Source organism: Talpa europaea, assembly GCF_964194135.1.
Source record: "Talpa europaea genome assembly, chromosome: 6".
Taxonomy (NCBI): domain Eukaryota; kingdom Metazoa; phylum Chordata; class Mammalia; order Eulipotyphla; family Talpidae; genus Talpa; species Talpa europaea.
In genome coordinates, this window is record NC_140072.1 from 81,950,625 (window position 1) to 82,053,216 (window position 102,592).

The 102,592-nt window shown below is 43.6% G+C and overlaps 2 protein-coding genes and 1 pseudogene across 6 annotated transcripts; 1 reads left to right on the forward strand and 2 right to left on the reverse strand.

Moving 5' to 3' along the window:
- Positions 1-15,210: 15,210 nt before the first annotated feature.
- ATP7B (ATPase copper transporting beta) lies at positions 15,211-88,522 on the reverse strand (the record flags this gene model as incomplete). Of its 4 annotated transcripts, none has more annotated exons than XM_084235800.1 (21): positions 15,211-15,484; positions 15,994-16,096; positions 17,125-17,242; positions 17,333-17,536; positions 19,309-19,451; positions 20,645-20,788; positions 21,993-22,161; positions 23,452-23,634; positions 25,580-25,774; positions 28,383-28,517; positions 28,722-28,876; positions 28,984-29,111; positions 36,183-36,274; positions 36,977-37,210; positions 38,527-38,701; positions 40,922-40,998; positions 42,958-43,119; positions 45,635-45,798; positions 47,295-47,543; positions 55,512-56,733; positions 88,472-88,522. In XM_084235800.1, the coding sequence occupies 21 exons, from the start codon at positions 88,520-88,522 to the stop codon at positions 15,211-15,213; spliced, it is 4,377 nt and encodes a 1,458-aa protein (XP_084091926.1). The 4 variants fall into 4 exon arrangements, with proteins under 4 accessions (XP_084091926.1, XP_084091925.1, XP_084091927.1 ...); XM_084235799.1 differs by lacking the exon at positions 88,472-88,522 and adding an exon at positions 69,015-69,242; XM_084235801.1 differs by lacking the exon at positions 88,472-88,522 and adding an exon at positions 69,015-69,200 and having other exon boundaries at positions 47,295-47,527; positions 55,508-56,733.
- On the reverse strand, positions 80,770-82,960 carry LOC311172501 (transmembrane 7 superfamily member 3-like; annotated as a pseudogene). Its single transcript has one exon. The product of its transcript is annotated as a transmembrane 7 superfamily member 3-like (transcript).
- A 959-nt stretch (positions 88,523-89,481) lies between the features above and the next one.
- ALG11 (ALG11 alpha-1,2-mannosyltransferase) lies at positions 89,482-98,873 on the forward strand (the record flags this gene model as incomplete). Its single annotated transcript, XM_084235066.1, has 4 exons — positions 89,482-89,549; positions 90,952-91,182; positions 94,248-95,179; positions 98,602-98,873. The coding sequence occupies exons 1-4, from the start codon at positions 89,506-89,508 to the stop codon at positions 98,871-98,873; spliced, it is 1,479 nt and encodes a 492-aa protein (XP_084091192.1). The 5' UTR covers positions 89,482-89,505.
- Between the last annotated feature and the right edge of the window lie 3,719 nt (positions 98,874-102,592).

Genomic DNA, 102,592 nt, shown 5'->3' on the forward strand with positions numbered 1-102,592 from the left:
GAAGACACGGCCGGGCCCTTTTCTGGGCCTGTGCACCAGGGAGTCCGAAGCTGAGGCTTCCGGCTCATGCTGAGCTGCCTGGGCTCCTCCCTGTGAAATTGTGAAGACAACAATGTCCTAACTGTGCAGCTGCGTGGGAATTAGGGAGAGAAGGTATATCAAGGATTTATAAACATACTCTAGTTCTAGCTAGTTTTGCCGCGAAAGCATTTTCTCTGCAAACTTTGTTTTTTGGGTTTTTGTTGGTTTTGGTTTTGCTTTTTTATCAAATTGGCCGTAAGGCAATTTTGCCGCAAAAGAGAAAAGAACAAAAAATAACAGTCGTGTTGGAAAGCATGGAAAATTAACAACAAAATACAAAGTATTTGAGTACAAATATCTGTGACAAAACAAATATTCTAATGCACTTAAAAGTGAGCGTGTGACACGCCAGGTCACAACAAAGCCCACTAGGACTGATGTGGCATCAGCTTGCAAAGAGCCGGTTTCTTATTTGTCAATGAAGAAATGAAGCCAAACTGACAACTACCTTAAATACATTAAAGAAAGTCGGCCGTAGGCAGCTGATGAATTGACTTGTCAATGGAGAAATGAGACCAAACTCTTCTTTCTTTCTTGCCCCACGAAGCATTCATATGCAGCATTCTCATTTTATCTTCAGGTTTGGGAAGCTGAATGACTCACCTCAGGAGATTCAAGGAAAGATTCCAACTCTGCGTCCAAACCCAGTGCCTGGTCTACACCACCACTAAGAAGGACAAGGGAGACCACCCAGCTTATTTTTACCGGCCCTAAAGCTACAATGACTGTCATGTCACAATAGAAAAATATATTGAATCAACATGTTGTACAGCTTAAATGTAAATAATGGATTGTCAAATGAATTTCAAATTTTAAAAAGGAAAAAAAAATCAGGATAGGTCGAAGCGGACAGTTTGGAGGACACACTTGGATAGAACAAAGAATTTTGAAAAAATGGAAATGTGAAGACAATGCTGGAGCAGGGAGGGGACAGGAGAGACAAGAGAGCAGGACAATGAAAGTGGAACACAGGACAGGCAGGTGAGGATTCCAGAACCCCCCACAAGCAGGGGGGCTCAGGAAGAACCTTGAAAGAAAAACTCAGTAGAAGTTATTTGTTTGCCCTGGTGTATGTCAGCATCTGCCTGGTTGTGTGTCACCCTGGTGTCTTCAAGGCCAGATTGCTAACTAAAGAAAAAACAAACTAAAAACCACTTACCTGTGGGCTTAAGGCCTGCTTCCTGCTTCCTGACCAGGCAAAGACATTCCTTATGGAGAAGACGTGGTTTATGGGTCATAGCCACACCCCTAATAGCATGCCTGTTAGCTTTGCACCCTGAAAGGGGCAAGTTCATCCTGGAACTCAGGATGGCTCCCTTTCCTTTCTGTGGTAAAGGCTTCCCAATGGATCAGCAACATCGCAGACCTCCTTTGAGTAGTTGGCTTGAGGCTGCAGCTACCAGGACAAGGTTACTGAGCCCAGGACTTGGGGAGCCTAGGGAGGATCTCAGAGAACGGAGGGGAGGGAGAGACTAACCAGGTCCAGGGATTCCAGGCAATAATAACTCAACCACAGAGATGGAAAGACGCCCCTAATTTCCTGCAGGCCCCAACCTTCCTCTTCCTCTGCCCCGCCCAGGGCCTCCAGATACCTCACACACCTCAGCTCATCCAGCCTGAGGTTTGCTGGATGATGAGCAGCCCCCATTAAGAACGTTGGGCCTCCTGCCTTCGGTAAGAGCCATTCTGCTCTTTATAGCGTGTGTGGCCAAGGGCTTCGTTTGAGCTCACTCTCCTGGGCTGTAACGTGTGTGATGAGGATTAAAAGAGATCAGGACTGTGCCTGACTTCCAGCAGACACTCTCCAAATCGCAATCTTAACATAATCCAGGCTTGACCCCTGGTCTCTCTGCCATGGGGAGTTCCCAGCTCTCATGTCTAAATGGCAAAGGTATATCCTCAGCGACTGTCAACTCCCTTTCTTCCACTCCTAGGTGTCTGAGTAACTCCATTCCTGTTTATTAAGGAATTAACCCCCCTGTGCTCCTTCTCTCATTCATTCTGGCCCCTCGGGAATTCGCTTCCTTTTTCATATGTGTCATCTGAGCCTCCAAATATTGCTCTCTCGCCACCCTAAAAAATGCTTTCTTCATCCCTACCACCCTCAAATGCCACCCTCTTTCTTCTCTTCTTTACCATCACAGTTGTCAAGGTGTTGAGCTGCACTTTTTGTAGATGCTTATCTCCAAGGCCCTCCCTGAGCTTGTATTGTCACCCCCTGGGGATGCTTCTGCAGCCAGCACCTCCTCCTGCCCCTCTGCACCCTCGGCTGGGCCCTGTCCTTGCACCTGGGGTCACTCTCCTGAAGGTCCCTCGGTCCTCTTCTCTCTCAAATCATGTCAACACCTAATATGACTGCATTTTCCTCCTCAAGAATCTTTCTCAGTGCATACCGCAGTACACAGGATGGAAAGATAGGTTGTTTGGGGTTTACTTAAAATTATTCAGCAAACCAATAAAAGGCGAGGGGGAGACAGAGAAAGGAAACAAGAAGAAAGAAATATGGCAAAATCTTGACATTTCATTCAAGTGGCTATATGGGGAGTCACTGTATTATTCTCCATATTTCTATATACTGAGCAATTGACATTTTTCACTGTAATTCAAAAAATTTTTCCTGAACCTCCTTATCATGCATGCTCCAGGCTCCATTCCTTCCCCGAACTCTTTTCCTCATCTCAGCTCTGTCTTCTCTTTCTCCACCTTCTCCCTCAAAAATAAGTGTTTCTCTGGGACTCTGCTCACTTTTTTGGGGTCATGACTAAATGTGCGGCACCTTGATGAGCACATCTGCCCACTGCTTCATCTGCACCCCAACTCTGCAGCTCCAGTCATAGCCTCTGTCCAGTCTCCAGACACCCGTGTATTTTTAAAAAAAATTATACATATTTTAAATATATATTTAAGTATGTAATTAAATATATATTTATAATTAAATATATATAAATATGTAATTAAATATGTTTAAAATATGTGTATCTATATAGTGAGAGAGAGAATATAGATACACATGCCCATCACCAAGATTTATCTAGTAGTGACATTTTGGCATATTTGCTTCATATCTGTAGAAATACCGTATCATAAATATAGTTGAGGGTTCTGAATATTTCTCACACTCTCCCAAGACCCCTTCTGTTTCTCTTCAGGGGAAACCACTGTCCTGCACTCAGTATGTAGACTGACTACAGAAACCTGTGTCTACGACAACATATGGAACCATTTTTTTAATTTGCATAAAGTGATTTCCCCATGTTCACTGCTTGCCACATTTTTCACTCAACATCGTGCTTTCGAGAGTTCTCCATATGGTGCATTGTTCATTCATCTTGAGTGCTGTGGAGTATTTTGGTAGATGACACATATAATTCGTCTACTCACTTGCCATTGATGGACATCGTGGCCAATTCCTGTACAGACAGGGCTGTGGGGGGTCCAGAGGTGCTCCCTGCATGCCACTTTCCCTACCCATTATTAGCACGCCACTTTCCCTACCCATCACCCACCAGTGCCCCTCAACCCTTGACTGTGCTTGCTTGCTCACTAAAGTCCCATGCATTAAGTCATGACCCCAAGGAAGCGAGTCAAGTCCGTCCCAGAGAAACACTTATTTTCAAGGGAGGAGGTGGAGAAGACAGAGCTGAGACGAGGAAGAGAGCTCAGCGAAAGAATGGAGCCTGGAGGATGCATGATGAGAAGTTTAGGAGGAAAAAAAATTTTAATTACAATGAAAAAAGTCAACTGCTCAGTGTATAGAAATATGGAGACTAATATACAGTGAATCCCCATACATCGGCCCACAACCTCTCCTTGAATGAAGTATTTGTCAAGATTTGGCCAAATCTACTTCTCCCTGTCCCCCTCCCTGTCCCCCACCTTTTGCACCCAAGCAGAGAGTACATTCATTTCATCTCTATGCCATTAGCACGTCATCCTAACTTACAGTGGATTAACATGGCAGCAGGAAGGGAGGGAAGGCACAGAAACTTCCACCATCACAGGCAGGGTCGAGAGACAAGGCAGCCAATAGCATTAGTTTGTGGAAATCCAGGTATCAAGTTGGTGGTGGAGGTCAGGGAGGCATTTTAATGGTGATTATATGCTGGGGATCAAGAACATATCCTCCACATACTTTTTATATCTTAGCAGAAAAATGAGAGCCGCTGCCTGTATTTTAAACAGGTTTCTGATAAAAGTCAGTTATAAATGATTGTGTGGTTTTTCGGGTGATGTGAAATGACATTGTGTTTAGCTAATTAAGACTAGACAGACAAAAGGCAAGACTTTAATGGTAATTCAGCAAATGTGTACTTAGCTTTTACTCCGTGCCAGGCACAGCTCAGGCGGGCTCTGAGGAGGATCTGGCTAAAGGGCTGGGATGGGAAGGAGCATTGATGTCAGGCGATAGAGTCACTGGTTGACTGGCAGTTGAGGGGGGGTTCTCAGGTGGATTTGGTCTTGGGTTCTCCTTTGGGGTGCTGCTGGGTGGTCAGGTCATTCGCTGACCTCCTGCAGGAGCTGATCATCTCCTGGACAAGTGGAAGTCGAGGCATCAGACTCACAAGAGCCCTAGACCACCAGGAAGGGCAGGACTGGTCTGGGGGAAGATTCTGAACTCTGGGCATGAGGGGAGGCCAGGAACAGGCAGGCCAAAGGCCTCAGAGGAGTCAGAACTACAAGAATTGGTAGGGGAAGCTGGTTTGCAAAGGGAAAAGACCGAAGGAGAGGCAGGGGAGATGCAGAACAGGAGGAGGGGAGATGCCAGGATCTCCAGGGCTATGCTCCCACCTGCTCCCCCAGGACTCCCCATTGTGATTAAAACACACTTGGGCAGAGCCCTGAAGCCTTCCTTAGTCCTCTCCAATGGGTCTCCTGCCCGTGCTCTCCCAGATGCTCCCTTGCTAGAATCCACAGTCCTCATGGCAGTCAGAGTGATCTTTCAACAGCAAATAAAATCATGTGACTTCCCACCTTAAGACCCTCCACTCTTCACCATCTGCCTCAGAATGAGCTCAGCTTCTCACTCTGCCTGGCAGGCCACTTCGAGCTCTGACCTCAGCTGTTCCCATTATCCTTCCTCCTGCTCACTGTGCTTGTTTCTGGGGCCTCCAAGTGGGGTCTCCCTCTGGCTCTTCACACTCACAGGGCTGACTCCACCAACACCTTTGCAGGGACACCTCTCCCAGATTTCTGGCTAAAACACCCCCTCCCCACCTCTCAGCTCTTCACCAGTGCCTACCTAGCCTGCTGCATGTTTTCACAGCACTTTGTACTCATTCCTCAAGAGCACATGCCCTTTCTGTTTTGTTCCCTTGCCCTAGCCCCAACAGCTTCGGTTGCGCTAAGTGCCTGGTAAATACTTGTGGCCCAAAGGAATGGGTTCCCTGTGGCCTTCAGATTCCCGGTCCAGTTCTTGCTGAGGCTCAACTGTGTTCCAGCAAAAATCCTAACAGCCCACGTATAAATTCTCTCATGATTTCGCTTCTGATGCTTATTCACACTTTGCAAGCCCCAAGGTAGAGAAGCTGGATGGAGCGCTTCGGGGTGCGGCGAGAGAATGCTCATCCTGGTCTGCATTCAGACATCTGATCTGGGGCCTGACAGGTGGCTGCAGATGTCTCCAGCTGTCAAGAATCAGGGGACCATGAGAAATAAACGGTCTGTTGAGGGCATGGGGCAGGAATGGTTTTCTCCTTCAATACCAAGAGCAGAGCAGGCATTCGGACATCAGGCGGGTTTGCCTCTAGATTCAGAACCTTGGCTCTCTGAATGCAAGGAGTGAACACCAGCCCCCCGGGCTCAGGGGCTGGGTGGGCAGAGGAGCAGCTTCCTATCTGTTGGGGTTTGAAAACCATATTTCATCAGTGTCCAACCCCAGGTGGACAAGCTTGCCACTTCTACTGCCCTTCAGCCACCCCTGCCTGGGCCTGCTGGAGATGGGAGCCTGCTCAGCAGGCAGTGTGGACGCTCCTCCTCCAATCTTTTTTCTTTTGATTTTTACAACCCCTCTCTTCCTGTTTCCCCAGTTCCAGGGGGAGGTGAGGGCTGGCCTTAGTAGGGTCTTCACAGTCCTAGAGTGGGGTTGAAACCAGTCATTCACCCCACCCTGCACTCTTGGGCCACTGCTCAGAGAAGAGGGGAGAAGGGTGCAGAATCTCTTGACTTGGTGGGGAAGACAGAAGACACCCACTTTCCTTCTGCCTGCCTGAGTTGTGTCTCTCCCCAAACAGCGCTCCTGGCCAAAGTATTCAGCCCCGGCCCCTGGTCCCCAGCAGCCAGTCCACGCTCCCTTCTGCAGGTACCACCTGGAATGAATGCCCTCTCTTCTTCTCCTTGCCAAAACCCCCCTGTGCTTGAACCTAACTCCACCCTCTCTAATAAGTGTTCCTGGAAGACACAGGTAGCCAAGATCCCTCATCTGTGCCTACTGGTAACCACATTGTGGAAGGAGTGATCCTGTGGTCCCTTCAATATGTCAGGGTAACTGGGGTTCTGTGCTCAGGACTTCTCAGAACTTTTGCTGTAAAAGAACTGGCAGGAGGGAACTCAGCAGAACCCCTTGTGTAGTCTCCCCTGGCATAGGCCTCAATTCCCAACCTGCACCCCTGCCTCAGCACAGGCAGCAGCAGCCTTCTGGGCAAGCAGTCCACTGAACACTACCCTCTTGTGTCCTGTCTCCTCTGCCTTCCCAGGCCTACCATCTCCTCAAGCCTCTTCAATGCCTCTGTTTCCAGTAAGCCTTCCTGTCAGTACTAGAAATCCATCCCTCTAAGCTCTGTGCTTAGGAGGAGCATGCCACTGTCCAGCTCTTTTTCTCTATTCAATTTCCCCAAAGTCCAGTGTTTTTCTCTGGGAGACCAGAAGCAGCCTGAGGACAGTCACCTGTGCTGTGCCCCCGCTAGGGCTCCTGGTCCTGCGAAGCACAGCACCCTGAACATGACTGATTCAAAGCAAACAGAAACAGGGTCTGCCATCTGATAATTTCAACAATTACTTGCTCTCTTATATTGCCAATAAAAGTTTGGCCCATGAACACTTGCAACAGAATTTGAAACAAAAGGGAAGTAATTCTAGCAACAAAGGCAGCATGAACGGTTTTCTTTCCTTCTACTAACCTGCATATTTTAACAATAACAACACTCACAGGTCCACACACATTAAGGAAGTATATGTGCAGGTACGTGTAGTATACTACACTTAAGAAGATGCACAGATATACATACTTATGAAGATGCACAGATCAATTCCAAATGTTCCTGCGTTTAATTAGCTGTAGAGATGGTGCCAGAAACTTCCTGTGTAGCTCAGTATCTTCGCAAATGCTAACGTGCACCACTGGCCAAGCCGGGGCTTTCTACCCAGTGTGGCCCCTCAGAGGTCAGTTCAGGTCTCTGGACTCTAGCCCACAAAGGTTCCCAGGCTGACTTCTAAGCTTGGTACTCAGAGGGCAACTCCAATGCACCCTGGCCCCACTGCCTCCCGGCTCAGCCCTGACAACCAGGCAGACCACTGGCTTCCCCCTGAGTGTCCCTTTAGGGCCTCTTCCTCCATATTCTTCCATGAAGAACACACACTTCACCCCAGCCCAAGTGCTATGCGCTCCCCAGGCCCCCAACACATACACACTGGGATTCTCTCTTCCCCAAATCCCTCTTGCAAGGCACAAGGTCTCATCTACCCATACGTGTGCATGTGTGTGTGTGCATGTGTGTGTGTGTGTGTTATTTATCCCACACATGTTCCTTGGGGACAGGGTCTGTGCCTTGCCCATCCTGAATCCCCACAGGACTCAGAGTATGATCAAACCTCATTTAAGTTCCAGCTCCATTTACACTCCTGATTAATGGAGTCTCTCCCACAGCACGGTTGTGCTCTTCCTCCTAGCCAAGATAAAGCAGCTCCTGTCCTCACTCACCCCAGGGCGAAACCCAGCTGCCAACGCCTCAGTCCCCAGTCCGGTCCTCTCCCTGTCACCAGAGGAGGCCAGGTTTCTTGGATCCCTTAGGGGTAGACGCTTCCTTGGGTAATAGATACAACTCAGCCGCCAACCACTCCCTGCTGTGAGGATATAACAGGAGACAGCTGTTGATTTACAGGGTGAAAGCGCTGGAGGCTCAGCAGTAACCTAAACTCTCAGGCTCAGGAGGGAGGGAAGGGCACATAAAAGGCAAATAAAATTAGAACTCTTCCTCGCTGGGATGTGTGTGTTTGTGTGTGTGTAGCTGGTGTCTGTGGGTATATAGTGGGGGTGTGTGTGTGGTGGGAACATGGGGGGAAGTTAGTGGGGCAGTGAAGGGAGAAAAGGATGAATCCTTTGCACCGCACACCCTTAAAGTGGACAGGGGAGCAGTGAGAGTTGACAGTGACAGCGCATGTGGATTGAGACATTGCCCAAAAATGGGGGGCACTTTATTTTTTATTTCTTTTCAGATAACTAAGGATTTTATTTTTCTGTCTTTGCCAAAAGCTGACAAATGACAATTAAATGAAAGTTAGTTGCAACCTAACATTTGTAATCTTAGACCAAATCCATAAACCTTTATATTCTTACTTTAAAATTCATTGGTCTACCTTAGATTTTGAATGGATGTGCAATCTCATGCCTTGGCCATTTGAAAAATAATGACCCATTGAATTATTCATATTTTCCAAATATTATTTTATTTTTTTAATATCAAAATATCATATTCATTTATATCACCACCAGTCTCACCAGAAAAGTCTTTAAATGGAAATATCCTGAGGTGTCTAGTATTTTTCATACTTTACAGGTAACCCCAGTAGATTAAAATTTGCAGTGTCTTGCTCAGGACCACTGGGAATCAAGAGACCTGGTCCAGCCACTGGACCGACGCCGCTGCTTGGAAAGCACACAGCACAGTCCACGGAGACTTAGATCCAGACCCATAAGCAGGCACATCCTCGAGCCTAGTCAGGGGACATACAGTCTGCACCTCCTCAAGCTGTGAGTTGGGTTTTTTTCACCTACAAGATGACAATGTCACCAACAGCAGCTAACATTTGTTAAGTGCTCAGGAAGTACTTACCCCAAGATCACATACTCTCGCATGACGCTGGGAGGTAGGAAGTATTATTATGCCCACTTGATGCAGATGTGAAAGCTGAGGACCCAGAGTGCACTTTATTTTTTTAATCAGAATAGGGAAGGAAGATCTAAAGGAGACTGGACAACATGTCTGTTGTCTGAGACCACCCACCACCTCGCACTTGCCCCTTCCATGCTCAGGGGACAGTAGGTGAGCAGTGCTCCTCACTGAATAGGAAAGAAGTCCACAACAGGTAAAGCCTCCTTGGATCAAGCAGCCACTGGGGCCTTGGCCCGGGTGCCAGCACCGTCATGGACACTGCTGGAAACTGAACTCCTGGCCCAGGGCTGAGGTGCAGGCCTCTTAACCCAAGGCAAATTCTTAAGCCTTAGATTTCGGAGCTTTGGCATCACTGAACATCACTGTGAGCCTTTAAAAATCTTTCTTTTTTTTAATTTTCAAACTTAAAAAAAAAAAACCACTAAACTTACAAGAAGACAGTGTGACGCTCAGACACACATGACGATAAAGGAAATTACCTGTGGGTTATCCCAACAGTGTACTCTACATGGCTAAATGCAAATGCAGGAGGCTGTGAACACACTGGGCTGCAAACACAGGTACGCATACACTGGAACTGAGAGACACCCCAGTGCCAGGACTGAATTCCAGCTTCCCACCCTGCCCCACCTCCCACATTTTCATTAAGATGTTTCTTCGAATTTTCAGACGCATTGAAAAAAAAAAAAAAATCAAGAAAATTTCTGGCTGCAGACTGGGAGGTTGTTTTGGTCAGAGAGACCCCTGGTGGCTCTTGAGCTAAACCACAGTGTCAGGCCCAAAGATGCTTCTCTTGCCCCCAGCTGTCTCCTGGACAGGGCGCTGGACTCCTCTGAGCCTAGTTCCCTCAACGGTGGAAATGGGCCAGTGACGCAAATTGCACTAAACACCACAGTGAGCACCAGGAGAACCCAGCTCACGGCCGGCTCATGTTGTGTGAACATGGTCAGTCGCCTGCCCTTACCAATTCATGGCAGGTCCATCCTGCGGTTTCCTACAGCACCTCTCCATGTGGTCGGGGAGTTGGTTCACCGTAGAAGGTAAACTTAACCTTACCTTACCTTACCTATGGTAAACTTAACCTTACCTATGGCCCCAATGTGGCCAACCACAAAAGGAAACATCCCTCCCTGAAATCATGTTTGCAAGGTTTCCTTTTAGGGGGAATTATGACAGTCTTCACCCCTTTATGCATTTCCAAATGCTTACATTTTTGCTATAAGCTGTTATTAAGTTTATATTAAGAATAATAGCCATTCCTTTTCAATAGGGGAAAAAACACTAAATTTCCATCAATTCTTGTTTTCGTCTTAGCCCATGGATGATTTTACATCTGTTTATTCATCTTTTTGAATAGGAAAAAAGGAGACTCTGGGATTTTGCAGCATTATTTAACATTCTCATATTCTATCCTGTAATTTTAACCGTTGTCATTGTCTTCACACAAAGAAAAACAGCAGACATATAGACATCTCCCTCTGGAATGAGCCTAAACAATGGTATTTACGTCCCTGCCCAAGCAGAGTTTGAAAATGAAGAAAGGGGAGTGGTTTCGTTCGACCAGCTCCACAATACTTTCCCACACACCAGGCTAATCTGAAAAGGGAAACAGTGTCAGCAGGAGTGGCTGCTCAGAGCACATCTTTGGATATGCATTCCTTGCCATCTCTTCTTAAACAAAAGGTGCATTTGAGGAATAGTTTTTATGCAAATAAAATTTCTGTAACTCCAGAAGAATTTTATAGCATTAGAAAATTTATCTGTTGACATGATTTTTTCTTAAACAAAACAAAAAATCCTCTCTTCTGTAATTGAAATCCTTTTCTAATTGATTTGTTTGATTGACTGATTTTGTTCTATGTTGATTTTTTAAAAAATAAAGTTAATTTTTTGGGGGGCCTCCCCTGGTGGCGCAGCGGTTGAGCGCTGGGCTGCGAAGCTGCCCACAGCCTCTGCAGCGCCGGTTTGATCCCCGGCTGCTCCCCGGCCACCGGAGGAGGGTCCCACATGGCGCGCAGACCTCCCCTGCCGCCCGCTGCTCCCCTCAGCAGTGTATTTCTTTGTCACTCTGCCTGTTCTGTTCCCGCTCTGGCTCTGGAGAATTCTCTTGCCCTCCTGCACTTCTGACTGTACCCAGTGCTTATGTAAATAAATAATCTTTAAAAAAAAAAAAGTTAATTTTTTATTAATCTTGGTTCCTTAGTAAAATAGCAAAATGTTTTGAGAATCTATTTTTTTTGACATGTTCATTTCCAGATAACTTTTTTTAAAAAAAAATAAAACTAGAATTGCTACATTCATTTATTCAAAAGGGGATCCCTTCACAATTCTTCACTAAGGTCTAAAAGACTGAAAATTTATCAGGAATAGACAGATTTTAGGATTTACTCTGGTATACGTGGAATCATTTCAGGGAAATTTGCTCAAGTTTTAGAAAGCATCTATTTTCTAAGGAAATGGAGTCTCTTCCTAAAATGGCATTAACTCTCCCTTTCCACGGGAGAGGTCTGAGACATGAAATATGCTAGCAAATTGGACACCCACGGCTGCTCTCTAGCTGCACGAGCATATTGAGCCACAAGACAATCACCTCAGGGATCCTACAGAGAAGTTCTGTATGAGGGTGCAAAAGGGGTTGGGGTGGGATCTTGAAATATTATAAAAGATTATGTTACCATGGGGCCTCCCTGGTGGTGCAAGGGGTTAAGCATCAGCACTATGAAGCAATCCGCAGCTAATGCAGCACGAGTTCGATCCCTGGCCAGGAAGATGACCCACATGGCACAGCAGACCTCTCCTGACTCGCATGCTGCTCCTCTCAGCAGTGTATTTCAGTCAACCCACCTGTTCTGCTCCCCACTCTGTCTCTGGTGAATCCTCTCCCTGCTCCTACTTCTGGCCTGTGTCCCAATTCTTGTATGCATAAATAAATAAAACTATTTTTAAAAAAAGATTATGGGCCGCCCTGGTGGCGCAGTGGGTTGAGCGCAGCACTGTGAAGCTGTCCGCAGCCTCTGCACCGCGGTTCGATTCCTGGCCAGCCAGGGAGATACCCACATAGCCCAGCAGACCTCTCCTGTTGTGCCCTCTGCTCCCCTCAGCAGTGCTTTTGGTCCGTCTGCCTGTTCTGCTCCCCACTCTGTCTCTGGTGAATCCTCTCACCCTCCCGCGCATCTGACCTGTACCCCAGCTATTGTATAAATAAAAAATAAATCTTTAAAAAAAAAAAGATTATGTTACCAGCATGTCTGTGGAGCCAAACGAGGGCAAAGTTCTAAAGTGCTAAAGTGATAGCTTGTGTCAGTCACAACTTTAAAACACCCATTTCCCTTTTGAGGAGTGTTCATTTAGGCCAGTTGTTCTAACATAGTTATCTCCTTTCACTCTTCAGGATCATGGGGATCTCCCCTGCCAGGTATTCCCTTTCACTCTTAAAAGCTTCCTGGTTTGGGTGATGTGACACTGTCACCTCACCCGCAGGTATAGCTCACCAGGCCCTGCCACTCCAAGGTGCCCTGGGTCCTCCCAACAGAGCTCCTCATCCAGACTCCCCCACCACAATACTTCAGGGTCAACGAACCCAACACACAGCCCCAGTGACTGAAATGTGTGCACGTGAGCACAGCCTTTTGTAGACGGTCGTTCTATCCACAGAAGTGCAACTTGTCAGCTCGTCTGGGCCTGTGTCTGGCCTAGCGGGGCAGATGCCTCTATGGGCGCTGCCCTTCAGGATTCTCTCCACACACCACTGAGGCAGGCGCGGCAGGCATATAGTAGAGGGACTCACAACGCTGGAGCGGGCCAACTGGACACCCTCCGGTTAAAATCCTTTAACACCCACCTCTGGTTAAAATCCTTTCTTTCTGAGCCCCCAAAGGGGCACCAAGCAAAGCCAGTTCCTGGTGGTTCTTGCTGAAGACGGTGCTGCACTTCTCACAGAGCCAGCCAAAGGCAGGTATGTAGATGAATAAAAAGAAACTTTATTCTACTAGAGTATGGAACGTTCTTGAAGTAAGAATTACTCTTATCTGACCAAAATAGATTTCTTACACTTTGAACATCTAACAGGTTATTTTCTGTACAATTATATAAATATTTTCATATTCAAATAAACATGCTTATGGTCCTAAAAGCTTCTTGAAAAATCAATACAATTAGATTCTTTAGACAATGATTAGCCTCATTAGAAAACAAGGAACATTCCCGAGACATCTGAGAATAAAGAGCAGACAACAGGACAGGGAGCAGAAAGGGCAGGAGAGGGAAAAGGAGATTGAAAGCAATAACACACAAACCCCTGCACTTGAGTTTTACCAGATGAGTAAGACCCAGCAAAAACTAAACTATATGCAAAAATGGAAACAAATCAGCTAGGGGGAAGGTGAGATGACTGGCTGGTCAAGTTTCACTGTCAGTGAAACTTGGATGACTCTGTCCTGGCAGATGTGTCCTTCTAGGAGCAGGGGTCTTTCTCTTGTTTTTTCTTATCAAGCAAACTGCTATTCGAGGTGGCAGCAGAGATAGAGAAAAGACTACAAAGCCCACAGCCATAGATTCTGAGCCTTGTTCTGGCATGCGCAGTGGCTGTGTGACCTAGGCAGGACCCGAGCCTGTGTCACTGCCTGCTGAACAAGGACAGTAATGTCTACTTTGCTGGTTTGCTGGGAGGAGTAGTGGCAACTTACAGAAAGTGCTGACAATGTCCCTGGAAAATAACTGATAATAGATAACTAAGATTATTTTGTATGTGTGACTTTACCCAAGAATTTATTCAGATTCTATAGTCTACTCACTGTGGTCTGTCAATTACTACTGATTTCCGAGTCTAAAACTGGCCCAGTCCAGCCCCTCCAATGCCAATCACAATGAAATTTAGAAATAGACTTTCCTTTAGGACACTGTGGCTGCTCCTCTTCTAAGACGCCAGCTCAGTATGAAGATGTGGAGGTTCCCAGAGGGGCCTGTGATTCGGGTACCATTGTCCCCCTGGAGTGGCACCATACAAGGGGCACCACTGGACTCTACAAGGTGACAGTCACACAACAGACCATGTGATCTAAGCTCCTAGAGCCACATGGAGGCTCCCGCATCACACGCCTTCCCCAAGGGACACCTGTTTCAAGCACCACAGGCCTCCTGGGCCCAAACACTTGGACCCACAGGAGGCCAGATTCTGGACTCTCAAGTCTCAGGTTCTGAGATGCTCACTCCAAATGGGCAGCGTGAAGCAGCAGCAGCCCTCCATTCTGTGCAGTGAGCAGCTATGCCTCACGGAGAAGGGAGAAGTGGCACATAAGCAAGAACACTCATCAACTGGGAGAGCAGCGTGGCAAGGTCTGTGGCTGGGTGTGTGAGTGAGCAGATTCAGACAGCAGCACACACACGAGCGCCCTGGGAGAAGGGCCTCAGAAAGCAGCAGGGACATGAGGCATTAGTCCTGCCCTCAAAGACGACAGGGATCCCCAGTATCACGGACACAAAAGGAAGAGATTGTGCCCGCAGAAAACAACAGGTGCACTTGAGGTAAACTGTGGTCTCAGATACGTAATGCATATGGGCATCATCAGAAAGAGCCCAACACTGAGCCCAACACTGAGGTTTCTTTGATGAGTTCTATAGAAAGGCCCAGTGAAGTTTTTGGTCCCGATGAGATTTTCATTTCACATGTAATCACCCCTAATACTAAAGCAGAGGTCTGTGAGGAGGGTTGACTCCTCTCCTCTTCCATAGTCCATCAAGGCTTCCAACAAGCTCATGCCAATGGCACAAGAGGGCCAGGATGTCTTATGCTGGTGCCAAACGGTATCCGAGCAGGGAGGTCTCACCCAGGAGCCACATCTGGATGAGGCCAGGCAATGCAGAGGGATGACCGGGAATAGCCAGGGAGTGGAGTCCTGGCTGAAGAGGGACACTGCCCACCTTCAGGCTGCTCACTGGGACTTCACTTGCATGGCGTGAACATCATCCATGGGGAGGGCCTGGCTGCTGCTCAGCTAGGAGATGCCTGCATCTGCCTGGGGTTTCAGATGCACTGCTCCTCATCCCTGTCATTCAGCAGCAGAGACCACTTGTCCCCACTATCATCAGCCATGGTGGTGTGCCGAGACAGTTTGTCAGACCGCAGGGAAGACAGTGACACCTGGCTGATGTAGCTGACCTGGTCCCAGGCCGTGGCCCCAGGGGAGTCCCGGCGCCGGTCATCCATGCCAATGTGCACGCTGACCTGGGATGCAGTCAGGGGCTTCATGCGGCCATGGGCCTGGGCCTCATACCTCTCCTGGTCAGGCTTCCTGTAGCTGGAAAGCAAGAATCCAAGAGCATGTAAGCCATTCTAAACACACAGGCTTTTGGAAAGTCTAAAGAAGGCCTCTCAGCCAATTCTTTCGATAACATCCCGTATCAAACCTCATGGGTTTTAAAGGAAAAAATACTGGACTCCTCAGGTTCAGCTCTAAGTTACACAATTCAGAAATTCCTGTCCAAATGCCTGACATTTACTTTGGTTAAATGAAAGCATGAATAAACAAACGTCTTTTTTGAATGTGTATATAGGAGTAGTAACACGCAGAGTAACTGGAACAACGAAGCACGTGAGGACCATTCAGCGGAAAATGATTTGCTGATGCATCATTATACAAACACACACCTGGCTCCACTTGGGCTGCGCCAGTCTGTGCCTCAGGTGGATGCGCCGGGAACCTGAGCCCAGCACACACTCACTGCCAACCCGGAGCCCAGACCTGCCTGTGCATGCAGACTGAAAGGCCTCCTCCCCTGGGGCCACCCCCACCACACGGGGACTCACCACTTGAGCTGCAGCGATGAGAGGACCACAGACACAGAGGAGGCCGCCATGGCCGCTGAGCCCATCCACGGCTGCAGCACGATACCGATGGGCATGAAGATACCTGGCCGAGGAGAGGAAAACACTCACACTCAGCCCAGAGGAGAGGGCAAGGAACAGTCCCCCCTTAGCTGCTCACCGTGGCGCTCCCCCTCAGGTGGCTAAGAAAGCCCTGCTGCTGTGTGGCAACCATATGCTTGCAGTCTCTGAACTGGACGTCTCAGAGCTGGGCAGCTGGGCAGCTGGGCAGCAGGGCTGCCGTCAAGGGGTCTGGGGCCTCTCACCCTCACTCTCAGGAGGAACTCCAGGGGAGCTGGGAATCTCAGGGTCCCCAAGGTGCAGTGTGGGGCAGTGGCAGGGCAGGGAGAGCCGAAGGGAAAGAAGCAAAAGGCATAGGGAACCCGCTGTGCTGAGGCACCTCAGGCACATCATTGACACACTGTTAATGACAACAGGCCCTGTCTCTATGACCATCTTCCTCAGGGCTTCAGAGCACCTTTCCAAAGGGCAGAGAGCCACTCAGCACAGCAGGGGGAGCTGAAGTGAGAGAGTCATGTTTAAAATCTTTAGGTCTCAGGCCCTATAGAAGCTATTCCTTGCAAAAGTGTCTGGATTTTTCCCTATCTTGTGACACAAGATACAACGGGGGAGAGAGCTGTCACACAGCAGACCCATCTGTTTCCATAATCATTTCTGAGAGTCAGGGCAAAAGCCTGGCTGTCTTAATTCCTAAAGTGAGGCTCTGAAACACTAATCACTGTGCCTAGTGTGTAGCAGGTAGCTTATATTGTTAATAATGGTTAATTTTTAGACTGTGAGCCTTAATAAATGGTTCAGAACACAGGGCCACAGTAAGTTAACAGTCAAGCATCTTGGCCTGATTGTCGGAGAACTAGAGGGAATGATGGCTGGGTTGTCTCTGTGACTTCTCATTTACCTTAAGAGACTGGCAGAGGTGAACACATAACAAATGAACCCATCTTAAAGTGTCTCTGGTCAGTCAGCCCGTGAGGTGGGCTAGTCAGTAAGTTGGGCAGGAACCAGGCAGACAGCTAGAAGCAAAGGTAAGAGAGCAGGTAAGAGCCGCCCTACCTGCCGCAATGGGTATCCCCACCAGGTTGTAGATCAGCGCCAGGACCAGGTTGAGGCGGATCCTCCAGACGGTCCTCTTGGAGAGGTGAATGCTCGCCACCACGTCGAGCAGATCGTTCTGCAAGACAGGACAAGTGAGGAGTTCTGTCCACGCCCTTGCGCTCCCTAACCTGGCCCACAGGGGAGGATGACCAAGGGCCGCGCTCACTCTGATGAGGACGACATCAGCTGCCTCGATGGCGACATCTGTGCCTGTCCCGATGGCAATGCCCACGTCGGCCCGGGCTAAGGCCGGGGAGTCGTTGACTCCGTCTCCCACCATGGCGACTTTCTTCCCTGCGTTCTGCAGTTCCTGGACCTTGGCCACCTTGTGAGAAGGCAGCACCTCTGCAAAGACTTTGTTGATGCCAACCTAAAAGGAAAGGAAAACAGCATCCCAAATAAATAAATGCATGACCACGCCCAGTATCAGCCAAGGACAGTGAACGGCTGACTGCGAGTCACCTTTCTCCCCTCCCCTCAGCCTCCAGGTCCAGTCAGTGATGGCAAATTCCAGGTCACATGGCCAATCCACTTTGCCCCACCCCACGGTCCTGCAGAGGTTTAGGCTCCTGCTACATCCAACCTCCCCAACTTTCTTCTCCATGTGTCATCCTGTGGTCTTTCCAAAGCACTAATCATCTCATCATGGTACTCTCTTGCAGTCCTCCAAAATGGACCCCACTTCACTTAGTACAACATCCTGACTTTTCGTCTGCTTCTTGAGGTCCCTCTAGCCCTTGCTCCTGCCATCTCCAGCTCCCACAGACATACACTGGCTCTGCACACTCAGCTCCCTGCACTCCCCGACTCACTGTTCCCCAAACCTCCCAGGCAGCCTGGCACTGCTACTCTGTCCTGGAAACATGGGATCTCCTCTCTCTATCCCTCCCCTGCTTTTTCCTCTCACCACTCCTGACTCAAGCACCATCTCCCAGGGAAGGCCTGGGACAGACTCTGATAGACCCTGTCAGGCCAGGAGCATGTTATGGGCTCCCACATGTTCCCTGCATGCTTCTGCTGCAGCTGCAAGCATATCATTTGTACTCGCCCACTGGTCTAGCCTTCCTGCAGGATCACGAGCCTCTCAAGGGTAGGTGTCCTCTCCACCCCTTTCTGTAGCCTGTTGCATGGGCAGTGCTTATAGAAGTACTAGCTGATGATGCACAAGTTTTTTCACAAGCTGATGATGCACAAGTCCAGTATTAGCAAGGAAGGCCTTGCAGAGTGAGGTAATGCTGCTTTCCGCATAAGAAAGCATTTCAGGGCCTCCCCGGTGGCACAGCGGTTGAGCGCTGGACTGCGAAGCTGCCCACAGCCTCTGCAGTGCCAGTTCGATCCCCGGCCGCCAGCGAGTGTTCCACATGGCGAGCAGACCTCTCCTGCTGTGCCTATTGCTCCCCTCAGCAGTGTATTCTTTTGTCAGTCTGCCTGTTCTGTTCCCCGCTCTGGCTCTGGTGAATTCTCTCACCCTCCCACGCTTCTGACTGTACCCAGTGCTTGTATAAATAAATAAATAAATCTTAAAAAAAAAAAATAGCATTTCATTTTCAAAAGCAGACTCTTATCCACACATTTTTTTGGTGGAGAGAGGTCTATAATTTTCAGGAATTCACAGTTGAGCCATCGCCACATGAGGAGTCAGGCAAGCATGTGGCAAGGTTGTCCTCACAGCCCAAACTTAGACTCCAGGGACTGAGGTGCTTTGCGTAGGACCCAGGCATTTTTCTGGCACACCAAGTGAGGAGGGCTGAGCTGGCAAAATATCCCTTTAACAAAAAGCTACGGGGTTATTTCAACCCTCAGGCCATAATTCTCCCCCCTCCCCACCCCCATTGCAAAGACTGGAAAATAGAGAATGCTGGAATAGCTTTTTCCATTGCTGCAATCTGTCATGCATGAATCACAGCATCCAGGGACCAGGACATGATCTTGCAGCAACAGCACAGTGATCTCGGGTGCTATACAGCCAGGAGAAGAATAAAGCTCATGCAGAGAAAAGCACTGGTGAAGGGAAGACCAGAAGCAAAGCTGAGCACTGGAGGCACTGGGGCCTTTTTTTTTTTTTTGTTACCCCCAGACAACTACTTCTGTGAGCTTAAAGTCCCTTGCAGATGTCCCCAGCTCCCGGCACCGGGCCCACACCTGTGTGGCAATGGCTCTGGCTGTCTTCCGGTTGTCCCCCGTGATAAGAACCACATCCACACCCATGCTCTTCAGCGTGTGCACAGCCAGGGCAGCTTCCGGTTTGACAGCATCTGAGATGGCGATCATGGCACAGAGCACACCTGAAGGAAGCAGCACAGGTAAGGGCACACCAGCGCAGCACCGGGCAGCCCGGGGGAAAGCAGATTGAATGACTGGGAACAGTTTTTATAATATCCTGTTTCATGCAAAAAAAACCTGAAGGCCAAATTAGGATAATGGCTGACTTCATTTTCTTCTTTAGAGGTCTTGGAATTTTCCAAATTTTCTACAAGGAAAGTCTATTACTTTACAGAGTACCTGACTCATAATAATATATGTTAGCTATTAAAGTAGGATAAACAACAACGTAACTTTGAAAAGTGACAACTGTCCAAATAGCTAGAAAATCAATCCTTTTTGTCTCTTCCTACTGAAAAATTTTTGTGGAATTTTTTTTTCAGGAATGTCTAGATACTGAAGCAGGAGGCCGTGGAGGCATGACGAGAACAGAGAGGTGAGGGAAGTACAAGCGCCTTCGGTTCCGCCAATCCTGATCTGATGAGCTGAGGGGACTGCGGGTTCACAAGAATGTAGATTTGGTGGTAGGAAGAAGAAATGAAGAGAATGGGGGAACAGGATGTATTTGGCAGGAACATTCAAAATAGAGCGACATAAATTATGATTTCTGATTTGCCCAGTTGTACATGAGGTGGCAGAAAACAACAACTAAGCAAGATTCTAAAGTAAATTTTTATCTCCCTGCGATGGAAGGCCCGAGAGATAATCCGAGTACTGAGACACATGCATCTCGAGCAGCAACGCGTACACCCAGTTCTATAAACCAGTGAAAAGTTGCAGATCTCATTAAAGGCAGCCTATTAGGTTGCTGGAAAAGTGATGATGCATTTTTTCATAGAAAACTGAAAAAAGACACGATTTTTCCGACAACCCAAGATGATTAAACCTCTCAGAAGGTGACTTGCTGTTTTGTCTGCAGTGCTGGAGAAGGATGACTCTGAACCGCCCACTTACACAGAAGCAAATGATGATGGTGAGGACAATTCCCAGAGCAAGGATTCAAGGACAGAGCTGGCTCCTGGGTGATGATGGAGATAACAAGAAAGGGGCCCAGGACCGAGAATGAAGTGAAACGGAGGGCAAGGCAACCTTTTAGAAATAGAACTAAATTTAGCAGAGAGGAAGAAATTTTTTTAAGGGAAGAATCTATTTTTGCCTGACATTTCTAACAAACTTCATTTTTTGAGAGCAAAGAAAGGCGTGAGCAAAGCGATACCATCAATAGCCACCAGGATGGCCGTCTGGCCTTTCATCTCGTGATCGGCCATAGTGTCGCTGATGTCGCTAGAAATGGTTAAGCCATTGCGCCTCATCCATTCGCGGTTTCCAATCAGCACGGAGAAGGTATGGGGGGCCACATCTGTTTAAAAGAGTATGTGGTTATTCCCAAGTTGTTCAATTTCACTCTGAGAAAGAATTAAAAAACAAACATGGGATTCTTTTAAGAGCAAAACCCTCATTTAACCCTTCTGAAAAACCAAAACCTAGTAAATGCCTCTCAGAACCCCATCCTTAAAGGACCAGGGAAAACAGTATAACTAATATGTAGTGAATTAAAATGGGGCATTAAAAGATAATTATGCTGTATGTGTGAATATGTTATAACGTAAGAAACATGATACAGTTCCTTATTTGCCTTTCAACGTACCTGATGAATTTTTTTCTACAGGGATTAGAAGCAGTCAGTTATCTGTCTAGCACCAAATGCTGACTAGATTAATCACTGCTTGGTATAGGTGACCAAGGTGAATCAGCAGTTAGTCTATATCTACGAAATGTCTAAAAACTATACCTCCTGAAAGGCCAGTCTTCACCCGTCACCTTCTGACCGTGTGTGCTACTAACGTAGACTGTCACTCACAGACCAACCCGTAGATGCTAAGTGAAAGGCCGGACAGTAGATTTACATCACTACAGGGTGGCAGATGGCTCCTAACAGTGCAGTCAAAATCAGAATTTAAATACCAACACATTAAAGAGAAAACACTAAACATAGGTTTTTGGGTTTGGGGCTGGGGTTCCCACACCCTTATGCTGATAGCTAGCCAGCTGTCCTTAGAAAAAGAAAGGCCCTTATTCAGAAACAGCTGTCAGCCCACCCAGCGGCCGTTCTTGGCTTGGGCACACCATTTCCATCTGCTGTGCCCGACTGCTGCCAGCTCTGTGCATACTATGCAGCCATCAGAAATCCACCACATGGAAGCTTTCCTGTTTAGGAAGAACAAAAGTAGAATTTCCATCTGTCTACTTTGTAGCTTATGAGAAGTAAAACTAACTTGGAATAAGAAAGAGGGGACTCAAGATTATGAAGCAGAGAAGCAATACTCTATGAATTTAAATAACATGCTACTTTTGTCTGCTGTTAGTGTCAAAATTGAGATGCATCAAAGAGAGAAACTGCAGGTTTTCCAGGGAAGACAGGCATGTAGGGCACCTGCCGTGAGCCACCCTTGTCCACAGCAGGAACACACAGACAGTACTCCCTGTGGAGCACCGTTTGGCACACCACCATCTGAGTCAGCCCAGCCCAGCCCCTGCAGCCACAGACACAAAGGCCAGGGCACCTGTTTCCGCAGGAACACTGCCAACCCCGTTCAGGTGAGTGGGCCGCTCGCCCAGCGGGTGCTCGCTGTGGGCCAGGATGCCTTCCACACTGCTAACTTTACAGCCAATTCCACAGCCTGGCACTGACTGGAAATCTGTGCAGTATCCCAAAGTCTCTGTCCCGAGTTCCTGGAAAGGAAGCAAGGAGGGTAAAAGACCAGAAAGCAGGAAAGTGAGCGGAGGGAGAGTTGGGAGGGGACAGCACCTACCAGAATTAAGAGGGAAGCAGAACTGCAGGGAAAGGTGAAGAGACTATTAACTCAGGAATAGAGACATTACAATATTAAATTAAACAGCCTAAACTCTCTCCTTGGTGGATGCTTTGTGACAATGTACAGTTGCAGGCCAGAAAGAAGAAAGGCACTTCACCTTCAGTTATGAGTGTGCAGGTATCAAAGAGGAGAGATATTTTTGTGCTGGAAACAGTTTCAGGAAAACAATGGGATAGATGAGTGGTAAGAAAGCTCCTCTGAGATAACTACCATTCACGAGACCCAGGGAGGAGTGGTGACAGGCAGAAGAAACATGCGAGGGCTGTTCTTACTTGGGTTAACAAAACAGCAAGGGAGGATAACTGCGGGTGAGGGTAATTCTTCCTGAAACATCAGCAGGGTGAGATGTGGAATGACAGGCTGTCTGACCTTACACGAGACAGAACATGAAATGAGATTTCTGTAAGAGTCCTATCCAAGGAGAGTTGTCAATTTTTTTTTCCTCCAAGCATCCATGACACCTTTCTACATTTATTGAGAATTTTTTTATGTATTCAGGTCATTTAAAATTTGGGGGGGGGGCAATATTGTGGCACATCATGTTACCTCAAAATTCAGATTGAAAATAGAAAACTAATAGGCCCTTCTATGGGGGAGAGATCAAAGAAATAATGCTTCCTCATTAACTGTGCCAAGACTCCCCTGGCCCCTGAGCTCACTTCTGCTGCTTTCTCTCCATCTCAGGTGCTCCCAGTTGAGTGGATTCACCCTCCCGCACTCCTAGCATCCCATTCATTTTTGTATCCCTTTGCACTAACTGCACATAAAGGTCTGAATTTATGCTCTGTCTCCCCCCACTGACCGCCTGCTCCCAAAGGGCACAATTCACATCTTACTAGTTTTTGATGTCCCAAGCACAGATGCTCAGTAAATGCTCAAGAAGGCTGTTAACACTGAACTGCTCTTGTGATGATCTGGAAATGTGACAAGGGACCTATCAGTATGAGTTGTAGCTCCGCCAGCCCTAGACCACACCACCAAGGCCTCTCAAAGGCAGCTGACACAGGTGTGCCAGTGGCAGCCAGGCCAGAAGGCATGTGAGAAGGAAGGAGCGGGGAAGCTTCTAACCTACCAGGGAGCAGGGCAGAAGAGCAAGCCAGGGAGGAGGTCTGAAGATTGAGGGAATGAGCATGCCAAGTCTACATACCTCTTTACAGTATTTGGTGACTGCAACACCCAAGGGGTGCTCACTGCTAGCTTCAGCCGTCCCCACTACAGCAAGCACCTTCCTGAGGGGCAGTGTGGCCATGTCCACAAGCAGGAGGACCCGCATGACTCTGGGGACCCCATGGGTAATGGTGCCAGTTTTGTCAAACATCACCGTCTTTATCTGCCAAAACAACAACATCTTGGTCACTGCAAATACAAATGAAAGGGGCTATGAGAGTGCACCAATCTGGAGACAGGACTTCATTCAATCCACCTCAAGCAGACAATACTCCTTGACAGCTCAATAACATAATCCTCTGCAATTAACCCTGGGTCCAACCACATCTATGCAAAGACATTGCTTCCCTCTTTGCTCAGAGAAAGTCCATACTGTGCTTAACCTTCATCAGGTTGAACCAGAAACTCCCACTCTGATGTAAAAAAGATTGCATGGTATGTCTCCCAGACAGCAACATGGAACAGATTTCTCCTTGTGTCAGTCAGAACCACAGCCAGAAGAGTCTGCCCATCTTCCTGCCTGCTGATGTCTGGACAGCCAACCACCGCTTTATCTGGCCTGCACAGTGCAAAACCTATTGAGAATAAAATTCTCAAACTCTAAGTTCAAGGAAGACAGGAAGTTTCCTTGGCCATATTAACAAGTAACCACCATCAACCCCACTTAGCTAATGCAGCCCTGAACAGTCCCCACCCATCTATGCTCAGCCAGAGGGCCAGGCCAGCACTAAGCCCCCCTGCTTCTGAAAGTCCACCAGTCTCTGAACCCCATACTTCTACGAAGTCAGCTACTTGCTGGGTTCACACTATCTCACCAGCACAGTTCACCTTATTTAGCAAACAACAGTTTTTTGTTTCCAACGCTAAGCAGTGAACTCTTTGACATACAAAGTGGTCTTCCTCCAACAATTCTTCTTTCTTTTTAGTCCAGCCCTCACGCTGCAGCCAGAATGATGTTCCCAACAAATAACCTAGTTATGTAGACACTTTACACCCTCTGTGGCTCCTTGTTGTTCTGGGTTAAGTTCTGCATCTTTTGTAAAACCTTGAAGGCACACCTTTCCCTTCCATCCTGTCCTCAAGATTCATCTGTCAATTTCTGTATGACTTTCTTTTGGTATCTCATTTATCTATTCAGCAAATAACTGTTGAGTGCTGGCACTGGGAAAGATGCTGGGGATGAACCAGTGAGGAACAAGTTCATGGTCCCCCATTGGAGGAGTCTAGGATGAGGCATGCAGCATATCTCCCCATATGCTGTATTGTCTGCTGTTCCCATCACCAGAGCTCTCTCCCCAAACTCTGGACTGGCCAGCTCTTGCTCAGTTGTTAGGTCTCAAATTAGCCTTTAATTTTCTCCCCTCATCTCCAGTCCAACACAGGCAAGTCTAGGTTAGGCCCTGGTAAACCGCACAACCCACACTCTCATAGTACTGGTTAATTATTGACTGTTTTCTGTCCTGCTCACTAAATCATAAGCACCTTGACAGTCAAGGACTGTGACCATTGCCAGGGTCTAGCAAGGACTCACCCATAGTAAATGATCAACAAATTCTCTAAATAAATGGAAAGGTAAAAGGTCAGGGATTGGTATGTTGGATCAAAGGAAGACCCTTCACTAGCAATGTTTCTCACTATTCTACTCCCCAAAGTCACAGGACCCCTCTGCTAATCACATGAACACAGAGTCAGTTTTTTTCTCTGGAGCTTGACTACGTAGGCATGGAGTCTGGCTTCTCAGCTGCAGACAAGTTACCTTGCCTCTTTCTACTACAGTTCCCTTATCAGTAAAATAAGAGTAACAAGCATCCACCTCAAAGAGTTGTTGATAACACCTAACCAATTAATAAACCATTTAATTCTGTAACTATTAAGTGTTGCTGCTGCTATCATCACTATCAGTCCAAGTTTTTTGTTTTATTCACTTCACAATGTTATCTAGAGCCTCTTTCAGGTTTTTCTCTTAATACCAAGCTGAAACTTTTTCCATTAGATACTTTTTCCATTAGAACTCTCCAAGTTTAAAAAAAGTAATAACCAGGTAGTACATATAGCTATAAAATCATCCCAGCTGAGACCCATGAGTCAGCAAGGAGCACAGAACCAACCTTGTGGGCCATTTCCAGGGGCTTGCCTCCCTTGATGAGGATGCCATTTTGGGCGGCCACCCCAGTGCCCACCATGACTGCCGTGGGTGTGGCCAAGCCCAGAGAGCAGGGGCAGGCAATACACAGCACTGTGATGGACGTCTGGAATGCAAACCGGATGATCACCTCTGCCTGGGAGATATGCTTGTTAGGGATCTGAAAAGATGAAAGAGACAGAGGCAGGTGTAGTTAAATGAGAAATCGCACTGAATTCTAATCATATGAGTATTGCAGTGCGGGCAGCGGGACCTGAGCTGGCCTGATGAGTGGGTGTAGGAAATACAGAAGTACTCTGCTCTGCTTTGGTGATAGCACATGGTTCACTCCCCTCGTGCCTACTGCAGTTTTCCAACCTGATCCTACTGGCTTTATTCAGAGAAAGGCATTATGAGCACAGAGTCGCGTAAAAATCATTGATAGGGGAAAGAGCATAGACTCTAGAACTGGACCACAGAGGTCCATATCCTGGCTCTGACATTAATGTAGCTTCTCTGTGTCTGTTTCCTCACCTAAAAATGGAAATAATGCTATCCATCTCACAGGCTATTGTAAAAAATAATGAGATAATACACATACAAACACAGAGATATATTTAATACAACACCTGGAATAGGAAAGGAGTCTAAGAAATTGTAATGATAGGATTATCGTTATTTATTAGTCATTAGTATAAAGCATTTAAAAAATGATAGGTCTCCAAAGAAATCAAGGAATAATCACACAGTTGGGAAAAGAAACGAAGATATTTATCACAGTGTTCTTTGTAATGATAAAAAACTGGAAACATGCAATAGGGAACTAGTTCATTAAATTATGAGTATGGTATGCAAAATGGAATGTTCAACTGCTGTCTATTTATACTAATTGACATGGGAAGATGCTAACATCACTGATAAAAGAAAGTACAAAATGGCATGTGCTACAATTTAATAAGTACAAAATTATCTGCTTTATCGGCATATGGTCTCGGAACAACACTAGAAAGATGTTCACCAAAGTGGAAAGAACAGTTACTTCTGGGTATGAGATTTGGAACCATCTTTATTTTCCTCTGTTTTTCACTATTATTTTCTTTGTAAACCCCAAACAAAGAAAATATGTGTCTTCTCTGCAGTTTCCTGGGGACATCTATTGGTATTATTTGATTCTGAGAAGTTATCTTGGTTTAATTTTCAAAATGGCTGATGACTCTGGTATACAATCAAGAAATCCTATATTCACTTAATTATAGTAAAAAGCATAGTTTCTAAATCAAGGATATAGAACACAATCTCTTTAACTACACTTTATTCTTTGATTTTAAGTTTCTAAAGTAGCAATTTTAAAACAAGATAAATTCTTAAAGTCATTGGATTGTCATAGGAACAGTAGGATTCAGGTAGAGGGACATGTTGTTTAACATGCAATTTTTAGAGATAAAGATGGTGTGTGTGTGTGTGTTTTTAAAACCCAGTGAAATTCTTGTCAAAATAAAACCTGACATTCAGATGAGTCTGGGTGGACTCCTAGAAGTTAACATGAACGTGGTCCCTACAAATGATTTTATATAGCAGAGTGATGAAAATATCTTAAAGGAACATGCAGTACCTCATTTGCCAGCATCCTCCCTGATATTGCAGATAAAAACAAACAAACAAAAAAAGCCAAAGTAAGATGAAAAGGCAGGGAACAGCAAAAAGCGACACATTCTTATTTAGGACTGAGTTTTCTCACAGCTACAGGCCAATGAGCTGTTCTACCACAAAAGCAGAAATTTCAGGCAGTGGTCTTAATGGCCACTGGCAAATTCTAGGGATACTGTTAGGGGTTACTCTTAAAAGCACTAAAGTCTCCTTAAATATCAGAAAGTATTTAACATGGACATTTTTCATTTTAAAATAAGGAATTTGAGGGAGAAACTGACATCAAAAAATGACATCTTATTAAATGAGGCGCACCCTAAGACTATATAATTTTAATTATGGGTAGAGTATTTTTTTTAAAGAAAAAAATGATACAGTCCCTATTTACAGTTTCTCACTCTATGACTCCATGGTAAAATAAGGTAAAACATAGTTCCATTCATCAGTAATCAAATACTGCCTTAGTAGGCACTTAGCTTTTTAGGTAAATCAAGGTTTTTCAACCTCAGGTCTATTGACAGTTAGTGCCAGATCATTCTTTGTTGTGGGGGTGTGTCTTACAAGTTGTGGGATGTTTACAGCATCCCTGGCCTCTACCCTCTAGATGCCAATATCTTTTATATTTCCTAAGATAGTATTCTTCATCCACCTTTTATACTCAAACATGTCTAATCCATTGCCTCATATATAATATTTAAACATATTTAATTATTAAAAAGCTATTAGCAGTGCCTAGGAAGCTATGAGATTGAAGATAGTATTGATGGACATAGAGAACAAAATACATATTTTCCTTAAAATCTGTTAAATAATATTATCATGCCATTGAAACTGTGTGAAGTGACCTTTTTTGTGTGCACCTTAGTCTCAAAAATGGCCAAAACTACGTAGTGTAAATGTTTTCCTCATTACAGCTGAGAGTCGATTGCAAATGAGGGCCTGAAATTATCTAACTGGAAAGTAAAAGTACAGTGACTGATTGTCCTACCCTAGCTAAGGTTTTGCTGCCAATAAGCAAAACAAGTAAATAAAATATAATGGGTAATTAAAGTCCAATGAATCTAAGACATGAAAGAATAGGATTAATGGCAATACATTATTTATTAACACAATAACTATACTGCCCAAAGCATTCAACTTACAGGAAAGTATTTCCGAACAACATCAAAATCGATAAAGCCGATTATAATCCATACCACCAATGTCAAAGTTGAAATGATGACGATAAATGGGACAAAATATCCACTAAACCGGTCAGCCAGTTGCTGAATAGGTGCCTATGGAAATAAAACACCAAGAGAAAGGGAAGTTATAATCTACAAGGAAACAAACACCACAAGCACGGAATTCTTATTTCCCTTATTAACAACATTGACAAGTTAATCTCACCTCAATAAAGTCTGCCTGGTTCTACAGAACTCTTGGAATTATTTCTAAAATGAGGACATGAAGTTGTATTATTTTTTAAATTTCTTCATTACCTTTGACATCTGAGCCTCTTCCACCAGTTTCACAATCTGAGCCAAAGTGGTATCATTGCCCACATGGGTGGCATTAATGAGCACAGAGCCATGTGCATTTATGGACCCTGCAATGACTGTGCTCCCGGGTTTCTTAGTGACGGGCATGGCTTCTCCTAGAGAACAGAGACCAACCACCACATATCAAGTCCAGTCAGCATTCATGTGACCTGATAACTGCTGAGACACCCACCAGAAGGGAATGCAAAATGAGTCACCTAACCTGTGATGAGGGACTCATCAGCCATAGTGTTGCCTTCCAGCACTTTCCCATCCACTGGAAACTTTCCCCCAGGGACAACTTTGATGATATCACCCCGCTGCACCAGTTCCATGGGCACTTGCTCCTCTCTGCAAAAAAATACCACTCAAGTTACTCACAGGAGCTCACCCTCCTGGTCTGTCCCCCACATCAGGTTCTAGACAAACTGTTGGACTACTGAGACTATACTTGTTTTACACCAACCAGCAGTATTTGTCTCATGCATTCAGTTACAGACTGAGTCAATATTCACTTTGCAGCTACTGTACTAGGCACTGGGGACATAGCTGTGAGTAGGACAACAAAGAACCAATCCTCATGAAGTCAAGTTCCGTGAAGGAAACTGACAATAAACAAGATGGTTCCAGGTATCAAGTCCACGATGAAAATAAACAGGATGACATCACCGGAGGGCTTCTTTATGTGGTGGGGAGGAAGACAGAATTGGGAAAGGCCTCTCTCAGGACATGACATTTGAACTGAGACCTGGGTGACAACAGAATTCAACGTGTGGGAGAAAGAAAACTCAAGAGAGAAAACAGGCTCTGGGGAAACAGGCCCTAATGCAAAGGCCCTGGGGCAGGCAGGAAAGATGCCTTTGAGAAACAGAAAGAAGCAGAAAGGGTCTGACCATGTCAGATCTTGCAGAACAGAGAGGGGGCTTTGGGTGGATGGTGTTTGGTAGGAAAGTGATATTAACTGATTCATATTTTCAAGTCATCCCCTAGCTCTTGCAGGAGAATAGGCTGTAGGGGCAATAATAAAAGCTGAGAAGAGTCAGGCTATTGTGGCAGTCCAAGACAGAGGAGGCGATGGTGTGTCAGGTAGGGAGTTGAAAAGATGAGACTGGCAAGTGAGGAGGTCAGAGACAGAGAGACACATCTGAAAGTTGTCACATATAGATGGTGTGAGCTTACCTAGGAGTATAACTGGAAAAGAGGAGCCCCAGCACTAAGCCCCGGAACACTTTAAGATTTGGAGGTTAAGCAGGCGGAGGACAAGTCACTGACGCAGGAGGGAAAGGGGAGGATGTGCCATCAAATGAACCAAATGCCACAGACACTGCCACACAGATGCACACACATGTGAAACCCATCACGCTCTACACTTAGGATTTGTCTACTTCAGTGAATGTGCATATGTTAATAAAAAAGAAAAAGAAAAGACTTTAAGAGAGAGAGAAAAAGGAAAAATGTTGATGAGAGGCTGCCATGAAGATTAAAAAAAAAAAAATGGTCAGATTTATTTGATGTATTTGGCAAAAGCAATGTCAAAAATTCATGGAGGCTTGGGCCTCCCTGGTGGCTCAAGGGGTTAAGCACCACACCATGAAACAATCCACAACCTCTGCAGCACAAGTTCGATCCCCGGCCAGCCAGAGAGAAACTCACATGGCACAGCAGATCTCTCCTGTCTTGCCCGCTGCTCCCCTCGGCAGTGTATTTCGGTCAGTCTGCCTGTTCTGTTCCCCACTGTCTCTGGTGGATCCTCTCACCCCCCACATCTCTGGCCTCTACCCCAGCTCTTGTATACATAAATAAATAAATCTTAAAAAAAAAAATTTCATGGAGGCAGAGGGGAAGGAGAAAGCATCTAAGATCACTTTTTTTTTTAAAGATATATTTATTTATGCATACAAGAACTGGGGTACAGACCAGAGGTGTAGGGGGTGAGAGGATTCACCAGAGACAGAGTGGGGAACAGAAAGGGCAGACCAACTGAAATAAACTGCCAAGGGGTACAGCAGGCGAGTCAGGAGAGATCTAAGCACTGTATGGGTAGCTCCCTGGCCGGGGATCAAACTCATGCCGCAGCGGCTGTGGACATAGGTTGATTCTTAACCCCTTGTGCCACAAGGGAGGCCCGAGGACCACTTTTAAAAGAAGTGCTGTGAAAGGGAAGAGGGAGCAGAGTAAGATAGGAAATTGTGAATTGTTTGCTGGAGGGATGATCCCAGAGAGACAGAGAGTAACGTATAATGGAATGAGGAGAACAGAGTGAGAAAGCAAGAGGGGGCATTAGGCTTCGAAAGCATCTCTCTAACAGCATGACACGGGCCCCATTCACTTCACTACATATTTAACAGGGGCTCATGAACAAGGCAGAGGAGTCAGAGGAGCAGGCACATAGAACAGGCAGGGCTCTGGGGCTATTCAAACATCCTTTTTATTCTACAATTACATCTAAACTATCACAGAATGTACAAAAAGTCATCTTATTTGAGAAGGGAAATTAAACATTTACTGAGTACAGGTACTATATAATTTTCTCTGTTTTATTTCATTGAATCTTCCCCAAGCATATGAGGTGATATGCTTGTAGGAGAGGCATGAAATCAAATACCCATGCCCATTTCTTTAAATGTTGCTGTGCATAAATATGTAAAACTTTGGAACCAGCATGTACAGACAGAGATGTTAAATATTGCATCAATATTTTCTTTTTTAAAAACTTCAGGAGCATCCTCTACATAGTAGTGAGGATTCAAGAACCTGTCTATGTACGAAGGCCGCCACCTCCCTGCAGGCTCATGTGAGCACATGCTGCTCTGGCCGATGCCAGATTCCAACACCAAGTGCCATGTGAACCAGTGAGTGTGCCAGGTGCTGGGACACAGCAGTGAGCATGACAAGATGGCCCTGACCTCAGACGCTTGGGGTCCATGTTACAGTGCTGGCCAGTCACAGGACAGCATGTGATTTTGGGTCAAACTTGGTTCATTGCCACAGTGTCCGCCTTTCTACAATGGTGGTTTTAACTGAGATGAGGCATGTCAAATGCTCAGCAACACACACAGCTGATGTACAGGAAGTGTCCAGGTAATATGGTGGCTGCTATCACCTGATGGATATTTTCACTACGGACTCTGTAATAGGCACTGGGGTTACGAACAGGAAGAAGAGGAGCCTTCCTCTCAGGAGGTTACAGCAGAGGAGCAGAAAGCAGACTGACACATGCAAGTTCAATAATGGCCAGAATAAAATAAAGGTAGTACTGAAAAAGAGAAATCTTTCAAGGGAAAGTGGGCACAGGCAGTGTCCTAGAGTGTCAGTCTGTCTGGGGCAATGTGGTAGACAAAGAGACAGGGAGATCCCGACATCTTGAAAATATTCTCTGCTTCTTTTTAAATCTCCCAGAAAGGTAGGTCTCCGCTTGACAAGAGAAGCCTGTGTCTGGGGAAGCACTTGCTCATTTCAGAAAAGAGGACTCAGAGCGCTGACAGGCGGAACCTTATCCTCCCGAACAACCTAACTACTAAGCTCTAAATGCTTGCTCATAGGGTGACACTTGGCACACTCGACTGGTGGAGTGCCTTTCTAAGAAATCTTTAGTAACGCTAATCCTGCCTAATCTAACTTTGAATCTCCCCTTTGATCTGAATTAATCACATCTTTCTCACTCTAATGAGCTTAATTTAAGGTGAATAGCACTTCATGGGAGACATGGTGGTTTGTTCTGGGGAATTCCCAGCAGCATTTCTTCTTCAGAAGCTAAATCCACCCAAAACGCCAAGTTACAGAAATACATGCCACTGAAAGACAATGTCCCCTGGTATTTCTTCAGCTTTAAGTGTTTCTACCTCACCTGTCTCCTCTTCTCTATTCTCTTCCCTCATCTAACACAAAGCAAAATAACAAAGAAAGAACATAATAGAATGGCCACTGCCTAGAAATAACTTGCAATTTTGTTTCCCCAATTATAAAAAACATAAGACTTCAAAGTGGGAGACAGGCAGGTCTTGTAATGTTATAAACATGAGTTTATTTACACACGAGTGTAATTTATTTCTCTAACATTTGACAGTCATACCATTCATTCCACGACAGCACCCACCTCACAGGGTAGTTACTTATCACAGTTAGGTAACTTATGTGAAGTGCTAAGCAGTGTAGGTGTCTGAGGACCACCATGTTTATGTTCCAGGTGACAGAGGGACTGAGCTCTCTGAGCACTGGGGAGCAATGAGCCAGGTAGTAGGGGGACAGGAAAGGACATGACATCCTAGCTGAGACCTGATGAACAAGGAGACAAGTGAGCTGGAAGGAAGAAAAGTACTCAGCAAGAGGAATGACATGTGTGCACAGAGGCACAGGGAGAAGAGACCCTCTTTCTGAGAAATGCCAGTAGGCAGCTGGGATTCAACAGAGGAAGGACGGGACAAGAGACACCCGGGGCAGACGCAGAATCCTGTGTGTCCTTTGAGAGAAAAACACAAGACAACAGGGAATTGTAGGAGGATTTTCAACTACAGAGTAACACAATTAGAGCTATGATTCCAAAATATCATTGGTTTGAATGTGGAAAAATATTTGGAGGGAGACAAGGCTAGAAGCAGGTCATGAGGAATCTGCTATACTTTAGGGGAAAGAGAGTGGTGGCCTGAGCAAGAGTGGGGGCCGTGGGAGGGGCACCAAGGTCATGGAGCTAGAATCAAGAGGATGGAGCCTGGGTATATGCAGGGGAGGGAAGGCAGATGCCCAGGGCTTTGCCTTGGAGTGGGCATGTGATGGTTCATCCACTGAGACAGACGGGTGCTAGGGGAAGAGAGGCAGAATATAGAAGGGCAGAAGATGGGAAGGCCACACACAGGTTGACTCTGAGACTTTGTGAGCCAACCATGAGAAAGAGTCCAACAGGCTGAGGTCTGAGGTGGGTATGAAAATCATCTCCACATTTGGGTATCTGAAGACATGGGGAAGAGATGTACCTAAGACATACCAAGACAATAGGGCCAGCACTGAAACCCCAACAATCACACATATTTAAGGAATGAGGTGAGCGAAAAAAGTCCATGAAAAAGCCCACAGCAGTCACGAAGGAAGCAAGGGCCAGCAAAGTGAGCTCACATGCAGATGCTCTATTACCCATGACTTGAGGTGAAGAGAAAGGACAGGCGTCTCCAGCAGATAGATGGAGGGACAGGAATGAGTCTCACTGAAAGGCACAGCTGAGGAGTGAAACTTGGGAGGCCTTCAGAAAGTGCCACAGACCCCTCCACACTCGGCAGCACACCTCACGATACAGACTGGACTCCTTGGGGGTGGAGCCAGCAGCCTTGACCTGGGAGAGAGGATATGACCAGGGCTCCTGGTCCTCCCAGAAGCCAGAGCACCTTCTCAGGAAGGTGGGGTAAAATCCCCACCCTGTTTGACAAACATAACTAATGTGCTGCAAATATACAGCCATCTGAGCCAATGTCAGAATGAACTCTGGTCTTCGGGCTCCTAGCTTAAAAATGGTAATTCCCCATCATGACAATTAATAACCAGGCCCATAGTGTCCATAACCCCAAATCAATCACCCCCTTTGGAGAAGAAATGAATTATGACTGATGCAGCCCCACATTCCTTTAGCAATTCATCAGGTCTGTGCATCTGACAAGGTGCCTGTCTTCTTGCAGAGTGCTCTGCCTTGTGGTTCAGCCGATCAGAAGCACTTCTGAATGACAGAGGATAGCTGCGGCTGCCCAAGACTCTATTCAATGCTTTTATACTTCAGAAACTTGTATGTCATCAATTTATAAGGAAAAAAAAAAAGTAACCCAGATGCATAATTACAGCAGGGCCAGCAAAGCAGTTGGGGGCGTGAGGGCCCACAAATGCCACCAGCTATGGCACACCGGTCCTCTGAGGGAGGTAGTCAGGGGGTGGCTGGGAGGGTAGCTCTGTGTCTCCAGGGCTTCAGTCCCAACCTGTCATGGACCTGAGCAAGTTACTTCGCCTCACTGAACTTTAGATTCTTCCTAGCAAAATGGGGATTATGACAGCACCCACCTCACAGGGTAGTTATTTATCACAGCTAGGTAAGTTATGTGAAGTGCTAAGTAGTGTACCTAGTAGACAGTATTTCTCAAATCTCAGCTAACACTATGAATTTCTGAGGGTTACTTAAAAGCCAGCACCCAGGCAAAAGCTGGTGGTGTTGCGCTGCGGTGGGCCTGTGCCTCATTAACTTTATTCATTCATGTCTCACCACCGATTCATGTACTCAACAAAGTGAGCCCTCAGAGGCCATCTCTCACAACACACCCAGTGTTGCAGTGGCAACAGCGTGCAAATGGGCAAGAGATGGTAGGACAGGGTACAAGGTCTGTCTTAACAAGGGGAGCATTTGGAGTGTATGTGATACTGGAAGGTAAGAAGCAGGAGAGACAGAGCCATTGAAGATCAATGAGAAATTAACAGAGAAAGGCTCCTGAGCACAGGCCCAGGGGAGAGACAACTCTCCTACCAGGGCAGGTGGGAGAAAAAGTGCAGTGGGGAAGGTTAGCTTTGTAGGTCGAGTGACAGGAAATAGATGGATTTTCCATCCAATGGTCCCTATTTTCAATAATCAGAAGTGAGATCACAGGCTAAAGGGAAAAGTGGTGGGACCAGAGAGAGTTCAGAAATGTGAAAAAGGTCTATAAATAACCACTGCCTAGAATATGACAGGGAAATACAGAAGCCTTCATTTGTTTTTTTTAAAAAAAAAAAAGTCAACGTTATTTAAAATGCTTTAAAAGTCAGTATACGTAAGGATTAAGAATTTGGAGTCTTGAACCAACAGCCTGGATCATATCCCAATTTCACTATTTAATACCTACATGTCCTTGGACCAGTTGCTTAGCTTCTCTGAAACTCAGTTACCTCATCTGTACAATAAGGGTAATAACAAGCTCTTCTTCATCAAGTTTTTCATACCTGACTCATAGTAAATGCTATGTAAGTTCCAAAGATAATGATAATAATTATCATTAATTTATCTGTCAAGTTTATAAAGGAAAATACTACTCCCATTGTTATTCTTTGGCAATTTGAAGCCCTTATCTCCCAGCCTGTCTGAATCCCCCAAAGCTTCCAAGGAAGGCTGAGCTCATGATCCACGTTTCCATGAAGCTTCCCTCAACCACCACTAGAATTCCTCTTCTAAATTCTGAACAATCCTCATCTGTACCTTTCACTGGTCATTTGGCATACACACAGCACCCTGCACTCTCGCTTACCTCTTAGTATGTAAATGCCCTGTTCACTCAACTGGATCAAGAGGCAGGCTCTTTCAGTACATGTCTTCTTCGTCCTCCCTCACAAGGTCTAGTGTCCTGTCATGTACATGGTGGGGATCTGACACAGTACAGATTGATATAAACTGACCAAGGATTTTTGATGAGGATAACCCACCTGATGATTAAGTTGTCCTCACCAAGGGTCACAACCGTGGCTTCTGTGGCTTGGAGAGACATGAGTTTGGCAAGTGCTTCTGAGGTTTTGCTCTAAGAAAGAACCAGAATGCTAAATAAGAGCTGTCATAGTTGGTCTGTGCAAACCAGACTGACATTCACAGGCCAGGACCAGAGAAAACCCCTGCAGAAAGCAGCTGCCCCTCTAATAGCCTCACTGCATGTCAAAGGATCCCCTAGAATGTGTGTCACTCACTGTCCACTGTCATGCAGCCATGTCCTCCCCATACTGAATGTTCGAGCCACTAAGTTCTATGAATTACATTTCAGATTGGAAAAGCACTACCAAGGTGCCCACTGTTTTCTTCTAGGATCAATCCAATTTCTTTTAGGGCCTGAGTTCTTTTATAGGCTACATTTAAATACTGGGTACAAGGTAGGGTGTTAAAAATGGCATGAACTTAAAATAAAAATGTGGATTTCTAGACTAATAAGCTATGTACTCAGTTATGCTCTAAGAGATGGCGTGAACTCTGATCTGAAATCCAGGTTTCTTTCCATTGCAAAGTACACCTGAACAAAAGTTTAAATAATTAACCAGATTAGCTGGGGTTTTAGAAGTCGTCACCAATTTGGAGATTAGAGATCAGATCATCTAATTATATAGAGGTTTCACATTTCTTTAAGTCTTTCTCTAGATTGTACATAATTAGTAATACTAAACATGGTGTTCAAATGAATTAAGATTTGAATTACTAAAGAAAGGACTCTTTTTAAATCTGAAGCTACAGTTACCTTTGCCACGTGTTCCAGCCAACGCCCCAGGGCAATGAACACGAAGAGCATGGGAGGCGTGTCAAAGAAGGTCACGGGGCTCCTCTCAGCCTTCTCAGCTATGGCCACCACCAGGATGATGAGGGAATATACATAGGCGATGCTTGTGGCCAGCACAATCAGCACATCCATGTTGGCTGTCCTATGTTTCAGAGATTTGTAGGCCTGGACGTAGAAGTACCACCCACCGAGGAACTGGAAGACAGGAGAAGGTGGGGGCGACTATGACAAGCAGGGTACAGACCTCCAGGAGTACCCAGAGGCCGGTGGCCCTTCAGGAGTGAGAATGCTCCAGGTTCACACACAATTCTGACATGATGTTTTCCTCTGTAATTGATATTTTTTGAAGTGTAGTTCCTGATCCTGACAACTACTGGCCACTGGATGATCAGGGCTAAACAGATGATCAAGGGCTGGGGAGACATTTAAAACCCAGAGGACAGAACCTCAATGTCCATCAATAAGATAATAGTAATCACAGGTGAATAACATGGTTCATTTACTTTGTGGTCAGGGCTAGGCAGTCCCTAAAGAGAGTGCGCTGGCACTATAAACCACTAGCACGAAAGATGTCCACAGTATAAGGTTAAGTGAAAAGCCAGTTATAAATCAGTCTATCTAGTATGGTCCCATGTCAGAAGTCTGTATCTATATTACGTGAACATGTACATACACACATAACGTGGATTTTCCCCTATATAGATGGGGATCTGGAAAAATGAACACCCAACTATTGATAATATTAAGTTAACCTGGGAGAATGAGAGACTGGGTTGGAGGCAGTGTGTGATTAGTAAAAGAATGCCTTCCCCTTTTTGCTTATATTTCAGAATAGTGTGATGTTCATTATAAATGTATACTATGTTTGCAGTAAAGAAGAATATACAGAAAGGAAAAAAAAAACAAAATCAGCTTACAAATACTTGGCCCTAGATAGTCCTAAACTAAACATTCTAACATTAAGTTAAGAGTTTTATATTTTAAAATATACAGAGGGCACACTGCCCATCAGAAATATCACTGGTTCCTTTCATATTGCCCCCAAAGTAGAAATGAAACTAGAGGCCTGTATTTTTTTCAATTACATTTAAATTATATGTCATCCTCAGATGACATTTCTGTCATTTGATATAGGACATTAAAGAGAAGCATGAGCTCCAAAGTGGCCCAGCTGCAGTTTGTGACAACCAAGGTTAATCAAGCTAAATAGTAAGCAAACTGCAGACAAATTGGTTCCCTGATCCTTGCAGCAAGGTGGTTGCTATTCCAGGGAAAGCTGAGTACCTGCAATTAACTGTTCAGAACCTTTCTAGTGCCCCATGTGAGAGGATACCCCCCTCTGCTGGTCATAAAACAGAAAAATGCAGCAACTGACTGAGGTTAAGTCAGGAGAGCTGAGAGAGAGCACCACTTCACGCAGGCTGGAGGGGTGCGTCTGGCACAAAAGGACAAGGTATGTGCTGGCCACACAGAGGCCTGGAGGGAGAGGTTTGCCCCTTTCTGATACGCACCTGGACAAAGGTACACAAAATAAAGAAGATAAGATTTAGAATGGAGAGTCCTGGAATGATGTTGTGGTCCAGGATCATAGATTCATGGGGCTGGCTGTTGGGTATCAACATATAGATCATTAAACCCATAACAGGGATGCCAAACACCAGGCTGCACAGGAAAGACTTCTTCCACCTGGAAATGAAAGCAGCAACACCAACATATTAGATACTGCCTGTCATTTGGATTACAGGTGATCTCCCTTTAAGACTTGCCTTTGTCACCTGTCTGAGACAGACCGCCAAAGACTAAAATGAAATAAAGGCTCTCTGACACCATCTGAAAATCTAAACATCACGGCAAGGATGTTGCAGAGTGGTGTCAACCCAGTACTTGCCTGCCTGTGGTTGACGTTACCTCCAACATTTAGGGGAGGCAACCGAGGCCTAAACGCTGGGACTCAAGCCCCAAAAAAGGTTTAACCTGCTCAGCCTATGACTGTCTACAGATCCTTTCACTAAATGCAATCTTACACAGACTTAAAAAATGTAGGTGGGCCTCCCCGGTGGCGCAGCAGGAGGATCGAGCCTCTGCAGCACTGGATCGATTTCCACCAGCCAGGGAGGGTCCCACATGGCGAGGCAGACCTCTCCTGTCTTGCCCACTGCTCCCCTCAGCAGTGAATTTCAGTCTGCCTGTTCTGTTACCCACTCTGTCTCTGGTGAATCCTCTCACCCTCCCGTGACTCTGGCCTGTGCCCCAGCTCTAGTATAAAAATAAAAAAAATAAAAAAAAAGTAGGTAGAAGCAGTATTTTATTAGTATAAACTTACTTATACATTCAATTTTAAACTATTACTTAAAATTGAGTCAGTGAATTGGGGGGAAAGGAAGTCAACTGTGGTTTCACATTAGTTTCTACCTCTATGACATCCCAACCAAGTGGTTGTGGAAGTTCTAATGTGCCTCAACTAGGGTCTGAAAACCACTCCCTGTAAGACTGAAGTCGCACACCCTCAGGCTGCTGCCCCAGGGCCTGAGTGTTAGCCCCTAACTAGCTTCCAGAGGTTTCTGCTGCAGGTGCCTCTTGTCCTCTCAATATGCCCATTATAGCAACCACATGAGCCTCTGTATGATTTCCACCCACACCTGCAGCTTGGCAGCTTCTACTTGTTCTTTGAGGCTCAACTCATGTGTCCCTGCTTGTCATTTTCTCAGTCTTCCAAGAACTCACTTGAACCACTGCTTGTCACTCTTTCTCAGTCAGAGAATAGGTCCTTCTAAGTTAGGGATGAAGTTCTATTTGTCCCCAGCGCTTGGCACAGTGCCTTTCACAGAAGAGCAGCCTCATGTTTGTTGAATGAATAAGTAACATCTGAAACAATGAGTAAACCCAAGTCTCTTGTTTCCCAAGTCACTTTTTTCGTCCACTTGATCACGATTCCTATCCTCAGATCCTACCTCTAGAATCCATTCAAATAAAGTATCAAATATTATTAAAAAAAAATCCACATTTCATTTCACCCAAATTAAGTGCTGCCCAATCTGTTAGCCGCCAGTTATAGGTGGCTTAAAATTAGTTAAAAATAAAGGAAATCAAAAACTCAGTTCCTCAGTCACTCTAGCTGTACTTCAATGCTCAGTAGCTATGGCTACCAATACTGGGCAATGCAGATAAAGAACATGTCTGTTGTCACAGAAAGTTCCATTGGACAGCACTGTGTTTGAGGGTTAACATCATAAGGTAGGGACTCCCTGGTGGTGCAAGGGGTTAAGCACAGCACTGTGAAGCTATCCACAGCCTCTGCAGCACGAGTTCAATTCCCAGCCAGTTAGGGAGCCACCCACATGGCGCGGCAGACCTCTCCTATCTCGCCCACTGCTCCCTTCAGCAATGTATTTCAGTCAGTCTGCCTGTTCTGTTTCCCACTCTGTCCCTGGTGAATCCTCTCAACCCCCGCACCTCTGGTCTGTACCCCAGTTCTTGTATGCATAAATAAATAAATCTTAGGGCCTCCCCGGTGGCACAGCGGGTTGAGCACCACACTGTGAAGCTGTCCACAGCTTCTGCAGCACGGGTTCAATCCCAGCTGGCCCGGCGAGAATCCCACATGGCGCAGCAGACCTCTACTGCGGCGCCCACTGCTCCTGTCTGCCTGTTAGGCTCCCTGCTCTGTCTCTAGTGAATTCTCTCACCCTCCTGCTCCTCTGACTATAACCCAGTTCTTGTATAAATAAATCTTAAAAAAAATTTTTTTTAAAAAATCACAGGGTAAAGGTAACTAATCCAAGTGGAATGCACTGTGGGAACCAGAGGCAGCAGGGACATCAATATGCACAGAATGAGGCAGAGTCAGCCCAGGCAGAGAGAGCCACTTAGATAAGAGCTGTGCTTTATCTTTTCTGTTCTACCTACTGCTTTATTTCCACCTTGTGGTCCAAATGATGAGCGTTGGGGTTTCTCTGGGCCGGGGAAGCATGAAAGCCGATTTCCTTGTTATCAAAAAGACAGGGGTGGGAAACAAGAAGGAAGGCACTTGATTAAAACATGCACTGGTAGAAAGAATGTTTACATCTTTACACATTAGAAAGAATCTATAAGCACCTCAGAAAACAGTATTGGTTTTTCCTCTTATGACATCTTTCTCCCAATCACCCTGTCAGAGGTTCAGCACCATCGATGATTAGAGACTGTATCACCCCCAAGAAGGAGCAACAGTCCTGAGCCCAATGTCAGCAAAGGCAGCAGGTTCTAGGAGATAACTTCTCAGGCTCCAAAGCTAGTCAGTATAGAGCAATAAAGTCAGAATTTTTGAGTTAAATCCCAAATATGGAGTGGTCAGGTGCTTTGTCAGTCATTCTCTGCATGAGGAAACTGGAGGGCAAGCCACAGCATTAGCAGAACCGCTGGATAAGCTCTCGGGTGTCCAGGCTCCCAGCACAGGCTTCTTCTCGAAGAGTAGACCTGGGCTGTTTCCACACACTGCACACTGGTGTCGCTTTCCCTGCTCTCCAGCCCTCTCTACCTTATTTGATCTGATTGCTGAGACTCTGAGACCCTTTATAAATATACACAGGAAAAGTTGCCAGGAAGTGTCCCGTTGGTCAGCACAATATAAAGAGGGGCCACAAAACACCGGTGTATGGATTTTACACAAAAAAAAAACAAAAATTATGGTGAGAGAAAGAACATATAAAACTGTCTAAACACAAATCATTTCACAACTAATACTGACCTAATTATTTTAGGAAATGATGCCTCAGAGATGCAAGAAAGGAAGAGGTCAAATATCAGCAATTTTCCTTGAACAAGGATAGAGAGGGCCCTGTCCCAAGCTCAGCGGGCTGGAGGCCAGCAGGGGCATTGTAAATAAGGGTAACCAAGAAGCACTCAAAGGTACCACTGAACCTCCCTACTATTAAAGCAACTGTCTGCCTCTCAGCCACATCAATCCCGTGTTACTACTGTTAGGTAAGATCTATATATGTAGAAAGAGAAAGGCGGCTGAGCTTCGAGATCTGAATTTGTGCGTCACTTCTCAACCTGCTAGCTAGACCCAGCTAGCAAAGTCACTTAACCTCTCTGGGGATCTTTTGTCATCTGCTAGCGAAGTCATGCTATTGGCCTCTGAGGCTGACACATAGCAGCAGCAGCAGCAGCACTGCCTGTCAAGAGCTCTGCTGAGGTCATACAATAGATAGCATCTAGCTTTAAATCACACATACACTCAAAGAGCAGAAAACTAAAGACATTACAAGTTGCTACAAAATGTTTCATTTCCTAAGCAATTTCAAAAGTAACAGTTCTCCCTAAACTTCATTTCTTCTTGCTATTAGTTTTTACAAATTAATCTGGCACAGTTTGAACTGTTTAACCCTTTCAGATGCCCACTAATGCTCATCCTCCTCTGGTGCTGTATAACATAGACCTTAAAAAGGAAACAGTGTATCTGTGGACTAAGGAAGGGACTAGTGGTAGGAAGTACATGAAAGCTATTCTAATTAATTTTTCAAAGCAGAAATGACCAAACTCCTCCCATGATAAGACAGGGTTAGCCTGATGGCAAAACTCAGAATACTTTTTTTTCAATACCAACATTCCTTTGGCCTTAGATACTTGGAGTACAGATATAAATCCTTTTAAATTACAATCACGCAAGTTAACCCCACATACTAGTGATGTTAATTTTTCTCAGAAAAGACCTAAAATTAAAATAATAATGTCTTCTTCCCCCATCTTTCTCTTACTCAATCACTGATCTTCCTCCTGAGATTACCTGATATTTGCTTACCTTCACCGTTTATGATTCACTTTATTTCCACAGAAAAATTGAAGGATTTTAGGTGACTCTCATTTTTTCCCTTTTTGTACAGCTACATTTTCTCATTTTTCTACAGTAATTATATATTACTATTTTTAAGTAGATATAATTTTGCTAATGAATGACATACCTCAATAATTTTTACAATATCCCGTGGACCAATAATTTCAGGATCAAACTTCACATGGGCTTTGCTGGTGGCAAGGGCCACGGAGGCGTAGGTGATTCCATCAGTCCTTGTGAGCTTGGACTCTATGTTGTGAACACAGGAAGCACAGGTCATCCCGGTGATCTGCAATAAAGGATGACAAAAATCCCTTACCCAGGATCAAGAGGAGCTTATCAAAGGCACACCACCGAAAGTTAGCCTAACAGGCAGCCACCAGCCTTTTCTCCTTCCCTAACAACCTTCCCAAGACGCTGGACATTCACTTCCATGCTCTATGCAAGATTTTTACCCCAAACATTCCCTCAGGGGCTTCAGGGACATAAACAGTCCTTCTTCCCCAGGTCACTACAGGACTCACAGATAATCACTACAGACACAGATGGCAACAGACAGAGACTTGACTTCAGGTTCTGATGATGGATTTTTGCAAGTTACTTCATATTCTTTGTCTCAGTTCTCATCTCACCAATGACCCCAGGTAATAATGCCTGCAGTTCCTCTACCTCAAAAGGGAAAGGATGTGCAACTCTGCAAAATCCTTTGTTCCAAAATACTTTCCACGATCTCAAGGGTCACTGGCATCTGATCTAGCTAATGCCCTCCCTGTTGCAGGCTCTGCTGATTCCAAGGATGAAACATCAATACCTCATTATCAATAGGAGGAAAGGACTGAAGAAGTAACTGATGGAGGAATGGAATTTGAAGTGGTACCAAAGTATAATAGGGTGTTAACAGGTGAAGTAAGGGCACGGTGAGGAAGAAGCAAGGGGAAAGATGGCAGGACAGCATAAGGGGTTCAGGCGGCTACCAACAGTCAGGCGTGACTGGACACAGGAAACTCAGAAAGAAGGAAGCCTGCCCTGTTAGTTGGGTCCACACAAAGACTCTTGAACACCCAACTAAAGAGTATTGCTAAATCAACACTTGACAGGAAGCCAGTGATGGGTAATAAACATCAGAATGACAGGACTGGAGCTCAGATTGAAATCAGCATCAATTATCTCAAAATCAACGATCTCTAATCAGAATACAATCACATTGGCTTGGGACCCCAGGAAAAGACAGGCAATGCAATCCAAACCTTATAAAGTCCACAAATATTTCCTCAGTGCAACAAGCTCTCATTTTACTTTCGCAGTCACCCTAATAATGATACGAAATGCAATACTACACCCTTGCAATGTGCCAAGAATGCCACAAATATACTGTCCTGCTCACACCAACCATATTGCGTTGGTCTCAGAAACCGCAGCACCAAGGGGTTTGGGAACTTGTCCAGATGGGGCAGAGCTGGAGTCTGAAGCTGATGGCCTGGGACTGAGTCTTTGCTGGTGGCAAGGTATCTCATGAGGTGATCTTTACAACTGTCCCCGCAGTGACAGGGCCAGGACTGAAGCCCAGTACAAGCTACTCCACTCAATGTGAGAAAAAGGAGCTGCAAGTGAGATATGCCGTCCCTGTAATGTGCATTGGACAAAGCAGACAATCCACTCTCCCAAGTACCACTGGTCCAGAGTACTAATGAAACAGACAGAAATGCCTACACACAATGTCTGCACATGTGAGGACAGTATAACCACTGACACTGCTTAGTTAAAAAAAAAAAAATCAAAACAAGGTTTCACATTTCCTGATTCAGAATTTCCCTCTAGTGGCAGTCGGAGCAGGCAGAGATGGCCCCATGACCTGGGGCCCTGCTCCTGTCACAGGGGCTGGTTTGAGCTGAAATCTGGTGAACATTACACTTTGCCCTCCATATGCACAGAGGCCTGACCAGAGCAAAGGGTTTGCTGTGCAAATACCACCACTTATCAGGAGCTCAAAGTGCCACTGGTGTCCTCAGTACCTTTTCTTCAAACATTTACTTATCACCAATGGCAGTGACTAAACATAGCAAGGAAATAAAAGACCCTTTTACCTCAGTGAAAGAGCATTATTTAGTTCCTTGTGGGTTTTGTCTAAGTCTTCTTTTATTTACACAAAAGAGCTTTGTGCAGAAGTGCTTGGGAGCACAGCACGTTCGGAAGCCCAGCTACACCTGTTGACTTCACGGGCTTGTTGACATGTGCACGGGTGAGAGTGCACGAACAGGAAATGACAACCTGCCCCATCCCAGCCACTCTGGGCATTCGTGACTGAGGACTAGGGGACACTCTGGTCAACAATCACCTTCTCAACACCCCTGCACCTCCCAACAAGCCCCATCTTTGAATGTACTGCCAACCACAACAATGCCCTCCCTTAGCCTCCGGCATTCCAGCTTCGCTCCAGCTTTGCGGAGTGTGTTCATACTCAACTCCCTCAAGCCACCAAACCCAGAACAGTCACCATTTTTAATTGCTCTTCTTCCAACAATTCCACAACTTGTCACCACCTCCTTTCTCTCCTCCTCTTCCTCATACCCTGAATATAGTGGGATCCTCATATTACTTTTTGACATAACTGACATTCCTTAAAAAAAAATGAACACATTGTCATTGTTTTCAAAGGAAACAAAACCGCCAATGATAGCAGCAAACAGGACGCATGGAGCGGAGGGAGTGGCCTGACCACAGCCATGCTTCTTCAGAGCACACCTGCAGCCGGTCAGAGGCCTGCTGCACCCCAGCACCCACATCCACCCAGCCACCACACTTACAATCAGCTCGAGGTCGCCATCGGAGCCTGCGTAGTCTTCCATTACTGATGCATCAAAGCCCAAGTCCTGGATGAGCTGAGCTATCTCGAGTGGCTGGATGACTTCTGGATTATACTTAACCTCTGCCTTTCCAGCCATTAAGGCAACCAGCACGGAGAGAATACCTGAAACCATTGGGTCACAGCTGTAACACTCTGGGCAAGGGCTCTGGGATGACATGTTCAACAAAACCTAACGCAAAAATGTCTGCCCCAGAAGACTCGAGAACAACGGTTCTCATACTAGGCTGAACATCAGCTCCCTAGGAAGGTTTACAATCACAATGCCTGGCCCTTAACCCAGACCAATTAAATCAGAATCTCTCAGGGTGGTTGCCAGTCACCTTAGTTTTTTTCTTTCTGAAACTCCCCAGATAATTCTAATGAATAGCCAAGTGGGACATCACTACCTCAGAATAATGTCTCTCACACTGGGCAGACTGGCCAGTTGAGGACCTTGTTGAAATTCAGTGAGTCTGGGATGGGTCTGGGGCGGGCCTGGGGTTCTTGCAGGTCCACCCAGCTCCCAGACAAGGCACATGTTGCAGACCTGGTGGCTACTTCAAGTCAAGCTCTAGAACTAGACACTGATGGGTGGACACACCTCAAAGCAAGGGATGTAGTCTGCAGTATACCCATGAAGGATATACTTTTTTCTTCAGATCCTTTCAGTTCTTAATGACTTTAGGATTGAAAAATTGCTACAGACTATCTTGCTAAAACTGCTGTGCTGGTTTAAGGGAGGGAAAAAACACCTCATTGAAATAAATGAAAAGAATGATGAGCTTTTGAAAGGATGCCATAGGGAATAAAAATGAAGAATTCAAGTCAGGAGTAGAAACACAGGCACTGTGGGATTACAGGCTAAAGTCAGCTCACAGATTACAAAGGAACTCCTCAAACACCTCAATTTGAGAACGGTCATTTAAGAGTTAAAAAAAAAAAAGCACAGTTAACCAGAGTAGGTTCATGTGTCATCTTAACTTAGGGTTGATTTTCAGGGTGAAGGAGTCTAAACAGAAAGACACATGAAGTCACTGGAGTGACCCTGGTTGTGCAATTGAGTCATTGTTAAGATAGTTTCCAAATTTAAAAAAAAAAAAAAAAAAAAAACTGGGACAGGCTTTTGTTCCACTTTCAGGTATAAGAGACAGCACTGGAAATCTAGCTTAAGAGGACAAAACGTTGCCATTTCCACATCATTCTATGGCTTACAAGGACAACAAGTCAGCATATTTGAACTTGGAACTTCACAAGATGCAGGCTGTTTAATCGTTTGATAGTAAGATGTTCATGTGATGGGAAGAGAAAAATAAGGGCTATGACTAGGCCAGGCTAATCAAAGAGCCTACTCATGGAATGTACCATGACCTTTAAACTGGATTTCTAACTTACTCAAGAACACACTTTATCTCAAACAACTTAAATACTTCTTAAAGAACAATGCCAATTGCCCAAGAACATTAGACAAACATCTACACTGTCATTAATGAACTTGGTACCAGATTGTCCCAGCCACTGAAAAATACAGTCAATAGAGACTGCCGAGAGCACATGGCTCCCTACTTTATGACTGAGTCTACACACAGCACCCCAGTTTCACCTGGGTGTAGATCACTTACCAGCTTCTTTCTGCAGGCTTCTCTCTATGTTAGACACACAGGATGCACAGGTCATGCCCGTGATCTGTAAAAAGCACTTCTGTGGTACCACCATTTTGGAGGCTTGTGGGGATCTGGAAGAGCCAAAATTTTCAGGGAGTCCCCCAGCCTGGAGAGGCATTTCCTGCACAGATCCAAGGGCATCAGCTGCAGTTGGCACCCTGGCACTCTCCACACAGCGGTTTCCAACATGGCTGCCAGGGCGGTTTTCTAGGATAAAATGTCAGAAATCATTCACATAAGAAAAACAAATGAGGGCCTCCCCGGTGGTGCAGCGGTTGAGCGCTGGGTTGCGAAGCTGCCCGCAGCCTCTGCAGCACCGGTTTGATCCCCGGCTGCTCCCTGGCCACCGGAGGAGGGTCCCCCATGGGGCGCAGACCTCTCCTGCCACCCGCTGCTCCCCTCAACAGTGTACTTCGGTCCTTCTGCCTGCTCTGCTCCCCGCTCTGGCTCTGGTGAATTCTCTCACCCTCCTGCGCTTCTGACTGTACCCAATGCTTGTACGTATAAATAAATAAATAAATAAATAAATAAATAAATGAATAAATCTTAAAAAAAAAAAAGAAAAAAGAAAAACAAATGATACATTTTTTTCAGAACAGGAGGTTCAAGCTGAACAATATTAAAATGAAAGCTTTTGAAGAGGCTACTCGGGGATTGGTGTTTCCATCACTCTCTCTCCCTCCCCTGAACCAGAGACAGAGGCACACAATTAAAGACATAGGAAAATATGCCAAATACTTTGAGAATGGAATGTTGTGGCTAACGAATACTCGAATTGGATAATAACAATATTAATTCCCCAGGCACATGCATTTACATATATGATCCCCTTTCATCCTTAAATAGCCCTCTGTGGTAAATGCTATCATCATCGCTGTTTTAGAGATGAAGAAATGAGTTTACCCAGTACCCCCGAGGAGGCAAGCAGTGAAGTTAGCTTCTAAACCGGGCCTGTTTAACTCTGTTTGGCCCCAGAACCCATCACTCTGGTTAAGAGAGGTTCACTCCCGCCCCATGAGAAACAAAAGGACCTTTCTTGAGTTGTTTGCCTTTCTCTTACTGTGTAGATGCCCTACATATACTCTAGGCACAAGTCCTTTGTTAGGTGTGTACACCGCAAATATCTGTTCTCAGGCTGCGATTTGTGTTTTCTCTTTTATCAACTGGTGTCTCTTTTGATAAAAGAAGTCCATTAATGATTGTGTTTTTTGCACTTTATAAATAGTGGTGAAAATGTCCATGGTATTTTCTTTTTTTTTAAGTTATTATTTTAATTTTTTTATGTATTTTTTACATTGTTCTTCATTTTTGTACAATGTGTGTTTTCTCATCTCAGTTACAGTCCCCGTGAAATTCCCACCACCCATTCACCCATGCACCATCACCCTAGTCCCTTGTGCTCTTCCCACCCCCGTTTTGCTCCTAGTCCCTTCACCCTGCCCCTGCAGAATGTCTCTGGTTTATAGATGTTTGGTGATTTTGATTTTCACTTTATTATAATTACTTTTTTTCCCTGATCCCTTATTTGGATGCTTTACATTCCTCCTATAAGTCAAACCATCTGATATTTTTCTTTTTCTTTCTGGCTTATTTCACTGAGCATGATCCCTTCCAGCTCTATCCATTTTGCTGCATTCCTGTCATGAATTAGGAAACCATGTATGTGTGGACCTATTTCTGGATTCTCCATTATGTCCATTTACCTTTTCGTCTTTTGCGCCATTTTTAAAGGTATAATGTACTCAGAATAAGATGCACAAGAGTTCCAGTCTATGAATCTTTACATATGATGCATTCGTTCCTTCTACTACCATAACAAATTCCATAAATGCAGTGACTTACCACCACAATGCATCATCTTACAGTCCTGTAGGTTAGATGTGGGACATGAGTCTAAAATCAAGGACCTGGCAGGACTGTGTTCCTTGGTAGAGGCTCAGAGGAGATCAGTGCTTCTGAAGGCAGAAAGGCATTTTTTTCTGCCTTTCCCAGCTTTTCCAGGCCATTTACATTCTTTAGCTCATGGTCCCCTTGGTCCATCCTCAAAGTTAGCAATGTCAAGTCTCTTCAGTCTTCACAACTCTCTAAACCAGTCAGGAGCGGGTCTCCACTTTCACAGACTGATGGTGATTCGATTGGCCCACCAGAATAATAAGTAAGTCCCCCCAGATATCTCTATCTCTAGGTCCATTTCATTCACTGCACCTTTACACAACAAAGTTCTTTTTGTTATGTAAAGTAACATTCACAGGGTCCAGGGATTAGGGTGGGAACATTTTGGGGGCCATTTTTCTTTTTGCCCACCATATGTGTATATAACTATGCAACTAATCACCAACCTGGTCACAATGCAGAGCGCTTTTTGTTACTGGAGAAAGTCACACCATTTTGATGACACAAAATACCTTTAATAATATACTGAAAAGATAATTCTATCACTTAATGATGAATTCTCATTATTTGAAAAGCCACTGCTGCAGGAGAAAGAAGATGGTATTAGCCTGTATTAACAGCCTCTTCTAAATAAATCTCACATATTGGGAGGTTTTGCTTCTTTTCTGAAAAATGCTAATACTACTTCCACTCACTTTAAGAGTTCAGCTGATCTACAATTTTAGCACTTGTATAAAAGACTTCCAATACTCTGGTCTCACCTTCAGCACAGGTTTATGCTCCAGCTCCTTGTTACTGTTCAAAATAACTCTGCCGCTTGCTTGGATCTCAGAGTCACAAAATCTATTTTGTGGCCACAGCCTCTTAAGATTCAACCTCCTACATCCATCAGCCCTCCTGCACCTTCCCAACTTCTCCCTACCTTCCCAGTCCATCATCAGTTTTCTATATATGCTGCCTTTCATCCAAAAATGGTCAACAGTTTAGATGCTATCATAATATTATAAAGAATTTCATATTCACTGTGATAGTGGGATTTATAATAAATATATACTTGGTCTTTGTCCCATTTCTGGCACAGAGTTCCTGAATCCTTTGGAATTAAAGTTCCTTTTGTTGTGCTAACAAGATGACCTGTGGACCACACCTAAGGATGGAGGCTGGTTGCCAGTGCTCCAGTAGAGACAACCATGTGATGAGAGGGCTAGAATTTTCAGTCTTACCTCTGGAGCTCGTGAAAAGGGAAGGAGGCTAGTCACCAAATGGTTGATAATTTAATCATTTGTGTCTATGTGATGGAACTTCCATAAAAACCCAAAAGGACTAGGTGGAGTGGGGGAGCATGGGTCCCCCAGAGAAGGGATGGAAGGAAAGCTCAGCAGCCCCTCCTCATGCCTTGTCCTATGCATCTCCTCCATCCTGAGTTATAACCTTTGTAATTCACCAGTAGTTGTGGGCAGACTAGTTTCCCAAGTTCTGCTCTATCAAATTAAGCAGACACAAGGAGGGCGTCACGGGAACCTGACTTACAGCCACATGGAAGCACAAGTTGCTACCTGGACTTAAGACTGGCATCTGAAATGCAAGGAAGTCTTGAAGAACTGAGCCCTTAACCTGGGGGACATGATGCTATCTCTGGGTAGATAGTGTAAAAATTGGTTGAAATTGTAGGACACTTGGCTGTCATCAGAGAACTGTTTGGAAAAATACACACAAATCTAAATGGCAATTAGAAACATACCCCCTTACTAACCTACAATTTATATGCTGTCATTCTCTAACATTGAGGTGCAACAACTAAATTCTGGGCTTCTGGAAATTGCTTAAGAAAATTGAAATTATCAAAAATGCAAACAAGCTTATGCTATAGGGTCCTTTTATCAGTCTGTGCTAATAATTCAGGTGGGCATATTAATTGATTCAGTTTTCTAGAAATCTATTTGACGATATTATAAAAAAAAACCAGTACCTCTATTTGTCACTTAATAGAGTGACAAATATTTAAGACGAATGAAATAAAATGCTTATATCTTGTGACTCAGCAAGTATGTTTTTAGATAATTATCATAAGGAAACAATTAAGTAGGTACACAAAGATTTGGTGTCAGAGATGCCCAAAGTATTATTTACAATCACACACACAGAAAATAAACTGGAACAGTTCAATAGAAAATTGACTGAGTAAATTACAGTGCATCCATGTGATAAAATGCAATGCAGCCACCGAACATAGTGTTGAGAATTCTGCTCCTGAAAGTGTTCACGATGAATTGCAGAATGAGAAAGAAATTACAAAACTATGTGCACAACCCTTCCTTTCCTAAATATAAATTATATATGTTCTAGGAAAAGTCCAAAAAAACATGTATGAAATGAATTGTGCCATGTGAATTTTGGGGGAAAAGATTTCAGGGAGAGGGGACAGCAAGTATAAGACCTGGGGTTGAGGGCAAGGCTGATAAGAAGAATGGAAAGGGGTCAGGAAAGAATAGGTAAGGGCAGGGGCTTCTAGACTGCCCTAAACACTCTTCCTCTTACAATACGAGATGGTAGGGCTTGGGACTATCAACAAAGCAAGAGAATTGTTGTGCCTGCTGGGCCAGAATAGATCATAAGGTTTAAAGGAAGAAGAGAGAAGACCAATTGGAGGTTCTTCCAAGATCCAGAAAACAGTGATAGTAGCTTGGACCAGAGTGCTAGCCTATTGATAATCTCCCCTTACTTATACCCAAGCTCCATCTAAGCCAGACTGCGTCCAAGACATACCTAGAGGACTCCCACCTCAGGCCTGTGCTCACATCTGTCTGGTGTGCAATTCAGCCCTTCTCTGCCTGCTGAAATCCTATCTAGGCCCAGATCCAGGGTTAGCTCTACCATCAAATCTTTGGGAGTTTCTCCACCAGATGCTGGACTTGCTCCTTATCTTCTGAATCCCAAAAGTACACGACTTACATCTTCCTTGTTGCATTTATTCAAACCCACCTTGGATGACAGGTCTCTGTGCCTGCCTCCCTGCTAGGTACTGGACGGCCTGTGAGCACAGCAGCAGTCGGCAAAGTCCTGGACCCAAAGGCCCATCATACGCTGAGACAAGGGAACAGGGCCTCTGAAAGAGGCAACACCCATTTACAAGGGTGAGAGGAACATGTCATACCTGACATTCCTTTTCCTCACCCTATATTCATAAAAAAAAAAAAAAAAAACTAACCATGCAATACAAGCAGAGCTCTCTTCCAGATAAAAAACCAGGTCTCAATGTATTTTCAGCTGTCAAATGAGCTGACAAATTCCATGTCCATCACTTGCCATGTTTTCTCAGACTGTTCCCTTCCCTTCCCCACTTATTATCACAAGGGGCTGACCCCACAATCCACTTTCCCCCAGGCTCCCTTGTCAACTGGTTTCTGATTAAATTTGTCACATGGGAGATAACAAGTGAGAAATGATGGGACAGAAAGGTGCAAAACCAAAGTGTTTCCCCATCTGTGTACTGGGAACCCAGCTCCCAGTTCCAGCAGTGCTAGTTCCCATGAGGCCCTCCCAGCCCCCCAGCTGTCACAACACATCAGAACTTCCAGCTGATTAGAGGAATGGAAAGGGGTCAGAAAAGAACAGGTGAGGGCAGGGGCTTAGAACCTCCAGCCTGGGTGTGGTGGTTTCTACTACTATTAACTGCTTGGGTTTCCTTCCCATTCTTTTATTTTTTGTTCACATCCTTGTAAATATCGATAGTTTCCCAGCTGCAATCCCTCCATTGAGCCACCCTACAACCCTGCTTGTCATAGTCATTTTCTTTCTCTTTCATTTTCTTCACAAATACCTACTATGCGCTGGGTGCTCCTGAGTCAAAGGAGTACCCAAGTCAATCCAAAATGACTCATCAAATACATACAAAGCATTTTTAGTATTTAAGTGACTATAAAAAACAGTCACCAATGTACACTAACACTTGATCTTAAATTAAAGTTGCCAGGTAAAGTACTGATGTCCAGCTAAATTTGAATTTGATAAACAACCAATAATGTTTTGGTATAAGTATGTCGCAAATACTGCATGAGACGCATTTACACTAAAACATTGCTCATTGTTTAACTGAAATTCAAATTTAATGAGGTAGCCTATTTTTTATTTACTAGATCTGGTATCCTAATATCTCTTGGGTTAGCATAATTTTCATACTTCTGCCCAGTAAAAATCACTCTTCTTTTCTTTCTTGGTTTACTTAGTCATATCCAATTTTTCTGGATTGTAAACTTCAATGCAAATTTCTTTTTACTGCCAAAAACCTGATTCAATGTTAAAATCTTTAAACCTCACACAAATATAGCAGATGACAACTACATTTTTTAACTGTTGAGTACGGAATTTACCAGTCTATTGTTTTTTCCTTATTATTTGTTGTTAAACAAATCAACTCCTTCCTAAAAGTTGGTACAGAAGGCAAAGGACAAAATGGGCCACGTCACTCCCCATGATTTACCCACAACCTTCAGTGACATGTATAAAAAAAATCTCTCAACACAGCCAGTCCTCAAGGAGACACACTGTGTCTCGATCTCCATGAGAGTGGACTGGGATATGCAAGTCCAGGCGAGCTAAGCATAGCCTGTGGGCTTGGCTCACAGACTCGTCATTGTGAGGGCCAACCACATCCCCAGAGCAGTAGGCTCCAGCCATAGGCTGATGCAACTTCACATCCCAGTGTAGCCTATTTCACACTGACAGGGCCTGGATCTTGGGATCTGAATAGTTTAAATACTACTACTCACAGGTGTCCCTCACAAAAGGCCCACTTCTCCCTCCTTAACTTTCAGCTTCTCACTCCTTAACCTCTGTGGTTCCCCTAGCTCTTTCCTTGAAGCTTCTTTATTTCCAGGACTCCACCACTTCACTCATCAGTGTTGTGCAAGATCCTCCTCTCTTCCTTCACATCAAGGTCACCACATTCCTCCCTCTGCTCCTTCCCCTTCTCACACTCTTCTAGGGTCTTCTGTCAACTCCTATGGCTCCCAAAACTCAAATCTGCACTTCCAGCCCCATTCTCTCCCTGGAATTCCAGGTTCACCATTCAAGGCTCCTCCAGTATCCACCTCAGTTCACTGCAGGCTGTTTTTCTCATCCGGAGGCCTCCCCCATCACACATACCCTTAATCTGACACCAAGGCTGGTGGAGTTGACTTCCTGAAGGTTTTTCATATCCATATCTTGCTCTCCAGCCCCACATCATTTCTCACCGGTCTCCATTGTGGTCTCCTACGTCACTTGATACTGACTGGTCTTCTAAAATATAATCTGACCTGTGTCTCCTCTGATAAAAATCACTGGTGACTCCCCTCTGTTTGACATGCAGGATATATCTGGGGTGACCTACCCACTGTCCAGCCTCAGTCTCCACCCTCCCCCAGTCCTCACCCTCAGGGAGGCCACCTAGCCCTCTTTCTAGCTTTCCCCTTATACTGTGCTGCCCTCTAGGCCTGCAGGTCATTTTCCAGGCTGCTTCCGGGTCCCCTAGCTTGTGTACCCCTCCTCTGCATCTCACTGGATCACCCCCACTCACCCTCACCCTCCCAGAGGAACCCTTTTGAGCATCCAACTTTGGCTCAGCTGCCACGTGGACTTACAAGGACTTGTCCCACTGTCTCCGACCTCCCCGCCCCTCAAGGCAAGCTCTCAGGAGAGGCCCTGTCTCATGTATTCAGTAGCTCACAACTCGCAGTCCTGGGGCTCCTATGTGAGAGAAATGTAAAAGAAGGCCAGCAATTGAATGTGCGCTACCCTAGAGACTCTGCCTAGTGATGAAACCTCAACCATGCAGGTTGTCACGCCATCCCTGCCCACAGCCAGCCAGGGTGCTAAGGAAATCATCGTCAAGGCCTTCTCTTAAATCCCACTTTCAACAGAAAACCAGCTGGTCAGACTATAGTTGTGCTGTTTTTACTGTTTTGTTTGAGAAAGAAATGATGATGGTTTCTCTGGAGAGAAAATGGTCTGATGTTCCCACAGTACTCTTTCAAAAGAACATGGAATCAGACCTCGCTTCAGAAAAGCAGCCAAAAATCCAAGGAGCTTAAAATGCTAGTCCCAGCTACATGAAGGCAAAAATGTATACACTTGGAAATTCTATCTCATGTGTCCTGACAAACAATACCAGAGGAAAAGTTGCAGGATTCTGTTCACCACAGTCACCATGTGAGGCAGTTAGCACGACTCACCTGCCCAGCCGTTCTCTTCATGTAACACAAAGAGAAAAGGAGACAACTTTCAAATGCATCAACTACATACCAGAAATGACTGAAGCCTCAAATCCCATGTCTTCCACAGCAGCTCGGAGCTCTTCTGGGTTAATTATACAGGGGTCATAGAGAACAGTTCCAGTCCCTTGGGCCAAGGAGACTGATATGTGCTGCACACCTTTCTTCTGGGAGATGGCACCTTCGATGGAGTGCACGCAGGATGCACAGGTCATGCCAGCAATGGCAAGCATCGCCGTACAGTACATGTCTGGCATCTGTGTGTCATGGGAGGGGCCGGGGGAGTGCCATGAAGACCTACTCTCTGTCCCACTTCCTTCTGCTCCACCAGGAAGAGAAACTTTAAAGTTGCCAGGTGGAAGAGCCTCGATGGCCCTCTGCAGGGCCCCTGGTGAGACATGAGAAGGGTCGTACTGTACTTGGGCAGTGCTGTTCTCCAGGGACACTTGAATATTTTGAACTCCTGGGAGTTGGCCTATATTTTCTTCAATATTCACGACACAAGACCTACAGTGCATTCCCTCTACTCTCAGGGTGACCGCATGGCTGGCTTGGTGCCCTGAGGTCTTAGAGTTACTGGCATTCTGGTTCACAAAAGCTAGAGATGTCTTTGGGTTTGTGCCCTGTAAGAGCTCAATGTCGATTGGCCCCAGGTTCACGGGCGCGCCTTTGTTCTTGATGACAGCTTCAAACCCCATGTTACGGACGTGATCCCTGAGGTCTTGAGGTTGAATAAGATAAGGCTGGTAAGTGATGACTGCCTCTTGGTTGCTGAGTGAGACCTTGACCCTCACTACTCCTTGCAGTTTCCCAATCTTGCCTTCTATAGAGGTGACACAGGACTGGCAAGTCATGCCCTCCACCCGCAGCTTGACCACAGCCTCCAGGGCATGTGAGGACCTTGCGGGCCAGGAGGCAGCCTTTCCTTCTGCAATGCTGGCCTCGAAGCCCATGTCCTCAATTTGATGGCAAACCTGTTGCAGGCTCATGAGCGAAGGCACGTATTTCACTATAGCGCTACTTTGTTCTAAGGAAACCTTAATGCTCACAATGCCTTTCAAACTGGAAATCCTGTCCTCGATCGCCTTCACACAGGACTGACAAGTCATGCCCAAAATGCTGACGGTGCTGGTGGCCTTCGGGGAAGCGCACACACCATCAAGACCATCCTCGTAGCCAACATTGTCGAAGGCGAACGTCTGCTTCATGGCTGGATCCCGGGCATGAGCAGATAAAGATAGTTTAGAGAGGATCTAAAAGAAAAAGAAATAACATTTTCATCCCTAAAATTCAGTGTTTTCTAAAATATCTCAGCTTGTCTGACACTGAGAAAATGGAAAACAGTATCACTGTTAAAATACCCCAAGAGTACAAGAGCATAAAATGCAAGAAAAGAAAGCTATGGACTGTTTCTCAAGTAAAAGGATTTAGGTGGGTCCCTTTTAGCTCTAGTTTTCTGTAATTCTGAACCTACATCAACTGCCCACCTTACAGGCATGTTCTTCTTCCCCAGAGGGTTGAAGGGTTGGAGATTTCTGTAGGAAAGGAGGAGAGAAACAGCCACACAGCACAGGCCCATGACAGAGGCAGAAAGAGCACAGCAGCCCACAATGGGAAGATGCAGGGGTCCCAAGAGAGCTATTCCCACCTCTAGCTTAAACCTCCCTAGAGAATTTAGTCCTTGCACCTCAAACTTTGGGGCCCCCATATCTGTGCAAATATGTAGAGTGGACATCACCTTAATTCTGTATCTCTCATTCTCTTAGTTGGGATCAATATATTGAACCTCTATAGAGCATGTTACAAATGTAAATCTCCTAGGCCCCTGGGCTCAGGCACCACAGCCGTGGAATAGAATCTGAAGGCTGCCCCTTGAACCAGGGGACATGAACACAAGTGGCAAGGCCGATAGGGACAGAAGGGAAAGAACTGGAAGAACATGAAGTTGAGTTTGACAAACAACTTCTTGGTTCTGCCCTAGGAGAGTACCAATGCCCTCCTGGGTATTCAGGACACCTGTACTCACGGCCTAAGATTACAAGCGCTTCACCAAATTACATGGGCCCATTTTCTCAATGTACCACAATACAAGCATAATTCCCTGATTTCTTCTCATGATGATGTGGCCTTAGTTCTTCTATTAACAACAAAATTTCCTGTAACAGGGTCCTGGGTTCACCACACTCTTAAGTAGATGTAGCTTTTCATATCTATTGTATGCTTCTGATATTTGTCTTCAGACCTTTATAAATGGTACACTTTTTAAAAAAAATATGTCATTCTCTACACAAACCTACTTAATCTTCAGCTGAATCTCAACAACTTAGAATTGATCTCCATATCCCTGTGTATGAAAGGCATATCCTTCTAACTCAGCCGTTGAGCAGCTTAAGATGAAAATTTAAATGACTTTTAAAAAAGATTATGTTCATTTGTATATCCACAAAGGAAATCATAGGCCAGTTTTAAAAAATATTCCTTGTACTATTTCCTAAAATAGTAGAGAAAAAAAAGAGAATAACTAATTTATGGGACAGAAACTAGTTTGGGGACTTAACAACTTAACTTAGACAAAAAAATTTGGGGACTTCAACAAATGTACTGAAATTATCTATGGCATAAATATAGAAATGTGGAAATGTGCTATATTGGAAATGTGCTAATTGTGCTATGGAAATGTGCTATATTGGAATTGTGGTAAATGTGGTAGAGTAGTATTAATGGACAACTGGGAAGTCTCCCGGCAAGCCTATTTGTAAAAAGTATATAAACTTGGAACCTATATTTCAAAGACAATTTCAGATAGATCAAAGATGTAAATAAAAAATATATTAAAAATACTAAGAAAAAACAGAAGAATATCTACAACAATCTCAGCACGAGGAAAGCTTAAATATGACAAAACAAAAATCAAGAAAATCCAGGAGCTATAAAATTTTTATATATCCAACCCCAATAACAAAAAAAAAAGTTCAAACCAAGTTAAGAGATAACAGAGAAGAAAACATTATTTGTTTCACATTAAGCAAATTAAGAGCCTATTTCTTTAATATATAAAGAAGTTCTTCAAAGAAGAAAAATCCCAACAATCTAACAAAAAAAGAACACAGGTCATTAAAGAGAAAAATGTAAATGTAAGAGGAACAATGAGAAGCAACCTCCAGGCCAGTGGGTGGCGCTCCCAGTCAACTCAGTGGTAGAAGGTGGAGCTTTCTGAACTCCACCCCCTGGTGTCCTGAGCAGAGGTTGATGGGAAATAGAAGCTGGGCTGGCACCTGAACTGCTTACAAGAAGGGGTATCTGTGGAGAAGCCTTTCGCTTGGCTCTGGTCTCTGCTCGGCTTTTTGGGGCAGGACAGACAACATCTGGCCACGTGCAGCCAGTAATTTTTCTTTGCCCTTTTTTCTCTCCCCATTTTCTTTTCCTCACTCCTGTGTAAATAAACCTCTTTTGTTTCTCTCCATGCATCTGTTTTTCAGTCCTGTCCTGCATTCTTAAGTACACAGGTCTCCAACTGGATCATTCCTGTACCAGTGGGTTTGCCCATTTCAGGTGGATCCTCACGTATGCTTAAGAATAACTTTTTAGTACATGAAAAGATATTAAAAGAAAAATGTTAACATTCCAACAACATTGTTTTTACCAATCACCTTGGCCTCCTTGACTCAGAACTAGTTCTCCAGAACTAGCTAAAGTGTAACCTCTCTGGAGGACAACTTGACAATACTCATTAAAATGGCAAATTCACACACTTTGCCCCAGCAATTGTATTCTAGGGCTGCATCCAATTAATGTACTTGTTGGTGTGCAAGCAAAAAAAAAAAAAAATATTAAATAACCCAAAGGACTGGAAACATAAATGCCCACCTAGAGGCTGGTTAAATTACTGTACGGCCACAAAGTGGAATACCATCAAGCTTTTAAAAAGACTAAGGCAATTCTTATTAGTACTGAGAAAGAGTGCTATCTAATACATTGTTTAGTGAAAAGGCCAGGCACAGAATATATAGTGTTTCCATTTTCTATTGCTGTACAACAAACCAAGTCTAATAACTCATAATGACAGTTCAGTTTTTTCAATTTGGACAGTTTGGTAAGGAAAGCTTGTCTCTGCTCCAAATAGCATGATTTGGGATGGCCTGAATGGGATTAGGGGTTCCACTTCAAAGGGGTGGTTTATTCATCACATGGCTAAAAAGTTTGATGATGGCCGCTGTCTAGAGACTGCTGGTGGCAATCCTAGTTCTGTCCCATGCAGCCTCTCCACATGGCTAGGTTGGTGGCTTCTGAGGTCTGAAAGGGAGTATATTAACAGTACTCCCAGAGGACAAGTTCCAATGTACGGCACTTATTAAGCCTTCACTGGTATCACACTTGCTAAGTCACTACTGGCCAAAGCCAGTTACAGGGCACAGCTTAGTCAATATGGTATAGAATTACATAAAGACTCAAATACAAGGAGATGCAGTTCCTCTGGAGGACCATCAAAACAAATCTCAACACATAAGACTGGCAACATTTGCGTAAGAAAAAGAACATTCTAGATACTTATATATGCATGGATTATCTCTGAGGAATGCATAAGAAATCAGGGCAGAGTTGGAGGACTGGGGAGCAGAAGAGATCAAGTGGCTGGGGTACAGGAGTAAGAAGAGTTATTTTCACTATACAACTTATAATTATACAAAATGAATATGAATTACCAAGTGCTAAAAAATAATTATAAAAATTAAAAATAAAACAGCACAATAATAAGAGGGATTCAGAACACTGACTTGATTTTAATTGGTATTAACTAAATATTTGTTTAATTTGAAAGAATGAAGCAAAATAACATATTTGAAGCCATTCATTCAGAGTACCGTAATAAACAGAAACTGTCTCCTTATCATGAGACATAACCCTCAGTGCAGGTCTGCTGAAAAAACAAACCCCTGATGATTTACTGCCCAATTTATTTTTCTTGGTTCTAGCTCAAGCTACAACTCATCAGATTCCAAGTCACTATGCTGGCACTTAATCCCTGGAATGCTGATTCCATGCTCTTGCAAAAAGGATTTGCAGAAGTCTTAGAAGGTGTTTGTTTGTAGCAAACAATACTCAAGAGGCACCCATTCAAGACAAGCAGGTTCATAAGGACAAGCAGTATCAAAGATAAAGCTATGCAAATAATAAATTTATGAAACACTACCCCGTCTATTGGTTTAGCAGCAACCTCTTAACAGTTGTCACTATTTTAAAGTGCAAACAATTGGGGTGGGGGGGTGTATGTGTGAGTGCATGTATGCTCACACTTTTAATTTCATCCTTCAATTAAGACGATCTTGGGTGGGGGGAAGGGTGGTAACTTCCTAATCAGTTAAAACATATTTTGGTTTAAGGGCTCATGGAAAAAATGGTAGACACTGAAGCGTGTACCCAAGATACAAATTGTGTTTCTGGGATACCTTGTGGAAGCCTAAGTTTTACTGAATCCCTGCTAAATTACATGCTCCTTGAGGACAAACATCTAGAATTTTTTCTGCAGGCCCAGCATCAGTTTGGGATATATCTTTTACTGGCTTTTGAATTTTTAATAAACTACTAGTATAGCAGACAGCAGGAGTAAAAGGGACTAGAATACAGGAGGTGACAAAGAGGAATCCTAAAATTAATTTCAATTCCTTGCTACTTCTCTAGGGACCCAAGTCACACTGAATTTGCTGAGTACCAGAAGCTTTAGAAGAAAAGAGAGGTAAAAGGATGTAAGCTGTTGTTGATTCCTCAAGATGCACAGAAAATAAAATAAGATCTTCAGATAGGCTACCATGAAGAATTAAAGTTACGGTGCCACATTTTTGATGAAACTTTTTAAAGTCAGACTGAAATGAAAAGCCCAGAAACAACCTGACTTGTAGAAAGTGGCTGGGATCACAAATCAAAGAGAAAAAAGAAAAGAAAAGAAAAAGAAATCAAAGTACAACACAACCAGGAGATGTGCAAATGGAAGACCACTAGCAACTTCTGCTACCTCATTTGCTCCGGGATCACCATTGTCCACATTCCCATTACCCTCAAGATTGTACTCACTTTGAAAGGTGTTTAACATCTTTAACTTATGAGGCAAAAGCATTCAACTTCCCAGTGTAGTACCTCTTCCTCACACAACCAATGTAACTGAACTTCATAGAATTAAACTACAAAAAAAGCCCTAATTTTTCATATGTACACAGAGCTGATATTAGCAAATAGTTAATGATTCTCAGTGTTACTTTATGAGGTTGACATTTTATATCCTTAATGCGCAAGGTAATTCTATACATAGGCATTCTTATTGCCATTTTACTGTTGAAACAGACTTAGAGGTTTATCCAAGGCCACAAATCAATTTAAATAACAGTTGGAACCTAAATTCAGCTCAAAAGTCCAGCAGGCACTCTACTTTTATTTAAAAAAAAAAAAAACAAACTTTTAAGACTTTTACTTTTCAGCCATGTTAATTACAGCAAGAGGCTACAATGCAGAAAAGCAAAATGAAGAAGACACAGAAAAACAGCCATATCCACCTGCGAAGTAATAAGCAGGCTAACAATCCTCTCAGCTCAGCAGTGGGGGCCATGGGTGAGTCAGGACCACTGAGCGTGGCCCTCACCCTAAGTATCTGCCACCTCCAGCTGTCTCTGGCACTTCAGGGTTTCAGTACTTGCTGTTTTCTTCAATAGTCTTAATTGCAAATATACTCAAGACAATCACTTTCCCAAGAAGGCAGGACACAAGTAGGTGGCAAAGGTTCCTGGACTAAGTACACCCATTTAAACACATAGTGAATGAATCACTGTCTGGCTTCACTGGGACAGCCTCATCTGAGAATTCCTGGATTTCAGAGATTCACAGGGAATGAAGCATCACAACAAAACATCCTACCCAAACCACTCTAAGCAGATTCAAAAACCCCACTGAAGAAGAAATGTTCCTGTGTTAAACTTTATACACACACACAGAGGGAGAGAAATTTATGAGTATATACTTATGATTATACTTAAAATTGATGTTATCTTGGGGTGAGTTGTGCAATTCTGACTTTTTGACTATTTGTACATATTTTCCAATATTTTTGTTTAAAATTTTATTTTAAAGTATTAATTTTATATCAGGAAACAAATGTGGGTTCTTCTGTTTATCTAAGGCAAGGAAGAACATGCTATGCCTGTTAAACCATACTAATATAAGCAACAATATAGTAATAACTGTGATAAAGATCACAATGATGTTTTCAGAGGTGTGAACATTTTACTCTACATACAGTATTGTAAACCATTATCTCAAATAAACATAGTTTTTTAAAAAGATGACAATGATGAACTGATACACTTCTACACGGCTTTGTTCTCTGAAGAATATTTTTGCAGATATATGTGTAAATATCTGTCTTCCCTACTTGTGAATTTCTTCAGGATATATATGACAATCTTAGGCATGAATTCCCACCTTGTCTGATCAAATCTGAGCCTCAGTTTTCTTAGGAGTAAAATTATGGTAAGTTATGCAAGGAGGCCTGAGAGCTAAGAGGTGTTAAAAGGCTAGTAACATCAAAAGTATTTGAAAATGAATAATTAACAAAACAAACATTGCTTCACTTGATCCTCAAAAGCAGCCCAGGAAGATAAGCAAGGAACTTACTATTTTCCACCATTTTACTGATAAGGGAAAAGTAATCAATAAAACTAAAATGCATATTCTCCCAGCCCCCACTCCAACCCCTTCAAACTGTCCCTTAACATTGTTTCACAAATATCCAGAACAGCATGGGTGGTTCAGTGGTAGAATTCTCGCCTGCCACAAATATCCAGAAAAGACCTTCCAATGATAATTTTTAAATTCTACAGGGATGGGGGTGGGACTAACCAGAACTCAGTCATTCATGCAGACATTTGTGCGGGTAGATAAGCACCAGCCATATCTCTGCCCTCCTGGGCCCTGTGTTGACGGAGCACTTTTTAAGAAATCCTTACCAATGACGATTTATTGCCTGTTTCCTCTCTTAACCACAGTAGATGAAAATATTAACATGTACCATAAAAGTAAATAAAATTAACAAGCCTCAATACATATATAAAACAATGTAGTTTTCTATATATAAAAAAATAAAATGTAGAAATTCTCAAACCTCTCCAAAAGCCCTTCACAGTATTACCTCAGAAAACACATTCACAATCTCATTCCATACAACTTTACTATCAACTGTTTCAGAGGATTTAGTTGCATTTAACTTGTCTATTGTAATAATTATTGCATCAGAGTTTTATCAATCAATACGTTTTCTGCTACTTCAGAATCTTCTTTGATAATACTCTATATTTCAAGTCTTTCCCAAAGAAGTATTAAACAGGACTATCACTATCAAGTGACTACCAATATCTTGGACTTTTCTTTTTTTACATTTACACGTAAGTTGGAACCATAAGATTCATAATTCCTTATATCACTTCCCAGAATTATGATAATAACATGACATAAAAGACCTACATTAGGAAAGTAAAATGTACCATCTACTAGGATAAAAGTCACAGCAATGACATTAGTTCATATACTTCTATGCAGAAGTCAATGAATTTGGGGTTTCTGTTAATTATTGTTATTGTTGATAAAATGCAAAGTTATCAATTGATGAAATAATGAAGTTAGTATTTTGTCACACAAAAACGTGTACTATAATGCCTAATAAAGTGGTTTTTGCCTAGAATTATAGATATGACCAGCTATCCATAAAGCAAATATATTTCTTTGAAAGACTTAAGTAGAAACCTAATACTGATAATTTATGCTACTAATTTTTAACTTATGGTAGGAACTTGCTACTTAAACTAATCCTCAGAAATAAGAAATGAAAGTGATTGATAAACATTTTAAAAAGTAATAACATATAATCAACTAATATTTGACATGGGAGTCAAGAATACTCAAAGGAGAAAAGACAGTCTCTTTAATAAATGGTGCTGAGAAAACTGAATATTCACATATAAAAGAACAAAACTTTCTTATACCTACCTTATAACACTCATACAAGTTAACTCATGGATTGGAACAATTTAATATCATTAAAATGCCCATACTACCTAAAGTGACATACAGGTTCACTGCAATCTATATCAAACTTCCAGTGGCATTTTTCACAGAAATAGAAAACACATTTCTAAAATTTATATGGAATGCTCGAGCCCAAATAGCCAAAGCAATCTTAAGAAAGTAGAATACATAAACACACACACACACATATATGGGGTGGAGGAGAGATTATATTAAAAAGAGAAAGAACAATGAAGCTGGAGGCATCACACTCCCTGATTTCAAACTATACTATAAAGAAATATATACTGGATATTGGAATTAAATGATATTGGAATTAAAAAGAGGCATAAATCAATACATCAGGGAACCCAGAAATCAGTGTGCATGTGTGTGTGTGTGTGTGTGTATATATATATATATATATATATATAGTCAATTTTTGAAAAAGGAGCCAAGAATAGATACCAGGGAAAGAAGAGTGTCTTCAATAAATGGTGTTGGGAAACTGCAGAGCCACAAATGAATGAGACTGGATCCCTATCTGATACCACACACAAAAATTAACTCAAAATGGATTAAAGACATGCACACTAGGCAGGAAATCAAAAGACTTCTAGAAGAAAACACAGAAAAAGTTCCTTGGCATTGGTTTAGTGATGGTTTTGGGGGATATGACACCTTAAGCACAAGCAACATCAACTACATCAACTAAAAGCTACACAGAGCAAAACAATAATCACCAAAATGAAAAAACAACCTGTGCAATAGGAAAAATATTTGCAAACCAAGTATCTGATAAGAGGTTAATATCCAAAATAAAGTTTAAAAAGTCATACAGTAGCAAAAAACCCCAAATCATCCATTTAAAAAATGGACGGAAGACCTTACATTTTTCCAATGAAGATATAGGCCAACAGGTCGATGAAAAGGTGGTCAGTACCACTAGTCATCAGAGAAATACTAATCCAAACCACAGTGAGATTATTACCTCACTTATGTTATAATGGTTATCATCAAAGACTAGTGATAACAAAAGCTGACAAGGGTGTGAAGAAAAAGAACCTTAATGCACTGTTGGAAAGCCCCTCACCCAAATGCACAGAGGTTCTTCCCAAAATTAAAAATTTAACTACCAAATGATCCAGCAGTTTCACATCTGGGTATCTATCTGAAGAAAATGAAGAACACTACGTCAAAGAGATATCTGCAACCCCATGTTGGCTGCAGCATTATTTATAACCTAAGTGCCCACTGATGGATGAATAGAGAAAATGTGATATATAGACATAGATCTGTAATGAATATTATCTAGTCACTGCAAAAGAAGGAAATTCTGCCATTTCCACAACACAAACAGACCTTGAAGGCATTATGCTAAGTGAAATCAGTCAAACACAAATACTTATATGTGGGCTCTAAAAAGAAAAGTCAAACTCAGAAAAAGAGATAAGATTTGTGGTTATCCAAGATGAAAATGCATACATTGTACAAAAATGAAAAAATGATATAAGAAATATATTAAAAAAATTTTTAAAAAGAAAAAAAATCATATTAAATGAGATCCTAATTTTAAACTATCCTTACTTTTTTTTTTAAGATTTATTTATACAAGCACTGGGTACAGTCAGAAGAGCGAGAGGCTGAGAGAATTCACCAGAGCCATAGCGAGGAACAGAACAAGCAGACTGACGAAGTACACTGCTGAGGGGAGCAGTGGGCGCAGCAGGAGAGGTCTGTCGCGCCATGTGGGACCCTCGCCGGTGGCTGGGGATCGAACCAGCACTGCAGAGGCTGTGGACAGCTTCCCAGCCCAGCACTCAACCGCTGCGCCACTAGGGGAGGCCCCTTACACTTTTATAATTACACTCAACTTTGTTATAATGCATACTTTAAAAAAATGTATTTTTATTTCCAGGGGAATTAAGCTATTAATCTCCTTTAACTGCAGTTTATAACCAGTTTTGGCATCAAGTCTGCATTAATTTCATTATGTGAAACAGTGGCTCCTTCTATCTTGTCAATGGAACATAAAACAAATCAGTTTTGGGGTTTGGTTGTTGTTAGAAAAAAAAAGATTTGTGGTTATCAAAAGTGGGGAGCAGGGGTGGGGGAATAGGAGGAAGGTAGTCAAAAGATACAAACTTCCTGTTCTAAGATAATTATGTACAAACTAGCAATGTCATGTACAATACAACGACTGTACGGTATGCCTGAAAGTTGTTGAGAGAGCAAACACTAAGAGTTCTCATTACAAGGAAAAAACACTTTTTCTTTTTTTTTCTAGTAACTTCATGCGATAACGTTCACTAAATTTATTATGGTGATATTTCATAATATAAGTAAGCCAAATCATTATGCTGTACCCCTTAAGCCTATACAACGCTGTGTATCAATTACATCTCAGTAAACATGGGAAAGAGAAGGAAATAATAACAAAACGCAAATGTAAACAAGAGTACACTTTCACTCAATAGGCTGACAAAAATTTTTAAAGTTGATGCTACAGTAAGCGAGACTATAGGAAAAAGAACTGTCAAACACTGTGGAAAAATTAATTCAGACAACCTTTTCAGAGAACAGATAGGCAATATCTATCAAGACGTTAAATGCTCATTGCATTTATCCCAGAAATTCTACTTCTGGGAATGTCATCATACAAATATAAAATTACACGAGAATGTTCATTGCTACATTTAGATAACGAAAACTTGGAAATATCCCCCTACAAGGACTGGCTACGTAAAAATCTCATCCAAAAGAATTTTGTAGTGGTGAATTTACATGTAATGACATGGGAAGACTGTGATTCTCCCCTGGGCCAGTAAGTGAGCAAGCGTAATCCTGGCCACTAAAAACCACTAGAATACTTCACATTCAAAGGCCTCAGACATGGGGCTGGATTTTGTAAAGTAACAGTTTTTAACATTTTAAAGAAATGCTCTCAAGCATTTTCTGCTCAACGAAATAAGCCAGAAAGAAAAAGAAAAATACTGGGTGGTCTCACTCATAGCAGGAATACAGAAAACCTAAATACGAGACCAGGAAAAAGACTAACTATAATAAAGTAAAAATCAAAATCAACAAGCAGCTATAAACCAGAGACACACTACTGGGAGGGGAGAAGGGAGTAGGATCAAAACAAGGGGGGTGGGAATTTTACGGGGATTATAACCAAGATGAAAATGCATACATTGTGCAAAAATGAAAAATGATGTAAAAAATATAAAATCAAATATTAAAAAAAAATTTTAAAACATTTTACTATTTTACTACCTTAGAAACTCAGCTAAAAGTATAGAAGTTGGTCGTACTTACAGAAACAGGGAAATGTGAAAAGCTAGACTAAATGTTCTGTCATACTTTAAAATTCCAAATCTTTGAACATATGTTAATTTTACTGGTTAAAGCAGTTTCAAGAGGCATAAAAATGAAAACTACACAACTGCTTTAGCATACAAAGTAATTAACTATACGACCCCAGTAATAACAATAACAATAGTCTAAAGTCGACACTGAGTGATTCCACACTTCCTGTTATTAAATTTTCCTGGGAAGAAATTTCGAAGGCATCTCTTGAAACTTTCCACAAACTCAGCACACTGAAACATTTTCATTGTTTTAAAATAAACACGTCGGAGTTTCAGTGTTTTAAAGTAAACACGTTGGAGTAGAATAATATCCTGGTTAAATACCTGACACCAAATGCTGAATCTTTTAACATTTAAAAAGAATTTCTAGTTCCAATATTCAAGTACCATGTGCCTTCAACATATATAAACCTCTTACATATTACACTTCAGAAAGCTTTTTTCACAAAATTTCCTTGGGTTTTAGGACTTTTTAAAGATGATCATCAGAAGAAACAAAAATAAATCCAAAAGGGGGCAAAGTACTTATAAAAACTTTCCTTTGCATCTAACTAGTATCCCCCCACCATGCCCGCCTACCTATGTCAATGAGAAGGATCCCATGATCCCATGCCGACCACCATCCATCCCACCAAGAAATGCTACTAAAAGGAATCATTTTTACAAAATGTTACACTGCTCTAGTTTTGAACATGACCTGACCTGTGGGTTTAAAAAACTTTTATTTGCTTAGAAAGAATAGCTTCAACTTGCAGCAACATTTTGAAAATGTTTATTTAGTTGAAATGTAAAGATTAACAAAACTGTGTACAAATTTAGAAAATAAAGAGAGGAGAGATCCATTTTAGTCTGATTTATATTTTGGAAAACTTTTCCTCCACAGAGGCTTACAAAAACAGTCTAAAAATATGCAGCAACAATCCCTGGGCTTCAAGCAGCATGGACTTAATTTCTGGAGAATTCACCTTGACTCCAGGCTTGATGTTATTTCCATAGCTGTCACTCCCACCCAGACCAGTTCCCCTCACCCCTCATCTGTAAGACACGGGAGAAACCTTCATTTATAAACTGGATTCCACCCCCTCTTGGCTTTTTAGCCTTTCTGCAATTGCACTGACCTGATTGGAACTGATTCCCCGTTTTCCATTCATAACCTCCAGTGAAAAGTCTCCCTCCTCTGATGGGGGAGAGCCTTCTTCCTCTGAAGTTACTGGTCTGGTGGAGCCCTTGGCCCCAAGGCTCTTCCTGAAGGACCACCGCTTGTGCACAGCCAGCAGGGTCACCTGTGGGTCACTCAGAGTGGCCAGGCTTCCCGGCATCTGCATCTCATTCCCAGTTTTCTCCATCGCCATGTCCACAGTCACACCTTCACCCCCCACGAGAGTGGTCCCCCTTCACCAGACTATTGGGTCATGTCAGAAGGAAATGCTTTAAAAGTGTCCTCCCAGCCGGCAGGAGGGAAGTCTCCATCTGTGTTCAGTCCTGTAGATTTCCCTCTGCTCCTAAGCCAGCCCTAGTGAGACTGCCAGTCAGGTCTTCAGCCTGGCAGCAAGCTTCAGGAACTTGGTCAGGCTGCACACCACTGTATATATATTTGCTCTTGTTTATCTACACCCTTCCAACCAATTGGCACCCTCTTACTCATCACACTGCATTCGGCACTGGGAATCTTTGCACACGGCCCGTGCACGCCCTTGTCCAACACTGCCAGGACACCCAGCCAGCCTGCACGGGAGCCCGGCACATAATCATCTCCCAAATCTGAGTACACAGTTTCCTTTTGGCCGTGTGCACTCCCAGAAACCCAGCCTAGAGGCAGCAGAGAAATGCCACTTCCTTTTATTAGCAAACTTCGAGCGATTTCTTGGAATAACTTCAGCTGCCTCTTCCACAGCTCCAACAGTGGCAGTATGCAAAACACCAGGGGAGAGAAGTATTTCCTAGGCAACATGACTTGCATTTTCAAAAAGGTGTAAGAAAGGTCCACGTTTCCTGCAGCTTTGTTTTCCCTTGGGCCAACGGCTGGACTTCAATAAGAGCTGACTGCAGAAATTCACTGGGTAACAGGGCTCGTTTCCATCTGTGGCAGAACAGCCAGGAACTAACCCACGATTTAGGCTTCTCAGGCTACCCACTGCTCCACAGGAGGATTAATGAAAGGAGACACAAGACAGTGTGGTAAGCCTACCGCCTCCTGTTCCGTAAGGCAGCACTGCCTCCCTTTCCACCCACTTTCTCACTGGGAGGAAGGAGGCAACCTCATCCTCCAAGGGAGAAACAGCTCCCACAGCCACTAATCCCAGCAACACCTCCTGAAGCAAGCGCCTGTGGCTGTTCACACAGCAGACCCAGTCCTGCCAGTGTGTGAGCAGTCCCTCTACATTGCTCCCAGGATGAATGTGCTGCCCTGCCTGGGTGTCGCCAGGGCATACACTGAGAGCATTTAGAACAGTATCTTCAGTTTAAGGTCACTGAGGATTCTCCCCTGGCACGGGCCATGCTACTCATGCTGTCTGACAAGGTCCGAGTATGGGGAAAATTCCTGAAAAGTCAGGAGGCTCCATAGCTGGCTCCTGCTGGATCCTTCTCATTTGTTTATGGCTGATTCCCCTGGATGTGACATTTGTCATGGCAATTGTTAAAGTATGTATTCAAGAATAAGTCAACCACAATTTTGTGACTTTTTGAGCTGATAACCATGGTAGCACAAACAGTGCATTTGGAAATAATCAATGTTACAACAACTGATATGTCTCGTATTAACTATTCTGGGAAGCAAAAGCTATAATCATCTCCGGCCCTGCCTCCGATAAAATATTTGTTCTTTGAAGCAACAATCAGCAATATTATAGAGAACGGGATTTTCCCTTGATCTTAAAGTTAGATACGGAAACTAGGCTGATGAGATAAGTACAGAAGTAATAGGTAGAAAACTGTTTTGTTAGATTAGGAGAATTCCTCCCTTCATTGAGAGCTCGGGGCTAGGGAAAAGTCAATGTGGCATGGGCCTCCCCGGCGGCGCAGGTTCGATCCCCGGCTGTTCCCCGGCCACCTGAGGAGAGTCCCACATGGGGCGCAGACCTCTCCTGCCGCCCGCTGCTCCCCTCAGCAGTGTACTTCGGTCCTTCTGCCTGCTCTGCTCCCCGCTCTGGCTCTGGTGAATTCTCTCACCCTCCCGCGCTTCTGACTGTACCCAGTGCTTGTATAAACAAAACAAACAAACAAACAAATAAATAAAACATGCCTCTATAAAAAAAAATTTAAAAAATAAATTAAAAAAAGTCAATGTGGCTTGCCCGGCATTGACATCCTCCAGGCCCTTGGTTCCTTAATATTGAATCAATATTTTATTAAAACAATATATTATTAGATGATGATTTCTATATGAAAGCCTTCTGTTTTTGCTTTGATCATATGGTTATATGTTAATCTTAAGTTGATAGGTTAGAAAAAATCCCTTTTTTCCTTCCCCCAATGACTTCCCGTCCTTTGATTCCCCTAACCCTTAGTTAATCGTTCACTATGGTAAATATAGAAATGTTAGTTTCAGTCACATAAGTTTTTTTGCTAGCTTTGACATTGTTTGGTGAAGATAAATGATTATTCTAAGAACACTTTGTTTAGCAATTGTGCCTTCTTCAAAACAAAGAATAATAAATGTCACAACCTCTGCAGGAGGTCTGTAGAGGCAGGAATGGATGGAGCAGGTTTTCTGATCCAGCAGACCAGGTAAAGGAGGAGAGTCCTTGGAGTCCTCAGTGGCTTTGCAGGCTTTTATTGGGATTACCAGGTACATGGCAGGAAGGAGTGTTGGGGGGCCGGGAAGCTGGCAGGCCTCCCAGCCCCCAGCAAATCTTCACTCTATCTGGGCTCTCCGTGCGTTCTCTGGCGGGCTCTGCTGCTCTGCTTTTGTTCTGCTGCTGCTGGCGTCCCCGTGACACCGCCCTGAAAAGCCCAGTCTTAGCCCAGGTGAATCCCATCTACCTATGTCCACACCCTACTCCAGGTGCCCGCCATCAGGCATGCATTCAGGACCGCAGGATTCCATCATCTATCCTGATGGCGGGAGGGCAGAAAACCTGATACTTTTTTTTTTTTTTTTTGGTAGGACCCTCGCCGGCAGCCTCGCAGCCCAGCGCTCAACCACTGCGCCACCAGAGGAGGCCCAAAAGCCTTTTTACCTTACCCTACAAGGTCAAATAGACCCCTGGCTGTTCTTGAGAAAGATGTGATGATTGTTATCTTCCTGCTTTAATGCATATGCTTATGTACTCCCACAGCTTGCTTGTAATGTATAAATAAAGACCCGCCTGAGATACTTGCACCTGGTGTGGGCCATACTACTCATGTGGTCTGACAAAGGTCCAGGCATGGGGCAGATTCCAGAAAAGTAAGGAATCTCGACAGCTGACTCCTGCTAGATTCTTCTCATTTGTTTATGGCTGGTTTCTAACCTATGTGGCAATTGTTAAAATACGTATTTAATAGCAAATCTGCAAATGTTGAGTGATCAATTACTGAATAACCTATTTGACAGCAAGGGCACTGCATGATACTGATGGAGGACAAGAATAGAAAAACTAGAATGGAGGCCTCACAAGACTAACACCTGACTCACACAAGGAGTTGGGGGTCAAGGGGAATAACATGACCATTAACCCAGCTTTAGATGTCGTGACCCTCAGGCACCCGTGCCTTATCACAAGGCATGAGACCCTAGCAGGATCGGATGCTATAGGGAGTGGAGCACAGGCCTGAGGGTAAAGATACAGAGATTGGGCCCACCCTGGAATCTCTAATCCCTTTCTAGTTTTGCCTGTTACCCAACATCAGCAACAAGCAGGCCACTCCACGGAGGAGTGACCCCTCCCAAAGAGAAAAGGACTATATCAGTGCAGTCTCTGCACAGGTTCGGGGCAGCACTTCCACTGCCCTCCTGTGACTATGCAGGTGTCTCTTATCACCAACTCTCTCCCTCTGCAGGGTGGCACTCCCACTGCCCACCTGTGACTATGCAGGTGCTTCCTTTCACCAACTCTCTCCTCGCAGGGCAGCAGCTTTCTGGCTGCCCGTGACCTGTCCCTGCCGGGACTTCTCTTCATGGACCTCCCTCAGCGGAGGCCGCTCTCCTCAAGGCTGCCCGCCTGCAACCATGCAGGCCTCTCTTAGCAAAACCTTTTCCTTTCCCTTTCCCTAATAAACCAGTTCTTTAAATATAACGAAAGTCTCTGTCTCATGGAGAAACGCGCCTGGGGAACTCACTGCGTGCCGGTGAACCAGGAGCTCTGGTGAAACCTTTCCCAGAGTGAACCCAAGGACCCCACACTCCACAAAAAGACATCAATACAAATAATACATTTTTAAATGATTAGTAATTCTCTGCCAAAAGGCAATGATTCAACATTTGGTCTTACAAAAACAAGTGATATGTCACACCTGAAAACCTCCGGGAACTAAAGGCTGTAAGCATTCCCGGCCAAGTCTTTGAGATAGATTTTGTGGTCTTTTAAGCAGAGACCATCTGGAGAGGAGTTTTGAAGTTAGAAATAGCAGTTAAAGTTAGAGATAGCCATTAGTTGACAAGATAATTAAGGAGGTAATAGGTGAAAACATAGCCTTGAGAAAGTAAAAGGAGTTTCCCTTTTTTGAAGCTTAGGGTTAGAAAAAGGTCAGTGCAACTTATGCGGCACTGGGATTCTTCGGGTTTTTTTTATTTTTTTACTACTTTTATTAAATTAGAATAGTTATAGGAATAAAAAGATTTTGATTTTAGCAGTAATTGGATTTGATTACCAATATATAAGGTAATTATGTATTTTAATGTTTAAGATTTAGGAATTCTAAAAATTTTGATAAATTAGTAATTTAACACTTACAAGGAAGTTAGGTTTTAGTCATATAAGTTTTTTGTTGTTTTGCTGTTTTGAGCCCTAAGAGTGATTACTGGGCAGTGGAAAATAAATGATTGTTAGGGGACATTTCGTGTGGTAATTGTATTTACCTTTTGTAGGGTAAGGTAAAAAGTATCGGGCTTTTCTACCCTCCCGCCATTAGGATAGATGACGGAACCCTGTGGTCCCGAATGCATGCCTGATGGCGGGCACCTGGAATAGGGTGTGGGCACATGTGGATGGGATTCACCTGGGCTGAGACTGGGCTTTTAGGGGCAGCATTGCGGGGACACCAGCAGAAGCAGAGAGAAGAGAAGCAGTAGAAGCTGAGAAGCAGAAAAGCAGAAGCAGGACAATGAGAGAGCAGAGCAGCAGAGATCACCAGTGAGCCCAGAAAGAGTGAAGACTTGTTGGGGGGCTGGGAGGTCTGCCAGCCTCTCGGCCCCCCAGCACCCCTGCCTGCCGTGTGCCTGGTGAATCCCAGTAAAAGCCTGCAAAAGCCACTGAGGGTTTCAGGACTCCTTTACCTGGTCTGTTGGATCAGAAAACCTGCACTGTTGCCCATTCCTGCCCCTACACCTTTAGAACAAAGTGAAATGATCATTATTACCTCAGCAAAGGGCCACAAGACCCCAGGCCGGCTTTGGAAAAATGCCACAGTTGTTAGTCTTTTTTTTTTACTTGAAAGCACATGCTTATCTACTCCCATGGCTTGCTTGAAATGTATAAATAAGGAGCTGCTGAGACCCTGGGCAGGAGATACTTGGACTCTGATCAAGTGTCGTGTCTCCTCATTTCTTTTTCCCCTCATCCCTCCATTTTCGCCGACACCGTCTTTTCCTGCAGGGATCCTGACACGACATTTTGCCAGAGCTGGCTTCCGGCATGCACCCTGATCAAGTGTCTGTGTCTCCTCATTCCCTTTTCCCCTCATCCTTCCATTTCGCTGACGCTGTCTCATCGTTCGGGGACCCTGCCCCAGTCGGAGCTGGACTCCGGCACTCCTCTTTCTGGGGTGCCTACAATGATCTTTGCGCCCGCATTAAAACTATCATGCCTCAAGAACTCAAGAACTCCTGACCAAGAGCTCTGCTGTCTGGGGGAAGACAGCCTCGTCACTGGTCCACTCATCACCAGGCCTTCAATACTATTCATTAGTCTTTTGCATTTCATACTCTGTGGGGATTTGACTACTTTCTCCCACTTCTGAAACACAATCAGGGCAGCCAACTCCAAAATGGGCCCTCCTAGGCTCATCTTCCATGTGGCTCTCTGTAGGGTAAGGAAAAATGTCCTCCCGCCATCAGGCATGGATGATGGATCCTTGCGGTCCTGAATGCATGCCTGATGGCGGGCACCTGATGGCGGGCACCCTACTCCAGGTAGATGGGATTCACCTGGGCTAAGACTGGGCTTTTAAGGGCGGCATCATGAGGATGCCAGTAGAAGCCGAGAACGAACAGAAGCCGAAAGAGAAGCCAAGAACGAACGGAAGCCGAAAGAGGAAGAGAACGTCAGAGAGCCCAGATAGAATGAAGATTTGCTGGGGGCTGGGAGGACTGCCAGCCTCCCGGCCCCCCAGCACTCTTGCCTGCCATGTACCCGCTAAATCCCAATAAAAAGACCTGCAAAAAACCACTGAGGAATCTGACTCCTCCTTTACCCAGTCTGCATGGGATCAGAAGACCTGCTCAGTGGTCCTTCCTGCCCCTACACTCTCCCACCACCATAGCGCCTGTGCCCCATCTCCACAGTCCCTTGAAGCACCAGATTTTTGAAGACATTTTAGCCATTTTGCATGGAAATCCTCCCCCAAAGATGCATAAATAAATCTTTATGCTGTCTTTAAAAATGAGTTACTGTCTATATATTAGCTATTCCGATTATACAGTGTCATTAGAAATACAAATGCTCTTTCTGTGCTGTCGCTATAGATGTTTAATAAAGAATATGCTGGAATCAAATATTCTGGGTGCTTTTCAAGTCTGTCCTGTTTGGCGCCATAAACTATGGAAAATTTAATACTTTACTGTGAAATACTTTTACGTCTCATGAATGATCGCTCAGACCCAGAACACAGCCAGAAGAATGGGGCTGAGACCAAGTTACAAAGGGCATGAAATTCAGACTTTGTCCTGAGGACAGTGGAGAATCACCGGTTTTGAAGCAGAGGACTTACATGATTATATTGGGGATTTAGTAACACATTTTGGGCAGGGACAAGAATGAAGATTTAGAAGAGAAGGGATTATAGGGTTACAAGGAATGGAGAAAATTAATAGCAGAATGGAATTAAGCAAATGAGGCCTTCCAGGCTGCGCAATCAAGTGATCACCCGAGATGACTGCAAAGAGAGGCTCCGAGGATAACAATGCCATGTCTGGTTTGGCAGACATGAGGAGGAATGGTAGGGGAAAGCAAGTCTGGGTGAAATCCATGGATTAAGGGACCTGCCAAAGATCCAAGGCATGAGTCCCTTTCGTAGGCTAGAGAACCAAGGTCAAACTCTTCTTTCTGACTCCTTCCCCCTTCCTCACACCTGAGCTCCAGGTCACACCTGAGCCCCACTACTCTCCCCATCTAATTCTCCTTATCCTTTAAGTCTGGCCTCTCATCACCCAACAGGGCTTCTCTCCCTTCTCTGAATTCCAGTATCACTGATGTCAACACCTCAGGTATTGTTGGAGAACAACTCTGCTCCCTCCACTGCTGCTGCGAGGTTGCAATCAGATCAGTCCCACCTGTTGCAGGAGCCTATGGCGCTCTTGCTCTCTTGCCAGGGAAAACACTGAGCTCCCAGAAGACAAAGTTCATACCCCTCATCTGCCCAGAGACCTGACACTTAACAAGGTGCTGAGTAAATATCAGGTCTTAAATGAATACCTACTGGGCTGAACTTCAGACATATCAGAATGTGTTTTCTATTGAGAATTTCATGGTTGTCTTTGTCTCCCTTATCACATGCAAGAGCAAACTCAATTAGTCCCTTACACATTCCTTCTAGAAATATAGGTCTTCAAGTACCTCCTCGTGTTAATTTTATTTTGCCTCTCACATGTGGAAATTTCATCAGCTATTTTTCAAAATAAAATTCATCTTGTCTCCTACCCATATTTGCAGTCTCTGTGGATCTTCTTTGTATAAAAATCTATCCTTTGCAATCTGAGAAGTCTGAGCCCAAAGGCAGATGGGCAGCTCATGTTTCCATGAACCTCCAGGACAAAGGATCCTATGAGGAGGAGGGACATTAGATTCAAATATTTCAGCATTCACAAAGATTACCTGTTCAGTCCAGTTAGAGGCTCACACTGGGCGGGACTTCTCAGAAGAAACACCAGTCCCGTCCTCCTACGTCAGGCAGAGGAGCCCAGATCCAGTGACAGGACAGGATGACAGAACCTGACACTAAGCTGCATGCTGAGAATCAGTGGCCCGGAAGGTTCCCAGAGAGAGAAGGCGAGCAATACCAACAGCACACCCACGGTCAGTTATGTTTCTACCAGTCCATTCTTCACAACAGGGATGGAATGTTGATAAATGAATGTAATTTAGAGTTTGAGAGTCAAAGATTTAAGTGCTACGTACAAGAGAAGGTACAAGAGACACTTTCTGCCCTCAGGACTCTATTAGCTAATTCAGGGAGCATGACAGAGTACAGTATTAAAGCATCAAAAACTATCAAACAGGGTGTGGGGGCAGGGGTCACTGGAGGTCAGAGTCATCCTGGAAGACTTCATAGTGAAAAGGCTGGTGGACTTATAGGTCTGCTTGCCTGCTCCTCACACCAGCAGGAACTGGTAATTTCGGAGACTGAAACAGCATGACGTGACACTTATACCAAATTATTAACAGGGGGCAAAAGAATAAAACACCTAGACAGGCTCACTGGAGGGAGTGCTCTTAAATAAAACTATATTTAGCTGTGTAGTCTAGAATGAATAAAATTACAATTGGTCTAAAGTAGAGAAACACTAAAGGTCGGTAAAAAGTAAAAGTCCATGTTCTGATCCCACAGTTAACTATATGCACATTCAACATGCCCTAAATTGGTGACAAGCTGGCATAACTCCAAAACTTTTTTTGTTTTTTTTTTTAATTTTATATATTTTTACATCATTTTTCATTTTTGCACAATGTATGCACTTTCATCTTGGTTATAGTCCCCATACAATTCCCATCCCCCTTGTTTCGATCCTACTCCCTTCTCCACTCCCCAGCCCCCTGTAGTGTGCCTCTGGTTTATAGTTGCTTGTTGATTTTGATGAAGCTGGAAGGGATCATGCTCAGTGAAATAAGCCATAAAGAAAAAGAAAAATACTGGATGGTCTCACTCACAGCAGGAATTTAGAAAACCTAAACAAGGGACCAGGAAAAAAAGACTAATTACAATAAAGTAAAAATCAAAATCCAAAACTTTTTTTTTAATAGGATTTTAATTTTTTTTTTTAAGATTTATTTATTTATTTATACAAGCACTGGGTACAGTCAGAAGCGCTGGAGGGTAAGAGAATTCACCAGAGCCAGAGCAGGGAGCAGAGCAGGCAGAAGGACCGAAGTACACTGCTGAGGGGAGCAGCGGGCGGCAGGAGAGGTCTGCTCGCCATGTGGGACCCTCCTCCGGTGGCCGGGGAGCAGCCGGGGATCGAACCGGCGCTGCAGAGGCCGCGGGCAGCTTCGCAACCCAGCGCTCCACCGCTGTGCCACTAGGGAGGCCCAAAATCCAAAACTTTTTATCTCTAAATTCTAATAGTCTCTATGTTTGTCTCCTCTAAGATGAACAATGATAAGCAAAAAACACTCAGGCTGGCTATCCTGGGTGACTCAGGGCCACCAATCTTTTTTATTTATTTATTTATGCATACAAGATTTATTTATTTATGCATATTTATTTATTTATGCCAGAGGTGCGGGGGGGGGGGGGGTGAGAGGACTTAACCAGAGAAAGAGTGGAGAACAGAACAGGCAGACTGAAATACACTGCTGAGGGGAGCAGCGGACAAATCAGGAGAGGTCTGCTGCATCATGTGGGCAGCTCCCTGGCTGGGACTGAAGAGGCTGCTATAGCTTCACAGTGCTGTGCTTAACCCCTTGTGCCACCAGGGAGGCCCAAAGCCACTAATCTAATGAGGGGTTTTGGTGTACCAGCAGTCCAACTACATCTCCCTGGACCTCACTCGTCAGTCTCTGGACAATCCCACACGCACTTCCCTTTCCTCAGACATCCACTCTCCATTCTCATGCTCACTCTTGCCTGATGGACTTGCTTCTTACTACAATTATAGGATACCCAACTTATGACAGAAATTTGCTTAGTGTGGGAATAAAAATACCCATCACTGGAAATGGTGTCAGAGTCATAAAACAGAACATGTGAATAACATGATAAACCAACTAGACCTGACAAACATCTATAGAACACCCTACCCAATAACAGCAAAATATACATTCTTTTCAAGAGCACATGGAACATTCTCCAGGATATACCCTATGCTAGACCATAAAATAATCTTCAATAAATTTAAAAGACTAGAAAAAATGTTGCCTGTTCTGCTCCCTGCTCTGTCTCTGGTGGGTCCTCTCACCCTCCTGTGCCTCTGGGCTGTACCCCAGCTCTTGTATAAAAATAAATAAATCTTTTAAATAAATAAAGACTAGAAAAAATGCAAAGTATGTTCTCAAATCATAATGGAATCTGAAATCAGTGACAAGTATACATTTTGGAAACTCACAAATATGAAATATTTAAACAACATACTACTAAATAGCCAACATGCCAAAGAAGAAATCAGAACGGAGATTAGAAAATACTTTGAAAGGAAATAAAATCAAGATAACAACAAACCAAAATTATGGGATGCAACTAACGCAGTACTTAAAGGGAAATTTGTAGCTATAAATGCTATTAAAAAAGGTTCTCAAATCAATAACCTAACTTTCTGCCTTAAGACATGAAGGGAAAAAAAATCTAAGCTAAACATAAAGCAAGCATAAGGGAGGTATTTTAGTTTCCTAGGACTACTGTAACAAAACATCACAAATTGAGTGACTTATAGCATTACAAATTTAGCCTCTTACAATTCTAGAAGCTAGATGTTAAGGTCTTCTTTTTGGAGACTTTAAAGGAAAATCCTTGCATACCTCTCTCCTAGTTCATAGATGCAGAGCATCTACGAAAACCCACAGTTAACATTGTCCATAACAGTGAAAGACTGGAAACTCTCCTCCTAAGATCAAGACTAAGACAAAGATTCCATTTATATGAAATGTTCATGAAAAGTAAATCTCTAGAGATAGTGGTTGGACATGATTAGGCATGGAGGTCACGAAGAGATGGGAAGTGATAGCTAATGATAATTACCTTTTTTTTTTTAAGATTTATTTATTTATTTATACAAGCACTGGGTACAGTCAGAAGCGCGGGAGGGTGAGAGAATTCACCAGAGCCAGAGTGGGGAGCAGGGCCGGCAGAAGGACCGAAGTACACTGCTGAGGGGAGCAGCGGGCGGCAGGAGAGGTCTGCGCCCCATGTGGGACCCTCCTCCAGTGGCCAGGGAGCAGCCGGGGATAGAACCGGCGCCGCGGAGGCTGCGGGCAGCTTCGCAACCCAGCGCTCAACCGCTGCACCACCGGGGAGGCCCTAGTTACCTTTTTCGTTTTTACAGGAAAACCTTTTTTTTTTTAGGGTATCTATTTAATGGAATAAGTGGGTCACGTACTTGTAAACCAAAAGGAAATGTATCAGATGTTTGCAAAAAAGAGAAAGCCTCTGTACCATCAACTTCTGGGCCATTTTCCTCAGTCTCACTTAGAATTCTCCTGATGACCCTGGTGGACCCTTACCACAAGTCCATCAAGACCCAGTACTGGGGCCTCCCCGGTGGCGCAGCGGTTGAGCGCTGGGTTGTGAAGCTGCCCGCAGCCTCTGCGGCGCCAGTTCGATCCCTGGCTGCTCCCCGGCCACCAGAGGAGGGTCCCACATGGCGCGCAGACCTCTCCTGCCGCCCGCTGCTCCCCTCAGCAGTGTACTTCGGTCCTTCTGCCGGCCCTGCTCCCCGCTCTGGCTCTGGTGAATTCTCTCACCCTCCCGCGCTTCTGACTGTACCCAGTGCATGTATAAACAAAAACAAACAAACAAATAAATAAAACATGCCTCTATTAAAAAAAAAAAAAAGACCCAGTACTGGTGCGCACAGCACAGATCGCAAGCCTGGTTTCTTCTTAGACTGGGACTGGGGGTTACTGAAGCTGCAGGGCATGACACCCACAGAGGCAGCACTTGGGGTGTTCTTCCACATCACGCTCACCACACCCCGTGGCACCTAAAGAAGCAGAGGTGTTCTTTCTCCAGCGGGCTGCTCCTTCTGAAAGAGCTCTTTGATCTGGGTTAACCGGCCGTAGAGCCTCTCTCGAAAAGGAAGGATATGGTAGCCAGGGTCCAGAATGTTGGTCACCCTGTGCTCCCTTTCTCACTTCCATAACTTGCATGGGTGGGAAGGAAATCAGGCTGCCCCGTTCTCTGCAAATCTGTAACGTAATCCCACTCACAGCCAGCACCCCCCCCCCACAGCCAACGTAATACAATCATTGGTTTGAAAAGGCACAGTTGTAAAAGATTTGCTGAAATCCGAGTGGAGAGCTCTCCTGAGCACGTTCAAAGTGACGTAAGAAAAGCTGGTGTACACGTAACAGTCAGAGGCCAAGATCACAGAATGGGAACCAATGAGCCCACAGGTCAGTATGTTCGGTACTCTCAGGCAGCCCATAAAAACTACAGGAATGAGGACAGCTATACGAGAAGGTCACACAGAAGACACTGTCAACACGAAAAATCTTCAGGTTTCCCAGCGGAGTGAAAAAGGTCACCGAGAACGTCAGGAAGCCCAGCACTAGGCCCACACATAGCATGCAAGGCAGGAGGATCCCAAATCACCAGCAGGCAGCCACCAGGCAAATCCCACCAATGCTGCCAGCCACTGCCATCAGAATCAGACGTACATCATATTCAATAGGGGTCAGTCAGTCTTGTAATCAGGATAGAAAAGAAGAATCCCATGATGATAAAGCCCATAAAGAATAATTCTGTTTTCCAGAATCTGTGTCCAAAGAAACAGATGAACAGACCAAGCAGGGCAAAAAGAGTGAAAAATACTTCCGTAGATACTCTTCCAAGGGAAGAACAGTTACCCTCTGATGTGACAAAACTGCAGACATACGTGTGTGTAGGAATGTAAGCAGCAGATGTATTGAGAAGTGGGTCCTAGACTATGACATTATAAATGACACCTTGGCCCCGCAGGGAAGAGAAGGAAACACGTCTTGTCATTAGCTGTTAGAGTAGCCACCTTGACAGCACTAGCAGTCACCTCAGGCACTGTGGCCATCTTCTGCAGATGTTGTAGCAAGCCCTTCTGTGTGAGGTCTTTCTCAGGCAGAAAGTATTGGAAGACATCATACCATAGCCTCCACTGAGAGTCTGGGCCCATCCCAATGTCACACAGTGGAGGATCTGCGCCTCTTGCATAGCCTAGGTTTGCTGGGGCAAATTTAATCGTTGTTTCAAAGAAATTATATTCCAGGTAAATGTTGGGATCAATATCTAAATCAAACTCCAAATTGCAGCCTCCGGCAATAGGATCTCTCTCTGATTAGGACAGTGGAATGGCTAAATTTTGGACAGGTTCAGCATCGAGAGTCTCCAAATGCCAAGTGCACATACTCTGCTCTGATCTAAGAATGAAAACCAGTCCTTTGTCAGTGCCTGTGCTGGAGGTGTTGGGAAGGAGAGTCTTAGCAAAAGAAATGGTTGTATTCTGATACTGTGAATGTATTTGGAAAATAAGAAAAGTCACATCTCTGGAAATATGACACAGAAGAGCTTCCTTTGGAAAGGGCCTGCTAAGCTTGAAATAGCTGAATCTTCCCACAGAAAACTCAAGAAGACCTTTGCTGGAGTTCCCGGCTGCACCAGCATCCCCAGCTCCAATGCCAGCACCGCTAGGACAAAGAGCTGGAGCCACCCCGTGGCGGCCGGGATCCCGCAGGCCCCAATGCAGGGCCCAGGAGGGGTGCACGGGACCCTGCCACCTCGCGAACGCTACCCTGGGGCCCCAGCCCTGCACGCCATGGCCCACCAGGTATATGCCCTGCGCCCCTACCAGCCAGTGGCTCTGCATAGTTACTTTTTGAGATGACGAAAAGTCCTATATTTGACTGGTGATGACTGCTCACATCTGTGAATTGTACATTATGTTATGTATATCTCAATAAGTTTTTTATTTTTAAAGTAGTAGAGAGGTCATTAAAATAATAGGAGAGGATATGCTTTTGGCATTCATGGAAACCTAAACAAAAGAGGTTTTAGAAAAGTGGTGAAGCAATGAAACAATGAATAGTCAGCTATAGTCTACCTGGACACTACTCATAAGGGCAAAAATCTACAATCTACCCAATGTTTTTCAAGAAGAATGGAAAAACTAAGGAAGCATATCTGCACAGCAATGAATCTTAGCACTGTAGTGTCTAGTAAGAAAAGCTAGTCCTAGAAGACTAAACACACTATGATAAAGCTCTAGAAACAAGCAAAACCAGGTATTCAAATATGGGTGACCAAACTTTACCAAAAAAAAAGGACTACAACAAACACAAAATTAAGGATGGTAGTTACCTCTATAGTGGATATTTCTATGGGTAGTGCAAGAATATAAGGATGGAACAATTTCACTCATGTGGAAGGAGTTAAGACACAGCACTACAAAGCTATCCGCAACCACTGTAGCACAAGTTCTATCCCCGGCCAGGGAGCTACCCACAAAGTGCAGCAGACCTCTCCTATCTCATCTGCTGTTCCTCTCAGCAGTGTATTTCAGTCAGTATGCCTGTTCTGCTCCCCACTCTATCTCTGGTGAATCCTCTTACCCCCCCCCCCACGCCTCTGGTCTATACCCCAGCTCTTGTATGCATAAATAAGTATATCTTTTAAAAAAAAATAGAGAAACAAAACAGATGAACTGACGAAACTAAATCAAAACAAACCCTAAGAGAATCAAGGCTACTATTATAGAAAGGGAAAGAGAAGGTGGAAATATTGGGGGGAAGAGGGTGCAATGGTCTGTAGTAGAGAATTATGGGTATTTTGGTGATGGAAGAGTTGTGAACCTATATGCCTAAATTGCAGGCAATGTTGTAAAGCAATGTTATCTTAACTATTTCATTAGTTTACAGTAATAATGCAAATAAAAAAGAGATGAGGAAGGAACAATTAGGCAAATGCCACTGATAATATTCTTATTCTGGGTCAGGTGGTAAGTTCACAGGCAGTGTCTATTTTTATTATGCTTCCTAGGTACACGTGTGTACACATATATACAAACCTTCTTTTACATCCAACGAACTGATAAAGTAATGCAAGAAAATTCTTTAAGTAATGGAGAACTAGAAACAAGCAAATGCAGACGATTATTTCTGAAATATTGAGGAGGAAGTGGCGGGGAGAAACCATGCAACAGCAAATGGAGGATAAGGATAATGGGAAAGACTTTTGAAAGGAGGCAAGGTGAAAGGTTCGAACAGCTGGAGGGGAGATGCCTTCAGAGAGAGTGAGAAACTAGAGCAGGGGAGAGGGATGATCAGAAAAGGCTTCAGAATGGGTAAGTGCTAGCGATCAAAGGCAGAAGAAATGACATCCAAAAGAAAGCAGAGTGACCCTGAGATGAGAGATAAAGAAGTAAAAATAGGCTGTAGATCTAAATAAAATTTTTATTTGAAGGTGCACAGAGGTCAGCAGAAAGTTAAGGAAAATCACACCCAATTGTCTTGAGGTAAGAAGTGATGTAACTTGCTGAAAACAAGGGAAGATAGAATTGGGCAGAGGACTCACGACAAGTGGTGAAGACTTGTTAAGAGTGACACCAAATTGACATAGAACTAGTGAAAGCCCCTTGCAGGCACAAGTGAAATCAAAAAAGAAGAAACTGCTAGCAGCACCAACCATGTGGTTGCCTGAATTTCCACAGCAATTTTATCACTAGTGGAGAGAAGAGAAGGCATTTGCAGCAATGACACTGGGGCAGCAGGACACACAGGAATCTGGAGCGGCAGTGAAAGAACACTTCAAGAATACTTGAGAAGTCTGTCAGGATAGGAAGGAGGGGCTGCAGATTCAAAGTTAACAACAATAACAATAATAATAATAATATACTCACGGATGGACAACTTTAAAAGCTGTTAAAGTACATATATAGTGTGAGCATGGCTGAATTTAGAAAAAGAAAAAAATGCAAAAAAGAGAAACTGGAATTAAATAAGCCAAGGATGTGCATATTGATTATCTCTGAGTTGTGAGAATATGTTTTATTTCTAAAATTAATAACTATATGGAGTAACAGCAAACAATGAAGGAAAGTATAGGTCCAAACTTTCGTTATTAAGTTAAATTACATTGTGTGTGTCTGTGTGTGTGCACACATATTTAAGTATTTCCAATGCCCAATACAGAATGATTTTTAGTTTCTGATGGAACTGAGGCTCCAACAAAACTGCTACACTCTGAAACCACATATTTCACAAGTCTTTAAAGTCTTATTTGCTAGGTTACATCACAATAAAAAGTCACTCTCCGCTAGTTTATCTCCTCAACCTTTGATCGGCTCAGATTTTCTCCTTTAACTTACTGTTTTTAAAAAGCCTGAACAACAGAAAAAAATGTACAGACATTCCAAAATTTCACGTGGCTTGCAATCTTTTTTTTAAAGATTTATTTATTTATGCATACAAGAACTGGGGTACAGGCCAGAGGTGCAGGAGGTGTGAGAGGATTTACCAAGACAGAGTAGGGAACAGAACAAGCAGACTGATTGAAATACACTGCTGAGGGGAGCAGCAGGTGAGACAGGAGAGGTCTGTTGTGGCTTGTGGGTAGCTCCCTGGCTGCGGATTGAACTCGTGCTGCAGAGGTTGCGGACAGCTTCATAGTGCTGTGCTTCACCCCTTGTGCCACCAGGGAGGCCCATGGCTCCCAATCTTATAAAAATAACACTGCACACACTTGAACATGGATGCTTCCTCAATATCTGTGCTGTATTATCTGTGAACAGTACTCCTGTCACTGGGCCATTTATCCCTACAATGTGTCAGATAAAGAAGCATTTAAAACCCAGTTCTCTCACCCCCACAGCTTTCCATCCAACCACTCATTTACCAACAATGCTCTGTGTTGTTGCTATTAGCACTGTAGGCCTCTGACACTCCAGACACTTGGGATTCTAGAAAGCCAAAGTAGGCTCTACCTACCCCTGTCTACTACTGAGAAGACAGCCTCCCATGGGAAGTAGACACCGCTCCTCTAGCCCTATGGCCGTCAGCTCCAAGAACACAGTGGCTGACCTCTACTCATCTTTGACACAGCACCAGGCAAATGGCAGGTGCTCCACATTGTTTGTGGACTGAATGAAGGCTGAATGACCCAGACTGTGGATCACCTCCCTTTCAGGGTCACTATTACCTACAGAGAGGCATCAAAGGAGAACACAAGGCAGGGGATAATACAGAAATTCATTCATTTGTGAACAACTGGGGTATGTGCAGCCCCCATCCAAAAGCAGTCTCCTGTTAATTTAGAATCAAGTACAAAGGTGGGGCAAGCACTGAGGGAGTCCTTAAGGTGTAGTGACCAGAAGCTATTGCCTGGGTCCATTGTTCCTGCTAATCAAAGCATATTATCTCTATTCTCTATTTTCTTCCCTCTGCTCTAGCCACTGTTAGCTCTCTTACCACTTTTCAAACATTAAAGTACTCTCAACTTCAGATGTTGATACTTTCAGGTTCCTCACCCTTTAAGACTTCTCCCAAATTTGATCATTCAAATATCTACTCAAATGCCATCTCCTTAGAGAAGCATCCCCTGAGCATCTCTTTAATATGGTGTCTCCCCCCTTCCACCGGGTCATTACCAATGCTCCTACCCTGACTTATTTATTTCAGAGCATTTATCAGAACCTGAAATATACTGTTTATTCTCTCCCCCTCCCTATCTCCTACTAGGACATAAGTTTCTTAAGGGTGGGGCCTTGGTCTTTGCTGGATGTCCTGTGCCTAGAATGCCTGGCACATAAGATACTAAAAAAATGTATTTGTGGAATACATGGTGCTCACAAGAAAATCATAACTATATCAAAGGGTTCTGTGAGAATTAAATGAGAGAGCGCACACAGTGGAATATAAAGTGCTTAACACAGCACCTAGCACACAGTAAACTCAATAGTATTAGTTAATACCTTATCATGAAGGGAGAAACCCACATGGCGTGGCAGACCTCTCCTGCCTCTCCTGCTGCTCCCCTCAGCAGCATCTTCGGTCCGTCTACCTGTGCTGCTCGCCACTCTCTCTGGTGAATTCTCTCACCCTCCTGCGCCTCTGACCTGAACCCCAGTTCTAGTATAAATAAATCTTTAAAAAAAAAAATACCTTATCATGAAACGCAGGAGAGGGTGTGGTCAACATGAACAGAGGCAGTTACAGACAGTTTCAAAGAGAAGGCAGGTCTTGATCTGGAAGGGAGGGCATGGTTGGGGTGGGAAGTCACTCTTCTGCCATGTACTTGCTCCACACTCCTACTAAATGCAGTCATCCAGCTAAAATTCTTCCACTGACCATCCTCTCTTTGCCCATTCACTAATGCATTTCTATACCACCAGAGTCTAGACAAATTTCACCACAAAAGGGCACTCAATAATGTTAAACTTTCAAAAATCTATTAAAGGCACAGCCTGCTCCAGCAATCCTGGCTGGCCTAGGTGTTCAGCCTAAGAAAAATACTCAAATGTCAGCAGTCAGTATTAAAAATCATATACAATGACATCATTCACTACAGCATGACTTGGGGTGAGGGTGCAAACAAATTAAAAACAACAGGAATGTTCACCCACAGAAACAATGAAATATGCTAATGTCAAACAATCCCCAAACTATATATTTAAATTGAAAAAGAAAAAGCTGGAGAATACATATGTGATATTAATTTGTGTAAAACCAACAAAAATTTTAAAGCCACACATATATAAAAACCTAAAACTTTCTCTGGAGATACATACATCTTGTAAACCATAGTATTTTCAGCTCTCAACACAGCACCTCAAAGTTGTCAGTTTCCAGTCAATATTTACGAGAAGCATAAAGACTTATGCGAAGGCAAAAGGATTAAAAAATAAACCTGCTTTCATGCTAATTTCCTGTAAACTTCCTGCATTTTGAAGACACAGGCATTAATATTACTTGTATAATTAAGATGAATGCAAAACAGTCCTTTAGAAAAAAAGTCGCAGGACCCTGATAGAACACAAAGGGTGAGTATGCTCTCGGGTCACTAATTTAATCATCTTGAGCGGTCAGTACTCTCACACAGCAACTCAAACCCGCACGTTACCTCTCCAGCATCAGACTCCTTAAGAGCATAAAGATTAACAGAAAAGTGCGGGGTTTAAATTGTTGCTGAGAACCAGTAAATGGCAAGCCCTTTCTAAAGGGCGCTCTCCTTAAAACCAGGGCTCCCCCTGGGGGCGGGGCTCTTGCGCTCGGCCCTCCGCGTCGCACCTCCAGGCGCCAAGGACAGCAGGTGAGCGTGGAAAACCCTCCAGGTCGGTGCAAGCCCTGGGCGCCGGGAGGCAGCGTGAGGTGGGGAGAAAACTTACTTTCCGACTGGCCCCTTCTCTGGCTGTGATCTGTCTCTCTCGCTCAGGCATCCTCCCCCGGAGGAACCACCTTCTTCTACGGCGCGACCCGAAGCCCAACGACCACCTAGGCAGCGGAGAAGCACGGGGTGAAAACCCGGGGAGACGAAGAGGGAGCGCCTGGCCCTCTTTCCCGCTCGCCTCTACCCCGCGGATGGGGTCTGCGAGGCGACCCCCGCTTTCCCGACGCGGGGACCTCGCCCTCGCCGCAGGGCTCATTCAAAGTTGCGCGCCACCACGCCCCGGCCCTTGGGGCGCGCGGCGCTGAGGGCGAGACGCGAGTGGGCCCCGGACCCTCACCCACGTCGGGAGGTGGGCCTCGGGGGGCTTCTGGGGGCCTCGGGGGCCTCCGCCGAGCCGCGAACCTTGGAGAGCGCCCGTCCTCCCCCCGCGGTCTCGGCTACCTCGGGCCGGTGCGCCCGGACGGGGTCCTCAGCCCGCGGCGCGCGGCGGGAGGAAGCCGCTCGGAGAGGCTCCCGCGCAGCGCCCAGGCTCGCCCCCCGCCGGCGTCGGGTCCGCTCTGCCCAACTGCTTCTGGCACTCCGCGCCGGTCTCGGGGGCGCTGTGCGTCCCAAGCGCCTCGGCCCGGGGGTGAGGGAACTCCGCGGCGGAAGACCGACCCCCGACTCGCCAGGGCCTCCCATTGGTCTTCAACCTGCGGCGGGCTCTGGGCTGAGGGAGGAAGGGCACGGATGGGGGCTTGGGTGGGGGAGGGGCTGTGGGCGGGGCGCCAGCTGTCCGTCACAGGCCACGCCCTCTCTATCCCACTACGACCCGCCCACAGGGGCGGGACTTTTGTATGCCACGCTAAAAAAAAAAAATTGTACGCTTCTCGGGAAATGTTATTGGCTAGCAGGCCGTGGGAAGCCTCTATCATAAGCCAATTGGAACGCTTACTTGGTTCCTTGAGGGCGGGGGGAGGCCGCACGCTTTCTCTGTAGCCAATAGAGAAGAGGAACCTCAAAGCGCTTCCTGAGTTCGGGGGTCGGCGGAAGATGGCGGCCGCCGGAGGGGGCTGGTGTTTGTGCGAATTGTTGAGGTGAGGCCTCAGGCATGTGGGCTCGCAAGCGTTTTGTCTTTCGCTGGGGTATTTGTCTGACCGGTGCAACACAGGTATCCGGAAAAGGGCTTTCCTTCACACAATTCTAGCTCTTTCTCAGGGCCAGTGAGTGCTTTTCCTCTTCGTTTTGGGGTCTTCTAGGTAGAGCAGACTTGCGTTAGAGACTGTTTACCGAGTTTATTGCGCCTGCCTCACCACTGGCTGAGGGGTCGACTTTACAGGCTTCAGCTTTTCTTTCTCTCCTTGGACCTCCAATTAATCTACCGTAAATTACTCATATTCAGTTCTCATTTCCACTCATTTTCATTTTATCATTGAGCCACCAGTTATTTTCCACCCTATCATGCTTTCTTTTTGATTAAAAAAAAAAAACAAAAACCCGATCTCCCGTCTCCTGTCCTTAGTTTACCATTATTGTTAACATATGTCACTTAAAACATATGTCACTTAAATGAAGTTTATGTTGAATCCTCTGCTTCTTGATCATCCATTGATATTTTTCTGATTGTAAGAAGTTATAAAACGATATAGTTATGTGAAACACGTCTATGTAAAAAATTTTTGCATTAAACCAACAGCTGTTTTTTGGATGCCTTCTTTGTGCCAAATATTAGGCTAGGCTTTGGAATAAGGTGGTGAACAAATGTGAGTCCTTACCTTTGCAGGCTTCAGTCGACCTGATGGTAGTTAGAAAAGCGTTTATCGGTCATCGTGGGAGTGAATTTTCTAACATATGAAGTAAAACATTAGTGAATTTTTGGCAACTCACTCAGAGGCACATAAAGGAAGGTAGTGATTTTAGGGTCATGTAAACAGATCAGATGCAGAATTTGGAATAGAACTGGAGAAATCTAAATTCCATTCCTCTTTCCCCAGAAATTATTCAAATTGAGGTGAAGTGACAGAATAAAAATGATTTACTATCTCAGTACATTTTTAGCAAATGGAATATTGATCATTCAGGATTTTTTAGGGTCATATATATTGTCATTTTGAGGATGAGATTTTGTTCCTAATCATGTGTTGCTTAGGTTGATAATTAAATTTGTTTTTAATCCTTAACGCATTGAGTTAAGAGAAAGGTGGCCTTAACAGTGATTTTTACTGTTGATCAAAAAGAAAAAGTATACTGAATTGCTAGCATGCTGTGGAGATTGGATTTAAAGAGTACTTGCATTTTTGACATTGGACATTATATAGCACTCAAATTTTCAAATTCAAATTTTAATAATCAAGTTTTTCATTAGTAAATGCCCAGACTACTACATTTTTTCCTCCTTGCTACTCATATGTAAAGGGAGTATGTAAAAGTATATTTTAATTTGTAGTCTTGTTTTTATTTGATGGACTGTATCAATTTACCTTTCCCCTCTTGTTTCAGGTTTTTTTATTCCTTACTCTTCCCTGGGCTAATTGTATGTGCAACTTTATGTGTGTGTTTGGTCATTATCCTTTGGAGAATCAAACTACTGCTTCAGAGAAAGAAAAAATCAGCATCAGTTAGCAAAAATGGTAAAGAGCAAATGGTGATTGCATTTTTTCATCCGTACTGCAATGCTGGTGGAGGAGGAGAAAGAGTTTTATGGTGTGCTTTAAGAGCCCTGCAGAAAAAGTAGGTATGCATCTTTCTTAACTAATGTGCTTTATTGTTAACCATTTTTTAAGTCATGACTCAGATTTCTTCTTTCTCTAGGGCCTAATTCATAGCCTGCAATTCTTTAACTATTCTTCAAAAAGAAAATACTTCTCTCATATGCCTAAGAGATCCTGTTGATTTTTAGTTAATATGATAAAGAAATGAAAAGGAAAGTATCTGCCCTTTTATGACATAATTTAGTGGGAATAACTAATCACCTTGATGGCATGAAGAAGAGATTGAGTAGTAAAACTGAGACATACCAACTTCTGTGGCGTACTTTTCAGTTCGTGGTAGCACAAGGGAAATAATATCTATAAAAGCATCTATTTAATTCTAATTTTGAAATTACCAGTTTAGTCGTGTTAAATAAGTTACCATGTTACACATCATTTAATGATTTAGATTTCCTTCTCCCCACCCTGTCTCAAAAATATTTATGATTCCCTATTAGAAAACATGGTAAAATGCAGGTTCTGTTATAATGTTTTATCAAATAAGGAAAACTTCTGTCGTTCCATGGTTACCCTACTTCCTGGCACACAACCATTCAGTTCCATAAACTTTACATATGATTCCCTTACGTCTACAGTTCTATATTCTTTTCCAGTCTGATTTCTGACCAGCACCCCTGCTTTTCCTTCACCATGTTCTGTAACTACCGAAATCCAAAGAGTTTTCTTAAATCCCTGTTTAATTTTTCCTCCTTGAAGGCCTCCTGATTCCAATTCGTACTGTTCTTCCCATAACTGTTTGTTAGCTTTGTCTCCCTAATTAGGTTACTTAACCATTGAGAGATGTAGCTAATTTTCATGATACTGTACTCCTAACTCACCTACAAGGAAAAATTTCAGATCACTAGTATGACATGGAAAGTACTATTTCATCTTGCTCTTACCATCTTTTGTTTTTCATCCTTTCCCCCTTCACATATATTTTATTCCATTATATACTGAAGTGGAAATAGCATGCTTTCCAAATTCCTTGCCTTTCATATAGTGTTCTGTTTTTCCTGAAGTAATCCTTTTCTCCTCAGTTAATTCCTACAAGGTTTTCTGGACTCAACCTATGCTCTATAGTATATTTTCATTCAAACTAGCAGTATTTACTGGGAACCTATTAAGTATCAAGCACTGACCTGGGGAGTTGAGATTAAATAGTGAACAAGATAAATCAGTCCTGCTGGGGGAGCCTTAGATTTTAGCCAAAAAAACAAAATAAGAAGCAAAGAAGAGAAAATCAGATGGTGAGAAGTGCTATATAAGAAATTAAAATCAGATAATTTAAGATGACTGGATACTTCAGATTGAGTAATTAGGAAAAATCTCTGAGAAAATAACACTTAACTGAAACCTGAATAACAAAAATAGCTTTTACTTGATGCCAAGCCTTGTTTGAAGTGTTTTACATGCGTTAGCTTAATCTTACTAATAGCCTTATGAGGTTGTTACAGTTATTTTCATTTGATAGACAAGGAAATTGAGCTACTAAAGCCCACGTTCTCAAATACATGCTGTCCTGACTGCTTTATGAAATGACAGTGAAGATGAGAAAAGAGAATTCAGAACAGAAAGAACAATAACTGCACATACCCTAAGACTGGAAGGATGGCTTGTTCAAAGAAAGGAATGCAAGTTTGCCTGAACCCTCCGGGGCAAGTGAGAGTGGAAGGGGAGAGGAGGTAACAGAGGAAGACAGAGCCCAGATTTACGCAGAACTTAAGTAAGCAGGGGCCTTGGAAAACCAAATAAGCATTTGAAGCTGAGCAGCGGTGTTCTGTTAAAATATTGTTGCATGACAAACCACTTCAAAATTTAATGACTAAAAATTTTAATTTGTTGTTTTTATTTATTTTTTTTTATTTTTAAGTTAGTGGGGATTGATGTGTCCAATTTGATATCTTTCGTACTCCAGCCATTCCAGTTAAATGGTAGCTGGGGCTGGAATCATCTGAAGCTTTCTTCACTTGTATATCTAGTTCCTAGGCTGGGATGACTAGGACAGCTGAGGACTAGTCAGGTATCTTTGTCACCAACAGTCTGTGTGACTAGCTTGGACTTGCACACAACATGGCAGTCTTTGGACAGTCAGACTTCATATTTGACAGCAGTCTGTCCCAAGAGTGAAGTAGAAGGTGCTCATCTCTTAGAGCATAATGTCACTCTTGCCATGTTCTATTAGGGAAAGCAGTCACAGAGCCCACTGTTATTCCAGTGGTGGGGACATGTATCTCATCTCTCAATGGGAAAAGTCAAATTTGTGGCCATCCTTAGCTACTAGCAATGATAATCCTTTTTACATTTTTTTTGAGGTATAACTGACACATTCCATTTTATTTGTTTCAGGTGTGTAACGTAATAAATTGTATGAGTTCTTTATATAATTTGGATATTAATCCATTATCAGACAACTGATTTGCAAATATTTTCTCCTGTTCTGTACTCCCTTTTCATTTGTTGATGGTTTGTTTTGTAACTCAAAGAATAATTATGAACATAATCACAGGGAGTCCAAAACATTAAGTCCTAAGAGCATACTTACACAAATTTCTATTATTATGATACCATATCTCATTGTGATGCAGGCACAAGGTCTAGTTTTTAAATCTTTTTGCATTTCTCAAGATAAAAAGACTGAATAATGCTTTCGCACTAGTCATCCTTTCTAAAGATAACAGTAGTGAGTTTTAACTCTTCTTCAAGAGTATTTTATTAATATTTCATTACCATTTTATATTGAGAAAGTTGTCAAAAATAATTTTATTTCTTAAAAAATGGAAACATCTTGTTCATAAATCAACAATTTTTGTTAATGAGAAAATTGCAAAGTACTAGAATCTCACTTAAAGGCTAACATTTTAGTCATTGGGCAGTGGAAAACTCAGGAAAGTGTAGGACCAGTAGTCCAAATGCAGTAATAAAAGGGTAAAAAATATTTATTAACATAAGCTTCTTTATGATTGTGAGAAAATAATTGTCTGCCACTTTTTGCTTGATTTGATCCTAAACTAATGAAATTCTAACTATTATGTTCTACTTTAGGTATCCTGAAGCACTTTATGTTGTTTATACTGGTGATACTAATGTCAGTGGCCCACAGATACTGGAAGGTGCTTTCAGAAGATTTAACATCAGATTGATTCACCCAGTGAAGTTTGTTTTCTTAAGAAAACGCTACCTTGTAGAAGATGCACTGTATCCACACTTCACACTGCTGGGCCAAAGTCTGGGATCTATTTTTCTTGGCTGGGAAGCTCTGATGCAGTGTGTTCCTGATGTTTATATCGATTCAATGGGCTACGCTTTCACACTTCCTCTGTTTAAGTATTTAGGGGGTTGCCGTGTGGGAAGCTATGTTCATTATCCCACTATCAGCACCGACATGCTCTCTGTCGTGAAGAACCAAAATGTTGGATTTAATAATGCAGCCTTCATTACTAAGAATCCTATTCTCAGCAAACTGAAGCTCATCTATTACCATCTGTTTGCTTTTATATATGGACTTGTTGGTTCTTGCAGTGATGTAGTCATGGTCAATTCTTCTTGGACACTAAACCATATTCTTTCACTGTGGAAGGTTGGAAATTGCACTAATGTTGTTTATCCACCCTGTGATGTACAGACATTTCTGGACATTCCCTTACGTGAGAAAAAGATGACCCCAGGACATTTACTGGTTTCTGTTGGCCAATTTAGGCCTGAGAAGAATCATCCTTTGCAGATCAAAGCCTTTGCTAAATTGCTGAAAAACCCAGTGGCTGAATCATTTCCTTCACTTAAACTTGTCCTCATTGGAGGTTGTCGTAACCAAGATGATGAACTTAGGGTGAACCAACTTAGAAGGCTTTCTGAGGACCTAGGAGTTCAAGAATATGTGGAATTTAAAGTAAACATTCCATTCGATGAATTAAAGAATTACTTATCTGAAGCGACAGTTGGCCTGCATACTATGTGGAATGAGCATTTTGGGATTGGTGAGTTCATCCATGAGACAACTTATTTGATGACATGAGATACACATTTTAAGTTGTTTTGATAAAATTCTAATACTCTGGAAATTTTCATTCATTCCTAGTTCTCTTTCCCTGGTTCACCAAGTGTGCTTTCCTCATTTGAGACCTTGTAAAACAAAAATACATAGTCAGTAGTAATAGCTAATAGCTATTGGTTTTTCATTGTGTTGGGGTCACTTTTGATGTCTTTTTACGTATTATCAGATTGTTCCTCTTTCAAACTCTGCATGATAGGAATGATTATTTTCATTTTATCAGTAAAGAAACCCAGGCACAGGGAGGTTTAGAACCCACGTTCAGTCACAGTAAAGGGGAGACCTGGATTCTTATCCTGCAGACCCCTGCTCTGAGCTGCCACACATTCTCTCCCCACCAAACCCCATCTCCATGCATGTAAAGAGTCCTGGGCCCAGCCTCAGCCCATGGAAGCACCAATTCAGAATCTCTGTGTGGGGCCCAGGGAAGTATATTTTGGTAGAACTCCTCAGGTTATTCTTCTGTGTACCAAAAATTGAACCACTCTCTCCAGGTGGGCTCCTCACAGTTCGTTCTTGTGGTTCTTGATTCTGTTCTCATTGTCTGTGTGGCCTCCCCTCTTTCTAAATCCTATCGTAAGGCTTCAACTTAAGTCTCCTCACCATTCAATTTAGCCTTTCTTGTTTGTTGTAGCACAGTTGCTCTCAGTAACCTGTTGTGCACACGTTTTTATATAAAATCAAGTACTGTTTTGTGTCAGATTTGATCTAACGTATTTCTCAAGTACCCCCCTTGTGCTTCACACTGGTAGGTGTTAGGGGAGAACAGAAAAGCATGAAAGTACAGTTTCTACACCGAGGCTGCAGTGTCTCTTATGTTCTATCTCAAATGAGTAGCACAGTAGAAAGTGCAGACATACTCCAAGAACTGTTGACCCAAACCTGCACAGCATCTGACTTCTTGTGCTTCCTTCCACGGGTGCTTACTGGGTGTGTGCTGGAAGTATGGCTTAAATAGGAACTGTCCTTCTGTCAGAGGCTGCAGGTGTGTACTGTACAGTGTGCTAAGTGCTGTACTAGGGAAGGTGCCTAAGAGAAACACCTCATACAGATTTGAGGAGTCAGGGAGCAATTGCCCAAGGAAATAATGTGACCAGTAAGCTGGAGACTCAACGATAATTAAAAGTTAGCCAGGCAAATAGGGGAGAGTATCCAGCAGAGGGATGGGCAGCGTGAAAGCTTGACAAAAGGAGCATTAACAGGGCCATTCAGGGACCTGAGAGTTCAGCGTGACTGGAGCCTGAAGGAGGAACAGCGATACAAAGGCAAGAGGATTTGGCGCCAGATCACATGGGTATGTTTAGCCAGTGGAAAAAGATAGAAGGATTTTAATATTGGATTTAAAAGCTTCTTTCCTAAAGTTCACTCTGGCCACACTGTGGGGAGTAGCTTGGTGAGGAGCAGCTGGCAATGTTGGGCCGCTGCAGCCACCTAGCTGAGAGGTGCTCACACTCTGAACTCAGTGAACACACTTGAGGGAGATCCTGAAGTAGACTGAACAGAACGCAGCCATTAACTGCAAGTATTAAAAGAGGGAAAAAAGGAGTAACAGACAACTGCCTTGGGCCTTACTTTGGACCTTGGTGTGGATAAGGATGGCCTTCGCTGGAGACTGAATGCAAGAGGAAAGACGGTTAATGAGCCAAATTTGAAGCGTGTCGGGTTTGAATTGTCTGTGGGGCATGGAAGTGTGTGTTCCAGTGTGAGCTGAAGAAAAGGAAAGGGACTCAGCCTGGAGATCCAGTTTGAGGATTTGTCATCCAGGAAGGTACTGCAGCCACTGTGGATATGGAGCAGATGGCCTAGGCAAGATGTGGAGAGGGAGAAGAGGCCCTGGTACAAAATGCAGAAAACCGTAACACTTCAACAGTGGGCACAAGATGAGGCGCAGGCAGAGGAGAAGAGAAGAAATGGAGGAAGAAAATGCAGCAGAGTGTGATATCCTGGAAACCAAGGGTGAGGGCCACAGGTCCCCAGGCTGCCCAGATGCTGGGGCAGATAAGGAAGTTGTTGGTGACCAGGGCAGGAGCAGTTTTCCATGGACGCGTGGGAGCAAGAGTTCGGTTGTGGGAAGCTGAGCACTGAGTGTGGCTGAGCAGGTGGAATGAGTTAGTGCAAACCACAGTTTCCGGAAGTTTGAAAGGGAGATAAAAGAAGAGAGAGTAGCTAAGGGGGATACCTGCAAATATTTGTGTGTGTGTGCTTTGTTTTTAAATAGCTTAAGTGCTGATAAGAAGGGGCCAGTGGGAAGGGAAGAGTGGGAAATGCTAACGGGAGAAGATAAAATTGATTCGGTTGAAGTCTGAGTAATAGGGAGTTAATATTTAGCCTTAAACAGACTATTACAGTATAATCCATATTTTTCAAATTATGTTTCAATTACAGCATTAGTAGAAAAGCAAAGTCCAAGAAACGTTCTGGTGATTTAACTTCTCTCCTGTGCAACTTAGAATGATACCAGCTCTCTAACATCCTTTGGGGAACTGAGAAAACAGCCAATTAAATCATTTTGGAAGGGCTTCATTCTCTAGGATCGTGGCTGAGAAAGACTGACTAGAGTAATCGATGCCCTCGGCTACATCACTGGGCAGAAACATAACTTTGATTTCATTCAGCACTGCCATGGGCACATAGTCATAGCTAATTTGCCATAAGCACCAGCAGTAGCTATTATAGTCTGCTGCATGAAGGTCAGTTTTTTCCATTTTTCTTCTAGTGCTGTAATTTAAACTTTTCGATTTTTGGTTTTCATCTCTCTTTTTTCACCTTTCGATATCCATTAATTTATCCACCATCTTGCTGACATTCTCTCGTCTTCAACTTTATCATCTGCAGTCTGTGTGTCTTATAGGCTATTCTTCTGTGTATATGCTTTTTAGTTAGGAACAAAGCAGCAGTACTGTGAAGCTTTGAAAGCTAAGAAACATCAGATTTATTTAGTACTGTGGAATTATTTTTTTTTTAAAGATTTATTTATTTATTTGTACAAGCACTTGGTACAATCAGAAGTGTGGGAGGGTGAGAGGATTCACCTGAGCCAGAGCGGAGAGCAGAGCAGGCAGACTGACGAAGTACACTGCTGAGGGGAGCAGCGGGTGGCAGGAGAGGTCTGTGTGCCGTGTGGGACCCTCGACAGGCGGCCGGGGAACGAACCGGCGCTGCGGAGGCTGTGGGCAGCTTCGCAACCCAGTGCTCAACCGCTGCACCACCGGGGAGGCCCAGTACTGTGGAATTAAATGAGTAAATGTATAGAACCTTTTAAAATTTTAAAGGGTTTTTATCTTTGTTTTTATGAATACAATCCAAACCTTAAAAGACTACATGATCTTTTCTTTGTTTTTTTCTCAGGAGTTGTTGAATGTATGGCAGCTGGCACAGTTATCCTTGCACACAATTCAGGGGGCCCAAAGCTTGACATTGTGGTACCTCACGAAGGAGATGTAACTGGCTTTCTGGCTGAAAGTGAAGAAGGCTATGCTGAGACGATGGCTCATATTCTTTCCATGTCTTCGGAAAAGAGACTCCAAATCAGGAATAACGCTCGTGCATCTGTGAGCAGGTTCTCTGACCAGGAGTTTGAAGTAGCATTCTTGGCATCAGTGGAGAAGTTATTTAAATAATGCCATATGTGTATAAATTAAAGATATTTTATATAAAATGGTTAAACACCTTCATATGTTAATATTTTTTCTAAACTCATTCCCTGTTGTAATAAAATCAGCCTAATCAATGTTCTCAGCTGTATGTGTTATAGGCAAGGTATTAATTACAATGAGAATGGCAGAATTACCTAGATGGACAAGGTAATTAATCATATACTGTAAATGTAAAAATTTTAGGTTAGTATTTTAGGCTTCAAATTTGGAAAATGAGCTAAAAAAAATTCGCAATCTTAATTTTGGTATGATACATTTTCCTCAAATCCTATTTGTCAAATCATCTCACTTTAGAAACCAGGAGATGGAAAGAAAATGTATAACTGATTAGTACCTCAGAATTGTTACATTTTTATTACAAAATTTTGAGTATATTTAAGTTCAAAACAATACTGTAGGTGACCTTTTGGAATATACCCAATGATTTTCTTAAGAGGAAATTGAAAACAGGCTTAATCATGTTCTCGAATCACACAATTAAAAGGCAGACAGACTGTGATTGCTTACGGGTATGTGTAGGTGTGTAGCGGCCAAGGTACTGCCAGTAACCCTTCCCGTAACTAGGTATTTGTAAAAATAAGTTTCTGTGTAGGCTGTATGTACATTTGCATACACCTCAAATTAGCCCTTGCCATATCATTGTGGAGGATGGAATTCAGCTTTAAGTCATTCAGCAAGTGAGAATATCGCAATAAATTGTTTTTCTGATAGTGATATGTAATTATACAGATCCATCAGTGTGGTCTGTGTTAACAGCATCATGCGTTATAAGATGGTAAAGTGGTATTTTGAAAAGAGCACGGGATTAACAATCAGAATACATGGGCCTGACCTCGGCTTTATTATTTACGAACTGACCTTTTGACATACTGTTTCTTAATCTCTCCAAGTATCAGATTGTTCATCTATAATCTGAATGAGGTAATACCTGGCCTCACCACCTTTCAGAGCTGTGTTACTTAGTATGTGAAAGAACCTTGAAAATTCTAAAGCTAACGGTAATATCGTGTATTCTTCAATCCTATTTTTATCAATGCGGTTCTTTATGTAGCTCTTGGTACTATGCCAATAGCTAGGAATCAATGTGATTTTAACAGGACTTATATCTTGAGTAACTAGTAATCATTGGAAAAATGAATACCTCCATGTGTGAATATGGCTGTAGAGACTTAGAATTTTTGGCGTTTTCTGCATACCTAATCAGGTCCTTCTCTTCAGTGAACTGACCTCCCTGACAGTCTGATACATCTTCGTATTAGGGGCATGTGAAAGAGGTATGTTTTTCCTTTTTCAATCTTTTCTCACCCATTCATCAACTCAGCCAGCTTCATTATCTACTCCCAGTTACACTGTTGACTCTTCTGCAGGCCAGCTTCTGTGGTCTGATCAAAACGCAGCAAGACAGTGCCAGGATGTTGTGACGCACCAAGATAGCTTTAAGATTATTAGAAAAGAAAGACTGGTGGAGGGTCTCCCCTGGTGGCGCAGCGGTCAAGCGCTGGGCTGCTGCCCGCAGCCTTTGCAGCGCCGGTTCGGTTCCCTCCTGGCCGCCAGCGAGGGTCCCACCAAAAAAAAAAAAAAAGAAGGAAAGTAAAAAAGAAAGACTGGTGGAAATGAGCTGGAAGGGACCCTAACAATTCTTTTGTCTGGTTTTCTCTCAGTTTCAACTTTACAGAGAAGCTGTATAATGATAAAACCAGGAATATAATCTGGGTATTCTGACTCCCAGCTGAGTGCTTTCACTGGTTTTTGAGGTAAGATTATACCTTTGCCCACTCAGCCCACCCATCTACCTTAGAAAATCATGGGACTCAAGATAAGTTGAAATGGACATAGCAAAAGTGGAGAATGTGTAAAGGAAGAAAGGATTCTGGAATTCCATACATTTTTCATGCTTGTTCCTTGGAAAATGATTTTTATCATAAACATGAGAAAATATAATTTATATATATATATATGTAAGTTTCCACTGTTCCCACTGTAGCATTACATGTTTGTTTCTGGATGGCTGATACCATGAATAGTGTCAAAACAGTATGTCAGCTACTGTCTGGAGAAGTGGGTGACCATTCCTACAAAATAATGCCTTTTGTGGTCCAAGCATTCTGTGTTGTGAACCCACAACAGTGGCAATCCACATTCTTATTTCTGGTTGTGAGTAATAAAGTACACATTAAAATATTCTTTGTATAGTAATGTATCTGTATCTGAGTATGTTAGATTTAATAGATGTAAAAGCTATTTGTATTCAAATGTGATTTAAAGATTAAAGAAGTTATTTTCATTATCTTGGATACTTTTTCTAATATGGTGCCTTTGATATCCCTTCTCTCCCAATTTTGAATTAGTTATTATCTTTACTAATATCTCCAAGCTCTAAATGCCAGGAATTTTTTTTTAATGAAAGAAGAAAGTTTTAAAGCAAAATAAAACTCTCATGCCTCTAGTACCCGACAATATAGGTTGTCAGCTTTAATACTTTTTTAATTAGTTCAGAACGAACACTGCAGAGCTTCATACACTTTAATAATTTTCAGAGTATTTCACAATGTCATAGACAAAATTATGAAATAGGGGTTAGTTTGCTCTTAGTACTTTCAGAATATTTGTGTTTAATTATTTAAATAGACCCTAGGACTACTATATGAAGAAAGAAATGATTTTTTAGTGGGTACAACAAAAAAATTAACTTCTGTGACATAAACACAAGTTACTAGACTCACATTATGCCCCTGTGATTACCCTACCTCTCCCACTGTTACTCTAATTCTTTTTCCTTTTCCGTTCTAAATCTCACTCCACCCTTGGCTTTAGAGAAGCATCAGTTCCAGTTCTCAAGTGCTGTGCGTGCTCCCTTGGGCCACGTGTATATATTTCCTGAGAAGGGAAGTCAAGGGTTGACGTATCTATTGGTACCATTTAAAGGGTGATCAAGTTGATAGCTGTGAGGAATAGTTAATAAGATGCATGAGTTTTTAATAAAATTTATTCTGAAAATACAGATATGACCAATCGTTTAAACTTTACAGGTAGAGCCAAGCCTAAAACTATAATCATCACAACTGTGTCTCAGGAATGTGATTTTAAGTTTGTGTAAAATGGGTAGGTGATTCAGAAGCGGAAGCAAGTTGAAAAATTGTGCAATGTGTTTACTTACCATATACTTTCTAATTTACAACAAAAGATTCAAAATCTTAGAATGAATAAGACTTTGTAGCTATTACCTAAAGGAGACTTTACCAATTATTTTGGATTGGAGCAAACCTAATATGCTTATCCTTAAACAATGATCTTAAATATGCATTCCTTTCCCACCCGCACAGCCCCGCCCCAGCATATAACTGGCTTGGTCTTGGAGCTTTAATATTTTCAGGAACCATGTTTCATTTCCTTTGCTTTCTAATACTGTTCAGAATAAGGACTACATTGAAGACACCAACAGACTAAATATTCTGAATCAATGTCCTGCAGATAAACTAGGCATGTGTACACTGACCACTAAAGCACTGAAGAACTAATGATGCCCCAACCCCTCAGGGTTATGTGTTCCTTAGTTTGAAATTAATACAATGGCGAAAAGTTTTTAAATATTCCCAACCTCATGTGACCATACTAAGCATTCTCCGTAAAAAGAGAATGTAACTGTACACCAAGTTCAAAGAACAGTCCCTCAAACATCACCA